The following is a 123,539-nucleotide window of genomic DNA, read 5'->3' on the forward strand; positions in this document are numbered from 1 at the left end:
CTTTTTCATATTTTCATCATAGTTCCCTTTTGTTTATAATCAAGTGCATTGTGAGACAAATTTACTATTTTAAATAAATATTAGTAAAAAAAAAAAAATTGCAAGCATCAAACGACTTTATGACTATTGTCTAGCCACTTTAGATAGCACTTGTGGCATTACGCAATGGCCAAAAATTGGCTTCTAGGGTTAGCACTAGAAACTCTTTGGCAGCCCCTCCATGACTAGGTGACACATTTTATGGAACAAACCTTTGGTTTAGCTTGGGCGGCTTTTTTTAATTTTTTTTCTCTTTTTTTCTTTGATTCTCTTGCTAAGCCTTCCAACTTTTCAAAGCATCTTTTCAATTTTATTTTCATTTAGATTTAGTCCATGTTCTTTTGATTAATATTTTTTATTTGAAATAATTAATAAAATTAAAATCATTTTTTTTTTCACTCCTTGAATTTTTTTCATCTATCATATTTTGTCGTCATTATTTTGATTTTTTTGATTTTTTGTTTTTGTTTTATTATTTTATTGATTGATTTTATTTTTAATTTCATCCCTTATTATATAATTTCATTTAATTATTATATCAAATTTCATTATCATTCTTTTATTACTATATTTTATATCATTTTCTTAGTTCATTTTATTTTTCAATTTCATCCCTCATTGCTTTATTTCATTTAGTTTTTTATGGAAGATCTAGTCCTTATTATTTTGATTACTATTTGATTTTATTTTTTTTGGATGATTGAGAATTTTACTTCGTGAATTTTGCAAGTTTGTCTTCTATGGGATAACTCGGTCTTATATTGCGGTCCATAAATTTTGAAGAGCAGTTTAATTTGACTTTGGTCTTTTTAGTTTTTTTATGTTTTATTTTTAAATTATTGTTTTAGTTTCATCTTCTGACATTAGGTTATTGGGCATTCAACTTTGTGATTTTGTCTTTTTTTTGTTTGTAGGATTATTCTGATATTATATCCCGAGTAGCAAGTAGTTGAGTTAACCTCAGTTGACTCATATTTTTTTTAATGTTTTTTATTTGTTTTTTTTTTGTTTTCCCAGTTTTGTCTTTTATTGTTTAGTTCGTGTAGGACTTGATATCCATTGTTTTTTTTTTTTTTTTTGGATTTATCCCAACCTCATAAGTGAGCCACCATTTTAGCATGTTGATTAGAGTTGGGTTTTTTTTTTATAAAAAAATTTGATTTTTATTTTCAATTTATCAATCAAAGTTTTATTTACTGGGTAATAGAGCTTTATTTTTTTACTTTTCCATGAGGTTATCTCATTCAATTTTTCTCTAGATCGTTGAGATCTTTTAAGAATAGAGGGTATTTTTTTTAATATTGAAAAGTATTTATTTTTTATGATTAATTATTATTATTGTTTTTTTTTTGTAATTGCTTTATATATATATATAATTAATTATTATTTATTAAATTAATAAAGGATATTTAACCTATTCAAATTAATGACCTAATTCAAATTCTTTTTATTCTTTTAAAAGTGCTATTATTATTTGAGCATTTTTACTATATTAGTAAATGCTTAAAAGGATTGATTATTTGGTACATATCTATTAATCTGATAAGTAGATGGTGGTAATGATGAGGACATTGCATGTTATTTTGTTTTCTTTTTAGAAATTTGGGCTTCGTTTCGTTTCCCCAATGCTTTCCCAAGAATTAGATAGTTGAGTTGATGTCCATCTTATCTCCATTCTTCCATGGACCTAATTTTTTTCTCTAGCACTATTGTCCCTTGGAAATTGGAATACATCATGGTAGAATATGGGAAAGAAAAAGATTTGTACTCTATATATTAACCATCGAATTATTTAATAACCAATCATGATTTTTTTTTTTCTTCTGATTTCAAAGACCATGGTGGGTTGCTATCGTGCAAGATAATGTTCAAATTAAATAAAATGGATTTTAAAGAGTGAATACTAAGGAGCCATGTTGACAAAAGATGGCATAATTATAGTGTTTTTTTTTTTTTTTTCTTGCTTTATAGTTGTAATCACAATGGATGGGTTGAGTAAAGGGATGAAATTGAGGGGGTAATGGAGTGGTATTAATTAAGAAGAGAAGCACGCTTGAAGACAAAGGGCATTGATGATGCTATGTTTAGATTCCTCAAGAGACAGACAAATATATTGTTTCAACAGCTAGTAGCATGATCCCATGTGCCCTCTTGCTAAAACAACATTATCTAATGTTATTTATTCATGTTAAGTCATCTTATGTTTAATAAGTCTCACTTAACTACGTTGTTAAGGATTTGAGACTGTAACATGAGACTTCAATTTAATGACTTTCGAGAGCATATCAAACAAGCTTTTGAAGCCAATTAATGAGAAAAAAAATTCTCTTTTTATTAATGACATATATATATTAAAAAAATAATATAAATTATATTTTTTAAGATTTTACTTAACAACTTAAATTTTTAAATTGAGATAATGTTTTGGTATAATATCAAAATCTTAATAATCAAGCGGTTATGAGTTCAAATTTTATTATTCTCATTTATTTAATAAAAAGTAAGTATATAATAATGTAGACTCATACACGTTTCAAGTTTAAAGGGCTTTCACTTGAGGAAGTGTGTCAAAAAAAAAATATAAATCATATCTTGAAACCTCACCTAACAATTTAAACTTTTAGATTAAAATCATGATTATTTGGCAAGGCGCAATGGTTTTTTTCTCCCCCCTTCTATTAGGTTTTAATATTTGTGAAGCTTGTGTGAAAGCAAATTGTTAGAAATGGGTTAATTATATTTGACGTCCTTTATTGCTAGAAAATGCTAATCTTTTAGCTTTGAGAGATCAACTAAGTCAAAGGATTTCGTTAATCATATCAGTAACAGAAGCAATAAACTAATTAAGAACTAATTAATAATAGACAGACACCAAACATAGTAAATCAATACAGTGCAAATGGTAATAAAAGGTTATGCCTATCTCATGAAGTTGATAGTTTAATGAAAATAAGCTTTGTTTCCACCAATAATATCAAGCATGCCCTTGATCGATCACCCTACCAATAAAACCCTAATTATTATCAACTTCTAGACTTAGTTTTTTTTTTTTTTCCTTCAAGAAAAGGGAATGGAGGTTTTTCTGTTTATCTTTTAATACAAGTCGATTTGGTAGCAGATTCCTTTTAGAAATCAAACCAAACCAAGTCGTGTTAGTTAATGATGATCATCTTGTGTTTTTTTATTTCTTGGTGTTTGTACCTCATAACTACACCACTACCTGCATGTTTTAAATCATGACCCTCTATCACATGATATGAAATGCCATCCTTATTTAATTACATGCAAATAAATATCAATTTTTATATGAATTAGAAATAGTTGACTTGCTAGAGATTAGGGAATAAATTACTTTATAAAATTAATATTGTGAGGGATAGTCGGGATTGATATGAAAAAAGTTCTAGATTACTGAATCAACTCAAAAGTCATTGAATATTAAATAATTTTTTATTTTTTTGGTGTTGGGTCTATTAAGTTTGATTAGTTTAACCAAATTACTAAAATTTTATTCAAGTTAATTAGGTTTTACCAAGTTAGTAATTTATTAAATTAGAAATTCGATTCAAATTAGACTCTAAATCCTATATTGTGAGTGTCAACTCCGCTGGGTTTAACCACTATTTTATATTTTTATAAAAATAATAGAACTAATTATCTGTCCAGTTGAATGCCTTTAATACAATTGTATGGATAATTGTGATTGATATATTATATATGAAACAATGAACTAATGTCTCATGTAAAGAGACTGCACGTGACCATTAGTCGCAACAACCACATTGAATTATTATATTAATAATAAAAAAAAAACCCCACAATTATATACATGTACCAAAATATCATCCACGTTTCTCAATTGCATTTTTTCATCAACTTTTGTCAAAATTGTCTGTTGTAATGTGCATATTCTAGGAAATAAATGATATCGCTGTGAAGAAAATTTGATGGAAATGTTAAATTAACATTAACGAAAGTGTCGGGTTGAACTATAAGGATGAAATTAAAAAAATTTATGAGTAAAGGTTCAAAACATATATTTTTTGTCAATAAACCTTAAAATAAAGAGTATAATTAAAAACCTTTCAAAGTTTTAAGGTTAAAATATAAACTTTCTCCACAATGGCGAATGTCCCACATCATCTTACAATGTAGTTCTTGTTCGGTTTTTCAAAACACATAAATGGAATAGAAATAATAATTTTTTTTAAGAATCTAAAGAAATCCTGTTAGACAATCTAGAGTTAATTAAGGTTTGAGTGAATATTGCATTAAAATCATATATTTTTTGTGAGGTTTAATCAACTTTTCAATTGTTTGATCTCTAACAATAATTTACACGAACTATTAGATCATAAATCTCTTAAGACCTTTTTAGAAAAGAGGAAATGTTATGTTTTGACTGCTTTTTTTTTTTTTTTTTTTTTTTTTTTTTTTGTGTTTGTGGGAGTTTTTTCTATCGTATTTTTTGTAACAAAAATTCTCTCTATTTTTCTATAAAAAATATGAGGCATAATATTTTATTTGTAGGAAAACCTAATAATCATGTTAGTGGCAAAATATCACTTTACCCATTTAATAATATCACACATATTATTTCAATATAGTTTTAGAAACTTATGCAATCAAGTTCTTGTTTAACTTTTCTGGGTCTAAAAAATCACAATCCCATGTACAAATACATTTCTAGTCTTTAATTTTTAAAGCTTATTTACAATCAAGTCTCACTTGATTAATTATTCTAGTTTAATATCTACCATTGGTTTTTTATGTGTGTAATCCATTAAGTTCTATAATATATTGGTTCAAATATAAATCACAATCCTAAATAAAATGAGATTAAATAAATTAAATAATTTTAATTTATTATCAATACAACAATTCATTGAGTTATACTTGAAGATTAAGTGCACTATTTAGCTATGTGTCATGATTCCTAAGTGTATTATTTAGCAATGTATCATAATCCCTCAAATATTAGAAAAGTCATAACTGATTTGATTTAAGGACTTGATTTTACTATAAACTCATTAATCAAACATCAATGAATATTAAAGATAAAGGAAAGCCTTATTAATAATAAATTTATCTATACATGAATAAAGTTAATATCATGTTTAATCAATCAATTAACTACAAGTTATATACACTAACAATTATATCCTTAAGGTTGAGAGTTATTTGAAATGCCTAGAATCAAATCAATAAAATGTAAAGATTTTGGATATAACTTAAAAACAAGTATATAAATTAAAGGGCCAAAATGAGATTTCTTCTAAATAAGCGTTGCAAAATCATACTATAAAACTAAAATAGATGGCTTTTACCATACATCAATCAATAAATTATACACATTCATAAATACCATTCACCATACTGTTATTTTTTACACTTTTTTGCACTATGATCCTTGTACTTTATAACATTTATGATTTGATCTTGAACTTTTATTTCTATAATGTTTATATTCTTGAAAGTTAAAAGAGGAGAGAGAGTCATTGAGAATAGATAGAAGAGAGAAAGCTTCCAATTAGTCACATCCCAATAATAAAAAAAAGTTGATCTTTATATCACTAGGTTCACCTTGAAGAGAAGAGTTTTAATTGAGGTTGTTTTTAGCCTTTGATCATGTTAGAAAAAGTAAATTGAAATTTAGATTTTTTTTTTAATTTGATTTGATCTGGAGTGTTTTGACTAATTGATGTGTGTTTAGTGGTTGAAAATGAGGTTATAAAGGTTCCTAGAATATTTTTTCTTTAGTGTGTTTTAGGTTGAAATTTGAGTTTTAAAAGTCAACAAAATCGTTCTCTTAGTTTTTAATCACCAGAGATGGTTGAAAATTATTGTAGAGGATTATACACTATCTCGCTAGGTGAATGATTTGTTGTCCACTATCTATTTTAAAGCTAGGTGTGCAAGCCTAAACTTTCAAACCTAGGCACGAATGAATTTTTAATTCTTATAAATATTTTATTTGAATTACTAGAAAATTAAATAAATTTAGAATTTGAAAATGAATCTATGACATTAATTACTCGAGTATAATAGTTAGTAAAATTGTTAAGAGAGAACCAAAGTCATATTTCCACAAGTTAGAAAGAATCCTATTCAATTGCATATATTTGTGTCAATTGAAAAGTAAACATGCTAACACACACTTTCATGAAGTTTATGAAAATTTATTTTAATTCATTTTCATCCAAAAATATCTAATAAATATTTTAAAAATCTTTTAAAATCATCTACTAACTTCAAGATAACCCAAAATCACTATAGAAAACTAAAATCAACTAAACCTTAAAAATCAAAACAAGATTAGATCTTTTTTTTCATACATTTTTTTTTTGGATTTGAGGAAACCCCACCTCCCGAAAAGCGCACTTTGTGGGCCTAGGTGAGTGAGTAAGACCCTAGTTGTCCCAGGCTCTTACAAAAGATGCACGCCCTGACTTGAACTCGAGACCTACTGTGCAGCTCTCAAGCCCTTTGCCACCACGTTATGCCTCTTGGGGACTTTTTTTTTTTTTTTTTTTTTCATACATGTTTACAAGGAAAACTCACCATCAAACTTATCTTCTTGAATAAAACCTGTTGGTGTCAAGTTTGATAATTTTTGTTGCTGGTATTGCGACAACCAATAATTTTCTTTCTTTATTCATCATTCTCCAACTACTTTGTATCGTCTCTTTTTAACTTAAGAATTGAAAAATAAAAATAAATAAAATTTTGGACCAAAATAAAATTATCGTGAATTTAGGGTGAGTTATGCTTTTTCTTCATGCTTTAATTCGAAGCTTAATTTAATATAATTAGATCATAAAAAGGATATAATTAAAAGAAAAAAGATGAAAATTAAAAAAAAATGGAGTAGGAGGTTCATATGAGCACTGGCTGAACTTCAACTTTTTTGGTTTTTTGTTAACATCTTTGTGAATTATTTGAAATGGGTATTTTTTATATTATTTTAATGTACGAAGATGAATAAATCATTTTAATATTACTCCTAAAATTTGAATTTGAAAAATGAAAAAAAAAAAAGAACATCATCCTTTCCTTCCTTTGACAAAGAAAAAAACTCTCCATATCATCACAAATAGTTGAACTAAAAACTTAAGATATATTCTAAAAATATGATTATTATATAAAAAAAGATGGTATTTAAGATACCTTCTTCAATGGGAATAATAAAATATGAATATAGTGTTTCATTAATTGAGTAAATTACACACTGAAATTGTGATGTTGATTTCCTGTTACAAATTAATTAATCAATTCATGAAGTACAAAAGGGAAATCAGTACTAATAAAAACAAAAATCTAATTATTTTGTAATATGGAGATATGACTTTGACCATGGCATCAATGATAATAAAAAAACCCAAATCTCAAATTACAAGGTGGACTTAATTTTATATATATATATATATATATATATATATATATATATATATATATATATATATATAATGACACTTCTAACGATACAATTAGTGACCAATCAAAAGTGTCAACTAAGACAACAAATATAAATAAAGGATCCCTTCCAGCGATTCTCCATACCATTCCTTCCCTGTCAACAACACATTTCCTTCATTCTTCAAGACAGAAAGACTCTATCAATGGCTGTAAAAATCTATATTATGTAAGCATTACTATGATCTCTTCTTAGATCATCTTCTTTCTGGGTTATTGTTTTTATTGTGTTTCTTTTTGTGTTTTATGATCATGATTCTTGCAGTGCATCAACGTCTGACTGATCATTTCTTGATTGCTGTCGTGATGTTCTTGTCTCTTTTCATTGTTTTCTAATGAATCTCTGATTGGTAATTCTATAACCAGTTGTTTTTTTCTTGATGTTATATGGCTCCTGGAAGCCAGTTTTCTTGAGTGTTTTAAGAGATCCAGAATTTTATCTTTGGTATCTGGGTTGAATGAAATTTGATGAAAGTTTGATCAGGGTATTAAATTTATTTCGAGAATCAAATTCATCCATGGATGATGGCGTTTCTTGTAGGATAAGTTCATGGATTTGTTTTACATTTAGGACTAAATTACGGACGAGTCTCGTACGCCATTATCACCTGTGTCTTGAAAATATATTGTTGATCTTGGCTACAATGCTAAGAAGGTGTGATAGGCTATAAGACTTGATGGTATGTGTTTCAAGTAGAGAGGCTCTGGTGTTCTTTCCTTTTCATCAATCTCAATCAATGAAACAAGAAATGTAAGCAATAAGACTGGTAAAACTGTGAACACATCAGTCATCATTAGGTATTAGCCAAGAAAAAACAGTTCCTAACCTGGACCTACCTTTTGAAATTATAATTCAGATCAGAGAGGAATGCTTGCCTTTTTTCTTATAAAGAATGTGGTTACTGGATTCACTTATTGAATCTAGTTCTTGACATTTAATTATATATGCATAATTAACTAATACAAATGGGTTTCGTTTTCATGGCCTGGAAGACACTATATGAGCTCTTCAATGATCTTCTGCTTGAAATTCTATTTTGAAAAGATATGCTTGTACGATATGAGATTAAAATTAATAATAGGTTTAATGGCTTTGTTGATCTTATAAATTTATGCACTTAAAATTGTCCCCCTGGTGATGGTTCAGTCCTATCATCCACCGAAATTGATGTTTATTGGTTGGTTACACCACTCCTTTGACCTACGAGCTTTTTGGAATTTTTTTTTCTTTCTTGATGGAGGCCTCCGTATAGTGCATGCTATAGTTTCCCTACAAAGCTTCCTGTCTCCATCATGCATTGAGATAACTTATCTATGAATTAATTGCCTTTACGCAAATCTCCTTTTCCCTTTTACCATCTTGTAGGGAAGATCATATATATCAATGATGACTGAGAGAACTTTCTTTTATTTTGAGAAAAAAGAAAAGGGAAATGTACAGTTTGGTTCTGTTTGCTTTTCGTGTTCATTAGAATAGCCACACTGATCATGCAAAGTGTAATTTTTTTTATTTCTTCGGCAGTTACTACTCAATGTATGGACATGTTGCAAGGTTAGCTGAAGAAATTAAGAAAGGAGCTGATTCTGTAGAAGGAGTAGAAGTCAAGCTATGGCAGGTATTTTGTTTAATTTTGTTCAAAATATTGACCATTTGAACTCTCGAGTCTTAGGCTGAGATAAATAAATGTCATTGAGAAGCATATTTGACTTGTCTTGTACACCTTGACACTATAGTTAACGTCAGACAAGTTAGCATCATTGCATTCGAGGGAAGACTTCTAGCAATTTCACAAAAAATTGAAGAATAGAACATAACAACGCATTCTGAATAAGAGTATTGTTTTCTGTTGTAGTGCTCTGACAGCAGTAATGTCATAAACCTTTTAGACAGACAGGCTACCTTATATGTTACCTCCTTGCTAAGGTCATATGCTTCATTGGACATAGCTGACTGTACGGCCATGGATCGGTCGAAAATGGGAGCAACAAACACTTAATTTTTTGAATAGTGCTCTACGAAAGGGATATACAGAATTTTAATGTATCTAGTTTTCTACCCCAAAAGTTATAATTTGAGTTCCTGATAATCTTGGCACTTTGACAGGTACCTGAAACACTGCCAGAAGAAGTTCTTGGAAAGATGGGTGCACCACCAAAGAGTGATGTCCCAATTATTACACCCAGTGATCTTGCTGAGGCTGATGGGTTTCTTCTTGGTTTCCCCACTAGATTTGGAATGATGGCCGCACAATTTAAAGCTTTTATGGATTCAACTGGTGGCCTATGGGGCACACAACAGCTTGCAGGCAAGCCTGCTGGAATTTTTTACAGCACTGCATCGCAGGGAGGCGGACAGGAGACAACCGCGTAAGTTCCATTTGAAAACGTTGGACTTCGGTTCTGTTTTTCTTCCAAGTTCATAATTCTTGTTGTTTACTTTATGAATTCTGAAATACATGTATTTGTTTTTCTTTTCACTACGCAGTTTGACTGCTATCACCCAGCTCGTTCACCATGGAATGATCTTTGTGCCAATTGGATACACATTTGGAGCCGGCATGTTTGAAATTGAGGAGGTGAAGGGTGGCAGTCCATATGGTGCAGGTACCTATGCTGGGGATGGCACCAGACAGCCTACTGAGCTGGAGCTAGGACAAGCTCTCCACCAGGGGAAGTACTTTGCTGGCATTGCAAAGAAATTCAAGGGAACTGCTTAATTTAACTCCAGCAATTGTATTCCCTTCCTAGAAATTTCAGTCTTATGTTCACCTGACGAATAATGTGCTTCTTCTGGTTATATTTGGCGCAAACTTATGTTTTATTCCTTTATAACTAAGGCTTCTTGTAGCGATGAAATTTTTTTCATGCATTTAGTATGAGAATTCATTTTGAAGCTTCACTTATCTCTAATTGCAGAAGTATTTTCATTGATCATAAGCAACAAGTAGGAGCTTACCCTACTACAAAAGGAAAAATTCTAATCAGATTACATAAAGTCACACCAATCCCCATTCTCTACATATGGTAGAAAGATTAGGATTCAAAACAGCTTCTTGAAGATGCTTGGAATTGTACAGTCTACAATGGACTAACATCCAAATCCATTTCACGGATGCATGAAGAGATATCAGCAGTTCCATGGACCTTCACATTTCTCTGCTTCCATACACCATATATGGTAGCATTCCAAGCTATATTTGTAATCACAGACGTAAAGGTTCTCTTCTACAACAATTCTTTCGCCCACTGAAACTCTAATATGCAGCCACCAGGAGGCCTAGAAAACCCACATTTAAGCAATATATTACCCCAAACTGATTTAGAGTATAAGCTTTGAGAAAATAGGTGATCACGAACCTCATTAGCAGCACCACAAAGAAGGCAATCAGCAATAATATTTCTCCTCATAAGAAACTGTCACGCTCTTGTAGATAACTTGTTAAGAATAACAAGCCAAGATTAAAGCTTATACCAATTAACTTTTATACCTGATCAATTCCCAAGATCGTAAAAAAACAATTAGAACACAGCCTGCCAAATCACACTATCATTAACAGAAGGATAAGGCTGCACAGCACTGCATATAGACATCTGGATTTCTATCATGTCATCAGATCCAGAATTGGGCCAACCAGTTACCATCTTTAATCACAGCTTCCAATAATCTTGCTGCAGAAGGAATACCAGAAGCATGAATAAGTCTGGAGGGTGAAGAATATATTAGTCCAATCAAATCAAGTAGATTTCAAGTGCTTCTAGAGGAGAGTGATGAATATATTAGGTGTGGTTGTAATTTCAATTCTCAAGTATAATACATTCACCATTGATGCTTGAGTTTAATGCACCTATAAATATAAAAGTAAAGAGTCGTCAAATTTATATTTCTAATTAAAAAATAGACCTCATAGGATATTGGTCAGAACATTTTTCTTTGACAGTTTATTATCTATTATTACTGTGTGGTCTTTTCATTTGCTTTTGCCTTTCTGCAATTCTTTTGTTGTTTTGGGCCTTTATTCCTTATTTTTACACCACAGGTTTTTTCCCTTCTGCCCCTTGCCATTGCAGTTGCTACTCCATGTATGGACATGTTGCAAGACTAGCTCAAGGAATTAAAAAAGGAGCTGATTCTGTGGAAGGAATGGCGCCTGTGTTGAATTTTGTTCAAAATATCGACCATTTGAACTCTTTAGTCCTAGGCTTTGATAAATTAAAGTCATCCAGAAGCATAGTTGCTCCTCTAGTAAACGTCAACAAGTTTAATTAGCATCATTTTCAACGAAGGCTAGAACAAACAAATACATAGTAATAGTGTATTTTTTTTCACCGGGCACAATTTAAAATGTACATCAAGGTGTGAGGGTGATGAGTCAGTAATTTTTACCTAAATTTTATAAATTGAAAAGGTATTAAAATGACATGTATCTAGTAAATGCACTTGTCAAACCCAAAGTACTCGGGTTCAATAATTAGCCAAACCCAAGACAATATGATTCAGACGAATGTGCTAAACTCAAAATACTTAGTGCTAAACTCAAAATACTTAGGTTCGACAATCAGTCAAATCCAAGGCAATATAGGTCTGGAAAATATATCAAACTCAAAATACTTAGGTTTGTGATACAGACCGGGTGATAAGCTCATATTTGAGGTGTTTAGAACACCCAAAACAACAAAGGGCTTGACTTTGTTGGGCCATAACTTTCACAACCAAACACTTTAAGTTTCTTACGTGACAATTGGAGTTTTCTTTTTGTTTCCTCATTTAGCTTTTATTTTCCCAATTAATTGGAGGTTGTTTGTTTTAGGAGTCCAAGAATTTAGTTTTTTTTACGTTTCTTCATTTAGCTTTTATATTCCAATTAATGCAGGACTATTTCCTGATTTAATGGAGTTGTTTTAGAAATTTAAGAGTTTAGTTTCTCTATTTATTTGATTGTAATCACTTTGCGATGGGATAGATAGAATAAAACAAAAACTTATTTGAGTTGTTAACTCAAAATATCTCTCTTTCTTCTATTTTTTGCAGAATTATAGATCGAAGAAAACCTTGTGTGTTGGAACATGTGTGAATTTTGTTTTGGTCTACATTAGGATGGTATCAGAGTTCGGTCAGTTATCGTCGTTATGGCACCAAAAAGACATACGAACCTACCGAACCTTCGTGAACAACCGTTGGATGAAGTCTACGAGCGCGATGAGATTGCACGATTACAACAAGAAGTCGAGATGTTAACTTACTAGTTAGCAGCGTCAATGGCTCAACATCGGGATCCGAATCCATAAGATATGGAAGAGGAGTCTGAAAGTGATGAAAATCCATTTGCCCCTCAACCAGTGCAAAAGAGACCGGTGAATGATGAATCAAGGTGTTGGGAGACAGGCCTCAAGGTCGACATACCAAATTTCATGGTGGTTTGCAAGCGGATGAGTACCTTGACTGGATCAATATGGTAGATAAAGTTTTAGAATTTAAGCAAGTTCCAGAAAATAGACAAGTAGCCCTGATTGCAACAAGGCTCAAAGGTTGAGTAGGGGCTTGGTGGCAACAAGTGAAGAAAACAAGGACTCCACAGGGAAAAGGAAAGATCACATGTTGGGACAAAATGAAAAAACACATGCGTTTTGCGTTTTTACCATACAACTACACACGGACGCTTTACCAACGGTTACAAAATTTAAGACAGGGAAACCAATCAATTGATGACTACACTACGAAGTTCTACCAGTTAGTGTCACGAGATGTGATTGCTGAGGATGAGGATTCGCGGGTTGCGCCATATATTGGGGGACTGCGGATTCAATTCCAAGATGTCCTTAATATGTTTGATGTGTTGATTGTCTCTGATGCCTACTAGAGAGCAGGATAGTTAAAGAAACATCAGGATGAAAAAACACATGTTTAATATGTTGGAAAAATAGAATGGGAGTCGCTATTTAGTATTTTGATCACTAGGAACCCTAACTAGTTTTTAGAGATCGGGTATTGGGATTAGTTGCTAAAAAAAGGTATTAGCACCCAAAAACACCCTACCTAATGGGTTTTTGAAAAGTCATCTATGGTTTAAGAAAAGTGTTCTCATCGATAAGGAAATCTTATTAGTGAAACCTAATCATTTTAACATCAACAAAAGAACTACCTTTTAATATTGGGAATATATTTTACGTATAAATTCATAATTCCTAGTATTAAAACAAAATAAAATATGTTTTAGATTTTTTTGAAATATTAGTCAAGTTCTCGTGACTTTAATAAATTGATTATTAAAGTCAAAATGCATGCTAAAACATATTTTGTGAAGTTTTTTTTTTTTTTTGTAGTATGAAAATACAGTATGATTTAATTTGATTTTTTTTTTTTTTTTGCTTTTGAGGAACTTGACCGTATGTATGAAATAATTTTTTTTTTTTTAACAGGCCGGACCCAGCCCAAAAAGAAATGGGACTGAGATCAGCCCAAAATAACATACAGTCTATCTTATATTGGGCTGGACTCAGCACAGTGCACGTTGCAAGGAAATGAATCGGGAAATGGAGACGAGGGGGAGAGAGTTACCTGGAATGGAGGCGCTCAGGGAGCTGGGCTGACGGTGGCTTGTTGTGGCGGAGGCGCTGTTGTTGCGGTGGACGGCTGTGGTAGCAGACGGTGATTCTTCTTCTTCTCTCCTCTGTTATTTCGTTCGTTCTGTCAACAATATTCTTCCCTCCTCTGTTATTTCGTTCGTTCTGTCAACAATATTTTTCCCTCTCTGCAGTGGGTCTCGGACGGTGCAGCTGGTGACGGCCAAGAGGAAGAATGGCGTGGCGGCCGGTGGTTCCAGACGATGGTTCTCCTTCTTTCTTTGTTTATGCGTGGCTTCCTCTGTCTGTCTCTGTTTTTGCTTCTTCTTCTGTTTCTCACGGTGCAGGGGCTGTTATCGATGATGGGGAGGACTGTGGCAGCTAGCGGTGATGATGATGGCGGTGGTGGTGCTGCTGCTGCTTCAAATGGCGGAGAGAGAGATGCACAGGTTGCTGCAGTTTCTTCTTTTTATGCAGATGCACAAGTTTCTCCTTTTTTCTTCATGAGTGTTGCAGCGAAACTAGCAGGGGAGGAAGATGGCAAGAGTATGAGGAAGAATGACGGTGGCGTTGGCAGTGCTGGGGGCGGTGGCGGCATTGATGTTGCTGCTGCGGTGGACGCTGTTTCAAATCTGAGGAAGGAGAAACGGTGGCTGGTGAGGAAGGTAGGCGGTGGCGCCCCCCTTTTCTCTTCTTCCTCTGTAATCTTCTCCCTTGTCCCTCTGTTTCTTTGTTGGTTTCGATTTTTTTTTTCTGTTCTTTCACTCTTCTTCCACCCTCAAAATCCCCTGGTTCGTTCCTCTCTTTCTCACCAAAATTTCCTCCCTTATCTCTATTCCCCCTCTGTATTTATTGGCGCAGGAAAAAAGGGGCACCTTACCCCTGCCATAGCGCAGGTTAAGGTGGCTACCCTGCCAATGTCTCTGCACAGGGTAGGGTGGCTGGTCATGGCTTGCATTAATGGTGGCAGGATATGGGTTGTGGCTTGTGTTTTTGGGCAAGTGAGGAGAGCAAGACAGATAGGGAGAATAGCGAGAAAAGATTTAAAATCTTCTTCTTCCCTGCATTCTGCATGGGCAGGGAAGAAGGAGAACAGTGTTTTTTTTTTTTTTTTGTTTTGAAGAAAAGGAAATGTAATTGGGAAGAACCCAAAAATAGGTAATGACAAACCTATTATTTATTTATCCTAGATTTTGGAAGATCATCAAAGGGTTCATTTTCTTTCGTAGTTTTCTACTGCAACAACGTCAAAACCTTCCGGGCAGAAAGGCTACATTAAGTTTTGCTAAGGTGATATACCTCATTTGACCTAGCTTAACTATGAGGCTATGGATTGATCGAAAATGAAATCTCATGCAGGCAAGTGCTAGGTAACTTGTAAGAGTACGAAGAAAAGCTGCTTCATTCCAAACTGCACCCTTTCTGAATTTCTGCCCCTCAAGACCTTGGTTGTTGGTAGAATTTAACCTCAGAACTGTAAAATGATGTTTTCCAACATAATTTTGACACTGCCTTTCCTGTGAAGAACAGAATCGACTGTTCTAGAACTTTAGATAGGGTAACTAATTTATTTCTTTGGATGGGAACATTTCTTAGAAGTCAATTTTCTGTTAAAATAGAGATACGAGTTAATTTTGTTGGTTTTGTGGCTGGCTGGCTAAAATAAAATCTCATTTGTAGCTGACTCCATCCATAAATGTGCTCGTCAAAACAATCCAACATAATGAAAAATTCAAAATTTAAAGTACAATACATCATTAATCATTGTCATTGGTGCAATTGAAAACGGTAGAATAAAACATGAAAAGGGGGAAGAAGCATGAAATGCCCCAGAATAGAAGAAGAAGAAGAAGAAAAGAATGAAATGACAAAATAGGTAGATACATTCTGATGTTGTATTTGCTCATGTTCTTGCTTTGAAGAGGATCCTGCTATGAATATTAGGCATACTACTCATGATCGACCAGGTACTAATCAATTCATGATGAGCTAATGAAATGGTTAACAGGTTTGAATTTAGAAGCCCTGTATTTCAGAACCTTAATGCATCAGATAGGATAACAAACTTTCATTTTTATGTTTTCAGTTTTTAAAGAAGGACAATCCTCGAATCTCAATACTCTACAGGGAGTGTTGGAATGTCCCAAGTCTGAAAAATAAGAGAGACAAAAAGTAGAATATAAAAATAAAGAGTTATCAAATTTAAATAACAATTGATCCTCTAATTGTTATAATTTTAAAAATAGATCTCCTGGTGGGGAGATTGTTGATTTTACTAACTTTTTTAAAAAATTTATAGCATACTTATTAAACTTGGCTTAACACGTTCATAAATCTAAAAATTTAAACTATTAGGTGAGGTGTAAATATATAATTTATATTAAATTTTTTTAATATAATTATTCAAGTGAAAACCATTTAGATTAGAAATTTGTACAAACCTATATTATTTTGTGCTTAATTTTTTATTAATTAAAATGAAAATGACGAGATTCAAACTTGTGACTATTTAGTTATCAATACTCTGATACCATGTTAAATAACTATTTCAACTTAAAAGTTTAAGCTTAATTTTAAGTGAAATTTCAATATATAATTTATATTATTTTTTAAAACTAGCAATCTGCTGACTTAGAGTTTGATTCGAGCCGAGTTTTTTTATTAACCACTTCGGACATTGAGCTTGCTGACCGAACAAGTCAACCCAAGACTTGGTTAACCTGACCAAATTCAAGCTAGCCCCAACCAAGTGAATTTAAATTTTTAAAAAATCTTTTTTTTCATCAACACAATGTACCTTCTAAGGTTGATATTGATTAATCTACCAATCGAGTGACCACTTTAACTGAGTCAAGTTTGACCAAGTGTGACAATCATAATCTAGAGCTTTAAGATAGAGAAAATTTTATGATGTTTAAGGAGTAAGTATTAACATTCTATTAATTAATTTTTGAGTCTACGTTGAAGAAAGAGACAAACACATACAAGAAAGAAAATAAAATTCATGTCTTATAAAATAATAAGAAGAATATCTTAACTTAAGATTTTTTTTCTCATATATATATATATATATATATATATATATATATATATATATATATATAAGATGAATCTAATTCCAACAGAAGCAATGTGCACTTCTCTCTTTCTCCCTCCCTCTTTTCCATTTTGTTTTTGCTTTGTTTTTTTCTGGACTGTTTGGAATGTCTCTAAGCGAGTGTCCAATTTGATCTCGGACGAGAATGTCCTCACATTCATGAAGAAAATTTTTGCAAAAGTTCTAGATTTTCCTCGTCAGTTTATTATCTATTTACTGTATGATCTTTCCAATGATTTTCCTCGTCACTTGTTTTTGGTCTTGTGCTGTTCGTCGAAGTCTTAGCCATGGCCCAAATTTTCAGGTAGCCCAAGATCAACGACCTAACTATAAGTGAATTGGCTGGGCCTCATCGCTTTCATAGCGAACTCTTCCAACACCAGAAATGCATTACAGTGAAAAACAAAGGGCTAAAAATCATCATGGTCCCTGTGCTTTGAACATTCGGTTAAACAAAATCATGTAAAATACATTGGATCAAATTAATACCTCCATTTCCTATTAAAGGCGATTTGAGATCGTCTTCCCAGTTAATCTTTGCACATGGAAGTCATCTTTCCATGTTATTGGATGAAGGGGATGAAATGAAATCACTTGAATTGAAAAAAAAAATATTCACTTGATCCAATTTAAAGTGAGAATTGTTGTTCTCCATGATTTCATTCTCTGAGTTTTGGATTGGCATGAGCTTATATATATATATATATATATATATATATATATATATATATATATATATATATATATATTGAAATGCTAACAAAAGTTCCAATAAGGTCAAAGATATATTTTTTTTATTTTAATTTTTTATAGTAGTCGAGATTTTATTAAAAAACAAAAAAAACAAATTACCAATAAGTTAATAACAATCTAGTTGGTAGAGATACAAGGTCAAAGAGATTGACAACTCGATCGAGGACCACACAGAAGTTATTATTAATGAGAAAGCTTACCATCTTGGCCAGTAAAGAACTTTTATATATATATATAGATATGTATCATCTTTTCAAAGTCTCAAGCCATATGTTTTGATTATTTAACGGCTTGCAAGATTAGACTTAAAGTGGGAAGAAAAGAAATAACCCTTTTAAGCACGAAAGAAAACTTCTAGCATAAGACATGAATTGTTTAAGTTTTCCATTGATTAGCCAAAACAAGAAAAAAGAAAAGTAAGCTATTAAAGTAAAAGAATGTAACTACAGCAGCAGCTGGGAGTCACATACTTTATTAACATCGCAATGATACCCTAGATGCTTTTCCTTTTTAGTATTCTCTTTATGTTTCTTCTTTTTATTAACCTCACATTAGGGGCCAAAAAAAATAAAATTCAATTCCATTGATGCTATATACCGATCCTAAGGCTTGAAGGTATGCTATGCATGATATACCCCATCAACAAACCGATTGATCAATTCCAAAGTCATGAAAAAAATCAGAAAAAGCAAGTACCAATCAAGAAGATATATATTAGCCATTAAAGCACCTTTGTTTCTTATGATTAGTCGCTTGTCATCACATGAATTCTTGAATTTTAAGCATATATGAATGTTGCACAGTTGATGATTAGGCTCTTCATGATCAATTTGTATTCCCTACTTATATTTCACAAGCTTTTGCTTTACGGGCTTGATATTTTTATGATTCTATGAAGTTCTAGCATTAAAGATATGTATATATACAGCAATTACTAGTGTTTGAAATGTTGATGGCTTGTTTAGCTAGGGATTCTCATGCCATAAATGCAAAAAAAGGATGAGTGATAGGTAAATTACAAACTTTATAGGAATATTGATTGCTTTTTTTCATGAGCTACGAAGTGAGTGGTCATGACTTAATTTATTGTATTTGCTTTATTTGGAAGTGCACAAAACTTTCACATACAGTAAAGATTATTTGCAAAGCCTTCGTGTGAACATCAAGTACGAGCAAAAAGCTTCTTTGGAATGCATGAACATGAATTTTGCAAAGACTGTTATAACCTATTTTTGAATCCCCACACAAAAAATAAAATAAAATAAAAATAAAAATAAATAATAAAATAAATAAATATATAGCCGGAAGAAATTAGAAAAAATAATAGGAGGTAGGAGCGCTTAGAAAATGGTCAAAAAAATTGGTTAAGGAGGTTAAAAATATAAAGATTGAAATTCTGACAATATATTCTTGAATAATGAGAGCCCTGTTGGAAAAAAAAAAAGTCAATTTGAGGAGAAAAGCCCAAAATTGGATGTTTATGGACTCATTTGGTTTTATTGAAGGTTTAATTAAATTTATAAAGGGTTTGATTGCAAGAAAAATTAATTTTTTTAGTCAATTTTGGCTTTAATTGGAAGAAATTAAAGTTCTGGGTCAAATGATAATTTTTTAAAGTTGATTTAGTCAAATTAAGAGCTTAATTGTATAAATATTGAAGTTTAATGACCAATTAGGGACTTAATTGAAGAAATCCGAAACCAAGGACTAAATTGAAAAAAGCACGTAAATAGAGGGTCTGTAATTGATCGATTCAGAGACCAAATTGAAGAAATTTGAAGTTTATTACTCAATTAAGGATCAAAATGCACAAATTCAAAACCAAGAACTAAAGTGAAAAAGGCGGCCAACTATAGGCGGCGATTGAAATTGACAGGGAGGCAATTGAATTAATGCTTAAAATCAAAATTACAGTTCGAGGACTTAAAAGAGCAAAGGATAAATTAAGGACTGATTTGGAAATGAATATGCTGGCGCCATATTTAGATGAAACGACGCGTTTTGGTTAAAATGACACCGTTTCATGTTATATAATAAATATATAAAAAAGAACATAACAATGTCGTTTTAAGCGACATTGTTCCTCCTTCTCCTTCCCCTGGACGTGCAGCAGGGGAAGGTGGGGATTTTTTTTTATTTTCCTTTTATTTTCTTCATTAACCCCTGCACACCGCATGCCCTACCAAAGCCCGAAGCCCCACGCACTCTCATGATGAGAAACCAAGTGAGCCGCACCCTACTAGCCATGCCCACTGGCCAACCAACTCGGCACCATTGCAGGGCAGCAAAGCTCTTCTCCCTATATGCAACAATAAGGCGGCAATAGGGACGCCCCCGCTCCCTTTACCTTATAAATACCACCTAACGCAAGCATGCACGAGAGGACAAAAAGAGAGAGAACGAGGAGAGGAGAAAAAAGAGAACAAAAAGGAAAGGGATCGAAAGAAAACGGGGAAGCAGGAAACAGGGGAGAGGGACTGTGAGGGAAAACAGACCGAGAGGGATTGTGAGAGATAAAAAAAAAAAAAAGGGACCGTGAAGGCTAAGGAAAAAACGATACTGAAACAGGAAGAGGAAAAGTAGTTGAAAAACACACCTAAACAAGAACAAAAAGGAAAGGAAACGTAGCAGAAGAAGAGGAAAGAAAACGAAGGAGAAGGGAAAAGTAGGAACTGCTCTCTTCGCCATTTGAAATACTAACACCGTTGCTTGGAGCCGCTATTTGTGAGCAACAACACTGCAACCGGCCTCCACCATAGCACCGCCAACGAAGCAGTCCAACCAGTAAGGCACCGCCTCCTCTGCGCCAGGTAAACTCTTCTTCCCCCCTCATTTCTTTCATTGCTTGCATTTCCTCCTGCATGCAGAATGCAGGAGGATGGGTGGGGGAAAATAATTCCCCCCTGGTTGGTTTTTTGATGCTGGGCCAAGCTGGTTCTAGCCCAGCACTGATGGGTTTCCTTCGCTGGGTCAGGCTGGTTCTGACCCAACCCTGATGTTTTATGGGCCATATTGATTTTAGCCCAGCCTTACTGTCTAGGTCAGGTCTGGCCCAGACTAAAAAGAAAGAGAACTGTTGGGCCAAGATCTGCCCAACCCTTTTGGGGCTGATTCTGGCCCAGTTAGTTAGGTTGGCCCAGCTAAGCCCACCTAATACTATATATTATATATTATATTATTTTTATATATAGATATATAAAAAAAATTCTAAAAAATCCTTAAAAATTTGTTGATTTTTTCTACATATTTTTATCAAAATTGCTTAATACTGATTTGTATTTTTATACCATAAAGATACAAATCCAGTATTAAAACACCTGATTTTCATCAAGACATCAAAAAAAAAAATTGTTTTCTTTTCGAAATTATGAAAAATCCTTAAAAAAATTGTTGATTTTCCTGCATATTTTTATCAAAATTGCTTAATACTGGTTTGTATTTTTAAATAAAAAAGATACAAATCCAGTATTAAAATACCCGGTTTTCGTTAAGATATAAAAAAAAAAATTTTGTTTTAATGCATATGGCCTAGTCTCTCCAAAATAAAAGAAAAAAAATCATCACATCATATTTTCATAAAAAAAAAAAGGAAATTTCAAAAATATATATATTAGCATGCACTTTGGCTTTAACAACAAATTTGTTAGAACCATGAGAACTAGGCCAATATTTTAAAAATTCTAAAAAAATCTTTTTGTTTTCTTTTAGTATCTAGGATTATGAATTTATACGTAAAACGTATTTTTGATATTAAAAATATAGTTTTCATATAGACGTTAGAATAATTAGGTTTTTACCCGATAAGATAAGAACCTCCTTATTGAGGAGAACTTTTCTTGAATTATAGAGAGACCAACAACTAGAAATACAATAACACCTTAGCTTTTTATCAGACAATCAAATAATGCAGCTTACCTTAGGTAAGGCGTATTTGGGGTGCTAATACCTTCCTTTTACGCCATCAGTCCTCGTACCCGATCTCTGAGACTAGTTAGGAATCCTAGTGACCAAAATACCAAGTGGCAACTCTCATTTCATTTTCCACCTATAAACGACAAGAATTTTATGTCTCCCCTTATTTGCCATATAAATAGATACATATTTAGATTAAAGTGGAACATTTTCGCTGCAATGCCGCACACGTGCGACAATCACCATGATAAAAAAAAAATAAATAAAATAAAGGATAGCCTTACTAAAACTATTTGTTTTGTGTCAAAGAAATTGATGTGAAATGAAATGGCAGCTCCAACCTTACAAACAAATATCATGATATTTGAGAATAATAAAAAGCTTAACCTATTAGTTAGTCAACCTTTCTTACTTATATATACATGGCAATGTACACTAGTTAATCTAGAGATTACAACACAAGAATAATAAATCTTTTTAAAATATATACAAGCTTTTAATATGTTATACACTACAATACATCCCCTCAAGCTGAGGATGAAGGCATAACTCGAAGGTTGAACCTAAGAGCAGTAAAAGAAGTAGTGGAGAGAGGTTTTGTAAGAACATTTGCAAGCTGATTCTTAGAAGAAATAAAGTGAATTTGAATGGCCTTTGTAGCAAATTTATCATGTATAAAATAATAATCAACCTCAATATGCTTAGCACGAGTATAGAAGATAGGTTTGGTGGACAAATAAGAAAGCAATTGAATTATCACACTAAATTATAGGCGCGTAAAAAAGGAGTAATATGTAGATGTGATAATAAATATTGAAGTCATATGACCTCAGAAATGTTATTGGCTAAGGCTTTATATTCAACCTTGGTAGAAGAACGAACCACGATGCGTTGTTTTCCTGACTTCTAAGATATCGATGTATGTAAAAAAAAAACAAGATAGTCACTTGTAGATTTATGATCGTCAACGCTACTAGTCCAATCACCATTTGTAAAACCATACAAGGAAAAGAAAGAGCTATAGGTAATACGAAGACCAAAGGAAACCATATCCTTAAGATAATGCAGAATTCGTTTGTCGGCAACGAAATGTGCATCTACAGCAACAGGGAAAGGTTGCATAGCAGTAGCAACAAGGGAAGATTCCAAAGTATATGGAGAATAAGAAGACTGAGGATTCACGGCAACAACAGGGAACCTTCCAAAGCAAAGGGATAAGAAGTGTGCACCGTAGGCTGAGACGAAGAGTCCATTGAAGAAATGGATAGAGAGTTTTAAAGTATAATGGTTCTGATAACAAGTTGAGAATAATAAGAAACTTAACCTATTAGTCAGTCAATCTTTTCTACTTATATATGTAGGACAATGTACAGTAGTTAATGTTGAGATTATAACACAAGAATAATAAATATTTTCTAAATATATACAAGTCTTTAATAAGTAATATCGATATGGTTATTTTGATTTGTGTGAACAACAGTTAAAGTTGAGATTATAACGAAATGAATAATAAATCTTTTCTAAATACATACAATTATTACTTTAATAAGTAACATTGATATGTTTATTTTGATTTGTCTAAAGATCAGTTACATAAGAGATCTAGTTTTGATTGATGAACAAACTAGCTAACGAAAAAAAAAAGGTTGTCTAGTGAAATGTTTATTTTATTATTATAAAAAATAAATTCCAATTAATTATATGGATGAGATAAATTGTGGAAATCAAAATTCCTATTCAACATTGTAATAGTTATTATTTTCTTATAGCCTGAACAGAAGAAATGGATTAAGACAGCAGTAATTATAACAATATTGCATGCTGGATATTCATGTTGAATAAAGGTGTGCACAAGTACAATTATTACCCTAGAAGCAACACTTTTTACATAAATTAACAGTACAAAGCAGAAATGATTAGGGAGGGATTAACTTTTAATTAAGTGACAACCATTGAGAATGCTTAATAAGCTAGCGAGAGCTACCTGAAGTAAGGATATGATGAGATCAAGTCTTGCATTCTCTTTCTCGCTCTCATGTATATGTTCATTCATGTCCCATTAGAAAAAAGTGATTTGTAGTGCCCAATTCTTTCAAAACTATAATTCCCTTGTATATAAAAGAATTTATAATAAAACTTCAAATAACTGATATTATTTTGTGTGTGTATGCTTAATGACATTTATATCAAGTGTGTGTTTATTAGTTATATAGTGTAAAATATTTTTGTAAAAGAGTTTTTTTAATTAAAAATATATTGAAATTATATTTATTTATATTTATTTTTTAAGTCTTGATATTAGTACATCAAGATTATTGAAAAAAAAAACATTTTAAAAAATAATAATTTAATATTTTTTTCAAATAAAAAATAATTTAAAAAACACTTTAAAAAACATATTAAATTGCATTATCAAACGAGCCTAAGTTTAGACAATTTATTGAATTCTAATGGCGTTTTAATGACATGCATTAAATATTGGTTATAGATAGAATATAATTTTTACTAAATTAATATATTTTCCGCAAAACATGTATAGTAAAAATAATTTTCTTTATATTGTTATATACATTTTATCAAAATGCCAAGGATTTCCATTGAGATTATTGTTATTGTTATGTATTTATAGTTTATTTACATCTAATAAACATACTTCACGTATGTAAAACACTCAATCATTGAATTCAAAACTTACTCGTAGCAAAAAATTAGAATAATAAATTTTTTCAATCTAGAATTCTCGTGTGCCTTGTATCACAATTGAAAATGAGTGTGTAGGTGTGAATATAGACACCATCATCTCTAACAATCCCAAGGATTTAGCCTTGGTTAAAAATTGATTCAAGATTTATGGAGACGAGACTCTTTTCTTAGATTCAAATCTCATTATTAACAACCTTTAATAATTCATACACAAGCGTGCATGCACATATATCTCTTCACCTGAAAAAAATAAACAAGAACCCTAAAAGCAGGAATAGTGGGCCGCCCTCTGACTTAGCACTATCATGCACAATCCAAACACATAAACAAAAGAAAAAGTTACAAACCAATCAAATAAGCTCCACTCACTCCTCTCTCAATCTCTCTCTCTGTCTCTCTCTCTCTCTCTCTCTCTCTCTATATATATATATATATATATATATGAATAAAAAACAAGCCAATGAGTACAATGATCCCTTTATTTCTGTTTTTCTTTTTCTTTCATCAATAATAACAATGCCAATATATTGAAAAAGGTGGACTGGTGGTGCCATCCACAACAATCTTAGAGCAACAGGAACAAAAGGCCTTCTATCCCAATCTGCTAACTTCACCCCACTCATATATAACAATACAACAACATACAATTAATCTCTAATTTCACAACTATTGTTAAATTTAGCTGAATTTAGCAGTTGTTCCTGTGCCTAACCCCACCTTTAAACTACTAGTTAATTAACCAGCACTACAACTTGGATTAATTAATAATCCTTATAGATATTTATAATATTCTTGATCTTCAGAGGCTCCTAATGATCATTAGCTAGCCTAACATCATTAATTCTTCTTGCAGCTGGCCCAGCATTGTCTGTCCATCTATGAAGCTTGAGTTACCTTTTCTCTTTTTTCATTTGTTTTCTTTAGCTTTTCGTTCAAGACTGATACAGCTAGCTAGCACAGCAATGCAGTAGCTCAGCTCCTAATATAATCTTCTCAATTCCTATATTGAAGTTATGATCATTTCCTTCCATCTTGGTTGGATTGATACAACACTACAGATATTTAGAATCAGTACTTGATCATTGGATAGAAGCTGTACGTTTAGCTAGCTTAACTATATATCATCCTTCTACCTGAAAGTACCACCAAATGTTGGTGTCCAGAAATCAGCTGTGGTCTCATTAGCAACAGGAAATGTGCTGGAGACAGGCACAAGACATAGCCCTCTGCTTCTTAGATCTTGTTTTGGCCCTTCTAGGTCATTCAGTTTGTCAGCTGGAGCCTGTAAACATGAATATATATCAAATCAATTAATTATGCTGCAAAAGAGTCTTTTGATTCATCTAGTGGAAGTGTTGACCAAAAGTAATCAACATGAAGAAATAAAGAATTGTTATACCTGCTGATGGTGAATGGGGTTGCCATTTTTCATATATGGAGTACTTAACACCTACATTAACAAAAACAAAAACATATATTAACTAGTAATCCCTCAATTTAAGCACTTAAATATATTTTAATCCTGTCTAGGTTTCCCATTAATTAATGTATGTAAACATTTACACGGTTCTTAAGAGTAGTACTGGAACTTGTGACTTTTTCCCCTTACTCTACTTAATTTGAATTAAGGAGTGGGAATCAATGGATTAAACACTCGAATATTGGTGTCAGGAAGATAAAAGAACATACACTGACTTGATCATGAAGGAACTTGATGTACTCGATAGCTTCATGGAGAACCGATGCGGTATCAGTCTGGACAAGGTAGAGTACATGGCTAAAGGGTGAGCTTTCAATTGAATCATAAAGCAAAGACTTATTTTGGTATTTGTACTATTTGAAATAAAGTAGAAAAATCCAAAAGCTAACCTTTCCGAAAGGTGAAACCAATTGCTGGAGGGCAGTTATTCGGTCTCCTAGCTTCTCTTTCCGGACCTGGTAACAAAGTAACATCTTCACATTCACTTCTTCAAAAGATGAAAAGATAATCAAGCAAGAAAAAAAATGAGAAAAATATGTCAAGTACGTTCTAGCACTCATCAAGAGCTCGATGCTTAGAGTTCTCTATACCTTGAAGGTTGGTAATGGAGATGGTGTTTCAATTCGAGGCCTCTTGAAAGCTGGTTCGCTTCCTTTCTTAACTACCGAAACCGAGTCTCGAACTTCTTTGCTAGGCTGAAATTTGTGATTACACATAAAAAATGATGTTTAGTCCGAAACCCTAGTCACTAATTGATGAACAAGGCTAGTTAATGAATGTTTAATCATCATCTTTAATTACCTTTGTAGTGAGGTTGGAGCAACTGGATTTCTCTTCAAAAGCTGGCACAAGAAATTGAGACTGTGATGGGGGTAAAAGGTTTGCTCTAATATCGTTTATTCTAGTTGGCGAGGCATTCCAATAGGGTGTGTTGTTAGTAAAGTGCAAAGTGCTAGGCTGTTGCTTTGGCAAAGAAGATTTTATTAACGGAGATACTTTAGGCCAAGAAGGAGATGACAATTCAGTCATGTTGGTCCCATAATTTGGAGCTGTTGGCGACAAGTAATTCATAAACCTGTTGTTGAAAAGAGACTGTGCTTGTTGTGGATGAGGATGCTCAGGTTCAAATAAACTTTGTATCAATGTTGAAGGGTAGCCATAAGATGCTGATGGCTCCATTGAAAAGCCTGTAGAAAATCCCTGGCAAGTTGGTGGCGAATTGCCGGAACTGTTAACCGGATTGAGCCTCTGTTGATCCAAGGAGAAATCTTCAGCAGTGCTTGTATAGCTCTTTGGACTCCAATCTTTTTGGATTTGAGAAGAGTTTAGTCCTCCTGAATTCATCTCTTCTTGCATCATGGAATTGTAACTCTCAGTTCTTCCATTCCTCGGACTGCAAGAAGATCAAGGATTCTTATCACTGATTTAAAATCTTTACCACTTGATAAAAAAATGATGATCATTTTGACTTGCTTTTTGTAAGAGAAACAATAAGCATAGCCATGAATTTTTTTTCTAACTTGTAATTGAAATGAAATTCTTCGGACTTTAAGACCTTCAACTTGGACTTCCACCATAATCTGAATTTAAGAAGGGAAAAAAGAAAAAGAAAAACAAAACAATACAAAACAGGAAAAGGAACAGCATGTTCACCAAACTTACAGTAAAGCTTGGTTCCAATCCGATGATGACGAAGATGACGACGAAAGGCCATACCCAATCATTTGCAAGGTGGAGTCAATCAAAATACTGCTACCACCACTATCTGAATCAGCCTGTTGAGGTTTCTGAGAATTTAGGAAAGGTATAGAGGCATCGGACACTCTGGTAGTAATATGATTAGACTCCTTGCATGATATTGACCTTGCCTTCAAGTCTACCATATCAGCCGTGGTCCATGATCCATAAGTTCCCATATGATCACTAGCGATGCTCACCGTAGAACATGGTGACAAGCCGCCCATGAACACGCTTTTCGACGAATTCATCCACCAGTTTTCGCCACAAATCCCGGCCTGAAACTCCTCCGCCATGGCCAAAAACTTGTTATATTAATAATCTTCGAGTTCTCTTTGTGGGTGTGTCTTCTTGAAACCTGTGACTTTGAGCTTAGCTTAGCTATGATCTCTCTTTATAGTGAAGCTATATATTGTATGGTTGAGGGAATGTAATCTATGTAATATTATATATGAAACAGTTGAGGGGTACGGGCAAGGGAATTTACCAGAAATAATTGATAGTTGACATATCAAAGGGGGATGATTGGACAAATGAGAGGAAGCATTTTGAATCGAATTTTTTTTCTTTTTCCTTACTTTTGTTGCAATTATTTTTTGTTCTCACTTTTTCTTAATTATTTGTGAAACAATTTTTTTTAAAAAAATTATTTTCCATTATTATTATTATTATTATTTCTAAGACACCAATTTGTTTTTAAGTTTGGAACCGCATATAGCTTAAAAAAAACATTAAATTGATATTTTTTTATTATTTAATTTGTTGGTATTAAAAAATTCTTATATATTTTCAAATAAAAAAATACCATGTGAAAAAGCATTTTGCGTCATAATATCAAACACCCTTCAATATTCTTTATCTATATCTTATATAATATGATCATAAAATCATTTCTCATTAGATTTTGAATTAATTTATAGATTTTGATCGATTCATTGGGCTAATGTTATAAAACAAATTATAGAAAATTATTACATGAGCACAAATTCAAATTGAATTAATTTTAATATCAAAATAAATAATAATTTTAATCTAAAAATTTAAAATGTTGCCTAAAATTTCAATTTTTATTAACTCTAACTTACACAACAAAATTATTTAAATATTTTTTGGATGCAAGTTTTTGTTCTATATGGGCATGGTTATGATTATGATGGGGATGGATCAAGATGACACGTCATAGTTTTCCACGAATAATGTTCTTTCTCTATTAAATCCAACGGTTGGTATTCATTGTTGATTAGTAAACAGAAAAAGAAGATAAACCTGAGAAATAGGACCATATAGAACCGACGGTCCCAGATGCATGATGGTGGAGGGTATAGGAGGTTTGGTTTCTACCTGCCATGGATTCTAATCCTTGGCGCGTGAAAAAAAAAAAAAAAAAAACCACTAAAGTGTTATATAAATCAACTAAAAAATGAGATGATTTTTATTAATTTTCCATAACACAAAAAAAAAAATATTCTAAAACAATTAATAGTAATTTCTTTTTATTAGAGAACTTCGTGAGATTTTCATTTATAATTTTCATAAATATTATATATATATATATGGTCTTTTTTTATTTTATATTATCCAAAAAATACGAGTTGATATAAGATTGAAATTGAGTCCCATTAAATTATTTTAGAACAATGTAAATCAGTCTTCTAAAACAATTTATAGTAATTTCATTATTAGAACAAAGGGTTAATTTTTCATAAATCCTTTCATCACGGTTTTCATCTTCAGCTTCTTCTCTTTTCTTTTTTTTTTCTTTTTTTTTTTTTCATTTCTAAAGCTTTTAGGGACGAGATTTCTACTTTTGGGAATGAAATCAGTCCCCAAGGGACAATTTTTTTCTAGATTCCATCACGGTACGTGCTCTTAATACATTAGACGGGGATGTAATTTTATTTTTGACATCAACAAATTAAAATAATAAAAAAAATAATATTAAAAAATATATCAAAATTAAATATATTTTTTTTCAAATTAAAAACACTAAAAAACTAGAGCAGAAACTCTTCCAAGCACACCAAGATCTAAGAACTATTCATCTTGAAATAATTTCTAACCATTATCACAAAACAGTGAAGCGATATCTCAAAAATTATGATTCGTTGGGGGTGTTCCTTAACAGTCTTAATTAAGAGTTATGTCATTGGATATAGAAATTCCTAGTCAATTCCACAGCCATCAACGCTATCATGTTTCCCATTTTCTCAAGACATAACACATGGAAATTCATAGCATAGAAAGAAAACGTAGAAATGATTGAGCAAATCACCTCCCATATATGTCTTAATTGCGTGAAGTCTTTATGCATTATCCAAATTGCCTACCGTAAGGTTTTGAAGAGCACAAATTATTCAATTTGCCCATGCAGTAGACTTGTTCCATGCCATACGGTGTATCTATTTTTTGAAATTGGAAATATTCATTGACTTTCATTAATGTTGATGTTGTAACATTTATTCTTTTTACTTATATATATAGATTATATAGCAAGGTTGCTTTCAACAAAAAGAAATTGGAGGAAGACCTGCTAATCACTAGCCATTGTAGGCATTAGGCAGAGCTAAGAAAACAGTGGCACAGTTGATCAAACCATCTGCTGCTCCTAACTTCTTATGTAAGGAGATCAGCACATTGGAATCGATGATCTCATGGCAAAAATCAATTGAGAGTCAATGGGGTAAGTCATCAAATTCGTCCACATATGATCGTTTAAATTAATGAATATTTAGATAAAAAATTAGTGGAAGTACTGTGTAGCAGGGGAGTCAGCTACATTAACTTAATTAATTAACTACATGACCACCTTGCTTATATCTTTTTTTATATTATTAACATGGATATTCCGGTTTAGTTTACATGTACCTTAACTAATTTTATCTCTAAAATTAATGACCATGTAAGCATTCAATGGTCATCATATTATCAATCACAGGGCTCGAACTTAAGACTACAGGGAGAGCAAACCAAATAAAATTAAAGTAAGTATATTTTAATTAAAAAGTTTATAAATATTAAGGAACAAGATTAAAAAAAAATTGTTATAAAACTCAGACTTTCAAAAATAACCAAATAAAATGGGACAACAAGAAATTAAAAAGAACCAATAAAAATAGGATGAAATAAAAAAAGATTGAATTTATTAATTTTAAATTTTAAATTTATCCAAAATAGCTATTGAGAGTGGTTCAGCTGAAATTATTGTCCTCTTTCTCGCTTCAAGAGTCTAAGAGTCTTTGTAATGAACTCTTTTTAAGAGCAAATTGATCATATATAACAGTTGACTTTGAAAAATTAAAATATCAAAACTCCATAGACATTTGTTAGGTAAGATTCATATATATTGAGTTCTGATTTTCCCTGAAAACGTAAGAAATTAAAGACTCTAATTTCAACACTTGAAGCTCACTTGACACTGATATTTTATATTTGTATGAGGTCAATAGTCGGCCATTAGAATCAACTCGAAGAATTTTGTCAGCCGCCACGAGTGAAATATACATGACGGATGATTCTCATTGCTCATGTGAAGCTGTATGCATAGATCCATTGTAATTGATTGTCGCAATTAAATATACGTGTACATGTACATAAGTTATGGACCACTGCCTAATAATGACTAATATATATATATATATATCTAAGTGGTCACACGGGGCCTATATTCATGAATTTCTAACAATAATATAGAAAATAAAAACGATTGAAAAAATTCAATTTCTTAATTTAATATTGCTTATTATAATATATTAGCTTCTTTTCCATTATGATTTACATGATTTTTTTAGCTCCAAATAATTTGAAAAGAAGAGTAAAAAACATTGAGGAAAAATAATAAAAGCTTGAAAGCACCAAACCGTTGAAATTACTAATTAGGAAGGTGAAAAAAGGGGGTCAAGCTTTTTCAATGGGGAGGAGCCATGTCCCTTTGATGTTAGTTGGAGTCAAAAGTAGGACCCACGCGGTGGCACGCGCGCTTGAGACGGCAGGTGGGTCCTCTTTTGCCATCGCAAAGAGTCAAAAACCCCTTGTATTGTGACCGTACCCTGATTTTCTCCTTAGGGCAATTGCCATGTAGCTTCAAGAGATGCTTGCCTTTCAATCTTCTTCCTTCTTTCTTGACCTTTCTCGTAATTCTTCAATCCCCTAAAATGTCAAGAAGATCTAAAATCACAAGAGCTTGAATCCATATTGCAGCCTCCAAATCCAATTTCACACTACTTTTTTTTCTTACACAAAATATTATAAAAAAAATAAAAAATATAGTTGTGAGGATAAATAAACTCCAGGATAAAAAGTTCATTAAATTTCTAATAACTTAGTTATAAAAAAATATTTGTTATCTCAAATAAATAAAATATAATTTAATTTATTTTGATATAATAGTTACGCTTAATCATAGTATTAGTCTCAACATTCAAAACTTTACTTGAGAGTTATACTTTAACTAAAAAAAATATTTATTTTTCGAGATAATGCTTAAAGTTAAGGTTAGACAATGTTTTAGTGTGGTTTTTCATCATCTTTACTATGCCATTGTACAATGGCATAAATCTCAATTCCGTCTCTCTTAAGTTCAATTCCTTAAGCTATAAAGAACATCATTAAGAGTAATTGGCACCCATTGTACTAATAATTGCACATCAAACTGCATCTTCTTCAAGCACACAACAAAGCTAAATGAGTGTATGAGTAGAATTAAGTTTTGTAGATTGGTGGTGGGAGCGTAAGCTTTTGAGCGGTAGGGTTTTTGAAATTAAGTAAGAGCATGGATCACTGCTAAACAGAGAAGACATAGACATTTTTGAAGTGTACAGCTCAAAACGCCAACCTCACCATATTGCCTCATGAGTGCAGGCTGAGGCTCACAGACCACGTTTCCTTGCACAGACCTAGCCAGGTCAGGGAGGCAGCGCGTGGGAGAAAGAAGGCAGTGATCAGGGAAATGTGGCTCTCAAATATGTAAAGATAGACTGACCTCTTTGCCATGGCAGACTAGGACGCTATGGTGGTCACTTTCTAGTTCGTATAGACGAAAAATGATATTAGGTCACTCTCCCCATCCACCTCTTGGATTTTCTGCTTGTCTTCTTTCGTTGTAGGAATGTTCCTTCTTCCTTAGAAAATGACCATTTCGTATCCTTGCTGTTTGCCCATGTCATGGCTTATGACTCTTAACCACACACACACACACACACACACACACACACACACCCGCCATGATAGATGTTCATAAATGGTCATTAATTAACTGCCTTCCCTTATATTTTAGTATTATTTACCACTCAAACGTTTTTCATTGCTTTAATTAGACCCTACTTATTGCATTTTCTTAATGTTTGTTTGTTGATCTAGCAATAATAACAAGAGCTTAGCACATGATCACCGTGCCTTTTCAAGTCTCAAATACATGTTTTCTTGATTTTTCACACGATCGAATATGCATAACTCATGGTTTAAAGAGAGCAATAATTAATATACAAATATTTTCATCATAAAAATAGATCAATTCCATAATACAAATGTGGTAGCAAATTTATTTAATTTTCAAATCTTAGCAGGGTTTTTAATATTACTTTTTCTAAAACTGATCTATTAGGATATTTGCAAGCAAATTAATAATGTTAAAAATAAATTTGTTTACCGTTTGAATCAACATTTAAAAGATTAAAATATCAATTGATAATAATTACATTAATGTTGCCTCTCTTGGCATAATAAAAGGGTGAAGAGGGAGGGAGGGAGAGACAACTGCACATTGCGAGAGACACATCATGGCCGGCCCATAATCATAATAATGATGGCTTTGTCAATAAAATTGCAATTAGCTTAGTGGCTAATGCTGTGTTCAAACGTTAATGACATAAACAACCTAACACTTGGCTCATTTTCATGGTAAGAGTGGAGGAGATAGGAAACTAATCCATGCATGCGTTTGTGTAGCAAGCTCTAAACCAAATTGAATATCTCCATTAACAAATTAATTAAACCACAGAATACAAATACAAATACGTGTATATTGCACTTAATTGAGAGTATCTATGTACAAATACACGTATATAGAAGTGGCTAGGCACAGGTACTGATGTCATTGTGAGGTAACATTGAGGTGTATAAGATGACAAAACTAGGGCGCGCGCACATACTTCTGGGGACGTTCTGGGAACACAGAGGGAATGGCCCAGGCATGAGCACCAAGTGTTCGAGCAACAGGAACGTGCTCAAGGACCCACAGAAAAAAAATGTAAAGAAAGCATAAAAAACAATTTCTATAAAGAAAATGAAAATAACAAATGATGGAACCACGGAAAATAAATAAATAATAGAGTAGAGAAGTTCTTGTGGGCAAGGGTTGACCATGTGTTTTGCAGATTCAACGTGTACCTAGCTATGTCTTTTTTAGTCAAATAAGAGACTTGGTGAAACACGCACAAGAAGGCCGCCCATTAGCGACCCTTTTTGTTACTTTATACTAGAGGAAACAAGATTTCATGGCTAATTTGTAATCCTTTTGTGGAAGACTAATAAAATTCTCTAATATGATTTTTTTTTTTCCTCCCAAATTAATCATTTATGTGAATTGAGGTTTTTTTTTTTTTATCATAGATCAATGGAAAAACAAAACGTATTATTAAATTTCATTAATGGATGATTTATATACTCGTTGATCTCATCCCGTTATTGAATAATAAAGTTTTCTGAGTCATGATTTTCAATTCAAACATTTAAGCCTTTTAGATTTAGAAACATGCACTTGCATATAGGAAGATGATCGTATTTATAAATTAAATATGAAAAGATTATTTCTTAATATTAGAAAAAACAAGTGATAAAATGAGAAAAATCCCACTTGACAACCATAGAAAAGAGTTTGTTGAGAGCTTACTTTAGTCGGTGGTAGCTTAATTTTAATTTCAAGAGGAATGCTTTGTGGGGGAAAGAAGAAGGAGAGGGGATGGGATTTTTCTGATGGAAGATCATTTTACACACACACACACATATAATTCAGGAACTTTAATTTTTTCATCAAATATTTGTATTTTTAGGCAATTTTTTACATATCAAAAGTACATTCATTTTTTCAATATAGTAAAAAAACAAATCATTTATGCTTGAAAAATGAAAATTCATGGTGTGAATTCCTCTTCATCCTATCAAGGGTTTGGTGTTAGTGACTCCATCCTTTTAATTTCATTTTGAAAAGTCAGTGTACAATCATAAAAAGATGTTAATATATGCCTATTTTTAATTGAATAATCATCGCATGAAATGTTCGCAAATAATATCTAATTATAACATGTAATCAACTAATTTTTCCCTTCAATTTATTTTCTTTAGCAATATTTTCTATTGCATCAACCAATTAAACTTTTTATTTTATATAAACTAAGTCTACAAAAAAAAATATTGAAACTTTCTCTTTCTCTCTCTCTCTCTCTATTATTCCCAGTAACCATTGGCACATTTTTTTAGTGTAACAACACGATTATCTTACGTATAGTGGGATAATTCTAAAAAAAATTAATTATCCTATCATCCTATATATACTTTTAAAGTCATTACACTTTGTATTCTATATTTTAAAGAACTAACATTTTTTACCCTTTGTTTTGCTTGTGATTAAGATTTCTCACTTTCTTTTTTATTATTATAATAATAAAAATAATTCATCATTATAGTTGAGTTGACTTTTAATTAAAAACATATGAAAATAATATTTTTTTTTTATATTAGTACATTAAAACTACTGAAAAACATATAAAAACATTAATTTAATGTTTTTCAAGTTAAAAATAATTAAAAAAAAAACTTTTAAAAGCAAAAGTTAATACGTTACTAAACGAACATGAAATAAAATGGTATCCAAAACAAGTTGAGGTAATTACCTCTTTAAAAAATCCTTGAAACAAATACAGGAAGAAAACTCACAAGTTCTATAAATTTGATTCAAAGATAACTATGATCACAAGAATAGAAAACTAAATTAAAAAAAAAATAAAAGGAGCATCAAATTAAGCCTTTAAAACATACGAAGAGATAAAAAAAAAAAAAAAAACAAATAAATAAGCTGGATAAAAAAAAAAAAAAAAAACAGCATAATATAAACATGATTTGCACATCGAAACACTCAAAATGTATATAAACAGGTAAATTTTAAGATCCGGAACGGTCTCCATCTACTCACCGGGTATCCTCATGGTTTACAAATTTCAATCAGACATCTCATATCAAAATGCTCATCTACCCTTTCTTCTAAGTTCTTGAGTTTCTATTCATTAATCAATACAAACCTTCTAGACATCTCACGTCACTACCTCAAGAAAGGCTAAATGTCACTTGCTAGACATCTCATGCCACTACCTAAAGATAGGATTTTTGTTATTGAGGCAGCTCAATACACGTTTTATTATTCAGATACTTCTCTTATATTTTTGTTTTTTTATTTCCCTTGTCTCCCCTCTTGAGATAATAATATCTATGCTATAATTTGTGTCCACGAGTTAAGGAGTTTTGCAAGACAATTTGAGCTCTGCAACTTGAAGACTTTTTGCATCAAACCTACTATACCAGTCAGCTAATGGATTTTCTTTTTTCCCCTCACTTATGACAAACTAAGAAACGGCAAAATTGAATAAGCTAACGATTAAAAACTAAATGTAATCTCAAGAGATGTAGTTTAATTGGTCAGGTTCTGAGTTTACTCCCCAGAGGTCACCAGTTCGAGTTTTACAAACATCAGGGTCATTAAAAACTTACATGGTCATTAATTTCAGAACTCGTGAGATTAGTCGAGGTGCACACAAATTGATCCGGACATCCATTTTAATCTAAAAAAAAAAAACTGAGTGCAATCATACTCAATCGCATTAAAAGCTTTGTAATTAATTGGTGGATTACGATCTGATTAAGAAGGCAACCCTATTGCAATATTCTATCTTCTCTCATTGACCAAACAAGACCTTTCCATTATTTATTTCAAGATGTGATTAAGTCAACTCATTTGAAGAAGTTGAGCTATGTACTTAACTTGAAAAATACACGGTGGAACGAACAGGATAACAATTGCTGAGATAACTTGTACAATTATTGTATTCTATTTGACCCGACATCCAAAATTCATTTGTCTAACCATATACAAAGGTGGGATTTGCATACTTGCACTACTGTTTGTTCCTTTTTCTCTCCCTGTCTCTCTCTTTTTTAACTACATAGTGAAGAAAAAGGAAGATAAGAATGAGCAAATTGTTTAATGAGAATAAAATCCAACTGGTTGGTGAAGCAGTTTAAAAATGGATGTGTGGATAGGGCAGGCTCAGTGGAAAAATGATTAGAGAGCAATGAACTTGCTGTCAGATTGCCGTCCTATTGCTTGATTCTATCATATAGGAGTTATAATTATTGTCTAGGTTTGTGCCATGGCTTACTTGTTCAAATTCTTGTAATTTTCACCTACCCTCTCATTCTCTTTTTCTCACACACACGTACACATTAAGCCAATTGCAATACTTTTTTTAAATTAGGGTTTCGCTCCCTCCATAGCCATCCCCTATCTAGTTTGACTTTTGAAAGTGTGAAATATTTAAATGCAATTAGTATTATTTCCACCAAAGAGAGAGTTCCTAAATTCCAAACAAAGACAACTACTTAATCATTGATTTTGTGAACTTTATGTGAAATGTCACCAAATTAGTCTTCCCCTTTGTGGGGTTGACATGGATTAATTGACCCATGCTGAAACATTCCTTTTAGTCTTCATGGGGTCCCACATTTCATAACTCCTTCAAAATTATCAGAAAAATTATCAGGAGATAGGTTTTAGGACATCGATTGAAAACATGGGTCATCCTTTGTCATTTTATGTTATTAAGACAAGTCCTTGCTTGCTTATCTCAACACTTGATTTTCGGAATTGTCTTATGTAAATGTATTCAATAACATTTTTGTTTTGTATTCTTATTTTCTTATGATTCTAGATTTTGAATACACTTTTAGTTCAAGATGCAGATCCTAAGGGCTGGTGTGCATTATTCAGGTTACGAAGGTTTGCTTTTTATATAAATCGTAAGTTAATTTTTTTTTTTTTTAAAAGCAGTTTTTATATATCAAATTAAATATTATTTACATCTGAACTAGTACATGTGGAAATCACTAATTTAGTTGTGACTGTGATTTCTTTCAAGTGTTTGATTATAATTTGAAAATTAATTCAACAGCCCCACTCCCATATGTTATTTTTAGAAGTTATAATTTGCAACGTTTTTAAAAGCTTCACTATTGTTTAGTTTCTTAAATGTACCCTAATGTAGAGCTATATTTCTGTTAAGAAAAATAGTTTAAGTTGTTAGGTAAGATTTCACTATATAATTTATATTATTCTCTAACACACCTCATTAAATGAAAACTTTTTGGATTTAAAATTTACAATACAATACCTTGTGCTTAATTTTTATCAAATAAATAAAAAATAGTTAGATTCGAACTCATGATCGCTTGATCATCAAACTTCTGATACCATGTCAAAAACTATTTTAACTCAATAACTTAGGTTGTTAGATAAAATTTCAATATATAATTTATATTATTCTCTAATAACTTTCTTCATTTTTTGTCTCTTTTAATTGCCAAAAACCATGTACATGGTTAAGCAACCAATGTAGTTAGAAATTAATGGATCTTAGTGTTTTTTTTTTTCCCCTGATAAGCATACGAATACATGGAAAACACCTATGGGAAGATTGCAAAGTAGCAAACAGGGAGCTTGTAAACCAGAGAACAGAGAGCCAAGAAACACAAGAACAAAGGAAACAGGATGAACACCCATTCCATGTCATCTTCAGAGCAAGAATCTCCCATCAGTTAGAGATAGACCTTAGTTCATGGGACATTTACCAAAGAATCAGCTAACGTTAATTTTCACTTCCACCATTGATGGTGTCTAGCTAATTCGAAATTCTCTGAGGTTATGATATGGGTCACTCCACAGGCGACCATGCCACAACACGAATCATCATTACAAAAAAGAGAAACAGAAACTGAGATGGGTCAATTTTGTTCTTATTAATCGAAGGACCCCAAAAGCTAGCCCAAGGAGTTAAAAATAAGGCTGTATGTTGTATTGTTTCAGGTTTTAATTATGGTAGAGAGAAGTTGTCGAGATATGGATGAATGGGTTGGACCTACTCTTTTTCGCTCATTTTCTTTATTCTCATAATTACCAAACGAAGAATTCCCTTTCTCTCTTTTTTGTCCACAAAAAAAAAAAAAAAAAACTTCTTTAATTTACTCACATCTGTGTATAATTTTTATACCTCATATGATATAACACTTGGTACCCAAGTGCAAGTCGAGAGTCCATGAAGGTTTTTGGGAAAATTGTTTGAGAGCCATTGGTAATTTGAAAAAAAAAATATTCTATAATTTCTTATATATATATATATATATATATATATATATATCCAATTTGCAAGAAGTCAATATTGTGAAATGCCACTTATAAAAATATACTCATAATATCATTTTGAAGTATTCCTTTCGTCTCAAAATACCAAAAAAAATGATACAACTTAATTATTATTCATTTTTTTTAATTAAACCTGTAAAATTAGAAAATAAATGCTTGAAACAATAATAATTTCTTTTATAGTATAAAAAAATGATATTTTTACCATTTTTTTTGTAATTGTTAAAGAATAATATAAATTACATCTTGGACTTTACCTAACAAATTAAACTATTAGGTTGAGATGGTTCTTTAACATGGTATCAGAATCTTATGACCAAGCGGTCATGAGTTTGAATCTCATGATCTCTGTTTATTTGATAAAAAATAAAGCGTAAGGTAATGTGGGCCTGTACAAATTTCAAGTTCAAAGGGCTTTTACGTGAGGGAGTTTATTAGAAAATAATATAAATCATATCTTAAACTTCACCTAACAACTTAAGTTATTATATTGAGATGGTTCTTTAATAATAATGAACATTTATTTTTTATTGAAGGAGTAAAGAATTTAAGAAAATGCAACCAAGAAGTATTAATTTTGCTGTAGCATATATTAAAGATGAAAGTAGCACAAGTCTTCAAATAGGTGGAAAAATACAAGCCAAGTTGAAAATTGGATTTGGACCAGCATCATGAACAGTCTTTTGCAATAACATCGTAATTTTTTACTCTTTTTTTTTTTTTTTCATTTTCCATATTTTAAAAGTGATGAGCACAAAAATTCAAATTAGAAACCTTTGCTTTCACTCAATTTCTAAAAGGAAAGAAAGCCAGTGACTCTTCTTTTTTTTTTTTAATCATGAAAAGCCACTGACTTGATTTAATAGCCATTGATGATTTTTTGACAATTTAAGTAGAAAGTGAGCACTTAAAGAGTTTGGTGAAGTTGGGATGGTTAAGTAACTTGCCCTATATGATAGTACAAACAAAGAGATATAGAAATATCGAAGAGAGAATCACATAGACAATAGCTTTTTGGATTTATTTGCTGACCAAATTCATAATTATAATTAAGCAAGGGAAACAAGATTAGATAATGTTGTCTCATCTATAACCAGTTTAAGCCAAACAAAACCATACGTAACCTCGTGTCTTGTAAGAGTCAATATGGCTTTCGTCCAAACACTAAATTACGAAAGGAAAGTTAAGCTGCTCCTGTTATTCAAGATAAAAATATCTTATAAGAAATTTGATTATTATGTAGAGTTTAGAATGATGCAAACATTAGCACGCATCTTCTCTTTGTTTTTTTCTTTTTATATATAAAAAATGCTTTTATTTCTCTGAAAAAGTAGAATATGATCGATATTGTTTTCTGAATTATTCACTCTAGAAACAAATGTTTGTCTGGTTTCCGGATCTTCTATTTTTTTAAAAAAAAATTGCTTTTAAGTAAATTTGAGAACGATGCAAAAACAAGTTTCATTATTTATTGTTGTTTAGAATTTTGTTTGGCTAGTGGCAGAGCTTATCGCACATGGACATGCATGGTCTGGAGGTTGTGAGAGTCGCCACCTAGTTATTTAATACATGATCGCTAGAAAACCCGGTTATACTGGTTTTATCAGAGATTCTAAGGGTAAGGGACTCGTTGTGACTATATAAAATATTAGCACCTTTAGCGACCCTACATGAAGTAAGTTGTATTGTGTGATCTAAATGTCGTTTAAAGGTTTTGATGAGTTTCTAATCGGTGGTCTGTCTATGGCTTTGGGTGAATATTTAATTGTGTGAATGAATTTGTTTTTTTGAATTTATTATGAGCCTATGTACCCAAATAAATTCTTATAGAAATGATCTATGTAGGTGTCTTGATATGGTTCATCTATCTTAAAAGGTGAAAGAGTTTTCTACAACTCGGGCGTTGTGGTGAAAAATATTATTGATAAAAATTATTGAATATTTAGAATAATTCTGAGATTTTTTTAGTCAACTCTTGATAATAGTTCTAACATTTATATCAGAATATTGATCATTAATTCTTATGAATTAAAATTTTATAAGTTATTATAATATTAACCAAATTCTCATGGATTCAATAAAGTAATTATTAAATCCAAAATGCATGCTAAAAAAATAAAATATACCACATATTTTATTTTTTAAACAATATATGATTTTTGTATTTTTTGAGAAACTTGATTGTATGCAATTAAATATTTAATTCTTTTTATCTTTTTGGTTTTTAAACATTCAAAAAACATACAAGAAAATACAAACACACACATTCTTTTTTTTACTATAGTTTTTACTCACACACCCCATTATTATATGCTTACAAACAATAACAATTCAAAAATTAAAAATTAAAAATAAATAAAACACCCATTAAACTTTTAAATTTTGCAAAAATAAGCCACCCAAAATTCACAAAATAATCTGGGAGAAGTTGCAGGAACTTAGAAACCACACTAGAAGATTCCGGGGCTGGAGGAAAAATGACGGTGCATGCATCCACGTGCCACTGTTGCTAGAAAACATGGTGGATCTGAAGTAAATTCTTCTTACTTTCGTCTTATGCCAACAGTGAGTGTCATTATGGCCTACAAGCAAAGGAAATCACACAGGCAATTCATTTTCATCTTTTTTTTGTTCTTTTTTCAAAGATGTGTTTCTCAATTTCTTTCTTTTTTCTAGTTATTTCAACAATCACAGGGGGTAAAGACACAATGGAAGTTAGGTCTTGCTTGCATCACTTGTTTGAGGGCTTGTTGATTTCAGGTTTTGTCTTATGTGGAGGCAGTGAAGGCTGATTGATGGTTGGTTTTTTGGTGAGTTAAAGAGAAAATGCTAGATAGGGGGAAAGCTTATCATGGTTATGAGGTTGGTGGCTTTGTAGTGTTAGTGTTGGGTCTTGGTAACTAGTTGAAGGTTGAAGATAAAGTAGTTGAAGGCTATGGACATGTTTGAAAAGAGATAAAGCATACGGCGACTCAAGGTGGGACCAAAAGGTTGTTCGCATGACTGGGTTTCTGTTGTTGCTAGTAACAACGATGAGCTATGGTGTTGATGACCACCATTGGAATCAAAAAAGAAAGGAAGATTGATCCACAAGTTTTTTTTGTGTGGGTAAGGCTGTTGGTAATGGTTCGACAAAGAGGTTGGTAGAGAAAAAGGACACCATAGAGGAGGATGGCAACCCATGGAATCTCTCTAGTTAATCATTATAAAAGGAAAGATGGCTACGATGGGTGATCTCATGGTGGTTGGTTGGAAGTGGTGTTGATGGATCGGTCAAGTGTAGGAAGGTAAGGGATGGGGACCACATGAATGGTTTGGTTCTCTCTCTTTTTTTATTAGAGAAGGCATATGGTTTTGTTAAAAGTAGGGGTTTTATAGCCTATGCTGACAGTTGATGTGTGAGGAGTTGGAGAGAGCTTTTTGGTATTTTTATTTTTATTTTTTTTATAATGGTTTTCCCTTAACAACTTTCCCTTAAAATTCCTTTCCTTTTTGTAACTATCGTATAACCACATATTTATAGGTAAATAAGTTTGTTATTTTTAATTGCTTAGTCTCAAAGCAAACTTGGTGACCAAGTAACCCATAAACAATTTAGTCCCTCAACTTCTTTCTTTTCATTTATAGTCCTTTTATTCACTTTGATTTCTTCTTATATTATCTTTTTTGTATTTTGATTTTTTTGAAAAAGAACAATACCAACGTCGATTCATAAAGCGGGTTAACAACTAAAGGTGTAGAAAAAGACGCTGAAAGTGATGTAAATACATCAAAAATGTTTTGTTTTGGGTTTTTCTTTTGTTTTTTTTCAGCTATTTTGGTATTTTATGAAACTTTTCCAATAAAAAAAAGTAAATGACTAGGTAGCAACAAATGCCATATCTTTATAATATTTACGGAGAAAATACTTGTTAAGTGCTTTTTGTAGTAAGTTTGTAAAGACAAACGAATTGTTCTTTCATAACAAATTTTCTCAAACTTCTAGTTTTGTTAACCAAAAACTTTATTTTCATAGCAATCCCCTTCAACTAGAACTATGATCAAATTATGTTCAGCTTGGTTATCTTTAAATATCAATCTAGTAATTCCCTTTAACTAAAACAAAATTCTTGTCCTTCAGCTAGGTTAACTTGAAACCTCAATTTAGTAATCCTCTTTAACCAGAACCAAAGTATAAAACAACTCAACTAACCTGAAATTCCAATCTGATAATTTCTTTTAATCAGAATCAAAATCTGAAAAATAGCTTAACTAACCTAATATCCTAATTTGAAGATTTTCTTTAACCAAAATCAAAATGTTGTATTTGGTTAGGTTAACATAAAATCTCAATCTAGAGACCCCTTTTAACCATAACCTTAGTAGTTGTCTTCAGTTCAGTCAAACATTCTTTCTCTCGTATGCTTATTGAACTAAGCATCAGAGAATCTTTCATGGCTCATAATCAAGCCTAGGGTCGTAATTTGTGGAAAGCTCAATTTCTATATGATATTTTTCACTACTTCATTAGTGGCACTATATATAAGAATTAAATAAAAAGTCAATTCATTCTCTTTCATTACTCACCAAATACTCTTTACATGGTTAATGAAACTCTAGGACAAAGAAGAATAACTTATTTACCCATAATTGAGACCCCAGTTCCTCTAAGTCTCCAACAATTATCTTATTAGGTGCATATGCTCAATAATGTTGTCATTGCAATACAACTGCATCTTCACTCTCTTTCTCTTACACAACAACGAGTTCTTATGCTTGCACCACTAAGTATGCAATGATGAATCCAATCTTAAAGAGACATGGATAGATAACATGTAAACGAGTAACTCCCGCACTTTTATGCTCAAAAGGAGCTATACCAATTGTTCTCACATAAGATACTACAAATAAAGATCCAATCACCATCAATATCCATATGAGTCTTACTTACACATCCCAAAACATTCTAGGCACAAAACAAAATCCATGACTCTACGAGCTTCTAAACACAACCCCTACCAAGTGGGAGAATCTTCAATTTATCTTATAATACTAAACACGCGAACATTCAAAGATTGTGTCTCTGTAAAGGCCAGTTTAAACAACTATAAAGGACTCATAAACCCTAAAAAACACATACAAAATATGAGAAACATCCTCAAGCTTGTCACATGAGAATGTGATGTTATGTGCAAAGTTATTCCAATAATGCTTATAGGTCTTTATGTGTATAATACCATATCCTAAAATGTGATTTTATTTTTTATTTTATAATATCAGCTCTAAACTCATCTCTCGCTTTGGCATAAGCATTCTAAGTAAAAAGATTATCACTTAATTCTTTGACATCACACAACAAGAAAATGAGAGTACTAAGGCATATGTCCAAAGGTTTAACAACAACAAAAAATACTCTACGTGAAAAGACTCATTGAACTCATTACCATAGAAGCTCTGATTAGTGGAGTCTATAATTATTCCCTATGAAAAAAAGTTGTATTCTCTTCTTAATGAAAAATCCTTAAAGTTAAACAAGCAATGAAAATTTATATTATGATGGAATAAGCTAGTGTAATCAGATAAAATCGCCCACATTTCCATCGAGTAAAGTCTCCTTAACATCACTAGTATCTAACTAAAGCATCTAAAAAGAGCACCAATGAGACATTCATGATCACTTGACATTCCTTAAAATCTTATCATCTAAATGGCTGAGGTGCAAGCTATTATTAGAGAGAAAGAATTTATGTAATATCCTTCTCCCATGAAAAGTGACGTGAACACAAAACACCCTAATAAGTTCTATCTTTTTCATCGTGAGCATAAACATGACACTAAGGAATGTCATGTCCTGAAAAAAGAATACGAAGAAAGATTGATAGCCAGAGGTTAGTTTTATTAGCTCATGAAAAAATAAACTAAACCTAAACATGAAAGGAAGGAAGTTTACCCACATAATGATATACCTAAGATCATATAATCTCCAAATTAGATCTAAGAATTGTATCTCTAACTTTTGAACTTTTTAATAAAATCAGTATTTTTTTTATATCTCCAATGTCAAAAAAAATCTCCAAATATATCTCTATTAAAATCTCCACGGCGAGATCTTTATGAGTCCAAATATTTCTCCATTGAATCTCCATACAAGTCTCCAGGCTCTCTAAAAGGTTAGGGATGTCTCTTTAGGTCTCTGCAACCATTTATCTCCAAAAGAATCAGTAATCCTTCTTTAGGTCTTTATGACCATATATTTCCAAAGGAATCAAGGATATTTCTCCTTGTCTTAATGATCACTTGTCTTTAAACAGATCAGATCCTTCTCCACTCTCCATGACTACTTATGAAAAACTTTCATACGTTTTTAATACATACACAAATCATATTACTTACTTTTACTCTTATTTCTTACTATTACACTCCTTCTTTAAACAAAACAAGAAAATTAAATTCTTCTTTCTCTGGTAGAAACATTGATTAAAAAAAAAAAAAACATCAATTATATAAAACAAGTATTTCCTTTTCCCTCTTTTGCTAGTTTAGTCTTTAATTTAAAAACATCTATTTAAAAGACTAGGGGGCAAATGATAGTGTGTATTTAAAGAAAAAAACAAGAAGATTGAGAGTGTGTTTGGGTTGGTGCCCAAATGGACTCCTTTTTTCAAATTTTTTTGGTAGTAGCTCAAACATACCACATGTTTTTCTCTCTCTTATGTGTTTTCACCCTCATGTCATTTATGGGCACCACCCCCATGTCTTTAATGGTTATAACTCAAATGTTGGATCAAAGGCAAAACGACCAAATGTTTTCCTTCTCCTCCTCCTCCTCCTCCTCCTACCTTTTAAAATACGTTGTCTAATACGCACACACTGAACATTTTTCAAGTTACGAGTCAAAACACAACATTGCGCACTGCCCACCCACATAAACTTTTTTATGTTTATACTAACAATTTTTTTGCCAATACAAACTTTTATGCAAGTTGGCACTGCATTTTCTAGTTAATGGTTAATAGTGAAACACGTACCATATTCTTTACAATTAGGCACCTCATTTCCCAACCAGTTGTTATTTCTAGCTAATATGTCACTAATATTCACAAACTACTCCCCCAATAATGTGTCAAATTCACATCCAATGATAGGCATCAATGTTTTTACTAATTAATTTTCATGCAACTCCTAAGATGAACTAACGTGGTCAAGATCTATAAATATTTTGGATCACTAAGTAAACTCAATAAGTCACAACAGGTCCATAAGCATGCCTCCAATATCCTAACTATCTCTATTTGTTTTCTCGAGGCAGTAACTAAGCATTAGCTAGTTGTTTATTATTTTTATCAATATTCTTTTGTTTTCATAAGTTATTGATTAACTAAACACAATCATAAAGTTGTAATTCGATTTTGCAGAGATTTCTATTTCAAATTTGTAATTTATAAGAAATTATGAAAATAAAATTAAAACAATAATCCTATAAAAATATTTTAAAAAGGGAAAATAAAAAGAATATTCCTACAAAACAGAAACCGAAAGAAATCAACAAACACGTAATTCAAAGTCAATTGCTTCCACACGTTTTTTCAGGTTAATAAACACAAGAAGGGCTATACCTACACCGTTTACAAAAAGTCAAGCATGTACAAAAGTCACGAGGAGTAAACTTATTGCAACCTAATTCAACACGACTTTTGAGATCAAATGAAAAAGTTAACTACAGAATTCAGTTCAATTCGTCGAAACTAAACTAAGTTTCTATTGGCTAGGAGGTTGTTCCTCATCAAAGGAATGTTTATTTGATTACCATGAAACCAGCATGCCAAATTAGAATTTGTTGGCATTATTTTATTTGGTAGGCACAAAAAACGTAATAATTATGTATGTGCTAGCAATTTAATTAATAATCTAGAATGATTTGTTATCTTGTAATTATTTTAGCAATCTCATAAATATATTCTAACATAATATACAAGTAAATATTGTGCACATAAGTACAAGGTTTGGTTTGCTTTGCTTTGCTTTTCTTCCTGTTTGCTAGTGTTACTTTCTTCCCTAATCTCTGCACACCCTCTCTAAAATAAACAAGTTTTGTTGAACTACTGATGTAAGGGGAAGATTTGGTCAAATAATTATGAAAAAAATATATACTTATCATGCATCTAGTTAGGGCTTTTTCTTCAACCGGATTTGATAGTGTCTATGATGTAACATGCACCTAACCTTGTAACATACAGCAAGAGACTCAAACAGCAAATTTTCAATGCACATGAACCCGATAGTCGTTGTACTTGAGACGTATTTCTTCTATTAAGATTCGTTGGATCGATTTTCAAAGTGTCTAAGTCAATTACAGAGAAGAACAAGAGGATGCCAGGAAAAATGACTCGAGCTTTCTTAGGAGTGGGGGCACGGGCTCCAAGCTGCTTAGCTGCATGTCACAATTATTATTGAAGAAAAGGAAAAGGGACCTACTAGGATTCGCTAGCTAGGACGGCAAGTTCTAACCCAACCCTAATTTTGTTTGCTCAGCCTAACCCATTGTGTGATTCACAAATGGTTTGAGATCGAGCTTCTTGGGAGCCAATGAGCCATTTATAATTGGACTGGGCTAGGGTCTAAGAGGGTAGTCGACCCAAGGAGTTATGATACTCTCTTTCAAAAAGATATACACGAATTGGGTTAGACTGAATTGGAATGTGTTTCAATCCATTAGTATTACACAAATTGGGTTAGAGTGGACGATTGAATCAAATATTTTCTTAGATATTTAATCCAAGGTAAACAAAAGTTATCCGAGAAAGGGAAATTGAGGTTGCGTTTTAGTAGTGTACCAAAACACACACAAAAATGGATATAAATAAGAAAGAAATATGTTTGATGTAATGAAAAACTAATTGATATTTTAAAAAATATATATAAATAAATCACAACAAAGGGGTATTAACTAAAACATAAAAAAAAAATTATTTAAAACAATAAAAATTAAAAAAATTAACTGAGGACAGGCATTGCTAAGTATAGTAAGCCAAGCCAATCACCTGGTCGCATGGGCCTTTATTTTTTTTTTTCTTAATTCAATAGAAAGGACAACATGTGATCAATTCTTTAAAAAAAAAAAAAAAGGCATGTCGTTTGCGTCAATCGACGACGCATCATTTAGAACTCCTAGAATTTGGCAATTTTGAAACCAATTTTTTCACCAAAAAACCTATTTTAAACCAATTTTTGATCCAAAATATCTAGGAGACATCTTAGGAACCTTGTTAAACCAATTAATGGCCTCTAAAAATACAAAAAATTAACCACCCCAAAATAAGAACTCTTTCCAAGCTCAAATCTATTTGTCTAGTTGTTTTCAAGGTTAAAAAAAAAAAAAAAAACATTGTTCTTACCCCCTTATTATATGCAACTATTTGACATAAAAATCAACCATTTTGATGAAAGAAATTATAATCAATGGTAACTTTTTCTCTTTAAAAAAAAATCTAACAACTCCCTCTCTCTCTTTTCCACCAAGGAAATAATTAAAAAAATAAAGGAAATGAAGTTGGGTACCAAAATTCATTTTAAAAAAAGATATTATAGGGATTGGTCATCTGATAGCTAATAAACATGGGGTGAAAATGAAATTTGCAAAAAATCCCCAATGTCGTCATCTATGTTACCTATGTTTTTTACTTTAGATTTTTTTCTTTCAAATTCAACTATTTCCTTAACCAAAAAAAAAAAAAAAACATGTAATTGGGTTTAAATCTAGGCCTAAAATGTTTCAATTATATATAAAAAAAGGTTAGAGAATCAAAATAATTTTTTTAAAAAAATATAGCAATAATGAATTATAGAAGAATAAACAATAAATATTATCACAATTTTTTACCTACATGCTTTAGTTTTTGTTAATTAATACATGATATATTTGGGTATGAAAGCATGCATCCTCCGCTTTTATTTGGGATGGAGGAATTTTATTTTCTTTTTTATGTTTTTTTAGTTTCATTTTATTAATAAAGGTCATTTTTTCTCCTTTTTTTTAATTTTTTTTCAAAAAATATTTGCCTTGTGTCAATTTTTTTTCAACCAGTCATACCATGTGTTATTTTTTAATGGCCTATAATTCCACCTGTCACATGTTGGAAAATTGAACTGAATTCTATAAATGGGACCACATTAAGAAAATCTCCAGAGTATAGCAATCAAGTGAATAAAAATAAATAGTTAAGGGGCATATTTAATGTGTGGTTGGTATAGTGGTTGAACCGTAATTTTGTTATTTTTATTTTTTTTAAAATTATTTTTTCCGTGTTTTTTATGGTTTTGATAAGTTGATGTTAAAAATAAATTTTTAAAAATAAAAAATATATATTATTTTGATATATTTTCAAATGAAAAGCAATCTCTACTACGCTCTCAAACATGTCCTTAGTGTGTTTTTAGTGATATGATGCAATGTACTTTTCAAAAGTGTTTTTCAATTAAAAAATATATTAGAATAATTTTTTTTTTATATCAACACATTAAAACAATAAAACAAAACACTTAAAAAACGTCAATTTGAAAACAAGTTAGGCAAAAAACAATTTGAAAAGTAGAAATTAACACGAACACTAAGAAAATCTAAAACGGAATAAATAATACTAATAATCATGTAGACTTATAATCTGGCTTACGGGGGTTTAGGACATCAATTTAAAAGTTAATGAGTTAATTTAGGTTAATTTTTTTTATTTTTAAATGATACTATTTAAAAAACAATAAAAGATGTTAATTGAATCTTATCCAAGTTTTGACATGGATACCCAAATTACGAGTTAACGACGTAGTCACCTGAGTTTGATTAAGTCAACAATATATTTAGTTTGAAAAAAAACTTGTTCAGTCCCGTTTGTGGGTCATCACCCGTTGGACTGGTCGGGTCTTAGAAACATTGCAATTAATCCATAGTTAATCAAAATTACTTCATATTGTGCGCAGAATTATATATATATCGTTACAGACATTAGCTTCTCTAATGTTGATAACAGCATGATTTAGATAATGGTGGCACCTTTTGTTTTAACTTGGATAGATTAAAAGTGATCTTATTACAGGAAACAATCAATCAGTTCCAAAGTACATGCACAAAGGAAAGCTGATACAGTAAAACCAGACAGTTGGAGGAAGAGCCAACAATGTAATAATGGCAGAGGTAAGCCTCAACAGCTTGACAAAGAGACATAAATACTAAGCAATAGCAGAAACAAGTTGGAAGAGGTGGTCTTTTGTTTTTGTTTACACCACTTTTCAAGTAGTTGATAATAGTCCTGATGCAACTCATGATTCCCAGAAACTGCTGCAGCTTCACTTGTATTTGTCCTATATTTTTCTCCTTGTTTAGACACCATAGCTAGACCATAGCATTGGCTATAGCATCCCTGCTAAAAGACTCATCTCCATTTCTGTCTACTTCCACAGCCAAGTCTTTCTCAACTAGAAGCCTTGCATAAAGAGGTTGATCAATGGGGAAAGGTAACAAACACTACAAGACAATGTCCAAATTGCAAATCTCTATCACAGATCCCCAAACACTGTGAAACAGAGATCCCCCAAATGATGGGTGCCATAAAGTCTCCATCTGTGGTTTCCATCTCATACAAACAATTCCTTTGTTACTCGTACGCTCAATAAAACCTGAAGGGAGAGCATCGACATCATTATTAACTCCACTAGGTTTCCTGAGAGTCCAAAAAAACGTTAATGGCCTGATAGCTCGAGTCCACAAGCTATCTCAAGTATTTGATTTTTATTTAGCTTAGTCTTGCTCCCAAAACCCACAAATACAACAGAATTTGGTTTCTGTTCACCAAGCCAAATGAACATCTTCCTCCATGACTCGTCATTAACCGTTGCTCCTGTTTCCGTTCTCTCAGAGGGAGTAAACCTACTGGAATCCTGGTTTTCCACATAGTTTCTCATAAAGATTAATGTACTTGCCTTCAAATTCATTGCAAGTACGTATGGCCAATGCTTGACCAACATTAAGAATCTTAGCAGTCCTTTCCGCATCTGATATTCCTGAAGCATTATCTCCATAGAACCCTGCCTGGAATCCAGTAGCCTCATGAAGCTTGAAAGCTATGGAGGAGGGAAAGTCAAACCATTCTGGTGGTTTTGTCAAACTTTCCGGTGAGGACTGGAACCTTTTCTGGCCATCTCCAACAAGATAATGTAGAGGCCACATGAATGCAGCTGTTGAAGCTGAGCATGGAGAAAATACCTTGAGCGAGACATCATGTGCTTGGGCTATCTCCACCACCCAATGAACAATAACATCAGCTATGATCCAGTCTGCTGATCGATTGGATACAAATTGCTTGAAGGGTTGCTGCAAGAGATATGAAACTTTAAGGTACTGAATTTTCTCAGACGGGATGTCCAGCTTCTGCACCTTCTGGCAAGAGATCTTTGTCGTTTTAAGTTCGGCAATGGAATTTCCACTAGGTCAATAAGTGGAATCAGGTTTGGAAGGATTTTGGGGAGACGTTGGATGCTTTTTGGCGTTGATATGAAGGATATTTTTGTTCTTGCTTTGGCTAAGGCAATGGAAAGTTGAAAGAATGGCATGATGTGGCTAAAGGCAGACCATGGAACCATCACTACATGAAGATTTACAGCCATTTTTCTTTTGTTCGTCTTAGTACTGTACTTGAGCTTGAGCTATAAGCCCTTGCCGCCCTCAAATTAAATGATATAATTCCATTACCTTGGTGTGTTGGAATATATAAAAGATAGGGCCAACAATACAGCCATACTTGTCAAAATATACATAATTCGATACGTTTTATATATAAAAATATGAGAATTTGAAATTAATGGGCTATAGTGTTTTTCCAATGATAATTAGATTCTTTTAATATGAGCTTTTATGCTGGTCTAATTAAGATGTGGTGTCCTACATATAATTTTGGAATTTCTTATAGAAATGCAGTTTTATGCCTTGCTCTGAACTTAGAAACATGGGCCTTATATGATCACGTTATCAAAAGCCAGGAATATAGCTTCTCTATCTTCTTTGTCTCTTTTTTTTTTTAATATTTTATTTATAAGCAATTTTTATTTAAAAAAAAAAAAAAAAAACCTAACGAGTCAAGTAATTGATTGTTTCAATTGCAGTAGTTCCTCACTCAGTTGAACTATGGAATGATAAAGAGTAATTTTTTTTTTGCACATATTTTTTTTCATAATTGGGCCCTTTCCATATTTATTTTATTTAAGACTGGTGTGCAGTTTTGGATTGGAAACCTATGGTTTTCTAGTAAACTAGGTGTAGGTTTTTTGCGGAGTAAAAAAAAAAAACTTTTTATTGGATTGATACTCAATTTTATACCATATTATTTGGATAATTTTTGTTTTTCATAATATTAAAACTAAATGGTCTATAATTGAACATTATGATAAAAATACAACCATTTTTCATCCTTTAAGGTAAGAAAAAAAAATTATGGCACATAACCAGATGGAAAAGGACAAGAAAAAAATACCGGAGTTCCATGATTTCTATTCAATATCGTCTTGGAAGGAAATCCCTATCAAATGGTTTTAGTGATACCAAAGAAGGTTGTTTTTGGATCTAGGAGGAAGACGTTTGTGCCTCTCTAGTATGATGACTTCTATTACACCCTAGCATATGTATTATATATGTCAATCACTTTTTATCTTAATTATTTGTTTAATTCAATCCTAGAATAACTCTTTAATTATGTTATGAGTTTTTTCATACCCAAGCCTAAACCCTCTTCTCTTGATTTGGCTTATCTTTCTATAAAAACTTTTTAATTTGGTAGCAATTTCATCAAATTCAAATCCAATGAAGGCCTCAACAAGGATAGAATAAAGAATTGAGAAAAAAAAATACTTAGCCAATCAAGTTAGTAAATTTTATTCGTGTCTATAACCCAAATAGTTATGAGTTTGACGATAAACTTAGGTTGATAGGTAATGATCTAATATGTCCTGTTTCAATTATATATTAAAAAAAAAAGATTAACCTGAAATTGTTTTATAGCTAACTGTATTTTTACTAGTTGTATGAGTTGTTTTTACACCTATCTAATCGATTGAGTCATATCGTAGCAATTCATACATGGTTTAATTTTAATCTCAATCTAAACAAATAATTAAATTGGAAGATTTTAAAGTTGACCCACTAGGATGAGTTTAATGACATTATCAAAGACTTCACTGCAACTTATTTATTTTTATGTTTTAAAAAAATAGCGCTTAGATATTTAAAAAAATACCTAGATAGCATTGTCTTATAAATATTTTTTATTAGATCGAGTTTTGACCGGATCAACTTAAAAGTGCTCACAAGAATTTGATTAATATCTCATTTCCATAACAAGACTTCTATGATTTGGAAGTGGTTGAATTAGTTAACACTAATCCTTAACCAACCAAGTCCATATGTGTGTGTAAATAAATGGACTTATAGAGATACATAAAAATTCTTTATAGAAATTATCTATGATTTGAAAGTGATCGATGTGTTTTTTGTTTCAGGTTTGGTCATTATAGGCAACAATTTTTTTTTTTATTAAAAAAAAGATAAAGTAATGCTTAAGTTAGAAAAATTAGGGATGAAAGTGATGTATGAGAAGTGAATAATAAAAAATGAAAAAGAATAATTTTATAGAAATTTTTTTATGTGTTTCGATCTTTTAAGTAGCCTTATACATAATGATCTTGGGGTATTTATACACTCCCACATCGTTTAAATCATATGAATTTGCCATGAAAGGAGTAGGGTTGCAAGCATAAGAGAAACCGGTGAGTACATTCGCTTTGCCATGAAAACCGTGCATCACACCAATAAAATAAAATGAATTGTTTATGTAGCGAACTAGCTAATGAGGCAAAGTACTACGTAGAAGCCTCGCTGCTAACTAGTGAGCCGGTTTGATTGTGGCCCAATAGCTGGACCAAACAGCCCCCATGATGTCTGGTATTTCTCTATTTTTAGGCCTTTTAGCTCGGCCCTCTCTCTTGAGCCTTGGGCCTTTTAGTTTGGCCCCAAAATATAAGATTTGAGTTCAAGAGCTGAAATCATGTCAGTAGTCAAGTGCTTACCACTTGTTGTACTTTTGTGGGTTGCCTGTCTTCTCATTACAATGTCTTGTTAAGCATACAGCATGTGCACACACTCCTTTCTCAATTCGTCCAGTTGAACTTGGATGAAACTTTCCAGTTGGTTAGGTAACAACGTTCTGTAGGATTAACCAATGATAATGACAGATCAACCAACGAAAAAACAAGTTGCTCCTGTCACATCCATGTCAAACTTTCACACTTGTGTTCTTGAAAAGCAGACTCATCAGTGATCATATGACCTTGAATTTCTTGCCCTTTTCCATGGACTAAAAGCGTATGCACATGCATCTTTTCTCTAAAATGGCTTGATGGTTGGTTCACTGCAAATATCTGAATTGCTCCCGCTTTTGATAATCACGAAGGAAGATTCAATTAGGTGGGTTATTAATGCCTAACAAATATATCCTCTTTCTTATCAGATAGGGGATTGTATGGCTCTTGAACATAGACAATTGCTAGGTTTTGTGAAATGTGCAGATAAGCTTTGTTTCTCTTTTGTTGATATTCTTGTAGAGATCTGATTAGCTTATGGAAAATGGTTGCTGGAAACACCATAACATGATTATGTTTTAGTAGCTGAAGATATTATTTGAGGCAGATTGATCATCAATGGCCTACTACAGCTCCTTCTATGATGATGATTATCAGAGTGAGTACTATAACGGTGAGTCTCTCGAACTCCTTACTATAATGCAATGGTTCTGTCCCAGATCATGATATTCAGTGGCTTATTCCAGCTACAACTATAATGAGCGCCAAATTTTTGCCCTGATCCGCTTCCTTATTATGCTTTAATTACGATCGTGTCTCAAGTTTACACAAGAATTGCATACTCTGCCTCTACTTTCTGGGAGCCTGTGTGTATTGAGAATGATCCTGGTCCTTTGCTATCATGAACAGACGCGGTTCATTGTCTCGTATAAGGTCTCGGAGTTTAACGAGACTGAGTTCGAAGAATACGACCCCACTGCTTTTGGTGGTAGCTATGATCCTGCTGCAACTTACGGAAAACCTCTTCCTCCCTCGGACAAAATTTGTTACCCTAGTTCAACGCCGGATCCGAATGCCTTATCATTAAATGGTGTCTCCTATGGATCGATTACAGCACCTTGCGGAAAAGATGAAGTCAATGAACCTGCTCCGAAACCTCGAAGTGAAAGGAAACCGCTTAGGCTTCCTGCTATTGAAGCAGCGCCGCTGTCCCTTGAACTTGGCAATGGCAAAGGAAATTCCCAAGAGAAGTCTCTAGTCTTGCATAAAGGTGAAGAAAGTGAGGAAAACGAGGGTGATCATCACGATTCTTTGCCTGGCTATGATGCTGGATATTGCAATGGATCAAGTGGAGAACTTGGTTATGAGTATGGCCAGGAAGTGCCACAAATTCCATCAGGATATGGCTTGGGAGCAATGGACCAGCTTTGTGAAAGTTATTTGGTTACTGGCCTTGTCTTTCTAGGCATGCTAGGAATGACAATGATCGTCAACAAGCTACTGATTGTGGAAGTTATAGGAACCAAGGAAGGGGACTGCTGATTATCTATTTGGAAGCTGATCAAATCCTGATGCTGAAAGAAGGGATGCAGGCAGCAGCTATGGGAGTGCTATCTAAGTCCATGGGAGGCATTATCAAGAGGAAATTCTCTATTAACAGGTCAAGTATGTTGAGGATTGATGGTCAGCTTGAGCATGTTGCGCGGTCATTTGTGCATCTTCTTGAATAATTCATCCATTCCAGCCAAAAGGGTGGGTTCTTAGGTCGTTTTGCAAAAATGCGTCTTGAATAATGGACCTTAATAATCTGCAAAGGCTTCATCTATCTTCAAAATCCAATTATTATTAACCCGAGCTTGAGATTCGATCCAACACAAAGCCTGAATCATGGTTTGAGTAAGTTTTCAATTCAATTTGAAAAAACTTTCTTGAAACAATCTTGAAATTTTAACCATGTTAACTGGATTATGAATCTACTCGGAATTAATCCTCTTATTATTTATAAAATTTACACCAAGTTAACATGCTAAACAGTGTTAATTGCTATAAGAGTAATAGCGGGAAATAAAATTGAGGTTACTGTATGCATATTCTTGGGTGGCTTCGATAATTATCGGGGTGGTGATTGCTGTATAGGCGGAGGCCAACCGGTATTTGCATGGGTCACGAGAGAGTTGTCATAAGGGAAGCAGTCATCATTTGAAGTAATTGATGGTTAAACGTAACGGTAAGGACATCAAACTGGTATAATAGTCTGAGTCTCAAGCTTTGAGCACGTTACGAGGTAGTCTTACATGGTAAATGGATTCCTTCCTCGGGATAATCTTGAGATATCATTACGAGAAATGCACAGAGAAAAACCTAAGTTGACACTAAGAAAAATTGTATTATATGATGTATGTTTATCAGTAACATTAATTTACAATAAAAAACAAATTAATTTTTCAAAATATAAATAGGGTATTGTAAAACAAAATGTGAAAGTCCAAAAGATCAGATTGAAAACTATTGAGCTGAGAAATCATGGCTTGACCATAATTATTAAAGAGAGAAAGTGTAGGGAAGGCTTGTAAGAAAAATAAGAGGGTGAGGGGGGCATGGTAGGGTAAAGTCAAAAAAACAATAGAGACATGAAAATCAAATTCATGTACGAAAATATTATCATTAGAGAGGGGAGAAAAGGTCATAAAGGAAAGGAAAGTGGATCTTTATCACTATGATTATGAACAGAAACCCTTGTTAATCGATGTGGCAACCAATGGATTGGTACTACCATATAATATAACACAATAAAGCTTTAAAGCACTGGATTTGTCTTTTTAACTTGGAGAACATTGGGATGCCCGTGTATTAAAGAAGTCTTAATCTCCCATTAACGGCTGATTGGCTGCCTTAATTTACTCTTAAGGGAGACAATTTGCATATTTTTGAAATATTGAGAGAGAATCCCTTGGGGTTTGCACCAATGGCTAATGAGATGTGGTCTAATATTTAAGCTTTATGTCTATTCTTGTGCAAAAGATGATGTCATTTGGTAGATGAATAGGTTACCAAAGGCCCTTGGTGACAATGATTCTTTTTTTGTAAATTTCAAACCCTTTAATTAAGAAGTCAATAATAGTGAACTTGCTCGATAAATGAGTGTTGGCTCATGTGGTAATTTGTTAATGATTTTGCTCGATAAATGAGTTGAACTTAAGGAATATGATGGTGAGAAACAAAAAAAAAACTTTGAATGCGTTAATCTAAATGTGAATTTTTGCTTACATCTCGATAAATGAGTGATAACATTAATAAATCAATTGTTTTAGTTTGTAGATGGTAAATATTTTATTATTATTAATATTGTTGTCCGAGTCAGTTTGCGCACCTCAACTAATCTCATGAATTATGAAGTTAACGACTATATTCTCCAATTATTATTATATTAACAACCACATGACTCGAACTTGATACCATAAAAAAAATGAATTTTTTAGTCTCAAGTTTTTATCACTAAATCATTTATTTTATATTTTTATATGTTATATTATTTTCAATAGCATAACTTATCAAATTGTATTATTGAGAATAACATAATCTATGTAATTCATGATTGGCTCGAGAATATTTCACCACAAGGCAATATATATACACACACACACCTATTGTGTTTAATTAATCAAATTAGACGGATTTCGTCGAGAATCTTAATTTGTCAACATTGACTACCAAATTAAAAGATCTTAAGCCAAATTCAAAAAAAAAAAAAAAAATTGACATGAACGATAAATGTTGTCGTTTTCTTAATGTACGTTTTTGGAAAACATGATAAACATGACATGTCACATACACAAGAAGCACCCTTCTTTGTACAGTCTTGATAAATATCTTTCTTATAAAATATTTGTACTGGTAGTTGTAATTTTCACTCAACAAACAACCTGTCTTTTAAAATGTTCTTAAAATTGGTTGTTTTTTTTTGTCTAAAAAATATTAAATTAATAAATATTGTGGATGGTTTTGAGTGATTTTTATGCTATTTCATAACATATATTAAATTAATATATATTTCATAAATCTTTTCTCAAGAGACTCAATTATCGAATTGATACAAACAAAAGGACTAAACTATAAGTTTTCCCACAAACCATATTTGCCATAGAGGGAAAAAACCATGGGAGACAAAAGAGAAGTGCTTTTCGAACCTCGTAGTATCCACCATGGTCGAAGCAGCAGTTTCTTCCTCTTTCTTTTCCTCATCATTGCTTGCCCTTTTGCCAAGTGAAAGCTTTCACCTCTCCCGTTGTTAGGCACAACATGCTCTTTGGTCCCAACCTCACTTGACTCGCTACCAAATTTTATGTTTCCCTCATCGCCCCTTTGTTCTTTATTACCAATGTTCCTCTTCGAATCCTGTCTTGCTTACTTGACTTATTTACCCTTCTAATATTGTTACCTTAACTAGTCTCCAATTATTTGTTAAAAGATAGGTATGCACTATCATATCCTCCTCGTGTAGCCTTGGTCTCTTGATAAGATTTCTATAAAAAAATAAAATCTTTACATGATAACGTTAAGAGGGTGTTTGATATCATTTTTGTATGTTTTTAGGTGCTTTTAAAAAGTAAGTTTTGCTTGAAAAACATTAAACTATGATGTTTTTAGTGTTTTCTAATAGTTTTAATGCACGAGTGTTAAAAATAAAAATAAATCTGATAAAAATTCATTTCAATATATTTTCAAGTAAAAAGTTATTTTGAATAGATTTGACTATGAGGTTGAAATGGAACTTCAATCTTATTAAAAATATTAATTTGATTTTTTTTATAAGTAAACCATGGATCCAAACCTTTGCCAAATATGTACTAAGAGCGTGTTTGCCAAATACGGATAAGCATGCATATTTTGCAAGATTATCCACCTCTATTTCCATACCAAAAAAAAAACGCTCTATCACATTACGTAGTGATAAGTGTGCATGATTAAACGCTTCTTCCCCACCACTTGGTTGTCCATGATGCCTAAATTCTTATAAGTGATGCCTCTCGTCTTTGTAGGAACCCAAATACCCATACTCATTAGGATATCCAACATCAACCAAATAGTATTTACATACAAATAAGAATAGCATGCTAATTTTTAACAAAACTATATATATAAAAAAAAAATATGCCTTCAATTACCAAGTCTTCAATTTATTTTAAATCACAACCTTCTGGTGGTTTTGAAAATTTTTTACTGCAATTGTCAATAACCTCAAGAAAAATACGTGTATTGTGTGCATTCTTTTCCCATCCTGCCCACACAAACATGAATTGCATGTTGAAACTACAAGCGGCCATGACATTTTGTGTTGGTACACCTTTTCTTTCAATAAATAGAATTTGATTATCATATTGTATGTAGTCACGAACATGTGTGCAATCAATTACACCGACACAATTCTACAGGCCAAAAAAAATTAAGTAATCATAAACATTAATAAAATATTTCATATTCATTTAAACAACTTAATTAAAAAGAAATTCATCTTATCTTAAAATGTGGCATATATATTAGATTCATTGCAATTTCTCTTAGTGTGCTCATAAATTATGGATCTACTGGTTTTATAAGTTCTACACGAAACAAACATAATGATTTAAGGACTTATTTGAAATATATACTAACAGTTTCATCTGAATGTTGAAATCTCTCCTGTACTTCTTTATTTGACGCCGCTACTGCTATTGTAAATAGAAATATTGTCATCTTTTCAATAATGCTCATTCATTCTTCTTGAAGGTTTTAAGCCATGTTACGTTTCTAAATCATTACACAGACTCAATAAAGTAGCGTGTTCATCCTAAACACGTTAACACACCGTTTCCAACTACCTCTTAAAATCTCATTCAACCAACGCATCCTTGTATTGAATGAAACCATACATAGTTCTTTATGCATATAATTAATATAATACATATTTATAGCTCTAGCCATGCATATAATTAATGTATTCAAAACAAACTCCTCCTTAAAATAAATTCATCATTATCATCACTTTCATCGTCACCGTCATCATCATCATCATCATTGTTGTTGTCATCATAGTTGTTGTCGTTTCCATCACCGTCATCTCCAGCATCAGCAACTAAGGCACCACTACCTTCACAACTAGGATAATTAATGTGGTTTGCAATGCAGTTCATTACATTATCATAAACGTCATCAAAATCTTCATTAAATATGGCATAATAGCATTAAACCATAGATCATCCATATCTTCAATTACATGTAAATAAAAAAAATTGGTATGTTGTTAATAAAATACTTTAAATAATTAAATATCATTCAGTACAAAAAAAAAAAAAAACTATCAAAGAGTTGGTGAAAAATAATTTTTTACATACTTATAAAGTCAAAAAATAAGGTGTTTCACTTGCTTGTATCAAATGCAATTGAAAGGTTTATTCTAAAGAAGGTTGTGTCATTGGAAAACATGATACAAACAATTAAATAGAAAAAAAAAAAAAAAAAAAAAAGGTTTTCCCTCATTATATAGAAAAAAAAAATTAAAAGACGTCTACATCTCTTTTGAAATTTTTTGCTTTCAAAAGAATTACATTCTAACATGTATAAGCTGTAAAATTAACATAATTAACATACGGATGTTAATTTTATAGCTCATGCATGACATACATTCTGACATGTATGTTCTTTTGTAGCTAAAATGTTGCTACTTTCACATGATTCTAATAAAATTATTGTCCTCCTTCAATTATTCAAGATTCTTTGGCCCTATTTTTTTGTTTACTCCTCATTCCATGACTCATGAACATAGCCAGTGGGGTCATGCTTGATACCCTTATTGAATTCAAGTAATGTCAATATGTCTTGTGAAGCCAATTGCCCCACGATAGAAAGGAAAAATAAGGATAACAGTAAAGGCTTTAAAAGCTTCATATTCAATCTATCAAAAACTAAAAAGGAGGTTTCTAGCTTCTAACCAAACCAATTAATTCAAACCTTACATGCTCATAGCTAGACCCAACAGTGACAGCTTGAATATTACAAGAAAACAAGCCTTATAACATGAAGAAACAAACTCAGTTTTGTAAGGAAAAAAATAGTCAAGCTAAATGAACCAATAATTTCATCCAAGTCTCAACCATTTAGCAGTAAATACAAGAGAGACTTGGAAAGCCTTTACTTTAAGAAATAAAAGCATTGATGTCTAGAGCGCACAAGACAATACCACTTAACAAAAAATCACCAAATTTGTAATATTACCTAACAATGGAGCTCCAAGAGACCTTTACTACTACCACTGATAAAACCTTAGCTTCAAAAAAGAATTTTTTCTTCAACTAACCCCAAGCATTAAATAACATCAAGCTAAACAACGCAATAACATGACAGCCATAAAATTCAAAAAGGATCCTCAACATGGAATGTGGAATAATACAATGACTCAAACAAACTTCAGCAACTGGAAACTACTTTTTTTCAAAATTGTCATCACATTATTCTGTAAAAATAAAATAAACATGTATAAATAAATTATCGATCATAACATAACACAGTACATTTAGCTAACACTTGAACGTAGTTAATTGATTAACAGTTAAGAAAATGAAATCATACCATATGAGCTAAGCATGTTTACTTCGTGCATACATTTGCTACAATCATTTCAGCTTATATTCAAGATCACCCATATTGGACCACATTTCTCTTTTCCTTCTTAAACTCATATACTCCATAGCAAAGTCGTAAAAATCATCATCATTTGAAACTCTAGGAATTGAGTGGAGCTCAGACATCACATCGGAAATACTACAACCTTGTCGATCTATATTCAAAGAAGTGGAGTCACTCGTAGTCGATATACTCTCAAGTAGTTGATCTCATCTTGACAGCAACTGAACACCAATTGCAAATGTTTTCTTCTTTCTACCTCGAACCTTAGAATGATCTCGTTCTTTTCTTTTTCCACTACTTTTTATGTTGTAGCTGCTTGACATATTCACCTCACTAACCATTCAAGACATGTTAATCTCCAAATTTGAAATCTCATCCTCCTCTGAGTCACCGCTTCCTTCTTCTAAATCAGCACGATCAATGTTGGTATTGATTATGCCAGGATGGACATCATTGCCACCAAGTACTCCTGACGAAGAAGCCCATGTAAACTCTTCAGTTACAATAATGTTGAAAAACATTCTGTCAAATTTAATCTTTAAAGACGATTCAATACCGTTATGCCTGAATTTTTTTGCTCCTCTAATTTCCTACATATAATAAATAAAAGTAATTAATGAAGGATCATGTATTGAACATTTTTTTAAAATTTGACAACAATAAATGAAATTGTTAGGATAATGAGGAATTGACCTGAATTTTGTCTTTCCACCACTCATCGCTAGCTGAAATTGTTTTTAATTCACTACTCCAGTCAACACCAGTTTTAGAAATCAGCTTTGTCCATATCCTCCAATCCTTTTTACATCCATCTCATTTATTTTTCAATTGCGTTTTAGTGAATACATGGCTAGTTTGTTCTTTGAATGATGTTATAAAAAATTTCTACCCCATTTTATCGAAATGAATATTAGGGTCTCATTCTCATATCAATGGCCTTAATGCATAGATCACAAAATATATGCAATATTTTCTTTGTCCAAGCAGCCTTATCCATAAATTCAAGACCTTTCATAGTATCTTTTGAAACATTTAACAAAAGAAAACAATAAATGTTATCAATTACTTGGAGGGACAAATATAACCGTGGATTCAATCAAAACAACAGAAGAATACATGTTTTTTTTTTTATCATGCTTCTTGTTGGTGATTTCTCTCTTTAGCTGAAATTGCTCAAGTCAGAATTATTTTGGACATATCTGTTAGTTTTAACTTTATGTTTTGGAGGAAGTTTGAAATTTTGTAGTTCTAATAAATGAACAAATGAAACTTCTATTTTATCTTATTATGATTATCTTAAACAAGTGAGATTGGATTCATTTATCAATGACAGAAAACTGAAGCACATGAAAAAATATTCTTTGATTTTCAACTCAATACAACAAATTCAGTTAGGTTTTAGAGGGGGGGAAAACCCAGGCTCATAAGGCAACAGAATTGAAGTAGGTTCCAATTTCGTTGTAATATTCTATCCTTTCATTGCAAGCCATGGTTAACTATAATTGATAACCATAATATGAAAATGGTTGTAAAAAGTTTTACTGTAAATCTAAAGTTCAACATTACATGGGAATTTTTGTGAAAAACATAGGATGACAAAAACTAATTTGCTTATTAACATAAAAGAATCAAGCAAAGCACACATCAAATTACTTTTCCCCTCGACTAATTAGACCACTAATGGGATTACAGCAATTTAAAAAAAAAAAAAAAAACTTGTAAACTCTACCATTTTTAGTGTCAGATTCAACAATAATCAACATAGATGAATCACATTGTTTCCAATATACAAAAGAAAAATCAAGCAACAACAATGTGAACTATTAAAAGACCAAGAACCCGATTTCATTGCAGAACAACATCTAATTAATCACAATAAACAGAATTCATGAAGCAGCAAATAAAATAAATTTGAAGATGGAGATAAGACAAAAATTTATGATTCTCTCTCTAATGTGAGTTTTCCTAGCACAAATCTGTTGCTTTTTTCTGCAAACCATAACAATGGAGACCTCTCACCAAATTTATATCAGTGAAGGTGACAAATCTTCATATGAAATAACAAAGGACAGAGGGGAACAAGGCGAATGATAATTGCTTGAAAGAAGATGGTTTGAGAAAAGAAGGCACCCTTTTCGTTGTCGTTTAGAAGGAGACGAAAGAAAGGAATTGAGGGGAACAAGGATGAAAACTTTGGGAAATAAGGGCATGATTTTTCTAGATCTGAACAATAAAGCCTCTCGGTTGTTTTGGGAAAGTTTTACAATGTTAATTATTCAGCATTGTCAATAAGAGAGATGAGAACACGGCCATACGAGAAAAGCAATTGAAAATTGCTTTTTACAAACTGAAGGTCCATCCTCCCATCCTCGGTTTTGGGTAGAACCCACGTATAATAAAAATATGGTTAATATTTAACCAAACACTTGTGAACCATATATGTTTGCAGCCGCAGCGTCAAACATGCACTAATAAATTAAGTGAAATCAAAGTTTTTCTCCTTAAATCTCGTACTTGTTTAAGTTAACTTTGATTTTTTATCAATAGCATATAATTAATGTATATTAAAAACTATTATATGCAATAATGTTTAACAATTTAAAGTATATACATATGAATATGCATAAATATACTACTACTATTTAATCAGATCATGATAGAAAAACGCAACCTATCATATCTCTTATAGGATAAACATGGTGTTATTTTCATAAAGGAAAGGGCCAATATCCATCAAATCGGACCAAATCATAATCTAAAAAATATATATAAAAGAAAAAAGAGGTCATTTAAGTAATTTTGTATAATTAACATTGAACCCACCCAAAGCAAGGTTTATCAAATCAAGGGCAATTTGGACAACCAATCTCGCCAGCACATAATTTGTAAAAGGCCTACTCCCACCAGCCTTTCATTCACCATCGTCATCACAAAAACTCACTGCCCCAGACTCGAACTGAAGCGAAAGTCCTAAAGACCTGACTTGAAAAACCTCGGACAACACCCATCCATCTGTTAATCTCTCTGAAACTCTGTACTTCATCTGTACACATAAACCTTAACAATGTCTCTGACACAAGTATCTTTCCTCCCTTTCTTTCTCTCCCTTATCTTCATCCTCTCCACCATCACCACAACCACATCCACTTTACAAAACCTCCTTCAAATCCACGGCTTACCAGGCGGTCTCTTTCCAAACAATGTCAAGTCCTACAGTCTTGACCAAGATGGTCGCTTAGAGGTGCAGCTAGATGGTCTATGCATGACTAAGTATGAGACAAGAGTGGTCTTTGACAGTGTGGTTAGAGCCAATCTCAGTTATGGTGGGCTTATGGGGTTGGAAGGGCTTATACAAGAAGAGCTTTTTCTTTGGCTTCCAGTCAAAGGTTTTGAAGTAAATGATCCATCTTCTGGGTTGATCTCTGTTGATATTGGTCTTGCTCATAAGCAGCTCTCTCGTTCTCTCTTTGAAGTTCCTCCTGTTTGCAAGCCCCAAGGTAATTAATTAATTTATGGGTTTTGCTCTTCTTTGATTTCTCTTTAATGGGTTTTTCTTAATTTATTTTAGTTTTGCTTGGATTGACTTGAGTTCTGATTAGATTTTGATGAGTATTTTTCTTCAATTCTGCTGTTTTTGTCTCTTTTTTTGTTTTTTTTAATCTCACTCTAGTCCAGAGAAAGATATAAATGGAAAAAAAATGCTGCAATCCTCTCATTCTGGATCACGAAAAAAAATGAATTGTACACACTCAACTTGATATGTTCAAACAATTATTAATTGTTCATTTCGGTGAAAAGAAAAGATTTTATATTTTTATAAATGGAGAAAATTTTTCTTTTTTCGGAATTTAGCAAATTTGTTTCTTTTAAAGGAATTTCTAGAAAACATTTTGAAATTTACTATTGGAAAGCTAATTGAGAAATCAATTATGTGAAATATTGCAGGGGCTGCGGATCTATTGAAGAACTTTGGAAGGAAAATTGGAGTTCAGTTTCAGAGATGAAAAAAAAAAAGAAGAAGCAAATTAAACTCCTTCGAATTGAGACAGAACTTTCTCTTTCTCTTTCTCTTTTTGTTTTTTGTTTTTTCTTTTCTTTCTTGTTTGGATGCTACATAGAGCCTGTCAAAAAGGAAACTGGGGGATAAATTGAGGAATCAAATGGCAAACTTTTGGAATTCTTAGATTCTTAACTGATAAAAATATTTAATTACTTAAAAAAGATATTCAATGATTGCGCTGGTCAGTTATGTTCTTAATGTTTTGCTGAATTTGAAAGGAAAGGTTGTTCGCATCTGAAGACAGGGAAGCTGATGGGATATTTGAAATTTGGTGTGCTATATTATTCCCAACTAGCTTTGTGAATTTATAGCTATAAATTAGGCTAGGAAACATTAAATTCCCTAAAACTTTTGTCAGGGAATGATCAATATAGCTAGCTGCATTTACTTCTTTGTAAGATAAGGAAATTTGGCTTCATCTCTCTGTCTCTCTCTCTCTCTCTCTTTCACTAAATCATTGTTATTTTCTTCCTAAATTTGATTTGAAATAGGGACGACAAAAATAATATTTTTTACTTATTTATTGGAAGGTATATTCGACTTTGTGTTATACAATGGAAATTGTTACCTATTGGAATTGTTAACCTCGAGATTATTATATTATTAAATTTCAAATATCAAGGTACAAGGATTCGCCAACTTATGGCAAAAAAAAAAACATAGATATGGAGGCGTATATGAAATTTCAAGACATGAAAAAAATAATAAATTAAACAAAAGGCTGATTTGGAGGACGATTTCTTGTGGATCCAAGTAGTGGGCACCAGCTTGGTTGAGCTAGAAATCCCAAAACCAATTCACATGCAAACGGCTAAAGATATTATTCTATAGATTTGAATTCTTTTATATATATATATTGAAAGTATATAGTCAAGAACGTACCGTGGCTGCAGTCTTGTCTTGTCTTGTTTTTTAAACTTGCTATCGGGGTGTGGGGGTGGATTGGATTCTTATTTCCATGATGAACGGCACTGTGTTTTAATTTGTTTTTGATTTAAAGTTTGCTTTAAACCTGCAAATCATCTATGTTTCGACACAGAACTAATGGTTGCTGACAATTTACTTTGGGAAAAAATCACAATTCTTGCTTAGAAAATTGAAAGGGAGACAACAAGGGGATTGATGCACGAGTCAATTTGGGATCTTCTTATATTTGAAAAATCAAAATATTTCAAACATTAATGGAACTCAAATGCTTATTTATGTACTTTGATTCAACTCTATTTTTCCTTGATGTTCTCTTGAATATGTGAAATGTGAAATTAGCAATCAGAATTCGAAATTTAGTCCCACAACTCGCATCATGGATCCATGTTAATCCAGCACAATCTCACTGTCAATTTGATTTTCCAGCTCATTGCAATTGCATTTTTCGTGTCATTTGCTAGTTGGGAAATTGGAAGAGCAGTGGCTAACGAAGACAGTATCTATCAATACTTTCTTACATTTAAGATAAGATAATGTAACGATTTGTACTGTGTAGATCTTACATCATCATCGTCTCAAAATCTCAAGAGTTTCTAGGATTCCTTTTTTCGTGAATCCTGAAGAAAAGATAAGTATACATTAGTTAAGTAAGCTGAATCCAACTAACCAAGAGCTATCTCCCAACTTCAAAATTCTTTGAAGAGAAAGAAGAATTCAGGCATCCTGGATTTTCTTCGTCTCGTGACACGAATGTAACACAGAACCACTGCAACAATGGCCATCAAGAACCCGCCAAGAATCACATCTCCCCCAGCTTCAGACTTATCAGAGTGATGTCTTGCTATCCGCCTGAACCAGGGACCAGCAGGGATTACAACCCCACCTCCAGATGGTGCCGGACTTGGAGCAGGTGGCTGCGGTAATCCTAACATCGACAGATCAGCTAGCACAACGCTGAGGAGAAGAAGCCTAGCCATCAAATTACTTGATTATTTCTGTGGTAATTCTTAAATATGTGAATGGTAGTCTTGATCTCATTATATATCCATGCACCGAGACAGCTTTAGATTTGGTATTGGCTGTCAATATAATAAGAGGATATTAGGTAAGCAATGTTTGGTATGAAAAGTGTGGCAGATGACTCCAAATCTTGGCCTGTGGATCTCTAGGCAATATAGGGAAAGTGCTGCTGGGGGAGGTTTATGTAGGGAGATAGATTAATTCAACCAATCGGGGACTTGAATCGTAGGGAGAAGAGGAATTCCACCATTCGAGGACTTAGACAGAATGTCATCTGTAATCTTGGGTTTCGAATCCCATTTTTTATCATGTGGGATTAATTTGAAGACATGGATCTGCATGCTGTCTTGGTTCTTTAATTATTAGCACTTTCTCGAGGCCTATAATTAATTTATTTTCAATCAAGAGACCATTGTCTCTGTGCTCAATAGAAATCCTGTGTTACTTAATCTGTCTGCTGTTCTTACATGAGCTTCGACTTGAACCATGCATATGAAAATCTGAAGGAAATGAGTCATGAAACTTGGCTTTGCAATTAAGGCTGCGCTTCTTTTACTTAGGAGTTTTTATGTTTGCGGTGCAAAAAACACAGTAAGATATTTGTTAACAAATTAAACTGTGTTTTTTTTATTATGAAACCATTAAAAATTAAGTTTAAAACATAAATTTTAAGAAGCAGTTTTTATATGTTTTTGTAATTGAATTTTATGAAACTCTGTTTTTTTTGCATTTTAAAAGTATTTTTAAAAAATAATAATTTTTTTTACTTTAAATTAATATTTTTTTTATGTTTTCAGAATCATTTTAATACGCTTATATCAAAAATTATTTTTAAAAAATAAAAAAAAATTATTTTAATGCATTTTCAAATAAAAATCACTTTGAAAAACAACGCAACCACACAACTATCCAAACATTTTATACATATTTTTTGCTGTACATAAATTTCAACCATAATTTTTTACCAAATATTTATCTAACTCCAACTAACATACTTTTTGAAAACTTATTTTTTTCAAATCACAGTTACAAAAACTACTTTAAAAACAAACGCACTCTAAAGCAGTGTTTAGTATTATCACGGCTGGTTTTTCTAAGTTTTTTTTTTAATTATTAAAATATTATTTATTTTTTAAATTTTATTTTTTATATTAATATATTAAAAAATATAAAAATATATTTTAAAAAATTAAATTTTTAAAACAGGTATTTGTGCGGCGTTCCCCAACACTTGCATAACTAATCTTCGGTTTGAAAATTGAGTTCCCTTTGTTGGACTGTTAATTTCTTTGCAGAAACTAACCACACGGAAGGTGGCGTGTGGAAAAATTTCCACATCCTAGCCTTTATATAGAAGGGTAAATTTAGGAGTTACATTTTATCTAAACTATCATTTTGAAAATATTTAGTTAATTAATATATATTATAATTAGTTTTATATGAGTCTCTTTAACAATTTTATCTTTGAAAAATTGATTTTTAAAAAATATAATTTATATTTTTGAAAAATCTTTTGTCTTTTTAAACTGTAACAACAAAAATCACCATAATACAAAATACATTTTAAAAGTTTCCACCGGTTTCTATCATTAAGTGTTTGGGGTCAAATTTAGAGAATCAACATAAATTTGAGATTTTTTTATTTTCTAAAAAATATTTTTTAAAAAAAAATAAAAAATAAAATAATTATAATTTTATAAATTATTTCAAAGAAAATAAATAAAGATAAAGATAAAGATAATCAAATCTGAGAGATTAAAAAAATTTAATTAAAAAAATAATAAAAAAAAAAAAATAACAATCATAAAAATAAGGATCGAAATTGATATAAAAATTAAATTAAATTAAATTTTAAAAAATAAAATTGAAAAAAAAAATTAAAAAAAAAATATATAATATTAAAAATTTAAGAATTCAATTTAATATAATCAGCAAATAATATAATATTTTTAAATTTTTACAACTTGTAGAAAGTGTTTTCTATCCAAAATAAATATATATATATATATTTTAAAAATCAAACTAAATTTTTTTTTTTAATTTTTATAATAACAAATAAATATAAAAAAAAATTAATTTTAAAAAATTCAATTTTCATTAAACAAACAAACAATTATTGGACAAGCAGGTCGGCAGTCAAAGTTTTCGGCTTTTTTTCATTTTCTTTTTTTAAGCGCTAGTTCTCAGACACAACAAAAAGCTAGCATAAGCAGCTCAGAAATAAATAAACTGATAATTTTGCACTTTATGTTGAACATGCTGACTTGCATTTATACGTTGAACCACACAGTAGATGATACAGTGTGAATTTTCAAACTCTAAACTAATGTTCCTGCAAAAATTAGCTAAATCAACCTTCATAATTTATGAATAATTCTGTAATCAGAAGCACTAGAAGGGTCTCTATATGCCTTTGATGATCTGTGTCAACAGTTCCTTGGTCTGCTGAACTGTGAGAGTATCGCCGAAAGCACCCTGAAATCACATAACATTTGAGCTTAGAAGACAGAAAAACTAACGAAAAGTACTTAGAACACAGACAAGGTACATCAGAAACACACAATTATTGGAGCAATCTCTTTCTGTTTTATCCTCTTTTTGTTTGTAAATGCAGGAACCATGCTGGTGTTCTTAGCCTGCTATAAATAACAAGGTAGCCTCACATGTACGTAGCCTTACAAGAACCTCTACCTTGCTATAAAACCAGTCACCTGTCATGGAGGTGCAGAGGGCATCTACTAAAACAAATGACTCTAGATTTTGGTCCATACCTCAACACAGGCTGTAACAAGCATTGCTCCTTTAGAGGTAGTGACATTGCTGTCAATGAGTTCCAAGCCAAAGCAAGCCATTTTCTCCATCAATCTAGCGAACCCGCCTCTCTTCTTCTCCAAGATAATCTTGATCCAGAGCTTATCCCCTTCGATGCTAGTCACCTGAACATCTTCCTGCAAATATCAACAGAACCAAACAAACGCAAGTTAAGGCTAGAAAAATTACATTAGCAGCTTTTTTAGACTGGTGAGAAAAGTTGTATTGAAGTTTTTTTCAATAAAACCTCAATCCCGCACTGCTTCATTTCCTCAGAAGCATCAATCTCATTAACCCTGGTCTTGAATTCCTCTTCCGACGATGATGCTTCCATTTCTTGAAGCATGTCAGTAAGAGCCTCCACATTTTTCTTCAGCTCTTGGATGTAAGTGATTGCATCCTCAATTATGGTGCCCTTGTTCATCTAAAAAACAGCCCAGGATTTCATTAGCAAATCACCATTAACAACACATGATCATGTCAAGAAAATAAAATCAAGATTAGGGTAGTTACATTTGTGATAATAGGGACTAGTGCACGCAATGTCAAGAGCCTGTTACTCAGCTTCTCTCTTCTCCTTCTTTCTGCATGAAGGTTCTTTGATTTGTAACCAGCTGTATCATCATAGCTAGTCCTTTTCCGGCCCATCCTCCCCCAACAACTGCCTTCTTGACCAGCTAATCCTAACTCATTCATGGCTAAGTATTTCATTGTCATGACAAGAGGTACTGACCAAGTGAGAGAGAGAGAGAGAGGATGAACTTCTGGATCAATACTACAATCTACAACTAAGGACATTAGTCGTGTTCTTGGCTACTTATAAAGCAGTTACTCACACAAGTGAGAAACAGAATCTCTGTTGCTTTAATTGTGTGTGTGTGTGTGTGAGAGAGAGAGAGAGAGAGAGAGAGAGAGGGAGAGAGAGGGAGAGAATATGGTTAGTTGCATGCAATTTGCCAATATTCTTTTTTTATTTTTTTTGTTATAAAATTCTTTCGATTGAGAACCAAGAAACATAACAACGTGGTAATTTCAACTCAAACAAAAATATTCTAGTATTAATCCGAGTTAATTATTTTTACTAAAATCATGTTTTTCTTTTGAAAAAATTATTTATACTATTGGATTTAATCGAGTTAATCAAATTATTATTATATTTTCAGGATTAATAACTTAATTTGTAATGTTTGTAATAATACAAAAAGTGTGAATAGAACGAAGGAGACAATATTGTGTCCTATTGAAGGACAGTTTTGTTGTCAAAAGTGTGCTTGGCCACGCTAAAGATGTGTTAAGGGGTGATGTTGTGTACCAAACAGATGCCAGAAACCAAATATTGAATCACGTTAAAGCTTTTTATTATTATTATTATTATTAATATCAAATATGAACATATAGTTAAAGGAATACACATGTGCAAAACAGGTAACAGAAATATATATGTAATTTTTTTATTAAAAATCAAATATGAACATATCAATCTATAAAAAAAAAAAAAATCTTTTATTTAATTAAACTGAACTTACCCGTAATTTTCAATAAGGAAAAAAGACATATAACATTATGTTAAACTTTTATTTATTTATTTAATAATATTTCCTCAACAATTATATTTATTATGCATTAATATATATATATATATATGAATTTATTTATTATGATATATTGAATTTTAATATTCTTATATCACTTTTATTATGCCTAATGCAGGCGTTAAAAACACTATTATATTTGAAAAAGAAAAAATAATAATCTCAAAACAGAGTCTATGAGTATCAGTTGGGTTTGTATAAAATCACACGCCTACTAGTACAGGGTTAGGCCCAAGACATCGAACGACAAATCATTCCAAGTGCATAAAGAACGACAAGTCATGCATGAATCATAAGGGGACATCTTAAACCCTACGAACCACACAACAGTGTCATTTTCACTTTGACTCCCAGGCCCCAGCCTCTCCATAACCCAAAAACTATGTCGGCTTTATCCCGCCTTTTCCGCAGCACATTCTCCACCGCCACCTCCGCCGCAGCAACCGAAAATACCATCGTCAGATCACTCTCTAACGAAGTTTTCAGAGAACGCAGCCTCAAACGTCTTGTTGAAAAATTCAAAAAAGCTTCCGAAAATGAGAGGTTTCGAACTAAAAGTGCCATTTACAAAGACACCGTGCGCCGCCTCGCAGCTGCCAAAAAGTTTCGCTACGTAGAAGAGATTCTAGAGAACCAGAAGCAGTATCAGGACATGTCGAAAGAAGGTTTTAATGCTCGTTTGATTTCTCTTTATGGTTCATCGGCCATGTTCGATAATGCGCGCAAGGTGTTTGATGAAATGCTCGAAAGAAAATGTGCCCGGACGGTGCTGTCTTTCAATGCGCTGTTGGGGGCTTGTGTTAATTCGAAGAAGTTTGATGAAGTTGATGGTTTATTTAGAGGGTTATCGGAGGAGTTAGAGATTGAACCGGATTTGGTTTCGTATAACACGGTCATGAAGGCCTTTTGCGAGAAGGGTTCGTTGGATTCGGCTGTTTCGTTGCTAGATGAGATTGAGAAGAAGGGTTTGAAGCCTGATTTGATTACTTTTAATACGCTCTTAAATGGGCTTTATGCGAATGGAAGATTTGATGCTGGGGAGAGGATTTGGCAGCGAATGAAGGAAAAGAATGTTAAGCCTGATGGCAGGAGTTATAATGAGAAGTTGCTTGGATTGGCATTGGAGAAGAGAATGAAAGATGCGACTAAGGTTGTTGAAGAAATGAAGAGCGAGGGGATTGGATTTGATATCTTTAGTTACAATGCTTTGATTAGAGGGTTTGTTAATGAGGGTGATTTGGAGGAAGCCAAGGGTTGGTATGGTGAGATAAGGAAATCTGATATTAAACCAGATAAATTGACTTTTAAGACATTGATTCCTTTCGTTGTTGAGAAGGGTGATGTTGCCTTTGCCTTTGATCTTTGCAAGGATGCTCTCTCTAGCAAGTTGGCTGTTAAGGAGGCACTGATACAACCTGTGCTGGATGCATTGGCTAAGGAGTCAAAGATCAACGAAGCAAAGGAGCTTGTGGAACTCAGCAAGGCACGTCGTTCCGATTCTTTAAAGTTGACATTGCCTTCAATATAGGCATGCAATTGCCTCTCTGGTTTCGTTTTTTCAGCTGTTGAGAAGAGAAGGATTTTATGGAGCTTTCGCCGTTAAATAATTCCAAACATCTTATAGCTTGATCAGTGGCACTCCACACTTTCTTTCTTAGTTCGGTTGTCTTTATTTTCTAGTGGTAGTCAATCTATGCTCTAAATTGTCATTGAAATTTTATAGCTTTGCTTTCATTTCTATGTCAAGTTTTTATTGCCGAATTAGTACGTGTTCTTAAGTTTATTCTTAAGTGAGCCAAATTGAAAATTTCCGTCTTCAAAGTTTGAGTTTTTTATTCTTCTTTTGGAATCACCTTATTGTGGGAAAGACTCATTGTATAAATGGATGTAATCTTGAAAAAATATGCAACCTTTTCACATTTGAAACTGCTTTCAGAGATGGTTGCCTGTCAATAACAATATCCTTGCTTATGTGACTCAAATATAGACGGTTAAAAAGTACGTGGCAGGTGAGATTCTGCCAGCCTCTGGCAAAGTAACCTCCCTTGTGACTTCACCTGAGGTACATTCAACGGAGATTATGGGTACAAGTCCTACCCTTGATTCTTGGGATAGCTTGTAAATTTCTTACTTCCTTTTATAGCACACTTGTTGTAAGGCTTAAATGATTTTTAAAAAAATATATATTATTTTAATATATTTCTAAATAAAAATTATTTTAAATTATAATCATTATTACAATTCTAAAAATATCATAAAAAACATGCTTTTTAATTTATATATATATATATATATATATATACACACACACACTAGATTGGTGGCCCTTGATAAATTATTATTTTTAATGTAGAAAAATAAAAGAGCATATGCTTTTAAACTGTTTTATAAAATAAAAAAATAATTACAAATCAAAATATTAATACATACATTTAGTTAAATAAATTATATATACTAAAAAATAAATAGTAAAAAAAGGTTATTAATACTTATTAAAAATTAAAAATAAAAAGTTAAAAGATAAATATCAATTAAAATACATGGTCTCGTAAAACAAACTAACTAACTAATTAAAATATAAGGGAAACAAATATTATGCATAGTAATATTAGAAAAATATATTATAATTTTACTTGAAAAGCATTTAAAATATATATTTCAATTAGTCTCAATTAAAATTAAAATACGCATCAAACTCATATATTTAATAAATTCATTTAGAAAAGAAAATTCTAAAGCAAAAACAAAAACCAGTGTGTTAGCAAAAGCCCCTTGCCAGAGTTACTCAACTACGAGAATTAACTTCAATATTAATACATATAAGGATGTTGATAATTTGATTAAAAGGAAGAACTCCCTTCTTAAAATTAATTACTCATTGTAATGATATCCATATTATATTGCAGATTCTTACGACTGGCTTTTGGAACTCTCAAAGAATCGGTATTCCACTCTAGGTTATCTTTGCAAAGATCCCTTCTTGGTATTTTGTTGCAGGCATTTCCCATTGCTTGGAAATTTACTGGAAGCTTAAGCTATTTATGTGATGTATACTTTGTGACCTTCGGAGAAGAATCTCAATAAGCTGTGAAATCTGTTCACAATACGAACTCAAATTAGAGAATATAGAACAAAGATCTCAGAAAGCTTTCACAATCCAAACATGTTGATAGCTTACCGCATGAAGACCAAGTTCGCTAGATTCAACAAGAACCCATAGCTAGAGGCGAATAGGTCGCTGACCGACTCGGTGATCAATTTACGTCCATCCTTGAAGCAATAACCTTCTATCCCATCTTCAAAAGAGGAATCGATCGCTGTGGGCTAGAATTCTTGACCTGGGTTTTCGAGGCCTCTAGAGAAGGTCTTTTAAGGTGTTTGTCTCACGACATGAAGGCTTGTGCAGAGGCCTGTGGCCGCAATGATATGGTTCTCGTTGTCGTCTTGTAGGTCTGGCTGCGACAACATGCTTCCAAGCAAGCGAGGAAGATGAACTTGGAGCTCAACCTTCAAATAAAAGAACAAACCGAAGGAGAAATTTTACAGCCTCGAGTGTTTGAACAACCAAACTAGAATTAAAGGGTCTGTGTTTTTTTGTGAATTAGGGAAGGTGGGTTCTCTCTCTCTCGCATGAGGAGAGAGAATTGTTGACATTAAGAATCAAGAATGGGATTGATTGATAAGAATCGGAATTGTTGGGGGACTTAATTGGTATGATCGACGGGTGGGGATCCAAATGAGACATGCATATAGTACGAGGGGCAGATTTTTCCTTTCCCCTTTTGGTTTTAACACCAACCATTACTAGCAGAGAGGTCTTGAACCCCTTTCTCTCAGTAAGCTCAAACAAAACCCAAAATGAGCAAATCGTCCTCTGCCTGTGGCCGCCTCCATGGCATCTTCAAAAGATCTCCCTCCTTCAGACCGCCGGCCGCCGCAACCGCGACCAAAAAAAGAGGCACACTCGAGAAAATGGTAAGCAGGTTCAAGAAATGCTCAGAGTCCAGTTCATTCCGGTCCCGCTACGACATATATGCGATCACCGTCAAACGCTTAATCAAATACAATCGACTCTCCATGATCAACGAGATCCTTGACCACCAAAAGAACTTCCCTGATATGACAGATGAGACCTTCACTGCGCATCTCATTTATTTATATGGGAAAGCCGGCATGTTTGATGACGCCCGCAAACTGTTTGATGAAATGCCCGATTTAAAATGCCCTCGCACAGTTTTCTCATTTAATGCCTTGTTATTGGCGTGTATTAATGCACGCAGGTTTGATGAGATTAAAAAACTTCTTGCAGATTTTAGATCTGAGCTGGGAATAACTTTTGACGTGGTTTCTTACAGTATTGCTATTAATGGCTTCTGCAAGATGGGTGATTTGGTGTCCGCTGAAATGGTGTTTGATGAAATGATAAAGAGTGATGTAGAGCCGAACTTGATCACGTTTAATACGCTTTTAAATGGGTTTTATTTGAATGGCAAGTTTGCTGACGGAGAGAGGATTTGGAGTCGCATGGTGGAAATGAATGTTGTGCCTGATGTAAGAAGTTATAATGCAAAGTTGCATGCTTTGGCGTTGGAGAACAAAATGAAAGAAGCTGTTGAAGTAGTTGAGGAAATTAGAGATAAGGGGTTTGAGCTAGATGTGTTTAGTTTCAATGCTTTGATTAGAGGATTTATTAATGGTGAGGATTTGGAAGAAGCTAAGCAGTGGTATGGTGAGATGAGGAGGCATGGTTGCGAGCCGAATAGGGTGACTTTTCAGTTTTTGATTCCCTTTCTTTGCGAGAAGGGTGATGTTGGTTTTGCTGTTGAGATTTGTGAGGAAATTTTTGACAAAAAGTGGCATGCAAGAGCAGAAGTATTGCAGCTTGTGGTTAATAGATTGGTTATGGAGGCTAAGATCCAAGATGCAGAAAAGCTCGTGCAAGATGGAAAGAAACACAAATATGAACTTCTCTTGCCATGAAATTGCTTGCAAATGAGCGGTACAACGGTTTCTGTTAGAGCGCCAGAGCTTGTGGTGAGATGCAGAGAAAGATGTCACTATCTCTTTCTGCTACTTCAAGTTCTAGTCGAGAAGAATAGCAATGTTACTGCTATAAATAACTTATCAATCATTGTTATCATACTATCCAAGTGTTGCATAAGAACCTTCAATTTTATCCAAGTCGGAATACTGCTTTAAGTTCATCGTCATTTACAAAGCCATCAAATTCATTGTTCGTCAATTTCATTATATATGCGGTTTCTTGGGAGGCTGGTGCCATTACAGCCTTGGCTATCAGCTTCTCGGTCATCGAAAATGTTAGTTTTGCCAAAATAAAGTACAATTCTATGATTCATTCTTTTCCCAGTCAAGAAATGGAAGCCCATTAGAGCATTTCAATAGTTCGGTTCTTCCAATCAGAGAAAATTGATCACGAAAGGTTATTTCGATCTTCAAAAAAAGGCTTTGTTATAATTACATGTACTGCGGGTAAACAAGCTACTCAAGTCTCAACTGGGTGTAAGATTATCATACAACAAGAAGTAATAAACATCTTAGCAAATGAACAGTATTTTCTTCAAGAAGCTTCTTTATGTTGTTGTATATCACCAGGCACGCATTGTTCTCTTACAAGCTTGCATCTCATGATTTTTCCTCAAAATCAACATCAATGATCTCAGGATCTGACTTTGAACTCCTGGTCCCTCTACCACCTCCTGAAAAGAAATCCCCAGGCCCTCTGCCTGGAAAGCCCCCCTTAGGCTGCCACACGGTGTTACCACAACCACCACAACGAATCACTTGGTTCTTGTAACCAACGAACTGTCTTTTACAAGCTGGACAAGCTCCCTGTCCAAATTTGACATATTTATAGGGGACCTCTATGCTAATATATAATTTACCGCAAATAAAGACACAAACAGAAGATGGTGTATTAACTTTTCAGCAGCTCAAGCAAATCTAATAAGCAGTGCAATCAAGAAATCTGCTCAAGATATTTAAATTCTTGATGAATGAAAGATGCATGGATTTAAGCCATTCGATCAAGAATTAAGCATGAAATTAGTAGTTTCAGAAAGTCAAGAGTTCTAAGGGCACTTAAGGTGCACCAAGTGTAGAACGGATTTTTTTTAAGAAGAAAGAAAAAGACAAAAGTTGTGCATTTCAATCTTTTTCAAAGACTCCATAGTATTTGTTCAATCATCAAAATATCAGTGCTTTCAATTGAATACAATATGTTGTGTTCAATAATCTTAATCAAATAAGAACCAGCAACTCCTTATCAACTAATATCCCTAGCCTAATTCTACTAAACATTAAACAACATAAATAAGAAGTTTCCTCCGTTACAAAAAATTTTTAGATTAATATCAACAAAATTAATTAACGACAGAACCAAAATATCCTTTCTATCAATTGTATGGCCATAAAACAATAAAGTCAAAAGCAATGTGTCATAGCCAGTGATACCTTGATAACAAGATTATTTGCCAAAGTCCCAATGAGAAGAGGTCCAGCAATCGGCAGAACCCATGTAGCAATTATGAAGAGCCGAAACATCCACCCAGATAATGCAAACCAGAGGAAAAAAATAGTCTAAAAGGCAACAAACAAAGCAAACACACAAGTAATTCTAAATGTGAGACTAAAAACAATTAGATAATTAGAAAAGCACAACCAATGGAAAGGAAATCACTTAATTCAGACTACTGAATCCAGAGATAATCGTCTATTAAAACTCCTACAAATTTATATTTACACATTGCATTTTCCATAGAGAAAAACAAAAAGGAATGGACTACTATTAAACTAGTTTTAATAGGACATGCTAGGTGCAATTTAATGTTTACTTGTTGCATTTTCCCCAGAGAAAAACAAAAAAGGAATGGACCACTATTAAACTAATTTCATTAGGACATGCTTGGTGAAATTTAATGACAATAAAAACATTTTACTTGCAATAACGCATGCAAAGTACAGAGGGATTATACTCACAACAAAACTCCTTCCTATTGGGGTATCGAAAAAGTCACTAATCTGCTTCCTGTACTGAAAAGATAAAATCATTGATCAAACCAAAAGCTCAAATAACTTAGAATGACATTAAAAAAATATGACATCATCAAAAATAATACTATTCCAAACTGTGAAGAGTAAAGGAGACTTGTTTATGCCATTAACTTTATATTAGTGGTAGGCAGAGTTTTTGCCAATAAATTATTAGTGTCCAACATTAAAATAAATTTTGAATGAAACCAATTAATCAAAACTAAATCTAAAGTCTGTAGGTCTTCCATAATCAATCAATTGCATAATATGGAAAAATTACTATTATAAATTACAAATCCTATAAAAGCCACCTGGGATGGGGCTCAAATCTTGGTTTTAAATCTTAACTGCATCCATGATAGAGGAGTCAAGGGGTCGTCACCAGCATTATGTAATGGTTATGTAATGGTTGTGGATGTCTCTGTTAAGAATTATTAGCAACTCTATGCAACATGGTAGCACTGCACACGTTAACACAATACCCACACTTTTAGTACTTAAGTATAAGAAACTAAATGGTTTTGTAACTTTTTATGGTCCCTTACTATGGCATTTTTAGTGCTTTGTATCATTGACTAGTGACTACTAGAATGTTAGACCCTGAATATTCACTATGGTGGCAGCAAATATTCCTCAATCCATCTTTGAAAACATGTCATCAAATCAGCATATCACATAAATCTAACCTCAAAATCTTGTGAAATATGCAGCAACCAATATTTAATACACCTCTGGCTACCTAAAGTAAGAATTTGAAAGTTGCAACAGCAATGCAAAGTATGAAAAGAGCTTTATAATATAGGCTAGATGGGGACCGTGGAATGAGTAGTCACAAGCTTCATTTCCTCCAATTCTTTGAAAATACAAATGAAGTAGCAACTAATTTGCTCCTGTTTCTAGGTGCTTTTCACCAGGTATCATTTTCAAGGCTCTCTCAAGGTTATTAACCTCAGTATGTTTTGATTAATTTCCTTGATTATGAGAAGAAACAGAGAAGGAAATAAATATGTCATATGCATGATCTCATCAACAAGAAACTCAAGCAAAAGCGCAATTAAAGATTAAACTAACTTACGTTTCTGGTCCCGGCTTCAACACGGGAGCTAAAATGATTGTAGGTTATTATTTTTCATGTTAGTGTTCAAGCAACAGTTCATAATACAGTGAGGAAATAAATATGTCATATGTATGATCTCATCAACAAGAAACTCAAGCAAAAGCACAATTAAAGATTAAAATAACTTACGTTTCTGGTCCCTGCTTCAACATGGGAGCTAAAATGATTGTAGGCTATTATTTTTCATGTTAGTGTCCAAGCAACTGCTCATAATACAGTGCAACACTATGCATAACTATTTCGATTTGTTAAATTTAATGTACCATGGATCCATTATCGGGGGGGTATAATTAGAATTTCATGGAACTCTATTTTATTTTAATAAAGTGTGTCTGCATGTACTATTTTATTTTCATTTAATTTTGATAGAGATTAGTTTATATCAGACAGTTATGATTGCTCGTTATTAAGGTTACATTATCGAAAACTTATATAAGCTTCATAATGTGTTTTGTTTTTTTCTAACAATTCTTAATAATTTTCGGACGTTTAGTTTCCTGCATGAGGATTTCTACTAAGAAGTGATTCATTAAGCTTACTAATGTGAAGTTATTGGTTCTAGAACTAATTTCCTTTTTTCTCACCAAAAAGTCCAGAAACCAAACCAATTTCCCAAAGAAGAAATTTCCCAATTCCTATATTAGTAACCCCTTACCATATGCTTATTGCCTGAGAACTTATTGCCCTCTACTCCAATGTCATTGGATCAAGACTTTCTACTTTGTTTCTAGATTTAAGGTCCAGATTAGTTTAATGTTTCAGTTTTCAAATTATTATATAGGATTGTTTAGACTCCATGACTTTCTATGGTCCTCGGTTAGACAAGTATGGATTAAAACTCACTACAACAGCCAAGCTAAACAAGTGTATAACAATTAGATGAGCAGATATCTTTTTCTTTCTTTCTTTCTTTTTTCCATGTATTAAATTCATATACAGGAACAAGAATCATTTTTCTATTAAAATCACAATATTAGACAGTGCATAAGGAGGGAGAAAGGGAGGAACAAACCCTAGGCCAATTTCTGTTAAAATCCATGGAAAAAGTGCGCCATCGAAGACTAATATCATACTCTCTGTCAATCTCACGGGCACGATCAGAAGCAGATTGTGCTACAGCGCTGAGGCGTCGTGACACTGAGTATCTACGGTCAATACGCTCAGCAGTCTTCTTGGCCTCAAAAAGAAACTGCTCAAATCCATCATTGGCAGTGCGCCAAGCATCTTTTGCAAACCTATCAAAGTCACGTCGGAAAGCAAGTGCCTTGCCTGAATGGATGGAGGAGATTGGGCGCCTGTGGATGCGGCATTGGAAAGCATGTCCCGTGCCAGCATCAATAAAGGAGCTTGGTTGTGAAAGCTTGTGCATGCGTGTGGGCAGCTGGGGCTGCCATGACAGAGCTGTAGCCATAATTACCTGGACAGAATCACAAAAACTGAAGCTAACAAGTCTGCCAATTTCTTATCACCACACTTCACAGCAGAAATCCCAACAAACAGCCCCAAAAGATAAAAAAATTTCATTCAAGAAACTTAACAGTCAAAAGCACCTCTTTCATTTCCACAAAATTTAACTCAAAGAAGCCTCATAAATCATCTTCGAATACATCAACATTTCAACAAAAATAGAGCCCGCCAACCACTCAAATATAAGAAACAAGCCCTTACTTTTCTCAATTTTAATTCAAAGAAACAGGAACCCAAATAAATGCAACAAGACTTAAGAACACGAAAGTAAATAAATTTATACCTTTTAAGTGAACTTGTCGAGAAAAAAGTGCAACACCCAATTGAGGAACTGACCTGAAAAATCAAATCCAACCATCAAAATTAAAACTGTTCATAATTTTAAAAGAATCCTTTTGCCTGGAATATGTGAGAGAAGAGGGAGTAGAGAGGCTGAGACAGTAGAGACTTCTTACGAGCATGAACTAGGAAAACGATAATACCCTGTGCCTGAAGAGAATTTCTGGGGGCGGAGGCAGTTCCTGATTCTTGGGCCAGGAGCTTCCTAGTTATCCATAGAAAAAAAACATTGGATCATTCTTTGTTTGTCAAACCCTTTTGATAAGAGAAATAAATTGAAACAATATTAGTCCAGCCCATATTTTCCTATAAATCAGTACGGCCCATACAAAAGAGATGCCATTTCTTGCCACTGTTAACTTATGCATTCACTTGGGAATTATTTATTATTATTAAAAAAACTAGAGGAGAGTTTTATTGTATTTCTTCTCATGTAATATTTATTTGAATAATATTGTTTAATTTTATTTTTTAATATTAAATTTATTAGAAATTAAACTTCATAGTTATTTTTTCAATTTATTTTATAAAGTTATCTTATACTCATGACCTGAACCACTGATTTAACAGGTTATCTCGGTTTACTTAATTTTTTTTTAATTTTATTATTTAATATTAGATTGATTGATAATTAAGTTTTATAATTTATTTAAATTTATTTTTTATGAGGTTATCCATTTCATGACTTAAGTCACGAGTTCATCGGATTAACCATAGTTGACACAAATTGTTTTTTTATCCTTTTTTTAATAGTTTTTTTTTTTAATTTCAATATTAAATTGATTGATAATTGGGTTTCATAACTTGTTTTTATTTGCTTTATATTGTGTTATTCTAATCTCATGACTCAGGGCACAAGTTTGATAAGTTAACCTAAGTTGGCTAAGGTCAATATTCTGGATTTTCTTTTCTATTTCATCCTTCAACATTGAGTTATTAGAAATCAGGTTTTATAATTTGTTTTAATTTACTTTATATAAGGTTATCATGATCTCAAATTTTAGCAAGTAGATTGACAGGTTAACTTAGATTAACCTGAATCGATATAATATATTATTGTTTTAATATATATTAAAAAAACCTCATTATAAATATTTATTTTAAGCTAAATAATATTTTTATTAGTTATTTATATTGTTTTTAAACTCATAGATTCACACTGAATTAATTCCCAGTAAGCTTTTTTTCACTAAAAGAATTAGCAATGTCAAGATAAAGACTTTTCCTCGTAAACACCTTAAGGAATTTAAATATATTTCACAATAGTTTGAAAATCTCATGAACACTACCATACTTTACAAATATTTTAATCTATCTGTGATGTTCATCACCAACTTTAATTAAAATAGTTTGATCTATTTAATATTTTTTTTCTCTCGTAACATATGAATGCTTTTGATCACGTGAATAAATCTTGTCTTTACAAACCAGAAAACAATAATCAAAGTAAATTTATTAACATATCATTTCACGATTTACAATGAAGAATTTAAGATAAATTATTGTAGTACAATCTAGTGAGTTGATTTCATTTAGTTTGATTATATAATTAAAATTTTCAATATCAAACATTATAATTGAATAAAAAAAAATTGTGTATATTCTAACATATTAATAAGATAAATTATTAGTTAATTACATCTCAAATTAATTAACAAATCACTGAATTTATATAAACTTGAAACGAGCAAGTTGTTAGGATGCAGGGAATTTAAGATAAATTATTGCAGTACAATCTAGTGAGTTGATTTCATTTAGTTTGATTATATAATTAAAATTTTCAATATCAAACATTATAATTGAATAAAAAAATTTCGTGTATATTCTAACATATTAATTATCTTAGTTTCAATATATATATTATACATTGTTAATTAGTAATGTCAATTATTTTCTAAAATTGTTGGTACTTTACGTAGCCATGCATCTTCCTGTGGTTTGACCAACCAGTCCCTCGGCTTTGTTTTCCATGCTCTTTGGGAGATTCCTCAAATTTTAAGACAGGAGATCATTGTAGCCACCTTCATTTAATGATTATCATAAAATGGATAATGATGTAGGTGTAATGTTCCATGCATGTTTTTCAGCTTGAATACGTGTTGAAATCCTTTTTTTTTTTTTTTTTGTGTGCCGAATTACAGGAATTGTTGGTCCTTACACAGCCACGTACACCTTCATGTTCTTGAATATTCTTGAGGTTAATTTGTCTTCCTTTCTTTCTTAATATTTCAAGTGATACCTTGAATATAGTGGCCATTTGAGATTGCTTTACAAAAACCCTTTAAAAAAATTAAAATTTTATTTTTATTTTAAATTAACATGTTTTTGATGTTTTTAAATTATTTTGATGTGTTAATCTCAAAAATAATTTTTTAAAAAATAAAAAAATATTATTGGCATGTTTTTCTGAAGTGAAAAACACTTTAAAAAGCAACTAAAACTACACTTTCAAACACGCATTTTGAGATTGCAAATTACAGGCGGCGTCTTTTGTTGACGAATTATAGAGTTGGTCTTGAAAACATAGTTTGTCGAAAAAAAATATTTTCAATGTTAATCTCACTCCACAATTACTTTTATTATTTATATAGATCAAATTGTGTTCTTAATTTATATTATTCAAAAAATATAAAATCTAGACATAAAATCTTTTCCTAATTAATCTATGTAAAATTTACCAATTTATGTTAGGGAACATCTTCTTAGAGAGATGCATGGGCATGGGCCTTTGTATACGAGATCTTACATACAAATAAATACTATCTTCAACTCAAGATTTTAAATTAATCATTTATGAGTTCATATATATATATATATATATATATATATATAAACATTTTATTTTTAATTTCTTCAATATGAAATACATGTATACCCAATATTCTATTCATTAATTATCAATCATCATATTTATATTACATTTTTTTCTCATTAATGAAACTTGTAAATTTTAAATTTGAGGGGAGCCAGTCCAAAAATTGTGGCCACGCTTCCTTAAATGATTTTTCATTGCTTTCCCAGCTTTCATACAAAACTACAAAGACCAAAACTACATGCTCGTGAGTCGTGTGTGTATTCAAATTGCATTTTTTCCACGATCAAATTGCTTTTTGCGGTTTCAAACGCGTTTCCATGGGAAAAAGAAAACATTGTGGAGGGAATCTTAGTAGTTTACATATATAGTCAAACAGTCATAGTCATTGAAGCAATTAATGTTAGTACTTTTCATAGTCAGAAAGCCATAATTGCTGACAAGAATTTAGCAATTTACAAAGACAAAGATTATTGCATATGTAGGAAGAAACATATGGAGGAAATTGCATGCATGCCTTTGAAATATCTGCCAAGAAAAGAGACATAAATTTCATTAACATATAAAATCTCATAAACATATATATTTTTCTTTTTTTTCTTAAAAAAAAAAATTATTTTAGATTCTTTGTTTTAGTTAGTGTATGCGTGTGTGGATTTACTTTTTTTTTTTTTAATAAGAATTATCAAACACGCATTTTCATTTTTTTTGTACAGTAAAAAAAAATAAGACTAAGCACCGAAAATGTTTTAAAATAAAGTAGTTTTTTAATATCCACAGTAAAAAATTTCAAATTTGTGAAACTTTACACTCTCTTCTCGAGCCACGCACAGAACATTTATAGAATCAGAATTACAAATGATTTTCCAATAACCTCATGTTTTGTGCCCACTCACAACCCATTACTACAGTTTAATATTTACTATATTTATTTTAATCATATTATCAAAATATTATTTCAATTTCTAGTAGATAAAATAATGCAAAATTTAATTTTGGTATAGCTAAAACTTGTTTTGTATGTTTTTGAAAACTAAACAAGATAATTTTATTATAAATTATCAAACTTTATATAGAATTATTTAGATTTTTAATTAAAATCAAGTATTTTCACTTAATAAATATTAAAATTTATTAATGTATAAACAATTTAAAATAATATATTAAATTATAAAAATGCCATAAAATAATTGAATAATACACGTGCAAAGCAATATTAGTGATAAATCTAATTTTGAAAAAGAATTTTTTATAATCGAGTGGTTTAATTAATGAAATTGAGCAAGGTTTAATTTGATTCAATGACTTTTCAAAAGCGGAACGGAACATGTGGAATGAAACCGGAACGTTCCGGACGGAATTTAGCCAAAAATTCGGAAAACGAACCGAGATTTAAAATGAGATGGAATTCATTCTATTTTGTTCTGTTTTTTGAATTGGTATGAAATGTTTTGGCCATTCCGGACAGAACGGAACGGAATTAACAACCTTGATTTTTTTTAGCTTTCAATCACACAAAATATAAACATACTATTTTGATATTTTTTAACTTGCTTTAACAATTATAAAATATTTTTTTAGGAGAAACAATAATTCTAATTAAAATTATTGTGTTCACAAAGATAAACAAAAAATATGTTAATAAAAAATTTTATCTTGATAGAAAAAAATTCATAACTATCATATTTTCACTTTTAATAATAATAATAATAATAATAAAAAATTTCTCAAACCTGGATATTATTTTTTTATTTAATAATTCTTTGGTTCCCCGCAGCAAAGCTCGAGCATACAAACTACTTGAATCTCAACTTTATATATATTACTTTTATATTGTTTATTTATTTGATGTAGGGGTAGGTTCTTCAACTCTTTCCCCCATTTTTATTTTTTAGGTCTGTTAAGTGATGTGGGGTCCAAGATTTTGGTTGAGTTATTGGGTCTCTTTGATATTTTAATATCAAGTGAGATAACCTTTTTTATATATAAATTTAAATTATTGTGTGGGTTCTTGAAATATTCTTACATTAACTCAAAGCAAAAGTTTACATTAAGGCTTGAAGAAAGGTTTGAGATGTTCTTGATTGCAAATGGCATACGGCTCAGCCTAAGATATGTAATTTAAAAAGTATTTCATACTTATAAAATAAATATAAAATTTAGATAAAGCACCCCTATAATAAATATTTATTGATAATTAATAGGTGTAATTTAGGGTTCTGAAAGCAGCACATTCTCTTTCAACCTAGAAAGGGTGTAATTTCTAAAAATGAGCAGCAAGTGACCTCATGTGCTCCTTGAGACTTGCAAGACTAGGACTGTCATCATAACTGTACATCAAAGGAATCATTCTTGCTACATTCAGACAAGCTTTTGTGAAAGACGATGAAAATGGTGACCAAGACAGGCATTCCCGGTTCAGTTTCTTCCACGCGTCACAGATTAAATGGCTAACGTGCTCTCTCGCTCTTTCAACAGTAACGTTTGGATGTTCTCTGATGTAGCACTCCAAGTAGGACCCGTCATGACCGTCTTGATTCTCATCCTGAGTTCAATCAAAGAAGGATGTCTCAATCATCGTACAAAAATCATTAATGCTATCCTATTTGTTTATAGACTTTATAGTCTTTTTCAGATTATATAGTCTTACCTTAGCAGTGCCCAAGTCATCCCAAAGACGGAGGATCGTTGCTGTGAATGATATAACGGGAGGAAAGCCATCCACAAAATCAACGGTTTCTTTGTTGATGCCCTGGCCCAGGAGAAAGAACATGTGAACCAGCACCACATGCACACCTGAACTAACAATTCCATTCCTCAAATATTCTTCTGGCTTTGGCATTTTCCCAGAAGCAAACCACTTTGCTTCTTCTAAAAACGCGTTGCACAGCTTTTTCCACTGCAACAATCAGATAAGAATATGGCAAACATGTATCATAGATGATCCTTGATGACAGATGTTATGCAGAAAATATAATGTGTGCGAGAGAATTCCTGGTTGGTTCTAGCATATATTGAATTGTAAATAAATGATCCATACCGATTTCTGTAAGGATTCTATAGGGTTCCATCCATGCTTTTCAAAAATCTTGGTGCTAATGCTCTCAGTGATGTCGAAAAGAGCCTTAAGAGAAATCTTCATGCTTTCTGGTAGCTGATTAGCGGCTGTGAGGTCCCATCTTCAGGCAATGATTTGATGGATTAGAAAATCTTAAACAAAACACACACGAAGAATCAAAGAGAGAGATGATACGAGGGTGCATACTCATTGACTGCTTCTGTGAAGATAGAGAGGTCATTGAGCGTCCCATAAAGATCGAAAATGTCGTCGATGATGTATACCAGAGAGATGGGTTTAGTTAATTCAACCCTTTGCTCAGAGAGGTTAGGATCTATGAGGACGGACATGGACCACATGTGCCACTTTAGAGGTTGGTCTCTTGCGAATTTCAACTCCTTAGCCAAGCCTAAGTCTTTCCACCAACTAAAAAAACACAAGATTTTGCATTAGAGGAGAATAATTTAATCTTGTTAGTGCATTTCAAGCAATATATAGTTCTTACTTTGAAATCTGAAGAATTTCCTTCTGATGTATAGATCGTACAATTTCACAATCGATTTTCGCCAACTCTGAAAAAACCTTGATGTTTTCATTTCGGATATCAATATTGTTTAGGAAGTTTTTGACCATGAACCTTGCCAAGCTCTTGTGATAAGGATGCTTCAATGTATTTGCAACAATTTCAGATTCATGATGATTAAGTAGCTTGGCACTGAATTCTCCAGCTTCATCAAGTATATCTTCACTTTCCATACTCAGCTGTGAAGCTTCATACAATGCCATCAAACCCTTTGCGTCATTTTCTTGTATCAAATGAAAATTTCCCTCTTCATTCTTGAAGTTGTTAAACACCTCTATAGCACAGCCACAACAAAAAAAAATAAAAATTGATGGTAAATAATTTATTTATTTTCCAGATGCACTAATACTAATCTACATCTAGCATTGGAGTATGACTTTGTATTCCTTGACATAGGCACTAAAGTAGTGGTGAAGCGTGGACCAAATTGATGGAGGGTCAAGTTAGAAATATCATGAGGCTTTAGAAGAGCTATAAAATATATATTTTTTCTTTTTCTTTTTTCTTTTTTTGGTGTCTTAGTAATAACTCTGGGGGAAGTAGGATGTAAGCATGCCTAAAGTTGGTGAGCAATAGTATCTTCTGATAATTTGGAGTTCTCATGGCCCCCTCAATCTAGCACGGGGGCTTTTTCCTCCGATGAATGTGGTGACGCGGTCCATTACAAAGTGTTTTTAATTCATCGAATTTTAACATATAACAAAACAAATTTACGTACCAGCTAAACATAAGAGTTAAGTAAATGATTAAAATCTCATTTTATATTATTTTCTAACATTTTAATTCATGTTGCTCACCTTGAGAGACATTATAACCCTCTTGTCTCAGTAATCGAAAGCGAAGAGCAACTCCAAAAACATCAAGAGGAAGATGATTTGGAGAGCTAAAGTAGTTCATATACTGAGTATTTAGAAAAGCTTCAATTTCCTCCCGGAAGTGATAGTCAATGCCTAAGCGTTGAAGTGTATCGATCATTACTAAGCCTTCCAGTTCATCTTTTCCAGCAGTATTGCTGAGAATACACGCAGCTTCCTTCACCATTTTTCCATGTCTGAGGCATAGCTCATTCTGCAAAAGTGAAATATACATTCATTAAGCAATATAAGAAACCAGAAACAAATCAACATGCAACATGTGAACAGAAACTTTACCTCAACGCTAGGAAGATGAAAGGATGCTGAGAAGCTGCCATCATTGATGGGAAATGCCATTGATAATATCACCAATACTTAACGAGAAGCAGATGTTGAGAGATTTGAGGGAGTCTTGTGAATTGTGATGGACTATAATTCAGTCTGTGGGACGATATATATAGAGAGATATAAGTTTAATAAACAAATGCTAGCTAGCTAGGGCCACCCAATGCGTGATTCATATGTTCTGTCATGTTGACTGCACATTCTACAGCAGAAGTCTATGTTGACTGACTGCAGATCCACAAACAAAAGTTTGAAATTAAGTGCTCATGAAATCAGTGAATCTTAACACAAGTAGGATTCTTATCTTAATCACATGAAATCACTTGCACTATCTATATCAGGACTGGATGAATCTAACGGCTATAAAAAAAATACGTTGCATGAAGACTATACGCTATAGAGAAATTTCTTTAGAGTTCTATTGTTTGTAAGAAAATAACGAGGATATATTTTTCCTATAATTGTTATTTTAATTTGTTCAAAAACAGTTTTATTTAAATTCTGTGATTTCTCATCTTTTATTCACAATATGAATAATTCAATTTACATTCTTTATTTAGCCTTCTAATGATTAACACTGTATTTGATTAATTAATATAAAAAAAAATTATTTTGTTGGTATTCGTTTGTTGAAAAATATCATTTCTTTTAACATTGTATTTGTTCTCACCCGCTTGTAGAAAATGTTTAATAACTAATGAATCTCGGCTCATTAAAAAATAAAAAAGAAATTCTTATCAATGTTTATTAACTTTTATTGATAAACAAAATTTTTTAACATAAATATTGAAGTTTTATGTCATGTCCTTGTCAGAAGCGATTATGTCCTTGTCACGCCAATAGAACTATCTAGGTAACTTTAGGCAACGAGGTTGTTGTTGGTGGGACCCAACATAGAAAAATAATATTCAATTCACATGAAATTTGTTGGCATTATTAATATACTTGATCTAGCAGGTTACACTTGAAATTAATTAAACTCCCAACAATAATACGATAAAAAAAAAAAAAAAGCACTAGGATCAACCCAATATAATTTTATATGGTGCATTCAAGACTTAATTTGAGAGAAAAATAAAAACAATAGAAAAACAAGTTAAATGCATAGGCCTAGTTTAGATAGCCCAGTATATCGAGACCTATTCCTATTTTATTTTTATTTTTTAAACACGCAGAAAACAAGTTTTTTTTATTAAAAAAAGACAAACAACATGTCATTTATTATGATAGATGACTCATCACCTACTGTTGCTTATATTCTAGCTAGTGGTGGCTAAAAATTCAAGGGCTAGGTTTTTTATTTGTTAAAAAATCAAATTTTCAATCAAAATTCATAATAAACACCATAAAAATTGTCTTAAACTACCTAACAACTCCAAATCACCTATAAAATAAAATATCAACCAAATAAAAAATATAAAAGGGAACTTAATCTTTTTTTTTATGTCATGCATGTTTCCATAAAAAAACTCATCATTACTAAACTTTATTATTAAACAAAACTTTTTTCACATAAATATTGAAGTTTTTAATCATTTAAAATAGAGTTCTATTGTTTGTAAGAAAATAACGAGGATATATTTTTCCTATAATTTTTATTTTAATTTGTTCAAAAACAGTTTTATTTAAATTATGTGATTTCTCATCTTTTATTCACAATATGAATAATTCAATTTACATTCTTTATTTAGCCTTCTAATGATTAACACTGTATTTGATTAATTAATATATAAAAAAAATTATTTTGTTGGTATTCCTTTATTAACATTGTATTTGTTCTCACCCGCTTGTAGAAAATGTTTAATAACTAATGAAACTCGGCTCATTAAAAAATAAAAAAGAAATTCTTATCCATGTTTATTAACTTTTATTGATAAACAAAACTTTTTAACATAAATATTGAAGTTTTATGTAATGTCATGTCATGTCATGTCATGTCCTTGTCACATGGGGTTATATTCTTGTCATGCCAATAGAACTATCTAGGTAACTTCAGGCGACGAGGTTATTGGTGGGACCCAACATAGAAAAATAATATTCAGATCGCATGAAATTCGTTGGCATTATTAATACACTTGAAATTAAACAACAATAATACGGTTAAAAAAAAAAAAAGCACTAGGATCAACCCAATATAATTTTATATGGTGCATTCAAGTCTTAATTTGAGAGAAAAATAAAAACAATAGAAAAACAAGTTAGACGCACAAGTCTAATTTAGGTAGCCCAGTGTATTGAGACCTATCCCTATTTTATTTTTATTTTTTAAAGACGTAGAAAACAAGTCTTTTTTTATTAAAAAAAAAGACAAATGATATGTCATTTACTATGGTAGACGACTCCTCACCTATTGTTGCCTATATTCTAGCCAGTGATGGCTAAAAATTCAAGGGCTAGGTTTTTTATTTGTTGAAAAATCAAATTTTCAATCAAAATTCATAATAAACGCTATAAAAATTGTCTTAAACTACCTAACAGCTCCAAATCACCTAAAAAATAAAAAAAAATCAACCGAATCAAAAATATAAAAGGGAACTTAATTTTATTTTTTATGTCATGCATGTTTCCATGAAAAAACTCATCGTTACTAAACTTTTATTATTAAACAAAAATTTTTAATATAAATATTGAAGTTTTTAATCATTGAAAATAGAACAATTAATAAAAAAAAATTCATTAATTTTCCAGCTATTGTCTCTCCCTCTCAAACCATGAACAAAAAAATAAGCATAATGAAGTTATGGATCTAAAATAAAATTATAAAAACTAAAGTGGTTGAAAAGGTAATTAAAGGTAAATAAAAGGATTGAAATCATTTTTTTTTTGCCCAAAATATAGAGTTGTCATACATGTTCTTCGTGTTCTAAACTCTGGTCCTTGTTTTTTATTTTTTACTTCATAGAACAAATTATAAGAAACTATTGATTAATTTAGTCACAAAAGAATCTAATAAAAAAAATTCGATGATGAAAATGCAAAAGAAAAAACTTGTATTGTGAATTCCTGTAGAAAGAGTCGATGCCTTTTAGTTTTTTTTTTTTTAAATTGTAATATGAACACTGCATGAAGATTCGACAGCTATTATATTTTGAGGTCACAAGTCGATCGTACAATCTGATGGATACTTCACCACAAAAATAATAATCTTATGGATAGCTTTCTAGTGGCGGGCACCACTTTTTTTGTCCGTACAATTATTAATTATAAATTATTTTCTATGATTTTATTGAATTTAATAATTTTATTTTTAAAAATTATTTTTTATTTAATAATATAATAATAATAATTTATTATATAATATCATAATATTTATTTGAAATTATAATAATACGTAGAAAGTAAACCGAAATAAATTATAAAAATTAATTTAAAATTAATTAAATATTAAATAATAAAATTGATATTAAAAAAAAATAATAAAGTTTAAAAAAACCTATTTCACATCAAATTCAATAAGTCAATGTTGAAAATTTTTTATTTGACTCCTTATTTACCATAAGTTTAAAACTAATTTATATGAGAGTTGACTTTAAATAATCTAGTAACTTGATTGGTCTGAAATTTAATATAAAAATTCTTTATTTATTAAAACAAAAAATAATTATCATTTTATAAATATATAATTAAATGAAATAAAAACATCTCTCTCAAACCACAATTTTTCTCATTTTAAACATTGTTTTCTCTCTTCAATATTTTTTTCTTTCAGATAAAATCAAAATCAAAATCTTAACAACCACTCCTCTAACACGAAATTTAACATGTTTATATTAACAAATATGAGTTTAAAAATCCATTTAAAAGAAATTGAGTGCAAGTCAACATCGTCCTCCATAGCTGCATCACTAAGGAAAATACGATTGAAACTGTTTTCAGATATTTTTTAAAATTATTTTTAAATTAAAAAATATTAAAATAATATTTTTAGTATGTTTCAATAATTTTAATGTGTTGGTATTAAAAATAAAAATAAAATAAATATTATTTTAATATATTTTTAAATAAAAAAATATTTTCTAACTCCCATGCCTCCGGCATAATTCCTATCACTTCATCATCTTTTATCAGCAACCAGGAAAATTAGATATTTAAATTCTTTTTATAGATGCCAAAAGTTCAACATCTTAAAATTCTTTTTATATAAGTTAGACATCAATAATTAAAGACGTATTATTTTAAAATACAAACTCTTATCACATCAACAAATCATAATTACTAAAAATAAATATTAAAAAAAAAAACACAGGAGCACGAAAGTCATTGGCTAGTTTTCCATATCAACAAGGACATCTTTCTTCTATTATTTCTCAACGGATATCACGACGTCCATATGAATGGTGTTGGCTAGTTAATGTGCACCCAATAACACCTTGCACAAAATGTGTTACACGTTATTACAAAACAAAAGGCGTTCTCTTTTCTATTTAATTTGGTTTTTATTATAAAAAATTAATTAAAATAAAATTTATATAAAAAATTGAAGCCAGTTTAAACTGATCGGTTTTGGTTTGGTTTTTTTAGACAAAACCAATTCAAACATAATTAGCTCGTTTTTTTTCAATTTGACTCGGTTTTTTTCGGTTTGGCTTTGTTTTTTTGGTTTGATTCTGTTTTTTCGATTTCAAGCTTATAAAACCAAAACAAACCGGTCAGTTTATTTAGAATTTTAATCTGTTTAATTGATTTTTTTCACGATTTGATTTTTTTAGTTATTTTTTTTTTAATTTTTTTGATTTAATTAGTTTTTGAATTTTTTTGCTCTAACCCTGTTCTTTTCCAACACCATCAAAAGGGTGTCATCTTTTGTATTTTTTCTCCATTTCAATCGTAAGACTAGTATTTAAATTGAAGTTTTAATTTTTTTTAAAATGTATTAAGTTAATATTATAAATATATTCTTAAAAAGTAAGATATTTCGAGTAGAATGATCGGTTAACATATGATCTAATTCAAAATTACTCGTTATCATCGACAATTAATTATGGGGTGCACAAGACAATAGAAAAATATAAAAAATAAATAAAAATAAATAAAAAAATAAAAAAATTGCAGCCATGCATGAAAAGTAAAAGGACTACAATTAGGAAGTTAACATAAATGGACTGGGAGCATTCAATAAGATGTTAGGTGGAGACGTTCCATCCAAGAACCTCAAGTTAATTGTCCGTTGTAATTTTTCTATGAACAAATTTATTTTCCAAACTAGTACACTGAGAAAAAGTAATTCCATGTATAAAAAATAATAATAATTCATATATTATATGCATGATTGTGCATGTGTTACATGTCCAATAAGTGACCGCGTGTACAGTAAAAACACAATTGAGTGGTCACGCATGTACTACATTTCTAATTATTGGATTAATTATTATATGCCTGATTGCCCTCGTATCACATCCATGAGAATTGTTCGCGTGTACAGTAAAATCACAACTATATTGTAATGTGATCACTGGATTAATTATTATATGTAATTGTTCATGTACCATATGCACAATAATTATTCACATGTACAGTAAAATCACAGCCGTGTGGTCAAGCATATACTAAGATTAAAGACAGGTTGAAGACATGTTTTTTTTAGTATTGAATGTATTTCTGAAATATGATCATTGAAACACAATGACGGTCATGTTTGATTGAAGTGAAAAGTGTTTGCTAATATGAATTTATTCAAATAAAAACTCTACTAGGCATTTAGTCAAGTTATTCATTTTCTATCAACATTTTATGCACTACTATAAATTTGTTTAATACCAATAGAATTACAAACATAATTCTTTCCGTCTATAATTTCATCAGTATATACTGGCGGACTACTTCAGTCGGTATTTACCGATGGAATGACAGCTGAAATATTCAGAATAAAAAAAAAGACGGTTCACTAACATAAAAGTTTTTACAGATGATTTTATCGATGGAATCATCGAGGGATTCAAAATGACAATTCTATACGGTAACGTGACCGATTCATCATTTGAATTGCCGATGAAATCAGCAAGTGATTCAAACCGGAATCTTTATTCAGTGACGTGGTCTATTTACCGTCAGAAGGACCGATGGACATATTCTGTTGATAAGTTCGTCGATAAAAGTTAATACATGACCATAACTCTACCAACCATTTCTTTTTTTATTTTTTTTTTCTTTCCCACCCCAACCCTTACTACAAACATGTGTTTTTCGCATTTGAAATGGCTTGGTTAGAAAAATCTAAGATTAAATCATGTCAAATTACCATGATATCCTATTTTCCTCTTTCCTTTTCCATCGGGGAACATACAGTGGTAATTATTTTTTCTATAAAAACTACAGTGGTTATTTTATATATATATATATATATATATATATATATATATATATATATATGATTTCCACTAGGAGATATCATTCAAATTCTTAGAAGGGTTACCGGTTGTATTATAAGTTATTTTTCAATGTAAAACAAAAGGTGCAACCATTATCAAATTATTAAATTAATTAGAAAGTTAAGAGATGGAATCAGATTAAAATATTATGAATTTTCACAAACTGTTGCCTGACAATGAATTTTGTGAAAAATGAGAAACTTTGTGAAGCCCTCTGGAGATTCTACGAGGACATTTAGAAATTGCCCCTCCATTTTTTTCCCTGTTATTTGAAAATTTTGGAGGAGTTGTGTTACTAATTTCAGATTCAAATACATGAACTTAAATGCATGAACTGAAGTGCTTGTTGTTTTTCTGCCCTTTTCCAGTGGTTTAATCTTTTCCTTTACTCATCATCTTTGTTCCCTGGTTTATTCTTCTCTTCTTCTTCTTCTTCTTCAATCTTCTTCCGCTTGTCTTTCTATAGAATTCAAGCTTCACGCAGAGGAACAAGAGCTTTGGTTTGTGAATTGAACATCTTTCAACACATACGGATCCTGTAATTGAAGTTATCATCTCTTTCCACACACACACAGTTACACTAATTCTCACTGCTATGATAAACAAAGGTGCTATCTTCTACTGTTCCTCTGTAAGGTTACAAATTGAGTAATACAGGTTATATAGCAAATACTGTATTTTGAAAGTGTTTTTATTTCGAGCTGAAAATTAAACTTTTAAGGTCCGAATACTATAACCATGATTTTCTGGTCACAATAGCACAAGGAGGGGGCTGAGGTTTTTTATTAAACCCAGAAGTGTGGCCCTGCACATAGCATTCGGTCCTCTTTTTTAATTTTTTTAAAACCTTTTCATTGATTGTTTTTATTGATTTAACTTTTTTTTTTTAATAGTAATTGATTTTCTTACATTTTTTTCAACTTGCATGTTGTTTTGAAGAGAGTAGCTTGACGTGTTTTGAATTTTTTTTTCTCTTATATTTTTATATAAATTAGAAGTATTTTTAAAAGAGACCATAAAATAGTTTTTTTTTTTCATTTTACATTCCGATCTTGGTATTAATAAATTCTATTCAATAAAAGGAGTTTTTAAACTCCCATCTTGTTGAAAAAGGAGATTGAGGTTAAAAGATTTGTTTTTCGATTTGATTTTGTGGTTTTTGAACCAATTTAGAGATGTTTTGAGTTAAAAATTAGTTTGTGGACATTATAAAAATATTTATTAGATGTTTTTAGATAAAAATAGATTGAAAGATAGATTTTTAGTTCAAAATACCTTGATTTTTCAACCACTATTTTTGTGGTCGAAAATTGGGAAAGCAAATAAGATGAACTACTCATACATGTTTTATCACATTTGTGGCATAATAATGAAAAAATTATTTTTTAAATTATGTTTTTATGATTATAATATTTTTTTGCCTTAACAAATAAATAGTTGGATAAACAAATTGCTAAAAAAATAGCATTGATAAGATAAAAAGGTTTTAATTAAAGAGATATATATTTTATCTAGTTTTGAGTCTTTTGAATATTTATACTAATCTCCTTTGGTTTTTATTAGATGAAGTACATTGCTTAAAAAACCTATACTTTTTAGATGAGAAAAATAGATTAATAAGAGAAAAAATGATTATACTATAAAATTATCTTATTTTGATAGAATTTAAATTAGTACTTTTTTTAATAAAAAAATAGATATATGCAATTATAACATGCAATCATAGAAACAACAAGAGATGAAGCCAAACAGCTCAAACTGTTGTCGTTTTCTAAATTAAATAAATCAGACATTACAGTAGAGAAGAACCTGCTTGAGAACCATTTGAGAACTCTCTCTCTGACCATAAAGGTATGCAAATTCATGTGGTAGGTACACTGTCCATCTAGTTTCTCTAATACAAATTCGTACGGATCCAATGTGGGAAAAGGAACTTTATTCATCTCTAATCCAAATGTGTTCCTGAAAACATACTTGGAAGATTCTCAAGCATCCTTAATGATCAAATTCATTCCAAGGAATCTAGTTTCTTTTCATATAATTTGGCCCGCCGGAGAGCATCAAAAGCTTCAGCTTGCTTCCCTGCACGTTTCAAATTTACTGCCTTTACCTTCTCTGTCTTGATCCGTTCTTCCAACTGATTTCTTTCCTGGCTATTTTTTTCACTCTTGGTAGGACTAACTTTTGCAGGTTCTGGTCTCTCTGAACTTTGTGATATAATACTGCTATCTTCAATTCCAATTGCTTTCAAGGCAGATAGAAGTTGAGGATCGAGAAGATCTTCAACAACTACATCATCTGCTGGTTCTGCTATGTTGACAGAAGACTTTCCAGAATCATTAGAAGACATTTCATCCAACTGGGCTTCCAGAGCCTTGGCCAATTCAAACTCAGCTTCTGCTTCTTCCACCTGGCCTTCTCTTCGCAGCTTTAGGGCCTGACGTTTGTGGCTCAGTGACTCCTGTTGCAACTTAAATCGATCACGCCCGGACAGTGGTTTTGGAGAAAATTTTGGGGCACTGAGATCCTTTTGTTTAAAAGGGGGAGCATTTGACACAGATGTTGACCCATCATGGGTACCACTTACAGGCTCAAGGGTCTCGACCTCAAGACTCTTCTCCAACAGCTTTGCCTGCCTAAGTTCCTCTCGAGCCTCTGCCAATTTCCCTTCTCTCTTTAACGCAACTGCCTTCCTCTTACGGGCCAAAACTTCTTGTTGAAGGGCATTTTTGTTGTTCTGAGAAGCCAATCCCTGAGCAGAATCTGTTTTATCATCATGGGGCTTCTTGCCTGAATTAAATGTTTCTTCTCTCTTTCCAGTTCTAACATTTTCTGTGCTTCCAAGATCCATAGGTGAATGTATCATGGAACCCATATGAACAAGGGGATCAGGAAAATGGAAAACATCAGAAATAGAATTGGCTTCTCTGTCCTTGCTTCTGAGATTTTCAAGCCCACTTCTCAAGGAGCCAACATGAACATGAGGCTCAGGCAGGCAGGATATATCAGAACCAAAATCGACTTTATCTTCAAGTTTCCTGGCTGGTATTTGAGGACTCCTCCAATCATCACCAGTCAGCAAATCCATCAGATTCATAGACTGATGAGGTGGAGGAAAGAACTCGGCGCCTTGATTTATTCTCGAGTTACTAAAGGATCCCATTTCATCCAATAGATCAAGCTCTCCTACAGATGGACGGTTGTATTCATTGATCTCAAAAGGCACTGGATTGACAGTATCAGGACTCCACGAGGGAGGAGCAGTTTTGTCACTTCCCTTTCTTCCTAGACCAGTGAATGACTCGATAACTTTTTCATTAGGATCCACTGCTGCCACCGCCGCCACCAACTTTTCAATCATTTCCACTGCATTGTTCACATTATTCTCCTTTACATGGTTATTCAATGATCCAGTACTCTGATATTTTTTGTCTTCAGAAGCATCAGGGAAAAGCTCCTCCTTTGGAGCTTCCAGATCATCTATTTGGGACTCTAGTACCTTGGCTGTTTTCAACAATTCCTCAGCTTCCTGAGTCTCTCCATTATGCCTAAGGGAAAGGGCCTTTCTTTTCAAACCCAAGAGCTCTCTCTGGATTTCACCTTTGCTTCTTGGTCTGGCAGCTGAAATGCTGGAAGAGAGCAGAATTGTGGATGGATCAGTTGAAAGCATCAAATGATCCAAAACTTGTTTAGATGGCTTTGCTTGCACGGTTACAACTTCAACTTCATCATCCTTCCACCCTAAATTCATTAGCATTGATAGCAGTGATGGGTCATGCATATCTTTTTCTGCAATATCATCTACATCTCCTTCCTCTGCTGCACTGCTAACACATCTGACTATTTCATCCTTGGGCTTGTTAGACTCGATCTGAATTTCTTTCTTCGGTGTTTCCATCTCTGCAATCTGGGTCTCCAATGCTTTTGCTGCTATAAGCACTTCCTCTGCCTCATCAATCTTACCTTCACGTCTTAAAGTAAGAGCCTTTCTTTTCAGGCCTAAAAGCTCTCTCTGTATTTCACCTTTGCTTCTTCTTGGTGTCCTCAATGAGATATTGGATGTAGACTGAGTGACTAAAGTATTGATTGTTTGAGTAGAAAGGTTATCACTTTCCTTAGGAGGGTTAAATAGAGAGTTTGCATGCTTATTGTCATCATCATCTTTCCAACCTAAGTTCCTTAAAACTGAAAGGTATGCTGGGTCATGCATATCTTGATCTGTTACATCCTCCTCCCCTTCTCTAATTGGTGGACTTCCAGAAATACTAGGATGTTCATTTTCCAAATCTGGGTTCTTACTCCCAACAGCCACCCGTTTCCCTTTGACATTTGAAGCATTGTCCATCTCTTCAAGCTGCTGTTCAAGAACCTTGCCTTTCTTCAACTCATCCTCTGCCGCATCCAATCTACCTTCCCTTTTCAAAGCAAGAGCCTTCTTTTTTATAGCCAAGAGCTCTTTCTGAACCATCAATCTACTTTTTGATGCAGGTTTAGGACTCACATTGCTCTTTGCATTAGTATTTTGGGAAGGTGAACTTTTCATCATTCTTGTGGTATCATGTGCAATTAAGCTGCCCACTTCACCTCCCAAGCTTTCAAGGTCCCTCTCAAGCAACTTTGCCTTCTTTAGATGAGCCATAGCCTCTGCAACATTGCCAGCTCGTTTGTGGTTAAGTGCTTCTCTTTTCAGTGAAAGAATTTCACTTTGTAGAGTTTCCCTATCAATTGGGACAGACTGTGAAGCAGTGGTTTCCAAAGTATCAGAATCATCAGTCCAGCCTAATGATTTGAGTGTAGCAGCTAATTCTGGATCCACCAGATCCTCATCCGTCACTTCAAAGTTACCATCAACATGGAGATCATCAGCTGTGCCCACAAGGCGATCAAAATCAAAACCATGACCCTGCTCATCCTCAGCAAATAGTTTGTCTTCTTGATCACTGTCCATGCTAGAGATCAAAGCACATATCTCATCATCAGAATCTTCATTCACACCCAACAACTCCTGTTCTTCAAGCTGCTGTTCTAAAACTTTTGCTTTCTTCAATTCTTCCTTGGCTTCGGCAAGCTTTCCTTCACGTTTCAAAGCTAGAGCCTTTCTTTTAAGTTCAAAAACCTGGGTTTTGTCGATGCCACTGCTTCCCGTGTTCTTATTAGTTCTACCAGAGATTTCTCCAAGAAGAGAAGACAGTTCACCCTCCAAACTCATTTTCACCAGTTTTTTGTCTTTGTCATGGAGATCCATATCAGACCACCCTAGTTCTCTGAGTTCAGCAGTAAAGTTGTCCTTTTCATTGACTTGAGCAAGGGGTTTACTTTTTCTGACAGATTCTTTGGAGCCATCTTCATTCTGAATCTCAACTACGTTGCTAGAAGACAAAACCTTCCGACGATTTTTTCTAGTAGACAATTCCAAAGCATCAGCCTGCCTCTCAAGCTCCTTTCCTCTCTTAAAGGCTTTCATGGCCTCCTCAGACTTCCCCTCAGCTTTCAAAATTTTGTACCTCTTCTTTTCATCCAAAGCTTGTTGATGTAATTCCTCAGGGGTGGTTGATCCCACCTCACTATATACATGATTGCGCTCATCCACAGAATGACTTCGATGTATTTCTCCTCCACCATCCAGAGCATCAACTCGTTGAGTATTTGAGTAGGAAGCACAGCTACTTGCCCTTTGAATGCTAGAAAACATGTCAGTGTTGGACTGCCGTCCTGATGAAGAAGATTCCTTTCTATCATTGCCTAGAATCTCATTCAAAATTTCATCCTCGTTCTTTGCCATCATTCTTGAACTTCCTACACAAAAATCCATCTAGGTTTAGACAAAGGTACCATTTAAAAAGAAGATGCATTATATCTCACTGTGCACATATTCATGAACATCAGACAGTGTGCATTTGCATCTCCAATCATCATTTCATGAGCTAGAGAAATGAACTTCAACACAAACTAACAGATTTTCCAAAGTGATTATTAAATAAGCCAGGGAAAGAACAAAGGGGACTAAAAGTAACCTTTCTACAAACTTGAGTAGCCAAACAACAATCCTTAGATATATTGAATGAATGAAGAACTAGAAGGACAAAGAGAATTTTGCAGTGATGCAATGAGTAAAACAGTACATGAATGGGCTATGTAATGTAAGAAACATCAATGATCATAATCAAAAACCAAAAAATACCTTTCCCAGCTCTATTCTTGTGTCCATACCGCATCTCAAAACGTACAGCCTCTTCTAACTTTTTACAAGGATCACAAATACGCACAGAAGAATCACCTTGACCTCGCAAAACCATTCTTTGCTGAGTACAATTGCCACAAAACAAACCTCCACATCTTCGGCAATGATGCTGCAAATCCAATTACACATAAATCAATATTTCATAAAGTCTAGGCAAGATAAAACCCATATGAAAATCAACATTCGTCTCATTATAAAATCCGATAAACAAGCTTGCATGAGTACTAAGAACAATTAATAAACTTATTATAGATTTTTAAGATACAAAATTAAATCAAAAGCTAAAACTTATGACAGTTGATATCTACAACAAGCACAAGTCTAATAATTATGAATAACTTCAACTTATGATCCAAATATTCCTAACCAAGCTATAAGTGATCATCATAACATAGAAATCAAAGAATGAACAAATCATGATCAAGCGATTATACAAAGAGAGAACTGAAAGAAGACATTTTGAGACATGGGTATTGAAGAAAAGATCAAAAAAGAGTGAAAAGGTTCAATTTTTACTTTAATAATAATTAAAAAAAAAAAAAACACCTTGCGATTGATGAAAGTGAACTGGGAAGAGCATCCCTGACAATGTGAAGTATCAGCTACCCAATCACTCCCTCTCAATGATGGCCTTGCTGGTAATCTAATCTTCTCCAACATCTCTCTTTAAGTATAAATACAAATACAGATCAATCTCTACCTCTTTTCCTCGTTAATGGTCAAGAAAACATCAAAGAAGAAAGAGGTCGAAAGGGCTATCTGGGTCTTATTTATGTGCTGTTTTAATGGAGAAGTAAATGAGGTAATGCAAGTTTTCTTGGTCTGTGAGTGACTTTTTACGTTTCAGACATGGATGAGTTGATAAAGACGGCGAGGAAAGGACTTCGTGTTCGGTCGATTAATAAAAGCAAATACCAGTACGAACGACTCATCTTGTACAGGGATTTTTCATTTTACTGCTTATTAATTATGGTGAACTTTTTTCCTTTTTTTTTTTCCTTGAGATAGTTGGATAAAATATATATAAAAAAAGGATATATATTAAAAAACTCTAAAATGCATGGGAAATCATTATAGCAGCTGTGATTTTTTTTTTTTTACAGAAGTATTTTTTTTTTTTATACATTTTTTTTCCTGTAGCAGTTTTATAACTATAGCTTTTTTTTTTTTTTTTGCTTTTGTTTCTTTTTTTTGGTTACATGTTTTTTTTTCTTTTTTTTTTAACCCAAAATTGACTTCTTTGTCTTTGTTTTTTTCTTTTTTTTAATTTTTTTTTCAAAATTATCTTTACTAATTTTTTTAAATATTAAGCTGGTTAAAAATTTAACTATATAGTTTTTTTTCTTTAAAACATTGTGGATTGCTATAATATTCTCATACATTGGTTTTTTTTTCTTTTTATGATTTTTTTTTTCAACATGATCCTTGTAGATTTTTTTTTTATATTAAGTTGGTTGAGAATTTAGCTTTGTAGTTTTTTTTTTAAATAATATAGATTGCTACAGTGTTTCCCCTATATAGTTTTTGTTTAGCTGTAGTGTTTCCCTATATATTTTTTTAAAAAATTATATTTATCGAATTTATTTTTTCAATATTGAGCTGAATGATAATCTAGCTTTAGCTTTCCCTACATGTTTTTTTATTTTTTTTTTATTGATTTTATTTTTTTACTATTGAACTGGTTGAAATTGTAGTTTTTTTGTTTATTTCTTTAAAACACTGTAGCTTTCCCAACGTGTTTTTTTTTCCCGCTTTTGTTTTCTTTTTTTTACATGTTTTTTTTTTTTTTCATTTATTTTACCCAAAATTGATTTAAAAAAAAATAGTCTTTGTCGTTTTTTTTATATTGATCTGGTTGAAAACTTAGCTTTTTAGCTTTTTAAAAAAAAAAAAAAAACACTATGGATTACTACAATATTAGCTTTGTTTTTTTTCTTTTTAATTTTTTTTTATGAATTTTTTTTTTATTTGGTTTGTTAATGTTAAAATTTTTTTATTTAGTTATCAGATTTTCATGATACGGATCTCGGGTTTGATGGGTTGACTTGATTTGACGAGTTATTTTTTTCATTTAGTTTAGTTTGTTAAAGTTAATTTTCTTTCTATTTAATTATCAGACTTTTATACTTTCATGATACATATCCTGGGCTTGACAATCCAAGGTTTTACGGCATAACCTGGTTTAAAGGGTTAACCCAATTAATTCATTTTTTTTTCTTCATTAGTTTTTTCCTTCTTGTTAATTTTTTTTCTTTGTTTTTTTTTAATTAGTCTATTTAATTATCACACTTTTATGACACAACCTTATAGCCAGACCCACATCCAATATTCTTGAGTCCAGTGTTGCAATCAGGCTCACTTAAACTTGGGTCATACAAGTTTAATTTTATTATTAATATTATAAATATTACTTCTAGGTCAGACGTTGCAGCCAAACACAAAATTTTTTTGTATATGGCCTTGCAAAAAAACCCAAGATTTTTAAATTTTTCTTTTTTTTAATATTTTTATACAAAAAAAATGACCCGCGGCATCGCGTGGGTACCAAGGCTAGTGTGTGTGTGTGTATCCTGTGAGTTAAGCATTAATGAACCTAGTATTTTATAATTACATTTTCAAAATATAGTATTGTTTCTGTGTTTTAATTAAATTATCACAAAAGAATTTCGATATCATCTTTGATAATTCAATAGCTAATGGAGTTAATTGGATTGTTTTATTTTATTTTATTTCCTTTATTTTTATTTTATATATTTAACTTAAGAAATTTGAGACATAATTAAAAAAAAATACAATATATCATTTGTTATATCAATAAATATACTAATATAATAATTAATTTGTTAAATTATCCACAACCATGTTAATATTATCAGTTGGTGTACATTTTCTAGAATTACATTGTAGTATTGGAAAAAATATAGTTGAACTCTTTAAAGATTTGATAAAATATCGTATATTATAGTATCTTTAAAAAAGTACTCAAAAATCTTTAAAAAAAAAAAGAATTTAATGAAATTCAAAAAGGTGAATTCACCATTGAAATTCGTTTATTATTCACATCGAAAAATTCCCCTGTTTTGAAAATTACTAAGATAATATGAAAAGGTTTAGAAGGTTAATATTTTTTTCAATTTATAAATGGCAAAGTAAATTATGGGATTGAACATGGTGGCCACTAGCCAGAGGGTTGCTAGTGGTATGGTACCCAAACATGTCAAATTTAAATTGATATGGGTTTGAATTTCCAAATGAGCTTTTAGGTTAATTTTAAAGATAGTTCGTTTCTTAGTTGTTTTTTCTTTTAAAGCAAATAATATAAAATAATTGTTTGATAACTAAAAAAATATGATTTATTTCATAAGAAACCCGTTATATTTTGCGTTTGAAACGCAGGTCAATGAATAGCAGTTTCACGATATTTCTCTTTGCCTCCACACAGTGGAGAGTGAATTATTTCACTCTCTAAAGTTAACAATGGAAACTGAATATTCACTCTCCACTATGTGGAGACAGTGGAGAACACCTCCACTATTTTGATCGGATCTAAATTTTATTCTTAATTGTTCCGCCCGGATCATATTTGATAAAAAAAATCTAATTTTTATTAATTGTGTTTTATTTGAAAAATTAATGTTTAATATTATTCAATGACATTATATAAATTAGAAGAAGATTGCATGAAGACGTAGCATTTGGAGAATTTGATCGCAATTCTAATTTTGTTCCTGATGATATTTTACCTGATTTTGTTGCACGCTCAAAAAACCATGGAAACTGGAGTCATTATCGGATGAATTTTGTACATGATGGAATTGTAGATAGGTTTATAGAACAATAAAAAATATTTGATATAAAAGTATTATTTATTTAATGATGTAATAATAGTAGTTAAATTTATAATATTTAAATTAAAAATCATTAATATTAATATATATATATATATCTTTTTTAATTATTTTATAACCTCAATTTGAAAAGTATTTTTTACCAAACATCTTAAACTACTTTTTATTTAACCTCAATTTCAACCATAATTTTAACCAAATATATATAAATATCAAACCAACTTCAACTAAAAATACTTTTTTATAAAACAATTTATTTCAAACTACAACCATAAAACTATCATAATATAAATACACTTTTGTAACTTTGACAATGATAGTGGGCTTTTTCTTGGAATTTTAACCATAATAAAAGGGCAAAATGCTTCCTTTTTTTTTTTAATCTTTTATAATTTCCTAGAAAAATCAAAGAAATAAAAGAGGATGTTTCTCATTAATATATTAGTTATTTATATATAGAGATCGTTTGTTTATGCGGTGAAAATTGCGTTTAAAGCAAAATGTAGGAGCCAAGTGTTTGGTAAAGAAAAAATCACTAATTACTATTCGTAGGCCCCATTATTTTCTGTGTTTGCAACATAGGATTGGAAGAAATAGTGGAAGGCCGCTTTCACATGCGTTTCTTGCACTATTCATCTTAATTGCAATGTTCAATGAACAATGCAATTAACATGAACAGTGCAAGAGAATTGCACTGCGTAAACCTTTTTTTTAGTGTGTTAATTTTTTTAATTTTTTTTAAAATTAGTTTAGAGTGAATTTTATATTACACAAAAAAAAAAATTATGGAAACTATAGTTTTTGTCGGATGTATTTTGTACGTAATGAAATTATAGATGATTTCATGGAATAATAAAAAAAATATTTTATATTAAGTATGATTTTATTTCATGATGTAACAGTAATAGTTAAATCCACAATATTTAAATTAAAAATCATCAATATTAATATATATTTTTTTAAAATTATTTTATAATCTCAGTTTTAAAAACATTCTTAACTAAATACATTAAATTACTTTTTCTTCAACCTCAATTTCAACCATAGTTTTAACCAAACACCTATTTTTTCAAACAAACTTTAACTAAAAATATTTTTTATAAAATAACTTTTTTTCAAATCATAACCACAAAACTACCGCAATACCAAACACACTCATAAACTCACCATGTTCAAGCAATCTTAAATTGTCATCTATACAATATTTTGAGTTCAAAAATGTGTTGAAATCTTAAATTTAGGATTTGAATTTTATAATTAATTTGGTAATATGAAGTTGAAAACTTAGGATATATATATATATATATATATTTTTTTTTTTTTTGTAACCCGGGGTGTTCAGGTCAGCTTGCGCGTACCACAACTAATCCCCGCCCTCACTGAACATCCTGCAAGCCCAATGAACATGTAAGGCACCGCGGGGGTGACAGGCGTACACAAGTGTGGTTTGAACCCTGATGTGGAAGAAGGGAACAAGTCTCTTCAACCACTAGGGCACAACCCCATGTGTGGTGCATCATATATTTTGACACTATGAATTAAGCCATGTGAAAGTGTTTTGTTTATATTAGTGCAACAATTCTAAGTAAGAATTACGTATATGAAGAGAGTATTAAGTGCATTTAGGGTGTGTTTAGTAATAGAAAATGATTATCTTTATTGTTTTTAAGTTTTTTTTTTCCTTTTTTAATAAAAAAAAAAATGAAAAACGTGTTCATTTGTTGAAAATAAAAATGAGTTCTTTCCACTAAAAAAAAGCTAGAAACAATACATGAAAATTACAATTATTTTTTTTATAAAAAACTCAAAACCATAATTTATAAGAGTCATCTTAATATTTTGTATTTGTTACAATCTCATTATATAATATTAATTTCATTTCATTCAAATTAAAAACTAATATGAAAATGTTATATTTGTTCACTCAATAAAAAAAACTTTATATTAGATTTATAATAAAAGTTAAATTTATAATACTAATTAAATATGAAAATATAAAAAATAATTTTAATATTTTTCATTGCTAAAAAATTGCTTATATATAAAACAAAAATTGTATCATTTATTTTTTTACTTTATTTGAAAAAAAAAAATGAAAAACTATGAACAACCTGCTTTTTAAACTTGATATAAATTTGGAAAACTAAAAAAATTATTTTTTTAATTTTTGGATGGAGAAATATTATGTTTGAACATAAATTTTTAATTTTTCAAAAAATTAAAATATTACTCTATTTTTAAACAACTCCTTAATACGTTTATAATATTACTCTTGCACTTCTACATCATAACAATAAGTGGGAAAAATTATGATGAGAAGTTTATTAATAGTTGATATAGCCATTAAAAGCAACGAAAGAAAGAAACAGGGATAGAGTTTCAGGCTCCTTACAAGCAAGTTATAACAAATCAACTAAAACAGCTTCTCTCATGCGTTTTGTTTTATTTTTATATTTTAAAAATATTTTTTTAAAAATTTAAAATTAATATCTTTTTAATATTTTAAGATTATTTTAATATATTAATATCAAAAATAATATTTAATGTATTTTTGAAGTAAAATACACTTTAAAAAAAACCATAACCACACTTCTAAACACACAATAACTCTATTACTATTTAATTTTTGAACCAGTTTTTTTTAATAAGTTTTTGAAAAAATAAAAAATAGTAAAATGAACAACAAAAACCTAAAAAATATATTTTTAATATATTTATATTATTTTAAATATTTTTAACATTATCTCAAAAGAATTTAAATTTTAAATAATTAATTTTTTTATTGAATTGATGTTGATATTATTTATTTTTAAAAAATTAAAAATAAAAAAAATCAAAGTTTGCAAAATAAAAAGAAAATTAAGGAATTAAATTTGAACATCTAGGAACATTTTACCGATAAATATAGGTATATACAACTCACGTAAGGAGACTAGTATGTAAAGGGTAACCAGGAAAAACCTAATAAAGACCTCACTCTATCTTCTCCACACAGAAGCCGCCGCCCCCTGCTTTTGCTTTGGAATTTTCGGCCCCCTCTCCCAGCCGCTACTCACCTTTCTTCGTCCCCACAAACCAGAGAGCCCCTCACTGTTCTCTTCGAGCCGCCACCTTCACTCTCATTTTCCCTCTGCCTTATTCCTCCATTTCCCCCGGCCACACCAATCTTCAAACTCCATTTTCCTCACTCTCTCTTCAACTGCAGCCTCCCCACAACCTTCCCCAACCTCTGGTCGCCCTTCCTCTTCCCTGATCTCTCCTCCACCTCCCTTCTCTGTTTAGCCCCCAATTCCCTTTCTTCTTCCCCAGCCGCCTCTGTCTCTTGGCCAAACCAGGGCCGCCGCTCGCTAACACAGGAAACCAACCCCACAGGCAGCCCTTTCACTTTCCTCTCTCAGCCGACCCATGGGCCTACCACTCTTGGCCAACACCAACAGACCACACCACCCGACCTCTCTTCCCCCGATCTGTCTTCCTCTCTCGCCTGCCAAAACCAGCCACTCTCCCCTCTTCCCTCAGCCGCACACCGACCCTTTTCCTCTCTCAACCACCCCCCTCACTCTCCTTTTCCCTCGAGTACCAGCCAAGACTTTTCTCTTCCCCATCGCCAGTTGCCTTCATCTCCTTCGACCAGAACCGCAGCCACCTCCCCTCTCTGTCAATTTCCATCCTCTCCCTCACAGACCCATAGCCTCAGCCTCGGGCCACTTCTCCATCTCCATCATTTCCTGGCCGTCCTTCCTCTCCCCCTCTCTCAGCCCTCAGCTCCTTCCTCCTGAACCAGCCGCCAACTCGCCAAGGCATCACTCATAGCTAAAACCAGAGCCACCTCCCATCTCATCTCCCTCTCCGATCTCCACCTTCTTCCCAGGCCAGCCGCCAGCCCGCCAAAGCCTCTTTCCTCAGATCTGCCAGCTGTGAAAGGAAAGAACAACGAACCAAAAAGAAGAAAACAGATCTAAAAAAAAAGTGAAGAAAAATTAAAATCATATGCTGCTTGTGCTTTTTTTCTCTTGTTGGTTTTGCTTGTTGCAGCGCATGAACCCACGACCCGCGCTGAAAATTTAAAAGTAAAAGTAGGGGTAGCAACTTTCTGGGTATAGAAAATAGATTTATTTTTTTTTGGAGTTTTTTTTGGATTTTATTTTTATTTTTTATATGATTTTTCTTTAATTATTTTTAAAAAATTTCATCTTTTTTGTGAGTGTTGGAAATATATATTTATAGATATAATGGTTTTATCTCTAAATATATCAGTTTTTATTTTTTATTCTTTTTATTTTCAATTGTTTTAAAAACAAGTAACATGAAAAAAATTAATGATTTTAAAAATTAAAGCATTAGAAATTGATTTGATAAAAGTTTTAAAAATAATATTTTTGAAATATTTAACCAATCAATTTCTAACTTGTTAATTTTTGTTAATTTTTAAAATTATTAATTTATTTTATTGAGTTGATGTTTATATTTTTTTAAAATTTATATATATAAAAAAAAGTTATGTTGGGATCAAAGTAACTTTATCTATAAATGGATATTTACAACACACAAAAAAAAAAAATTAAAAAGAATTGTGGGGAGACATATGAGAAGTAAAAGAAAAAAACCACAAAAAAACCCTAAAAAAAAACTTAAATCCATCTTCTCTACACAAAAAGTCATCAGCCTTTTACTTTCGCTTTTGAATTTTCAGCTTCCTCGTAGTGGCGGGACGGGATGTGGGTTCATGCGTTGTTGCAATCAAAATCTAAGAGATTGGTGGATCTGGGATGTTTTCTCTTTATTTTCCTTTCTACATCGGTGGTGGCAACTATTGTCACCTGCAAAAATAACAAAATTGCAACAAGCAGTTTGTTTTAGTTTTTTTTTTCCTTAGTTTTAATTCTTTTGCAGATGGCTGGAGAAGATCCAAGGACATCAGTAATATGTTGGAGGCATATGGAGTGACTCGCATGGTTTAAGACCCGCTGGATCGGGTAGATCGTTGACCTTCTTTTCTTCTTTGGTTGGTGATGAGGCATACAGAGGAGAGGTTGGTTCAAGCAATGGTGAAGATGGAAAAGCTGGGGAAGAAGGAGGAAGAGTGAGGGGAAGTGCAGTGGTCAGGCCTATTCGGGTGGCTGAGTTAACAAATGGGGAAGAGAGTGAGGTGGCTGTCGACAGGGAAAGGGAAGAATAGATCTGGGGAAGAGAAGGAAATGTAGGGAAGCTTATATTGATGGGGAAATAAAGGGGCTCTGGTTTGGTTTTGGGAATGGTAGGGAAACGATGAAGAAGGGGAAGTGAAGCTCTAGTCTTAGGAGATGATGGTGGGGGTGGGGGATCACCTGAGAGAGGGGACCGTGGGTTTGTAGCTGGCTGAAAAGGGAAGATGGGTCGGCCAAGAGAGGGAGAACGACAACTGGGGGAGGAGAAAAATTAGGTTTAGGGTTTTTCGTGGTTCCTTAATGGTTTCCCCTAGATTTCTTAATTTTGTGTGTGTTTTGTAGATACTTATTTATAGGTAAAGTGACTTTGTCTCCAAACAGATCGGTTCCTCAATTTTTTTTATTTTATATATATATATATAAATTTTAACTTTTTTTATTTTTTGTATTTTGAATTTTTTTTGAAAATGACCTATTGATTGATTCAATAAAAAAAATCAATAATTTTAAAAATTGATGTGTTAGAAGTTAATTTGATAAAATTTTGAAAGAAACCAAAAATAGCAAAAAATAACGAAAACCTAAAAAATTATGTTCATAATATATTTGTATTATTCTTAGTATTTTTCAATGTCGTTTCAAAAGAATTTATTTTTTTAAAGTCTTTTAAACGCGATTGACCTTTAACACGTTAATTTTTAAAATAATTGATTTATTTTATTGAGTCAATATTGATTTTGCTCATTTTAAAAAAAAATTTAAAATAATTGATATTGCTTGTTTTTGAACGTGATTAGCTTTTAAAACGTCAATTTTTAAAATAATTAATTTATCTTATTGAGTCAACATTAATATTGCTCGTTTTTTTTTTTTAAAAAAAAAATTTTAAAAACCATAATTTGCAAAAAAAAAAAGTTGAGGAACCAATGTGTTTTAAGACAAAGTCACTTTATCTATAAATAGATGTCTATAACACACATAAAAAGAAAAAAAAATTTTAAAAAAGAATTGAGGGGAAGCAATATGGGAAGTCAAAAAGGAAAACCACAAAAAACCCTAAAAGAAACCTAAATCTATCTTCTTTGTATAGAAAGCTATCGCCCTGCTTTTGTTTTTTGAATTTTTAACTTCAAGCGTGTTTGGGAGTGTAGTTACTGTTATTTTTTAAAGTGTTTTTTACTTAGAAAAACATGTCAATAATATTTTTTTTTATTTTTAAAAAATTATTTTTGAAAATATTAAAAATATATTAATTCAAAGAAAAAAAAATTCAAATTTTTTTTGAAAGTGTTTTTGAAAAGGACTCCAAACACCTTCATATCCCAACTGTTACCCACGTTTCTTCTTCCTCACAAACCAAAGAGCCCCTCACTGTTATCTTCACCACTAGCCACCTCACTCTCCCCTCCATCTGCCAAAAGCAAACCAAAAACTGGCCCCCGCTCCCAGCTTTTTCCCTTTTCTTTTTCTTTTTCACCGAGCTTCCCCCATCTCCCAAAATCAACCAAACCTCTTCCTGTCATCTTCCCCTCTCCTAGTTGACCTATCGGCCTCCCTCTCCTAGCGAACACCAACAGACCACCACTTGGGCTCTCTTCCCATGATATGTCTTCCTTTATTTTTCTTGTCTCGGCCAAACCCAAACCAGTTCTCCAAGACCCGAACCAACGTCTCCCCGCTAACCGAACCAGGTCTCCATCTCAACCAATTGTCACCCAACACTCCCTTCTTCTCCACACCAAAGCCTTCAAACACCAGCAGATCCATCACCTTCCTCATTCAACCGGTTGCTATCCAACCCCCAGATCTGCCACCTACAGAAGAAGAGCAACAAAACGAACCGAGGAAGAGAGAAGGCAAAAAATTAAACAGATCTAAAAACGATTAAAATCAACTGCTTGTTGTGTTTTTTTTTTCTCTCAAGTTGTAGATTATGGTGAAAGCCACCACGAGCAGGGAAGGGAAGAGAAGAAGAAGTCAATCCAGATCCCCCTCGTTCCCTATTTTTTTCTAGCGGCAGTGCTTGAAACCACGCGCCACCACTGTTCCTGACACCTAGAAATTTCCACCATTGTTCCCGTGTTCAAGCAACTTTTTCCAAATAATTTTTTACCTTTGGAAGGTCCTTTTGTAATCTTTACATGTTGGCTGGAATATGTATTTACATTATTGTTAGCATTTTAAATTTTTGTGATTGGAAACTTGTAATTATAGGTGTGGAGTAAATTATAATAAAAAGAGAATGTGTTTGTTTTTGTATTTTTTTTATGTATGTTTTTTAATGTTAAAATAAAAAATCCAAAAAAAAAACTAAATGTTTTAATTTTCATATGGCTAGATCTTTCAAAAAAATATAAAAAATCATATTATATTTTACATGAAAATCCTAGAATATGTTTTTACATATATTTTAGAATTTAATAACAAGTTTATTAAAATCTTGAGAATTTACCTTATATTTCAAAAAATACCAAAAAATATTTTTTTTAAATCCAGAATTACAAATTTATACGCAAGACGTGTTTTTGTATTAGATAAAATGGTACTTTCATTTGTTTTCATAACAATGTAATAATAATTAGATTTTCTTTACCTGGTAAGATAAAGATATTTTTTACTAAGAAGAACTTTTATTTTGTTTTCATATCAACCTTAGAATAGTTAGATTTTCTTTACCTAATAAGAATAAGATCTTCTTATTGAGAATAATTTTTTTTTAATAAGTCATTAACAAGACAACTATCAAAAGATTTAAACTACATTTAAATTACAGAGCAGCTTACCTCAAGTAGGGTGCCCTAAAATGCTAATACATGTCTTAGTCACAACCAGTCCTTTACTCTCGAATCTCTGACAAAACTAGTACACCTGAGTTTCCTAGTGACCCTAGACCAAATACTTGTTAGCGAATCTAAAAAACAAACAACAATTCACCTCAACTTGCTAGGCCAAAACATAACCAAAGATCAAGCATAAAAGATGTAATAAAACTATAGCCATACTACTAAATTAGCTTTCCTATTAACTCCCTACTTGACTAAGTATTTCGCTACATTATTTTTTTTTTATTTGAACTTGTGTAAAATGTACAGAAAAAAGCACGCTACTTGCATTTAAAATATCATTAAAATGTCAAAGCATCATGGTTGCATGATATTTCTAAATTAATCCAAGTATTGGCATTGTATAAATCAAACTCTACAATCCGTTTTTAAAAGAAGTGTAACAATAATCAATATCTAATTGAAGAGTTTTAAAATATTAAAATCTCAATTACATTGGACTTCTTAATACTTGTAGAATATGAGAAAATACAAAGAAAACTATCATCGTGATCTTTTAGTACACCAACAATTTTAGAGGGAACTAGTTTGTCATTTACAAAGGCATTTATAGTCTACTTTACCTATCATGTCTGTCTTTGCAATCCAGATACAAAGTCTCTCAAAAATCCAGTTTGATTTGAATTTATAATCAAATCAAAATTCTCGATTACCTCCCGGATCTTCCAAAACAAATAATTAATAGAATGATTTTGAAAATCAAAATCAAATCCCATTATGCTTATAGACTTCAATCTCACTTCACACTCATTAAAGAAAAGTGATATATCATTAATATAATATGAATCATTTTTAGTTTTCTGCATGCCATAGGTATAATCATCTTTGTTTGTCCTTATTATATTTGTTGTGGAAAGCACATCACCACCATCAACGTTGGTAAAGGGAGAAGTTTTCATGGTATGCTAATTAACATCTAAAACCCTCCAATATCTTCCTAGAAATAGTAACTTCATAGCTATTCTTGTTATCTGTGAAAATAATATCTTCTATGGAAGATCTCTTATAAGAAGTGCTAATTCAAATTTTTGCCTTAGATAAATTCTCAAAAGAACTTGTAAAATTGTCCACACCAATCACTCAATCACGAGGAGCTATAATAGCTTGAAACTTTTCCTTTGTCTATGTCGATAATAGTGAACTAGCGATCTCAATCCAACAAAAGAAGTCAACAACATTATCTAATGCGCTCCAAGGCTTGGCATCATCAGAAAAACAATGATAAGATAGACTTCATGTAGTCTAAGGAGTATCTCATAGATTTAATGCCATCAAAAGTCAAAATAGCCCTTGATGCCTTAAGAAAACCTAGTTTGAGAAAAGATAAACCATAATTGGTTAAGTCTTTTGCCAAGGTAATTCACTCCTTTCAAAAAATATCTCCAACCAAACTGCGATTTAGACACTCTTTTGTATCATCTAAGGAAATTGCACACACATACCTTTGATCACAATTAAAAGTTTCTTCGAAAACCTCTACATAAGTTTGTTTGTCTCTTAGTTTTAATGCAGCTGATTCTACAAGTGATATCGTAATAGGTTTTTCTAATAACTTTGTCACTCAAACAGTCCTAGTAGGTTTTCTTTCCATTTGTCTCCCAAACTTGGCATAATTAGCATTAAGCTTGAAACTTCCATACCAATTCTCATTAAGAGATTTCATAATTGTATCCATGCTTAACTCCGATGCAATCTTGATAAAGCCAAATCCTTATCCTTTCTTATATCATTTTTTAGCAATGTAGAGGTCTAAAACGTTTCCAAAAACCAGAAACTATTTTCTCAAAACATTGGCATGCAACAACCCCGAATCATCCAAAATAAAAGTTTTTGACAATATTGATATTAAAAGCTCAGATGGTTGATAACTTATAACATGTGATGTTTGGTAAGCTAGATGATCAATAGCTAGTATCTAGAAAAGGTCTTCTTTAATGGACATGGAGACTCTTTGATAGTAAAGTTAGTTACTTTATAGAGAGAGAAATGCACTTATATTCCAGAAAGAGATGCTTTAAAAAAATATATGTAGTAAAGAATGAATAAACCTTTGGCTTGAAGGATTCATCATGTATTTATCGCACATGAATCATATCCTTTTATAGAGAGGAGAGGCCGGGATGTAATATTATGTTTGTGATATTTTGAATTATATTTTATTAAAAAAATTCAAAATAATTTTTATTAGGTTAATATAAAATATTGAGGGATCCGCGTGGGGTCTTGAAAAAATCTCTGGCGAGTGTTGGGCTCGGACCCATTAGAGATGAGAAATGGGTTCAAGCGTGTTGTTTGAACCCAAACATGTTGGGCTCGAGCGCGCTTCCAAGCTTAAATCCACGAGACATGTCACATCCACACTAGACGTATATCTTGCATAGGCTCGAGTTTCTTGCCCTAGCTCATGTCTTATAAGGAGTTGGGCTTGGGCAATAACCTAGGCTTCTTAGGTATTGGGTTCGGGCTACCATGTTTAATGGGTGTTCGTGAAAAAATAACAACTAACATTATTTATCAATGATTGTGTATGCATTGAACACAATGAATAGTTTCAAAATAAAAGAAGGGAACAAATTGGACTGTTCAGCATACAAGAAGGGAACGTAAATGGCTCCTTGGTTCAAACAAATTGGAAAGCTGAAAAGTGAAGAATTACCATCTTCAAAGAAGTTTTTTTTCTCCCTTTGAACCCCTGTTTTATGCTACATATATATTGCAATGGTGATATCAAGAATGTTGGTCCATGAAGCTCCGATGGTAGAAGAGAAGCATCTATCAATTATCATTCAACTTGCATTTAATGTGCATAAAAAAAAAAAAAAAGGACGTCCATCACTCCTTTGTTTTTCCTAAATTTACTACCCCTCTAACTTCAGCTCTCGCTCATTCTTCCCTTCTTTTTTCAAATCAAGTTCACTTGCTCATTGTTCATTATTATTATTATTATTAAAAAATAACAATCTCATTATACTAAAGAAATTACAATTTGTTTTGAGGGTCAAAATATTATTGAGTCACGGTGAAGTATCAAGATTAATTCCTTTTCAAGAAAGATTTTAAATAGATATGATAGAACTAAATGTTGATCAACCATTCTTGAACAGATACATTAAAAAAAAAATCTTAAATTCAAACCAACAACAAAATGAGAAATAAAAAGCAGAAAGGAAGGTTTTTTTTTTTTTTTTTTATAAAAAAAGGGGGATGGTACTGTAATTGTAATGGAGCTCAATATAAATAAAAGCATGGGACACCTTTGTTTTTACATTTGTCTTATACAAGAACAAAAATGTATGGCATGGTAAAACACCATGCCTTGGTTTTTGGAACTCCATAAATTAATCTGTCTTGTTTCTCCTGGGCTCTCAAGATTTTTGTTTGTGTAGTGAGCCCCGCAACTCGCATGCTATAAGCCGCACAGGTCGCTGTTGCAGTCCACTCTCACTATTCTTTAGAAACAGCCATTGATTCTTTGTTTAGGAAAGGACATGGATGCCTCCATCATCTTGGTTTGTTCAATAACCTACAAAAAGGGTATTAACCTTTTCTCACATAACTATGATATGAACATTGAATCTTTGATGTACGATGTATTAAACCATCATGACCATTATTCCACATTTTGTTTGGTTTGAAGCTGGTGGCGCCAGATCTCTGTTTGATAGGACAGGCTCACAAAAATCACAATTTTTAAACTATTCAAGAGTCATGATCATCTCTTATATTTTGTTTGGTTTTGGCCTTCTCCTTCTCTCCCGGCTTCTCTTTCCACTGTGAGCCTGGCTGCTACTGCTGCTGTTGCTCAGTGGAGACATGGGTGGTGAGTGGCCGGCGTTGATAGAGATGAGGGTGGCTGGCGTTGATTGATAGAATGTTGGATTCTTCACGGCCTGAACAAATGTGTTTAGGCTAGATTTTGTTCAAGAATATATTGTTTTAACAATCAAGTTTAATTAGGTAAACTGGTCACGGATTAATCCAATAGATCACCCAAATTTAACATGATCAATGTTCAAAATAGTTCAAAATCAAATCAAGTTCTAGTTTGCTAATACGAGACTCGGAGTCCCGAGTTTAATATCTATGCTTCAGCGACCTTCTTCTTCTTCTTCCCTGTTTTTTGCGCCTTAAACAGTTAGTCACCACCCTATTTACCTCTTGTGAGGAACTTAATATTGTGGTTTGTTGCCATTCTAATAAACTATGTGGCATGTTAATGATTCAAGTAGCATTATATTATCCAAAGGACAAGCAAATCTCAAGTTACTTTCTAGCATGATGGCTCATGCCTGGCATTACTATGAAATAGCACTGGTATTTGCTTAAAGTTGGATGGGTTCAAGACCTTCAAGCTTGCTTGATTTCAAAGAAGTGCTTTAGAAAAAAAATCAAAAGTATAGATTAAGGTGCAATGAGAATTGAACAATTTCCTCACCTTCACTTCGAGGATGCCAAAAGATCAAATTCCAGGTAGGCCAGTGGAAAAAGATAGTGCTTACATGTTTTGATAAATTCCCTGCAACATTTTCTTAGTGGTGGTGATGCCAAAGTCTTGTAGGAGGATTGTGCTGTCCTAATGCAGTTCAATTCACTCCCACTCTGCTAAATATGTGCTCTGCACCGAGCTTTGCTAGAGTGAAAGAAAGAAAGAAAGAAATGCCATATTTACATCAATCCAATTTTCATACTATATACACAATTAGCCAAGGCATAATGTGAAAATCACAAGAATCTTGAGGCCTGATTCCTATCATGAACAAAGTTTCGGCAATGATCTAGCCTTTCCAGGGCCATGCAATCTTGATTTTGTCACACTTGACATCTCCGAATGCATCATTGTACAAACTTTCTCCAATTCTGTCACCTTTTTCTGCATTCCTTGCAATCTGGTCTCAAGATTGTCAATCTCCTTTGAATGTCCATGTTTTCTTGCATAATTAAGGATTTGATCAAAGCCCTCTTGTTCCTCCATGGCATTGCTATGAAACTTCGATTGGCTTGAGACTTTGAAATGAGATAAGTGATTATGGATTAAGCTATTGAGCTTGGATTTCTGAGTAATGAAACTTTTGAGTGTTGATCTTGGTGGAAAGTTTGAGTTTTGAGCAAGGTGTTTGGAAGCTTCTGCCGAGAGCTTATCATGGTTGACAAAAGAACATAGTCTCATCTTTACCTCTTCACATAATTGAACATGGACCTGTGTTGACCCAAAGTCATTCCAAGCATTCCAAATTTGAAAAGAACACACATAGATTGGCTCAGACAAAATTTAGATATCTGTATGCTTTTTTGCTTTTTAAATGCCATAAGTTAACTAGCATACCTGGAGATACATGTCAATGGCTTGATAGAGTCTGTCACTGAATTCTCTAGCAGAATCTGGCAGAACCATTATCAATGCTGCAAACTTGGAAGGTTTCAGAAGGATATCTGGAGCTACTTCTATAAGGTACGAATCCATCAAGCTAGCAACCTTCCTCCGTTGATTTTGAGACATCGTTGAACCTTCAAGGAAAAATGCTTTAAAAAGCCTCAAAACTAAATTCACATCATACACATGATGGTTCCTGTGTGGAGATGGAACAAGTAGATGATCCAAAGTTGCTTGATCTAGCATTGAACCAACCAGACGCTCTAACTTGAGTGCATAAAAATTGCTTATATTTTTCAACCTTGAGACTGCTAGTAGAATATCAAATAAGCCTCTGCAAGAAAGAGAGCTCCTATCAAGCAGTGAAAGCAGATTGATTGCAAGCTCTGTGATTTTGCACTTCTCAGATTCTGTGACACTGAAATATCTCGATTTTAGGCGAAAAACAATGAACTTAAAAATGGTAGCATGATCTAGTTTCTGGGACATCATCATCCTGATTACTTTGTCAAATGAATTAACATTCAAAACCAAAAGATCTTCAAACCACCAAGTTGTTTGAGACCAGTTGTTTCTCATACTACAGGTGCTGCTTGTATCACATGAGAACTGAAAACTGGAATTGTTTGAAGAACATGTAAATGGGCTTGCCATAGTTGGCAAAGTAAGCCTCACAAGGCAATCCAAGACTTTATCAAGCAAAAATGAAGAATTTATAGTAGGAAGTAAATCTTGGCACAGTTTAAGGGCTTGTAGGAGCTCAGACCAAGTCCAGTAGTTGATCCCTTCAAGAAATTTCTCTGTCTGATCTACTAGATTAAGCTTTGCTGAGCTATTACTGCCCATCTCCATGTAATGAGCAGCATGGTTTAGCAGCACAATGTTAGAAGGAGTTATCTCAATGGTGCCATTGTTGTAGCAAAACCTTGCCATGAGCTCAAAACCATATGCTCCTCCTGGAAAGTTGTCAAATATTACTTTCAATTTTCTTGAACCATCAGTCAAATCACCAAATAATTTGCTGAGCCTATCTGAGAAGGATGAAAGAGTTTTCTGCAAAAATTTACACATAATATGACCACATGGTTAAAACAGAACATTTACCAAATTCCTGCAACAAAATGAGAAACGGAAAGTTGAAAACAAAGCAACAACAATTCAATGAAACTTTCCATGACCAAAGTAGGCAAAAAAACTAGAAAACCTGACAAAAAAACACCTTGTTCATTGGATCCTTCTAATCCCAAACAGCTACCGACAAGAGAAAGGCATTAAATGCATCAAACAGAACAGTGAAACACTACTCGAGGACATTGTTGAATCTTGCATTGGATGGAAACTACGGCACTGCGTTGCTGTCAGCATTAAATGGTGAAGAACCCATTACAATTTGTGGAAAAGAAACATGAAATTTGATGAAAAGCCCCACACCATCGGACAGTGGTTTTAGATTAGATAGACGAGAGGCAGGCAGGCAGGCAGCAGAGATATTTATTGAGCATCAGAAATAGTAGAAAATTCAGTGCAGAAACCACCACGAATATGGATAGAGAGACCTTTATAGACGCGAAAGGTAGGCAAGGCAAGGTAAAGCAAAGCGGATTGTTCTTACCTTGTCCACTAGGAAAATTTCTTCTCCATTGACATCAACTTCAAGAATGTAGCAAACTTCCATTGTTGGCCAAAAAAAAAAAAAAACAATGACAGGAACCCTCTCAAATCAGACTGCCATGCAATTGAAAAGGTCTTTTGCCTGAAAAAGAGGGACTTTTAAGCTTAATCCAAAAATGATAATTGAGATATGATTATGATTATGAAGAGAGCTCATTCTCTGAGAAGGGAAAGAGGAAAAGTGAAAAGTGGTGCCTTCGAATCTGCTGTTGCTTGGTCAATGTGCACAGAGACATTGTTTTTATAAGACGCAACGAGGCACTTTCAAAAAAAGAAGAAAATCAACCAAGACTTGGAGGAGACAACAGACAATTTGCAAGAAAATGGGAACAATGAACTATCTAGTTCGCTATAAAAGCTCTCACAACTTTGCATACTCCATGGCGACGGCTTTCATTACTGTAGCGACTACTGTCATCCTATTTTGCGTCAACTTTATTTGAGACATGACATGAAATATCTTCATTTTGTAGCTCCGACCTTTGTGATTTATACTTGGTATTAACTTTATTTGATACATTGAATCGGAAATTTTATGATTTAAAATTTAACCTTAACCTATTTTAATTTAAATTAGAAAAAAAGTATTGATAAACTCAGTACATCTAACATGTTGATTGATTAAATTCGTACAGGTCAACTTCGAAGATTTAAAAATATAAAATGATATTAGTTTTAATAAAAAATAATTGATTCAAAACTCAATTATATATTTTAATATAATAATCTCAACTATTTTTTTGAGTTAAACTCTAATTGGGTCTCACAACTATATATTTGGTAATTCGATACAACTGTGTAAGATAAAAATATTTACTATTTTTCATAGCATTATGATATTTTTATTTATTTACCTATTTTTTTATTAAAAAAAAACTTGAGGAATTATTTAAACAGTGGCGGACCCAAGAAGGAGCCAAGACTTACGCTCAAGAAACTACTCTCCAAATTTATTTTTCATAAGAATTTAACTGGACTCGAGCTACACAGACTTACACCCATTAAATCCATACTCATAGGATGCTACTTGCATTGCATCAAGCAACAAATACAGAGGACCGGTGATTGGCACTTGACAGTGTCAAAGTTTGGCACTTGACAGTGTCAAAGTTTTGCTAGTGGCATGGTGGATCGGTGGGGATGACCACGCACTTGGAGAAGCTCGAAACCCAAGGTAGTTTTTTTTTTTTTTTTTTTTTTTTTTCCTGAGTCTGACTTTCCTCATGGTTCATGGTGTTATTTTTATTTTGAATTCTCATGTGATAAATTCTACTCAACCTAATCACCGTCGCCTTTTTCCGTCACTTGCGCCGCCTATCCATGCAGTGGTTTGACTCCAAGAGCTGCATTTCTAGTGGATACTGGAGTCCCACATGAATAAAACAATGGAAGAAGCAGCTGGCCGGGATCCATAAATAAAATCAACTGGAAGCGCAGCACATATATACGTTTTCTCTAGTTCTATACATAAAATCCAGAAAATGATCCATTGCATGGAAATCGAAGACTGAACTGGGCTGCGGTGAAGCTGTGAGCTCCTTCCTCGGCAAGCCTTCATAAAAAACCCAGTTTGTCCAAATTTTCAGATACCTTCGTTGTTGACTCTGGTTTGTCCAATTTTCCATTAGGTAGGTTTGATACATGAGACTGATAGAAATTGACAAAAACAAATTCACTTTTATGCATTGTTATAAAATCTAAGTATAGCACAGCTCAATGATCTGATGAATCCGAAGTCTAGCCTGGTTTTCTTTTACTTATTTTGGTGGTTAATCTAGTTAAATTTAAATGATCTATTAGGTTAATCCATGCCTAAGATTAATTCAGTTAAATTTAAATGCAACTTGACTACATCTACTTAAAGAATTTTAAAAAAAAATTGTACAAAGCAAAGTTACTTCAATATTTTAATCAAACACTAGACTAGAGCAGACAGCTATGTTTTTATTGTTCAACCTCTTGATCTCTTGATATGAGACAATGTTCTCCCCTCCAGTACACCATCCTATCATGTCCAATCCAGTCCTCCATCAGCTCA

General features: G+C 32.2%; 12 protein-coding genes across 14 annotated transcripts; 5 read left to right on the forward strand and 7 right to left on the reverse strand.

The window, feature by feature from the left end:
* Positions 1 to 7,529: 7,529 nt before the first annotated feature.
* On the forward strand, positions 7,530 to 10,411 carry LOC118042807 (probable NAD(P)H dehydrogenase (quinone) FQR1-like 1). Its single transcript, XM_035050522.2, has 4 exons — positions 7,530 to 7,681; positions 9,035 to 9,128; positions 9,617 to 9,879; positions 9,998 to 10,411. The coding sequence occupies exons 1-4, from the start codon at positions 7,659 to 7,661 to the stop codon at positions 10,227 to 10,229; spliced, it is 612 nt and encodes a 203-aa protein (XP_034906413.1). The 5' UTR covers positions 7,530 to 7,658; the 3' UTR covers positions 10,230 to 10,411.
* Positions 10,412 to 24,999: 14,588 nt separating this feature from the next.
* Positions 25,000 to 28,178, reverse strand: LOC118042808 (transcription factor bHLH112). 2 transcript variants are annotated; one of them, XM_035050524.2, is made up of 8 exons: positions 27,681 to 28,178; positions 26,820 to 27,411; positions 26,609 to 26,713; positions 26,408 to 26,473; positions 26,234 to 26,293; positions 25,938 to 25,988; positions 25,672 to 25,820; positions 25,000 to 25,590 (listed from the first exon to the last, which is right to left on the reverse strand). In XM_035050524.2, exons 1-8 carry the CDS (start codon positions 28,049 to 28,051, stop codon positions 25,539 to 25,541), a joined length of 1,446 nt encoding a protein of 481 aa, XP_034906415.1. In that variant the 5' UTR covers positions 28,052 to 28,178; the 3' UTR covers positions 25,000 to 25,538. The 2 variants fall into 2 exon arrangements, with proteins under 2 accessions (XP_034906415.1, XP_034906414.1); XM_035050523.2 differs by having other exon boundaries at positions 26,228 to 26,293; positions 27,681 to 28,176.
* Positions 28,179 to 50,292: 22,114 nt separating this feature from the next.
* LOC118042832 (UDP-glycosyltransferase 91C1) lies at positions 50,293 to 51,852 on the reverse strand. The gene is made up of 5 exons (XM_073408690.1): positions 51,818 to 51,852; positions 51,120 to 51,671; positions 50,834 to 50,909; positions 50,588 to 50,713; positions 50,293 to 50,397 (listed from the first exon to the last, which is right to left on the reverse strand). Exons 1-5 carry the CDS (start codon positions 51,850 to 51,852, stop codon positions 50,293 to 50,295), a joined length of 894 nt encoding a protein of 297 aa, XP_073264791.1.
* A 2,697-nt stretch (positions 51,853 to 54,549) lies between these two features.
* On the forward strand, positions 54,550 to 56,136 carry LOC118042809 (uncharacterized). Its single transcript, XM_035050529.2, has 3 exons — positions 54,550 to 54,700; positions 54,838 to 54,988; positions 55,225 to 56,136. Exons 2-3 carry the CDS (start codon positions 54,956 to 54,958, stop codon positions 55,855 to 55,857), a joined length of 666 nt encoding a protein of 221 aa, XP_034906420.1. The 5' UTR covers positions 54,550 to 54,700; positions 54,838 to 54,955; the 3' UTR covers positions 55,858 to 56,136.
* Positions 56,137 to 64,864: 8,728 nt separating this feature from the next.
* On the forward strand, positions 64,865 to 66,154 carry LOC118042810 (uncharacterized). The gene is made up of 2 exons (XM_035050530.2): positions 64,865 to 65,474; positions 65,923 to 66,154. The coding sequence occupies exons 1-2, from the start codon at positions 65,042 to 65,044 to the stop codon at positions 65,979 to 65,981; spliced, it is 492 nt and encodes a 163-aa protein (XP_034906421.1). The 5' UTR covers positions 64,865 to 65,041; the 3' UTR covers positions 65,982 to 66,154.
* A 4,233-nt stretch (positions 66,155 to 70,387) lies between these two features.
* Positions 70,388 to 71,491, reverse strand: LOC118042811 (transcription factor DYT1). Its single transcript, XM_035050531.1, has 4 exons — positions 71,309 to 71,491; positions 71,043 to 71,219; positions 70,756 to 70,932; positions 70,388 to 70,459 (listed from the first exon to the last, which is right to left on the reverse strand). The coding sequence occupies exons 1-4, from the start codon at positions 71,489 to 71,491 to the stop codon at positions 70,388 to 70,390; spliced, it is 609 nt and encodes a 202-aa protein (XP_034906422.1).
* Positions 71,492 to 72,707: 1,216 nt separating this feature from the next.
* LOC118042812 (small ribosomal subunit protein mS78 (rPPR3a)) lies at positions 72,708 to 74,208 on the forward strand. Its single transcript, XM_035050532.2, has one exon. The coding sequence runs from the start codon at positions 72,770 to 72,772 to the stop codon at positions 73,913 to 73,915; it is 1,146 nt and encodes a 381-aa protein (XP_034906423.1). The 5' UTR covers positions 72,708 to 72,769; the 3' UTR covers positions 73,916 to 74,208.
* Positions 74,209 to 76,359: 2,151 nt separating this feature from the next.
* Positions 76,360 to 77,367, forward strand: LOC118042833 (uncharacterized). The gene has a single exon (XM_035050554.1). It carries the CDS (start codon positions 76,360 to 76,362, stop codon positions 77,365 to 77,367), a length of 1,008 nt encoding a protein of 335 aa, XP_034906445.1.
* A 437-nt stretch (positions 77,368 to 77,804) lies between these two features.
* LOC118042813 (uncharacterized) lies at positions 77,805 to 82,604 on the reverse strand. 2 transcript variants are annotated; one of them, XM_073408635.1, is made up of 6 exons: positions 82,477 to 82,604; positions 82,306 to 82,357; positions 81,567 to 81,973; positions 79,384 to 79,437; positions 78,859 to 78,984; positions 77,805 to 78,237 (listed from the first exon to the last, which is right to left on the reverse strand). In XM_073408635.1, the coding sequence occupies exons 1-6, from the start codon at positions 82,480 to 82,482 to the stop codon at positions 78,031 to 78,033; spliced, it is 852 nt and encodes a 283-aa protein (XP_073264736.1). In that variant the 5' UTR covers positions 82,483 to 82,604; the 3' UTR covers positions 77,805 to 78,030. The 2 variants fall into 2 exon arrangements, with proteins under 2 accessions (XP_073264736.1, XP_034906426.1); XM_035050535.2 differs by lacking the exon at positions 82,306 to 82,357 and having other exon boundaries at positions 81,567 to 81,971; positions 82,358 to 82,490.
* A 4,732-nt stretch (positions 82,605 to 87,336) lies between these two features.
* Positions 87,337 to 90,115, reverse strand: LOC118042815 ((3S,6E)-nerolidol synthase 1). The gene is made up of 7 exons (XM_035050536.2): positions 89,965 to 90,115; positions 89,611 to 89,881; positions 88,736 to 89,087; positions 88,438 to 88,656; positions 88,213 to 88,351; positions 87,823 to 88,071; positions 87,337 to 87,717 (listed from the first exon to the last, which is right to left on the reverse strand). The coding sequence occupies exons 1-7, from the start codon at positions 90,022 to 90,024 to the stop codon at positions 87,436 to 87,438; spliced, it is 1,572 nt and encodes a 523-aa protein (XP_034906427.1). The 5' UTR covers positions 90,025 to 90,115; the 3' UTR covers positions 87,337 to 87,435.
* Positions 90,116 to 98,119: 8,004 nt separating this feature from the next.
* LOC118042816 (uncharacterized) lies at positions 98,120 to 103,557 on the reverse strand. Its single transcript, XM_035050537.2, has 3 exons — positions 103,168 to 103,557; positions 102,562 to 102,730; positions 98,120 to 102,176 (listed from the first exon to the last, which is right to left on the reverse strand). The coding sequence occupies exons 1-3, from the start codon at positions 103,279 to 103,281 to the stop codon at positions 98,389 to 98,391; spliced, it is 4,071 nt and encodes a 1,356-aa protein (XP_034906428.1). The 5' UTR covers positions 103,282 to 103,557; the 3' UTR covers positions 98,120 to 98,388.
* A 15,047-nt stretch (positions 103,558 to 118,604) lies between these two features.
* Positions 118,605 to 121,871, reverse strand: LOC118042817 (BTB/POZ domain-containing protein At3g22104). The gene is made up of 3 exons (XM_035050539.2): positions 121,443 to 121,871; positions 119,783 to 120,883; positions 118,605 to 119,656 (listed from the first exon to the last, which is right to left on the reverse strand). The coding sequence occupies exons 1-3, from the start codon at positions 121,503 to 121,505 to the stop codon at positions 119,210 to 119,212; spliced, it is 1,611 nt and encodes a 536-aa protein (XP_034906430.1). The 5' UTR covers positions 121,506 to 121,871; the 3' UTR covers positions 118,605 to 119,209.
* Between the last annotated feature and the right edge of the window lie 1,668 nt (positions 121,872 to 123,539).

This window comes from Populus alba, chromosome 4 (genome assembly GCF_005239225.2).
Source record: "Populus alba chromosome 4, ASM523922v2, whole genome shotgun sequence".
NCBI classification, from domain to species: Eukaryota; Viridiplantae; Streptophyta; class Magnoliopsida; order Malpighiales; family Salicaceae; genus Populus; species Populus alba.

What these genes read in the sequence shown, in the direction of transcription:
- LOC118042815 (XM_035050536.2), bottom strand. Translation starts at nt 90,024, where the DNA reads ATGGCATTTCCCATCAATGATGGCAGCTTCTCAGCATCCTTTCATCTT. An exon ending in TAGAATCCTTACAGAAATCG is followed by an intron (nt 88,072 to 88,212) that starts GTATGGATCATT and finishes TGATTGTTGCAG; the next exon opens with TGGAAAAAGCTGTGCAACGC. An exon ending in ATGACTTGGGCACTGCTAAG is followed by an intron (nt 87,718 to 87,822) that starts GTAAGACTATAT and finishes GATTGAACTCAG; the next exon opens with GATGAGAATCAAGACGGTCA.
- LOC118042807 (XM_035050522.2), top strand. Translation starts at nt 7,659, where the DNA reads ATGGCTGTAAAAATCTATATTAT. An exon ending in TAGAAGTCAAGCTATGGCAG is followed by an intron (nt 9,129 to 9,616) that starts GTATTTTGTTTA and finishes GCACTTTGACAG; the next exon opens with GTACCTGAAACACTGCCAGA. An exon ending in GGCGGACAGGAGACAACCGC is followed by an intron (nt 9,880 to 9,997) that starts GTAAGTTCCATT and finishes TTCACTACGCAG; the next exon opens with TTTGACTGCTATCACCCAGC.
- LOC118042832 (XM_073408690.1), bottom strand. Translation starts at nt 51,852, where the DNA reads ATGGCTGTAAATCTTCATGTAGTGATGGTTCCATG. An exon ending in TGTGGAAAACCAGGATTCCA is followed by an intron (nt 50,910 to 51,119) that starts GTAGGTTTACTC and finishes TTGGACTCTCAG; the next exon opens with GAAACCTAGTGGAGTTAATA. An exon ending in ATGCTATAGCCAATGCTATG is followed by an intron (nt 50,398 to 50,587) that starts GTCTAGCTATGG and finishes CTCTTTGTCAAG; the next exon opens with CTGTTGAGGCTTACCTCTGC.
- LOC118042816 (XM_035050537.2), bottom strand. Translation starts at nt 103,281, where the DNA reads ATGTTGGAGAAGATTAGATTACCAGCAAGGCCATCATTGAGAGGGAGT. An exon ending in TCACTTTCATCAATCGCAAG is followed by an intron (nt 102,731 to 103,167) that starts GTGTTTTTTTTT and finishes TTGGATTTGCAG; the next exon opens with CATCATTGCCGAAGATGTGG. An exon ending in CAAGAATAGAGCTGGGAAAG is followed by an intron (nt 102,177 to 102,561) that starts GTATTTTTTGGT and finishes ATTTTTGTGTAG; the next exon opens with GAAGTTCAAGAATGATGGCA.
- LOC118042813 (XM_073408635.1), bottom strand. An exon ending in CTCGACAAGTTCACTTAAAA is followed by an intron (nt 81,974 to 82,305) that starts GGTATAAATTTA and finishes GTGATTCTGTCC; the next exon opens with AGGTAATTATGGCTACAGCT. An exon ending in TTAACAGAAATTGGCCTAGG is followed by an intron (nt 79,438 to 81,566) that starts GTTTGTTCCTCC and finishes TTATCTTTTCAG; the next exon opens with TACAGGAAGCAGATTAGTGA.
- LOC118042809 (XM_035050529.2), top strand. Translation starts at nt 54,956, where the DNA reads ATGATGATGATTATCAGAGTGAGTACTATAACG. An exon ending in TCAGAGTGAGTACTATAACG is followed by an intron (nt 54,989 to 55,224) that starts GTGAGTCTCTCG and finishes TATCATGAACAG; the next exon opens with ACGCGGTTCATTGTCTCGTA.
- LOC118042817 (XM_035050539.2), bottom strand. Translation starts at nt 121,505, where the DNA reads ATGGAAGTTTGCTACATTCTTGAAGTTGATGTCAATGGAGAAGAAATT. An exon ending in AAATTTTCCTAGTGGACAAG is followed by an intron (nt 120,884 to 121,442) that starts GTAAGAACAATC and finishes AAATTTTTGCAG; the next exon opens with AAAACTCTTTCATCCTTCTC. An exon ending in CCATTGACATGTATCTCCAG is followed by an intron (nt 119,657 to 119,782) that starts GTATGCTAGTTA and finishes GGGTCAACACAG; the next exon opens with GTCCATGTTCAATTATGTGA.
- LOC118042810 (XM_035050530.2), top strand. Translation starts at nt 65,042, where the DNA reads ATGTCTCTGACACAAGTATCTTTCCTCCCTTTCTTTCTCTCCCTTATC. An exon ending in TCCTGTTTGCAAGCCCCAAG is followed by an intron (nt 65,475 to 65,922) that starts GTAATTAATTAA and finishes GAAATATTGCAG; the next exon opens with GGGCTGCGGATCTATTGAAG.
- LOC118042811 (XM_035050531.1), bottom strand. Translation starts at nt 71,491, where the DNA reads ATGAATGAGTTAGGATTAGCTGGTCAAGAAGGCAGTTGTTGGGGGAGG. An exon ending in TGAAGCAGTGCGGGATTGAG is followed by an intron (nt 70,933 to 71,042) that starts GTTTTATTGAAA and finishes TGATATTTGCAG; the next exon opens with GAAGATGTTCAGGTGACTAG. An exon ending in TTGTTACAGCCTGTGTTGAG is followed by an intron (nt 70,460 to 70,755) that starts GTATGGACCAAA and finishes ATGTGATTTCAG; the next exon opens with GGTGCTTTCGGCGATACTCT.
- LOC118042812 (XM_035050532.2), top strand. Translation starts at nt 72,770, where the DNA reads ATGTCGGCTTTATCCCGCCTTTTCCGCAGCACATTCTCCACCGCCACC.
- LOC118042808 (XM_035050523.2), bottom strand. Translation starts at nt 28,051, where the DNA reads ATGGCGGAGGAGTTTCAGGCCGGGATTTGTGGCGAAAACTGGTGGATG. An exon ending in CTCCATTACCAACCTTCAAG is followed by an intron (nt 26,474 to 26,608) that starts GTATAGAGAACT and finishes CTTTGTTACCAG; the next exon opens with GTCCGGAAAGAGAAGCTAGG. An exon ending in ACATTTGGTGGTACTTTCAG is followed by an intron (nt 25,591 to 25,671) that starts GTAGAAGGATGA and finishes AAATATCTGTAG; the next exon opens with TGTTGTATCAATCCAACCAA.
- LOC118042833 (XM_035050554.1), top strand. Translation starts at nt 76,360, where the DNA reads ATGGTAAGCAGGTTCAAGAAATGCTCAGAGTCCAGTTCATTCCGGTCC.